The sequence below is a fragment of the Anarhichas minor genome, unplaced genomic scaffold, assembly GCF_050575085.1.
Source record: "Anarhichas minor isolate MPS153535 unplaced genomic scaffold, ASM5057508v1 ptg000058l, whole genome shotgun sequence".
Taxonomy (NCBI): domain Eukaryota; kingdom Metazoa; phylum Chordata; class Actinopteri; order Perciformes; family Anarhichadidae; genus Anarhichas; species Anarhichas minor.
Window position 1 is genome coordinate 2874787 of NW_027466504.1, and position 144179 is coordinate 3018965.

General features: G+C 41.8%; 2 protein-coding genes, 1 long non-coding RNA gene and 19 other non-coding genes across 27 annotated transcripts; 21 read left to right on the plus strand and 1 right to left on the minus strand.

Annotated features, from left to right (window-relative positions):
• The first annotated feature begins 10308 nt into the window (after window positions 1–10308).
• Window positions 10309–64129, plus strand: fbxw4 (F-box and WD repeat domain containing 4). 6 transcript variants are annotated; one of them, XM_076076636.1, is made up of 10 exons: window positions 10309–10688; window positions 11722–11817; window positions 12162–12347; window positions 12522–12654; window positions 13789–13874; window positions 40268–40333; window positions 55074–55214; window positions 60285–60395; window positions 63598–63739; window positions 63897–64128. In XM_076076636.1, exons 1-10 carry the CDS (start codon window positions 10504–10506, stop codon window positions 64029–64031), a joined length of 1281 nt encoding a protein of 426 aa, XP_075932751.1. In that variant the 5' UTR covers window positions 10309–10503; the 3' UTR covers window positions 64032–64128. The 6 variants fall into 6 exon arrangements, with proteins under 6 accessions (XP_075932751.1, XP_075932754.1, XP_075932755.1 ...); XM_076076639.1 differs by lacking the exon at window positions 63897–64128 and adding an exon at window positions 54392–54465 and having other exon boundaries at window positions 63598–63738; XM_076076641.1 differs by having other exon boundaries at window positions 10548–10688; window positions 12211–12347; window positions 63897–64129.
• LOC142932653 (uncharacterized) lies at window positions 56957–58730 on the minus strand. Its single transcript, XR_012947510.1, has 3 exons — window positions 58560–58730; window positions 57136–57223; window positions 56957–57031 (listed from the first exon to the last, which is right to left on the minus strand). It is a non-coding gene; the product is annotated as an uncharacterized LOC142932653 (long non-coding RNA).
• A 9134-nt stretch (window positions 64130–73263) lies between the features above and the next one.
• On the plus strand, window positions 73264–82256 carry wbp1la (WW domain binding protein 1-like a). Its single transcript, XM_076076844.1, has 4 exons — window positions 73264–73468; window positions 75169–75271; window positions 77800–77961; window positions 79181–82256. The coding sequence occupies exons 1-4, from the start codon at window positions 73400–73402 to the stop codon at window positions 79660–79662; spliced, it is 816 nt and encodes a 271-aa protein (XP_075932959.1). The 5' UTR covers window positions 73264–73399; the 3' UTR covers window positions 79663–82256.
• Window positions 82257–100976: 18720 nt separating this feature from the next.
• On the plus strand, window positions 100977–101049 carry trnar-ccu (transfer RNA arginine (anticodon CCU)). The gene has a single exon. It is a non-coding gene; the product is annotated as a tRNA-Arg (tRNA).
• A 933-nt stretch (window positions 101050–101982) lies between these two features.
• On the plus strand, window positions 101983–102055 carry trnar-ccu (transfer RNA arginine (anticodon CCU)). Its single transcript has one exon. It is a non-coding gene; the product is annotated as a tRNA-Arg (tRNA).
• A 1341-nt stretch (window positions 102056–103396) lies between these two features.
• On the plus strand, window positions 103397–103469 carry trnar-ccu (transfer RNA arginine (anticodon CCU)). Its single transcript has one exon. It is a non-coding gene; the product is annotated as a tRNA-Arg (tRNA).
• A 933-nt stretch (window positions 103470–104402) lies between these two features.
• trnar-ccu (transfer RNA arginine (anticodon CCU)) lies at window positions 104403–104475 on the plus strand. The gene has a single exon. It is a non-coding gene; the product is annotated as a tRNA-Arg (tRNA).
• A 1341-nt stretch (window positions 104476–105816) lies between these two features.
• Window positions 105817–105889, plus strand: trnar-ccu (transfer RNA arginine (anticodon CCU)). The gene has a single exon. It is a non-coding gene; the product is annotated as a tRNA-Arg (tRNA).
• Window positions 105890–106826: 937 nt separating this feature from the next.
• trnar-ccu (transfer RNA arginine (anticodon CCU)) lies at window positions 106827–106899 on the plus strand. Its single transcript has one exon. It is a non-coding gene; the product is annotated as a tRNA-Arg (tRNA).
• Window positions 106900–107836: 937 nt separating this feature from the next.
• On the plus strand, window positions 107837–107909 carry trnar-ccu (transfer RNA arginine (anticodon CCU)). Its single transcript has one exon. It is a non-coding gene; the product is annotated as a tRNA-Arg (tRNA).
• A 933-nt stretch (window positions 107910–108842) lies between these two features.
• On the plus strand, window positions 108843–108915 carry trnar-ccu (transfer RNA arginine (anticodon CCU)). Its single transcript has one exon. It is a non-coding gene; the product is annotated as a tRNA-Arg (tRNA).
• A 1337-nt stretch (window positions 108916–110252) lies between these two features.
• On the plus strand, window positions 110253–110325 carry trnar-ccu (transfer RNA arginine (anticodon CCU)). Its single transcript has one exon. It is a non-coding gene; the product is annotated as a tRNA-Arg (tRNA).
• A 3519-nt stretch (window positions 110326–113844) lies between these two features.
• trnar-ccu (transfer RNA arginine (anticodon CCU)) lies at window positions 113845–113917 on the plus strand. Its single transcript has one exon. It is a non-coding gene; the product is annotated as a tRNA-Arg (tRNA).
• A 5999-nt stretch (window positions 113918–119916) lies between these two features.
• On the plus strand, window positions 119917–119989 carry trnar-ccu (transfer RNA arginine (anticodon CCU)). The gene has a single exon. It is a non-coding gene; the product is annotated as a tRNA-Arg (tRNA).
• Window positions 119990–124813: 4824 nt separating this feature from the next.
• trnar-ccu (transfer RNA arginine (anticodon CCU)) lies at window positions 124814–124886 on the plus strand. The gene has a single exon. It is a non-coding gene; the product is annotated as a tRNA-Arg (tRNA).
• Window positions 124887–127017: 2131 nt separating this feature from the next.
• trnar-ccu (transfer RNA arginine (anticodon CCU)) lies at window positions 127018–127090 on the plus strand. The gene has a single exon. It is a non-coding gene; the product is annotated as a tRNA-Arg (tRNA).
• Window positions 127091–128014: 924 nt separating this feature from the next.
• On the plus strand, window positions 128015–128087 carry trnar-ccu (transfer RNA arginine (anticodon CCU)). Its single transcript has one exon. It is a non-coding gene; the product is annotated as a tRNA-Arg (tRNA).
• Window positions 128088–129889: 1802 nt separating this feature from the next.
• Window positions 129890–129961, plus strand: trnam-cau (transfer RNA methionine (anticodon CAU)). Its single transcript has one exon. It is a non-coding gene; the product is annotated as a tRNA-Met (tRNA).
• A 3160-nt stretch (window positions 129962–133121) lies between these two features.
• Window positions 133122–133193, plus strand: trnam-cau (transfer RNA methionine (anticodon CAU)). Its single transcript has one exon. It is a non-coding gene; the product is annotated as a tRNA-Met (tRNA).
• A 456-nt stretch (window positions 133194–133649) lies between these two features.
• Window positions 133650–133722, plus strand: trnar-ccu (transfer RNA arginine (anticodon CCU)). Its single transcript has one exon. It is a non-coding gene; the product is annotated as a tRNA-Arg (tRNA).
• A 938-nt stretch (window positions 133723–134660) lies between these two features.
• trnar-ccu (transfer RNA arginine (anticodon CCU)) lies at window positions 134661–134733 on the plus strand. The gene has a single exon. It is a non-coding gene; the product is annotated as a tRNA-Arg (tRNA).
• A 1218-nt stretch (window positions 134734–135951) lies between these two features.
• trnam-cau (transfer RNA methionine (anticodon CAU)) lies at window positions 135952–136023 on the plus strand. The gene has a single exon. It is a non-coding gene; the product is annotated as a tRNA-Met (tRNA).
• The last annotated feature ends 8156 nt before the right edge of the window (window positions 136024–144179 follow it).

Genomic DNA, 144179 nt, shown 5'->3' on the forward strand with positions numbered 1-144179 from the left:
ATAACAAGGTCCCCCCCCCCCCCCCCCCCCCCCTTCCTTTTTAGCAGATAGCAGCATGTCAGTGTCAGAGCGCTGTTGTGGGGATGATACTGACCGTGTTTGTTTTTAGGCTTTAGCATCCATTGGGTTCTGTAACTCTCACTATCTCCACTGTTATTCTTTCATCTCCCGCCTTTATAACACCCCAGTGTATAATCTGATTGAACAATCCCACCAGGCACTAGCGTGTGTGTGTGTGTATGTGTGTAGGCAGGTATGTTGCTGTGTGACACAGAGATAGTTCACTGTATGAATTTGGCAGTCCATGTGTGTAATATTGACCTTGTATTGGGTAAACGTCATCTACTTCTGATATGACGATAAGATACGCTTTGATTTAAAAATAAATTTTTGCATTATTGATAAAACTTCATTAATATACTTTAGCCTGAACTATATAAAACCTCTGCTGCATCCCTTTGTGTGTGTGTGTGTGTGTGTGTGTGTGAGTGTGTGTGTGTGTGTGTGTGTGTGTGTGTGTAAGACAGGGTCTGTTTCTCTTTGTTAGTCTGTGTGTTTGTTTGCCAGCAGGAGAGCAAATAGTTCCAGCATTGCTGACTTGAAAGTTTGCCCTATACATTTGTTGCAGACTGTTCATTCTCCTCTCTCAGACTCTCACACTGGAGTTCTAAGGATCCAGCGACTGGCAACGCGTGCTATCAATTTCATGAACATGTTCCCACAATAATAATAAATAATTGCAATCTTAAAAAAAGAGACTCAGATCAATTTAGGTGAATGTAGCAGTTTTTAAAATAAAAAGGCAATAACTAGACTCTTATGATGCGGTGAAATTGTTTGTGTGCATTCTGTGGCTGAGTCCACAGCCTATAATTTTTCTATTCTCTGCGAAAATTCACAATATGAGACAAAACTGATTTTTATTATGTAGGTGCAATGGATAGCGCTAGTCTTAAATGGGGCTCATGAACTAATGACTTTAACATGAAGCTATCGTTCAGCTATGGAGTGCAATCACTACAGTTTAATCTTTCGTACATATCCTTTGTTATATTCAAAGCTGTTTGCAATCACCTTCCACAATCTATCTTTAAATTCCGCATCTCTGTATTCTTTACTTTGTTTGTCATAAAGTGCTTTGTACTGGAAGACAAATAAATCAGCTGATTGGATGCCATTCAGGATGTATGGTGGCTCTGAGGGGTCAAACAACTGACAGATGTAAAAGAATCACAGAAAAATCCAACCTGTTTTGAAAACTTTAATGATGACCGAAACTTTCGGAGTCGGTGTGTAAACGCGATTGACACAACGTTGAGGTCATATTTATTTTTTAAACGTATGACAATTTCGGACAAAAAATACGGATTTAACCGACCCAGGCAGATTGAAGATATAGGCTAAAAGTTACAAATTATTTGGAGGAGTTAGAATGTTTTTGATGTTTAACTGACTTTAGCACTTACAGGAGGTGATGGCTGCAACTAAGAGTTATTTTCATTAGGCAACTGGTGGATTATTTCTAGGTCTATTGATGAATTGTTTTGTCTTTAAAATGTCAGGAAAAGTTAAAAAGGAAAAATAAGGCCATTACTATTTCCCCAAGCCCAAGGTGATGTCTTCCAAAGTCTTCAAAAGTCTACAAAAGTCTTGTTTTGTCTGACCAACAAGTCTTAATAATTAATTTGTTATGGATCCAATTTCTAATCCCATTTCCAGAAAAAAGATCTTTGTCAAGATAAAAAAAACTTTTGTGACCCCCGTGCTTCTGGATGAGTTCCTTCACTAGGTAATCCTGACCTATCAAAGGCTATTCGACCCAAAGCACTGAATTAAATGGTCTTGACAATACATGACATTAATCTGCTTAACTCCTTCCACATTGGATTAACAGAGGGATTTGTCCCTCAGGACTTCCCATAGAAGCTCAAAGACACCAAATCAATCAATTAAAGCCAGTGCTCAGTGATAACTCAATGATGTAGCCTGATAATAAGGGGAACAATACTGGTAAAATAGTTTTGATTAAAGAAAACAACAGTATGCAGATGACTCCGTGAGTTTCTTCTGAAATCCAGGATTTGCAAATCCTCTGGAAGGCCCAGTAGACTTTGTGTAAATTGATTCAATTAGGGTTCCAGTCTGCCCCCTCTCCATTACAGCCCCCACCATGGCCTCGAGTGTCTGTAAAGTCACAGTGAACCTCGGCGAACCTCAGTGAACTGGTTTGTGGGAAAAATCACACCTTCTGTGTCACCAATGCTGCCATGCAAATGTAGAGCAATTCCAGTGCCGAAAAAGCGGGGGGGGGGGGCATCGCTTTCATCCATTTTATTGAGCCGCAACCATCATCCTTAACCCCGGATAAACAAACAGAGCTACCTTCTTCATTTGCTTAGGGAGCAATTTAACCCCTGCCTCGACCCCCCCTGTGGAGGCCGTAGAATAGCAGGGGTGACCGGAGAACGCGACCCTGCCTTCCTAAGCAGCCTCGGAAAAGCTACAATCCGACACAGAAGCTGCCCCAATCTAAAAGCACTCACAACCTTCAGCCACCTTATATATGTTCGGAAACATTCAGGAAGATGAGGATTTTTCCCAGGGAGCAGACCACTCTTGTTGACCCTCTGGGCTGACTTCCATGAGCTCTAGAAAGTCATATCACAATAGTAATCTCAATTTCTCCAAGGATCGTTGTCAAGAATATCAGTGGCTCATCAGGTGTGGAGAGACCTCCAAAGTTGCTGTTTTGTTTGATACATTTGGAACCTCATTTGCCCCTTCAAAGCTAAATTATGAATAGATTACTAGCTATACTCAGACTCGGTCTTGAAGTATCAAGAAATGATTTCTCTTTAATTAAACAAGTCTATTAAAGTCTATCAACTGCTTTCAGAAGTGACGAATGGTACAAACTGGTGTCAAAGGGATATAAAGACGTATTCAGTTGAAAACTTTTGTCAGGTGTTTATTGGATGTTGCTTGCAGCTGGGATATCCACGTTCAAATTTTTCATCTTGACTTTTGCAGTCTAAATTTTATCAATCTAATCTTACTTTCTTTGATCTAAAAATATGGACAACTGAATCAGAGGAACTTAAAAACCTTCATTTTTTATTGAATACTTGAATTTGTAAATCCTATAAAATACTTTCATTACACAAAGGAGAAATTAAAACCACATAAATACAGAAAGATGGTTTGCAAAAAGTAAAGTATTTCAATTTCATAAACTATGTGCTGTTTAAATTTCAACATTTGGTGCCTAACCTTTCTTTCCATATTTTTGATTCAGTGATTGTTTTCCTTCTCTTTCTCTCTTTTTGTTGTTATGTGTTTGTTAGTTTCTTGTCTGTACAACTACCAGCTCTGGTGTTTTGACAGTGTTGTGACAGTTGGAGAGAATCATATAGAGACATAAAGCTCATAAAGGATGGTCTTATGTGGTTCTTCTAGGTTTATTTTCATGACCCACCTCACACATTTAATTATATCGAACTACACAAAATTACTATAAATGACAAAACAAAGTTACAGTATTGCAAAACAGGAAAACAAAAAGAATAAATTCAATGTACAAATAATTTAATATTCGATGGAATTGTTTTTGTAATTAGAGAGCAACTTAACACTGTTTTGCTTAAAAAAATGGGATAAAAAAGAGTGCAAGTTATTTCTTACTGTACCGAGCCTACTAACCGACACTTGTCTGAGGATGTTCAGGAGCGCCAAGTGCTGAAGCGGTAAGGTGGATGGATTCTCTATCAAAAATGACAGGCTGCCCATTAAATCCAGGCCCCCATTCAGCAGCGCTAACAAAAGCCACCAGTCCAACCAGGCTGGATAATTGAAACGCAAACAACTGATCAAAGTGAAGCTCCAGCTCGTCAGTTTCATTGTTTGTGTACGGGCCTTATGCAGGACCTGTTGACTTTTCCAATTGGAGCTGTAAACTTTTGTTTGTCCATGCATTTCCAAGACTGATTGTCAGTCTGATCTGAACAATTACCAGCTAAATGTGTTTGCCATCGCAGGCAGAGCACCCCCGTCCCTCTTTGCTGCCCTAAAAAGATCAAAAGGGAAGACCCCCCCCCCCCCTTCCTCCCTTCCATAGCCCCCTTGAAACGCCCCCCACCGCAACCCCCAAACGTCCCCTCCACTCCCCCGTAACCCTCCTCCCAACCTCTTCATTTCCTTTTAGCCATGACAGTTCAGCTGGAAAGCCAACCATAAATGATTTTTTTCGACGGCCCAGTGTTTGGGACATGCCCTTTTTAGAGAGAGCACGGCTTTCAACAAGGGGACATGTCTTTTTTTTCTTTTTTTTTAAAGGAAGAAAGAAAGAAAGAAAGAAAAACGATCTACATATTTCAATTATGTGCGGTTGTGCTCCGCTGATCAAAGAGCTATGGGGATGCCACTCGTAACTGCAGGCTTGAGGACCCTCATGATGTGAATAAGCACAAATTGATGCTACTGATGCTAAACGGTTAAGCGCCTCACAAAATGTCATAAGGTCAATCAACTTTTGGTAGTCATTTGACCGTGACACAACCTTGGCAGTTTTAGTGGCTAAACAGCCCTCAGGGTCGTGCTGGGCTGGATTCCACTTTCATTCTATTGCTCAGTGTCTGTATAAATCACCATATGAGGCGAGGAGAGCAAGCTGGTGCACATGTTGGCCTGGAGAGAGATTTTGACCAAACAAAAACTAGATGAAATGATTCACTGTATGATCATACACTGAAAAACACCACAATAGAATTTAGAATTTAGTGAAATCAACGAGCCTAACTAATTATTATTATTGAGCAAGAGGAAGACTCTGAGTGCCCTGGAAAAAGCAACGATTTAAAAACATTTTTTAACTTATATTCTGTTTTTCACGCTCATTATTAACAAATACAAAATGAAAAGTCTTTTAATTTGGGTGGACTAACCCTTTAAATTTTAACTTTTTTTTTTAAAAGACCCCTGTAGAATTTGGAATGATGAGTCCAATGAATGTCTGGCTGAGTGATCACGGAGCTCATTCAATTATTTGTATGTGGGTTTAAACTCTCCTGGAAACCATTTCTTTTCAACTTTGAAGAAAAGTTCAAAGTTAATTATCATAATTATAAGATAGTTGTAAAGATAAAGCTATCTCGTCACAATAACTCCTTCTGTTTGTCATTTTTGCTCGTTTTCCTTGCATTAACTAATACTGCATTGTTGACTTGTTGTTGGCTCTTTGTTTGGGGGTTGGAGCAAGTGATGTTAGTACCTTTAAAGACTGCGTGGTTTTGTATAATGCACTAATCTAAAATTTTGACATTGGTAGTTGCGGGCGATCAGGAGACACTCTTTACTTGGTTTTAGCCAGGTGTAATCTGTCTCGCCAATATCCACCTGTCATTCTATATCTTCTACTAATGAAAGTTGCCGACCCTACACAAACATTTGGCAGGAAAAAAAATGCCACAAGCAGTCGTTGTGTGCAACCGGGTAGAGGCTGCACAGAAAGCTGCTGGGGCCGGGAGAAAACGGAGCTGCTGCTAGCTGGAGTGGCAGTTGGGTGAAACTGTGGAGTCTATTCTGTGAATCACATTTTATCATATTTAATTACATTGCTCAAAACTGGGGGTGGGAGCTGGGATGGCAAAGCATATTTTTAGGTGTGGTGGCTACCACTTCTTGCTACCCTCTGGAATCACCACAGCCTGCTATTCCCCACCTACCCCGTAGTTGCCCTCTGTGTGCTCCCACCATAGTTACCTGATCCCCTCAGTCGCTAGCACTCGTTCTCTTATCTCCCATCCATATATACCAGACCTCTTTGCCCCAGCCACTTCATCTCAGCCTGTCCAGTAAAAGGAGGTTGTTGGGGAGCTTAACTCGCAACCCGACATTTCCCCACTCTGCCTCTTCTCCAAGCCCAGTTGATTCAGTCTGGTCAACCCCTCACTGCCTCCGTGTTCAGGACTCTGGTAAGGATGAGACTTTCATGAGCAGTGTTGGCCGAGCAGGAATGGAGCACTCCACCCCCTTCGGACTAGTCATTATAGTCATAGACCATGCTGGTCAGGTAACTATTTTGAACGTTGAAGTTTTCACCTTATAAGCTCCCCACATTCTTGGTCAACAATGTCTTGTTAAACACAACCCTAACATGGGATTATTCTGGGTTGGAGTAGTTTCTGACATTCTACCTGCCTCACATTTGACATCACCATTAAGAGCATGTGGGTGAGTGGAAGACAGCCTTTTAACACTCTCAGTGGACAAATATTCTGTCATGCCATTTGGCGTACCTAATGCGCCGGCTGTTTTCAAGGGCTTTGGTCAATGATGTCCTGCAGGACATGTTGAAATGCTTTCACTTTGTCTACTTGGACAACATTCAGATTTTCTTCCAGAACATAGGCAGTGCCAGGAAGGGTTTTGATGGTGCTGTAGTAACTCGGAGGACAGCCATAGTACCCCTCTAGCACCCACAAGAAATGTCTGTGGTTTATTCATAATTTTTATATAATTGTAATGCCTTAGAATACCTACATTTTACTTACTGCGGATTTGTGCGTTTGTGCGTTTGTGTGTATGGTGTTGAAATAGAAATTAAACGGTGGTGACTTGCACATTAATGGGAAACTCTAAATTTTAGAGCACCCTCACTGAAAAGTCCAGTAAACCCAAAGCACCAGCAAAAAAAAAAAATCTCTGGCGCAGGAACACTTGCAGGGATAGTTCCACATCCGGACAGTCACCTTCCAGGACTTAAAGTTTTTAGCTGTGATCGTCCCAATGGATTCTGCCGAGGTCAGCACCGTCAACGTGGTCTACACCCACCAACCGCAAGCAGCAGCTTTCTAACTTCTATTGAAAACGCATCCGTTAATACAGTTGTGTTGTCACCCCTTTACATTCCCATACCTCTTGTGGTCTCCCCAAGCCGAGGAGGGTTTCCAGACTTAGCGTCCATCCTGATCCTCCCAGATCCCAAACAGCCGATGCTGATGGTTCTGATGTGTGGGTTGGAGCTGTGTTGTCCCAGGGCTTGGCAAACAAACAACTTCTCCCACATTTTTACCGGCAGAGCCGAATTAAGACATTGGTAATCGAGGGCTGCTGGTGGTTAAATTGGCATTGGAGTGGAGAATTTGGAGGATTGGTGTAGACTGACCACAAGTACCTGAAGTACCTCTGGACAGCCATACAGTTAAACTCCTGGGACTCTCGCCTGTCAACCTGGCCACCGCGGTACACTGGGGTGTCCCTACCGAGCGGACATCTGAAGTCACGGTTAGCAGCTTTAGGGAGGGTGATGGACACAACCGGACGACTTTCCTTTCCGTATTAATGCTTTTTTTGTTCTGCACAACTATTGTGACGTCTGCAGATAAAATGTAAAGGAACAAAAGCAGTAATTGCTCTCCTTTAGACAGAGATTCAGCCACCAGCAGAGCTACGAGTGAGAACGACAACAACAAAACCGAGAGGGAACGAGTGAGAGACGTGTGTTGACCACATTTATGGAACCATAATCTAGTAAACCTTTATGTGTGAGTGTTGATTTTAAAGTAAATTTGATGTGTGAGAGAAAGAGATAGAGCAAAAACCTGCAGCGGTGTAACCAAGGCCCTGTCCACATTACTCTGCTTACGTTTGGAAACACACATGTTTTGCTACGTTTACACTGAGCGGCCACACTACGCCGGAGTTTTGGAGCACCCTAAACGGAGGAGTTTGAAAACACCCCCGAGGTTGGAGGTGTTTGAAAACTCCGGGGTTGCGTTTGAGTGTGGACGGTCGGAAACTGTGTTTAGAAAAAATGACGCCCACACCCGTGTTCGCTACTGGATTGGTTCTTAGCAGCTATGTCGTCTCCTTCCCTGATTCGTCACTCACTATCACGTGACCCGTACCCGGAAGAAAACAAACTCTGCTACCAGTGATTCATTTCAACATGGATAACGAATTTCAAGCGTTGCTTGCTTTGTTGTCTGTACTAGCAGCTGTTGTGTAGTAAAAGTCTGCATTTCTGTGGAGGAAGCAGCTGTTATTGGAGCGATTAGCGAGTGGCGTGACCAGCGGCGTCATCAGCCCTATGGAGCGGACGTCAGAAGCCACAGTTAGCAGCTATTCAGGGCTACGAGTGAGAACAGACAACATCGAGGAAACGAGTGTGTTCTGCCCCACATTTCTGTGTGGTAGAATGTCATTGCATTTTCATCCTCGTATTTATCCCTCCTCTCTAGTTAGTGCCTCGTTGTTTTTAGATTCTAATGAGAAGACACGCTGCACTAACGTTTTACTTCTTCCGTTTGGTAGCCTTGAGAGACCTTAGTCTGTAAGTATGTCTTTATGAAGCATGAAAAGATGTACGTAGATATATTCTATTCGCTCTTTTAGTATAACATTGGTGTTGTATTCAATGCTAATCGCGGTTAGCATTTCTCCATTGGCGGTAATGTTAAAATTAGCTTAGAAGCTAGCTAGTCGGACATGTTACATGATCGCTATATCCTGGATTGTTGTTTTGTATTCATGTATGTGTATATGGACAGTTTGTAAAGCCATTTTTCATATTGTGTTTCCACAGTTTTACAAATAAGAAAGATTCGCACTAAAGTCTTGAAACTCTTCTACGGATTCCATGGTCTTTATTTCACGGATCTACTGTTAGCGATCTGCTAAGCTTTCTTGCACGAAGCAGGAGCAGAATAGAGTGAGAGACATGTGTTGACCACATTTATGGACCCATAATCTAGTAAACGTTTAACGTGTAAGTGTTGATTTTAAAGTAAATTTGATGTGAGAGAGAGAGATCGAGAAAGACCCGCAGCGCTGTAACTGAGTCTGAAAAATAAAACTTCTAAAACTTTCCACGAACTGTCTGTTTGAGTTTATAGAGGACTATTTTAGAGGAAGATCTTAAGTATCAAATACAACCTTTCATTATTAAAGAGTACTTTATTACTCTGTCGTATTTTTTTTAACTAAGCAACCAATCCATTTCCTGTTTACACCGTCACGCGCATGCCCAGTGTACGTTAATGGTCACGTGCTGTCCGTCTTCGAAGGTTGCCGTGTGGATGCAGTTCAATTCGAAAATGATGCTGAAACACCCGTTTGGACGGAGATCGTTTCTATTTGACAAATCTGCTTCCAAATAGAAACGGAGTAGTATGGATGTAGCCTAAGACTTCTAAAACTTTCCACGAAATGTGTCTGTTTGAGTTTATAGAGGAAGATTTTAGAGAAGATCTTAAGTGTCAAACAACCTTTCATTATTAAAGACTACTTTAATACTCTGTCGTATTTTTTAAACTAAATATTTCTTGATGTCTTATAAAACTTACGAAGGTTGGGTACCTTAAGTGCATGACACGAAAATAAAGATATCAATCAATAAAATATAATGACATATGTATGTGCACTGCCAATCTGGCAGAGTTTTAGTGGAGGCTTTTATTTATTGATAAATTGTTGTTTAAGATTGTTCAAATGTTTGTTTCTTATTTTAATATCAAGGCCTATACTCATCCATCTTAGAATATCGATAGAACACCTTGCAAACATGTTTCACTTTCCCAGAAAAACAGATGATAGACACCTTCAATGAGAGCTTGTATTGATTCACAGAGGCTAGTGAAACATGAGTCTGGAGGTGATTTCAGGACTTTGGCTTTCTATTTCTTAGTTAAAAGAATGGTGACATCCTATAATTTTCTTATTGTCAGCAAATCCCATTTAAACTACTTACTTTTTCACTGAGGGTGACAGCTTTAGAACTCCCTGCCTGAGCATCTCAAATCTGTTAAAATCCCTTCTGGAAATTATTTTTTATTGAACATCCTTTTCCCAGTGCAGATTTGTACACTTTGCCTATTGCAATTTTTAACTTTGTTTAAGCTGTTTTCTTTTTACTTTACGTCTGACTATTTTAATATTTTGCCGTGCTCTAATCCTAATTTCCCCTTTCTTGTCTCATTATCGTGGCATGTTTTATAGTTTCATTTTATTGTTTTATTGAAAAGTAAAGTGCTATATAGTTATATATATATATATATATATATATATATATATATATATATATATATATATATAACATAATATTGTCACATACAACACTGAAAGGTAGGTAAATACAACATTTTAAATATAAATAAACAAATTTATTTCAGGAAATAAACGCACTATGAATTCACACAACGTCACAAGCTATTTGGACAGACAAAAGTTTGAGAAATGCAGAGAAGCACAGGAGAGATCCCAGCGCTACACGTCATCACGTCCAGTTACGTAGGGAAGTCGTCATCAGCTGTAATTGCTGAAATTACTTCCTGTTACCTCTGTCATGCTCACCGTACAACGCTAATAGTCCTGCTGCTCTCTAAAGATGAGATATTTTGTTTACTACGTTCAAAACCCGCTTTTACAAAGTAGCCCCGCGTGCGGGTGCGACGCACGGCAGAGACCCGGACACAGCGTGCGCGAGGAGGCAAGGGCAGCGCTGTCAGCATGCTGTTATCGCAGCTGCCGGAAGATGTTCTCTATCATATCTTGTCTTATTTGGGCTACAAATCCCTCAGTCGCCTCTCTCAAGTTTGTAAAACCACTTACCACTTTGTGAACCGGGACGCAGTGTGGAGGAACATTGCCAAAGAATTTTTAAACACTGGAATCACTCGGAACGGGACGGACATGTAAGATAACAGTCGCACACTGATGACAAACCTGCTGTGTATTTTACTTTATTGTTTTAGCCTCGCGTTAGCCTGGGCTAGTGCATTGACGGTGTTTACTGAACGTTCATCCTTTGGCCGCATTGACTGTATGTTTACCATTAGTCAGTTTACCTTCCTGAATAGAGTAGCAGGTCACAGAACACCAATGGCAGCAATGTTTTTACACAAACCATTTGACAGACAATACGCATGAAGCTTACTGGCCCCTGGAGTTCTGGGGCCCTGGGACCGTTACTTGTTTTAGCTCTGGAACATATTGATTTTTGTTTTGTCTGAGATATTTTGGAAAACCAGTTTTAAAAGGTTTGGGTATATTTGCTACCTTACTGCTGAAATCATCAAAGGAATACAGTAAATGTCGGAGTTGAGTTCATCAACTACTCAATTAAAAGAAATGGTTGGCACCTTAACCCCTAGACCACCGGGGCACCTTGTGATTTATTATGTTGACAACAATGAGAATGATGGCTCAAAACTACTTCAGGGGTCTCCAACCGTTTAGAATCAAATTGAAAGTGGTTGACTCACTCCAGTTGCTGGGAACTTTTGGTTAAGTGGCACTCAACGCTACATGTTTACACTCGCACTGCAAATGAGGCACAGACTTCATTCTGTTTAGTGAAAAAAACAACCTCTGTTACCCATTCCTCATGAAAATAGTATTCTATTCGCGGATAATAACCACTGACTTTGAAAAAAGACGTAACTGTTTTTCTTGCTTTTTTAAATGAAATTTTTCATTACTGTGAGCGCCACAAAATAAATTCTATTCACCTCCATTGTTTTGGAGTTCAGGCAAAAATCCCATAGACAGATATCTCTAAACCTCAGATCAGAAAACTTGACATAAAACTTTTTAACACAGTGTTCTAGTATGTCCTCTACCGTTGCATTGATGGGATGGGCATGTTTTAAATCGTAAACTAGCCAATCATTTCAAAATAAACAGTGGTGATAGGATAGTGTTGTTTAACTGTCGCTGTCATTGCAGATATCCTTCCATCCCGCTGAAGGAGAGGGTGACGATAGCTCAAAACTGGTACGACGGGGTCTGCAAAAAGGCAATTCCTCTCAAATGGAAAGCAAAGTGAGTGAGTATTCTCCCTATTAACTGTTTAAAAGCTGAAATGCTTTGACCTTATTTTCTACATATCACCTAGACAATATGCAGTGTAACAAACGAGAAAATCTATACAAAAATTTGAATTCTTAGCTTGTGTACTATGCATGATGTGTTTTACAGTAGCATAAGGCCTCTGGGGCCAGGTTAGCCGGGTTAACCTAGATTTATATAAAGCTAGGCTAACCATGTCCTGACTGTCTCCATATTTAACACACATGCATTTGATTTAAATCCATCTTCTCAACTAACTCTCGCAAAGAAAGCACATCAGCGCGTTGTTTCTCTCAAATTTCGTATCTTGTTTTCAGACTGTTGCCGTGGTTGCAGCTTGAAGGGAACGTACTGTTTCTGTCTCAGGCTGCCGATATTGGAGCGTACCATCTGCGCTCGGACTCTGGGAGGCTCCGGCGTAACCCGTTTAAAATATACTCAGGCCACAAGGGCGATGTCTGCCGCTTCGTCCTGACAGACTCTCACCTGATCAGCGGTGGAAGGTTACCACGTGTTCTATTTGTTCTTCCCTTTTGAGTTTATAACAGTTATACAGTGATAGCTATCAACCCATACTGGAAGATGACTTGCATACATATATTTTTTCTCAATGACTGCTTACGTGATAATCCTGATAGTTTCAAACTAGTCCTGAAAAATGACTCTTCTTTTCTCAGTGATGGCAGGATCCTGGTTCACAGCAGGAGGAGGGACATGTCGGTGGAGTTGTCGGGTCACAACCAGGAAGTTAACTGCCTGGACTCTAAAGATGGACTCATCGTCAGTGGATCCAGAGACCGAACAACCCGGGTCAGAACGACCTCTTACAATCCAGATTTATCGATGCGATGCACAGTTCCATGACGTGTAGACTCCACATTTGTTTCACAAATGGGAAGACTGTAGGACGTAGACTTTATTTGAAACATAACTCTACATTTCTCCAGAACAAGAACATTTCACTTCAGATTCAATTCACCATAAGCTTCATGATAATTCAGCATTAAAGACCCTTTTAGAGCCGATGTCATGATTACGTTGCAGCGTTAGCTGGAGGCAAGAGTTACACATTGAAAATCTCATCTTGCTTTGTTGTTGGGTGCGAGAATTGAATGTTTGAGTATGGCTCCAACTTTACTGCATACCTTTGCGATGACAAACTATGATTCAATACTATGTCGCTAATACTTTTTAGATTACCTTGCTAATAGTTTGGCTAGCCCTCTGCTAACCAAAGCTGTCACGGCTGCTCCACCACAGTCTTTTTGATTAGTGGGTCTTCCTTTTTGGGGTTGCTTAGCCGTGTAGGCAACTGTTGCAAATGCTGGATTAGCAACCTTTTCAGCAGGGTAGTTATAGGCATCCAAAGATTTATACATTTTCCTTTACGATGCACTGTGGTATTTAAAGGACTTGGCTTTCGCCGTAGGTTAATGGTAACTTTCTCAGGTAACACTCACGGAAAGGGAGTGACTGGACATATTCAGTGAAACTTGTAAAGTAGAAAAAAAAATTGGATCTGAGAATGATTCTTCCTGCTCCACCTACGCTCCGCCCACAAAAATGTGTCATCAGAAACAGAAAGGGTTTACTGCCAAATATGTTACACATACAAGGAATTTGACTTAGTGACTGGTGCATGACAATAACAACAAACAGTGCAATAGTTAAAGACATAATTTCAAAATAGAAAATGTGAAAATTTACAATAAAATATGGTAAACAAACAAATATGAGTACGTTACGTCATGTCTACTAAGAGAAAAGGGCTCTATATTTCATGTGCATAACATAGTATGGTCTTGTGATATACTGGCTCCAGCAACCCCACAGCCCTATAAAGGATAAGCGGTTACAGATGATGATGGATGGATGGAAGGACATAGTATGTTTGTTTTTGTATACATTATTAAATGTGCTTACTAGGGACTTTTGTTTCTCTAGATTTGGAGTCTGACCTCCAGCTGCCCCAGAGACACCATCCCCATGTATGACAGAGTGTGGTCTGTTGCTATTAGTCCCACATTGAGGTAAGCATTTGCTCAGCATCACGCACAAGAGTGCAAGAGCAGCAGCAGACAAGAGCAGCAGACACAGGGGCAGAATGCGCTTCTTTAAAATCGGTGATTGACGTTAGGGGCCGGTAGATTGATCACTTTTCTATTATGCGATATAAAGCGATTATGAAAACCAAGAGAATTGAGATGAAACGTTTAATGGACTGCATTCTGCATGCTCTTGTTTTGTCTTGTGTTATTTAAATCCAGCGCACCGCTTTGATGTTATAGTTCATATTAATATCCTCTATGTTTAGTCTCACCAGCCATTCTGGCAGGTAACCCATGTTTGGCTGCTAAGGTATTTAACACATAGTAAAAAAAAAAAAATAGAAGTTTAAACTTTTTATTTATTTATTTATTTTATTTCTTGGTAACATTTTCTATGACGCCTGTCTATAATGCATTAATAACATACTTATAATGCGTTATAATCTGCTCATATCCTTGAATGCTTATAGGTATAAACACCTAAATATTCACAGTACTTAATAACAATAATCATTACACATTGTAAAGCATTTTATAATGACTTAAATGGTCAAGTATCATGATACTTCATAACTGCTGCTCACTCACTGACAATTTGACCTTGACATAAAAGTGAAATATACATCTACAAGTAAAGTAGAATTGTTTCAGGTATTATCTATATTTTTAGGGTTTAGAGTGAGTTTTTGGGGAAACATTACATCATTGAAATCTAAATGTCCCTTAATAAATTGTGTTAAATTGAATTACTTATTTTATGTTATGGCCCTTTAATCAAATAAATTATTTTCACAATGTTTTGTGCGTTCTTGCATATATTTAATAAATATATATATATATATATATATATATATATATATATATATATATTTTTCTTTATTTAAAAAAAATACTTTTTTACAAACAATTACCACTTATCGTGACTCATAACCAGTCTGTAATTCATTATATCGGACTATACCTGAGGAATTTCATTATTCACTCAAAGCACCCAATGACCACTTATAGTTTATCATAATAGTGATTGTAATGCATGATAAAAAAAAATATAACTATGGGGATTATAATACACTTTGATCCTTACAAAAACAAAATAACAGGGAGTCACCAGCAGTTATGGAATATTATTATACTTCACCTTACAAATCGTTATAAATTATTTGATGTGTTATAATTATTGCATATTTAATCATATTATTGATTAAAGCATTATACATATTTTGAGTGCTTAAAGCAGATTATAAGGACATTATAAGCATGTTTATAATGCATTATAGATATGGAGAAAGTGTTACCGCTATATTTTCTCTCCAATCCAACTGAATAGATTTCGAAAGGAATAATTATATTATATTTTGCGTTACTTTGAGATCTGTGATGTGTGTGAGACACGGCACCTCAATACTACCATTCAACATTGATTCAAGTACACATTTTTTTTCCGTACTGTAATTTGCTTCTTGCTTGTCCATCTCTCTCTCTCTCTCTCTCTCTCTCTCTCTCTCTCTCTCTCTCTCTCTCTGGCATTGCATGTACACTAATCTCCCATTTTGTGTTTTAGTTCTTTTAAATGTATTGCTTACTCTAGTTTGTAACGCTACATTTCTCACCACCTTTGTCCAAGTTATAGATATAGAGTAAACACTTATAGAACATAGTGAAAGTTCCCACGGCACTGTCAGCACTAAACCAGTGTGAGAATATTCCTAAAGGTGCTGACTGAAATGGGCTTGAGAGAGCAGAAGCCAGCTCTTTGTAGTGGTGCTTTCGAGGAGCCCTTTGATTTCTCAGCCGCGTTTACACTCTTAATAACACACACCATTGACAACACACACAGGCAGGCAGATGCAGAGCGCTGTAACAGTATCCTGACTTCACCCACCTGCCCGTCCAGCGGAGAAAGGCAGGTGATCGTCCATCTGGCTGCAAAGTTGGAAACATCACATATCAAATCAAATGATCGCGTGTTCCGCATACAGCTTCAGGAATTATTAAAAACAAAGCGCAGTGGTTAATGTCAGCGTCCGAGGCTTCCGCATAGCAGGACACGGCCTATGTTATATATATTTTTTGGTTGTTTTTGACCAAATTACGAACTGGCTACGTGACCGCATCACGACACGGACAATCTCCTGATGTGGGCTACATGCGTGAAAGGGAAACTCCAGAAATTTCTCCGAAGCTTATTTGACAAAAGGGCTTATTTTTTTAATAGTGTTTACTTTCCAGTGTCTTACAATATTCAAAATCGCAACATCTGATAACTGTTGGATTGTGTCGGATGCACGTGTGTCCATCCATAACCCCAACCTCACACCTGTAACTTCCCTACATCAAGGACACAGTACTTTCTACATAGGCACATCATTGTAGAGTCATCCAACATGGACAGAAACCGAGCCGTTCTGGAGCAGGTCTAACCCATTTTACTAAATATTTTTACCTCTAACCCTAAAAGGAATTTGAATCCTTAAAACCTAACCATAATCCAGTCATAGCTTGGTATTTAAACTGTATAAATAATACTAGAAGCTGATAAAAGGGCCTAATTTTCAGCCCAAAATTTAAACTGTTGCACTCAGATCCAATATGTCAGCAAACATGCATGGGGGGCCTCGTTCATCTGATCCAGGCCTTGTAGCGTCTCTCAGATCTGAGAGTAGCCAGCAGATTATCCACATCATTAATTTCTCCAATTTGCTGGCTGAAATAGCAGGCCGGGCCTCAGCCCTGCCGCCCCCTCATAATGGAAACTACCTCTCACTGACCAACGACCTGGTTAATTACAATTTCTCCTGGAAACCAGGTGTCAACTCACTGATAAACCTGTATAACTTCTGCCCGCACACACCCAGTAAAGCTCCTGGTTTTCACCCCAGTCGTATAAGCACAAGCCGAGATAAAACTTACAAAGGATACGACGACACAAATTATGATGCAGTAATTACACATTTGTTATTAGAACTGAAACCGGCTTCACACTGTGAACGGTCTTTTAAACATCCTGAGAATTTCTATGTTGTTTTGTCTTCAGACAGATTTTTATGCCCCTGCGCCGGCGACAGCCGTGGCCCGAGGCATTATATTTTCGGGTTTGTTAATCCGTCTGTATGTACGTACATCCGATTCATTCTGTTGAAGTAGATGTCTCAGGAACGCTTAGAGGGAATTTCTTAAAATCTGGCTTAACCCTCCACTTGGATTTAAGGTTGAATTTATCAGAATTTGGTTGTCAAAGGTCACTGCAATAAAACACATTTTTGGCTATAACTCCAGAATTTCTATGCTAATTTTGACAATTTCACACAAATTTCTAAAAAGATAAAATGATGAAGTGCTAACATTTCGGACAGACATGTATGATGGTGAGAAATACTGGAATATTGCATCTTAACAAAATGGGGAGGAAGTGTGTGAAAATCACTGTCTTCGGTGTCTTGTCTTTAAAGTCACACCTTTTTTGAAATATCAAACCTACATAGTTTTTAAATATTCTGATGTGTACGGTTTCTTTCTGTAGGTTTTCATTGAAGGCAATGCTTAAAATACTGCTACAAAACTTAAACGATTGTTGAGAGATTGCTGAATAATTATTTTAAAATGTAATGTTAGTTTAAAATTATGTTTTTAAACATCTGCTGAATATAGATTTTACAAATAGGTGCTAGACTCCTTCCCATTCCCAGTGGACTAGTATGCCAATTTGTCCTTTTTCTGGTGTGTCTCGTTCAACGCCGGAAACGGTTTTAGTAAACAGTGAATATGTCACGATGGTTACTCTGTTTTTTTACACCTATTATTATTCACTCTCTCTTTCAATCCTTTAAACCAGAGTTGGTGATTTTTTTTTTTTTTTTGAACAGAGGAAAGACGAATACAGTTTTGATGGGTTTTATTTAGTGTCTGTCAAGTTTGTATGAGGTGTGTTTCAATGACCAGCAAGGTAAAAATGACTTATCTGACTGGAGTCTGGTGGCTTTAAGGAGAGCATATTAATTGTATTTTTGGTTTGTTAATACATTTGAATAATTATCCAAATTCCTGTTGATAACATTATCGTATATTTCCTTTAACTCGCATCACATAGCATTGCGGCGGGAAAGTAGCGCGTGCACCCGGGTGTCATGTTTCCATCACTGCCGAGAAGATACCCGCTACTTCTGACTGAATCATTTGTTCCGGCAACGAATGCTGATTGTAACCTTTTCCACTCCAGACAAAAGCCAGATGTTAGTGGGTGGTGTTAGTTTTTTTTTGTCCAGTGGGAAAAGAGGCTTTTCTTTCCTCTGATCACTTACAGGGAATTAATACAGAAACGTCACTTTCAACCAAGCAATTTATGGCAGTTCATGTGTGCCGAAGTTCTACAACCCATTCCTAATTCATTAGAAACAATGGTTCAGATTAGGAGCATATCGGAATCAGAATCAACTACGCATACATGGCCAACAAAGCTGATACATATATACAAATCATAACGTTCCCTTGTGAAATATAAATTTTTAATGCTACATATTGTATTTTCAATCTTCCGCAGATCAGTGGTTCCATTGGCTACTTGTGCTGAACCAGCAAGATAAACTGCTGTTTTTTTGGGGGGCTTTAGACCTCCTTGTCTGCCACTGTACGTTGTGATATTTTGGCCGTGCTTTAGACGACGGTTTAATAATGACCAAAATAAATTGGCACTGTCAATCATTTTATCTGTACATTGTGTGATACAGGCATCAACTGGTGCACGTCAAATGCCGTTAATTACATACAGTGTATCGTCAACCACCTGGAGAAAAATCAACTTCTGTCGAACTGATAATCTATATACTTAACACGACTCCATCCACCACACACATCTCAGCCCACCTCTGTTTCCATCCCTGTGTTTCTGTTGATCCACTGGATATCATCTCAAGGTCTGTGAGTGAGGATTATGTGACTGCGGTGAAATGCCAAGGCTAGTGCTGGACGACCGCCCCCGTCCGCGCCGCCTCGGAAAAGATATCGATCCTATCTGTTGCTTTGGACCATGCCCCCCCCCCTTACAGATTACTTTTCTTGATCATATTTCTTTTTCCACACCATATTGTGTACTCGCACTCTATGCCCACTGATGGAGCTCATATTGGACAGGTTCAATGAACTATGACGAGGCACTACAGGAGGTTACAGGGGTAAAATAGGCTCCGATAAGTTTTTCTCACAATGTTATCCTCCAACACCTTCTCGTCACAACTCGTCACATACTGACGTTTGGTCAGGACTCTTGGCGACACTGGGTAGCCCAGAGAGTCAAACTCTTAACGTTGTGAATTCAAACACAAACTTGCTTAGGTTTAGGCAACAAAACCACTTAGGTTTAGGAAAAACATCACGGTAGGGCTTAAATTAAGTACTTAAACTAAATAAAATGTAACATAAGTACAGAAAACATAACTTCAAAATAACATTGGGACAAAAACGGCAGTCTCCTGGTAGAAAGTCCTGCTTTTGTTTGACCAATCCACCTCCAATTCCTCCCGCACAGAGTAGGTTTCTTTGGTCTCTATACTACGTTCACACTTCCGGAGCATTTTCTCTGAGCATCTAATAATGAGGCGGATGGTTTTACATTATAGTTACATGAAAGTCTGGTGCGTTTCATACAGACGCTAAAGGGTGGCTTGTGCATTGGTATCGGTATTTGACGCTCTTGATATATCATTTCACCTTTTATGGTCAATATATAAATAATTTTTCCTATTTTATTTTGTCACTTTTAGCTTTTTTTATGAAATCAAAAGTCATTCTAAAAACTTATTTTAATTTACCAAAATGGAAATAAATGAAATAATTACAGTGTGCAATGTCTTGATTGGCATGTAGAAGATAAAAAAGGGCTGAACATACCTTGTATTGTTCATTGAGGTCCAAGAAAGAAATCCAAAATTCCACAATTGTTGATAGAAAAATACCATTTATATCAACGTCATTCCATAATTGAATAGTAACCTCTACTGCAAACAGACTCAGGTCTTAATTTGGAGCAAGCTTATTTGTTTAACGACATGTCTTTTATTTCCCTTGTACCATGAATAATGCAAACTCAAAACATCCTCCATTGTCTTGTTACATTCAGGATAATGTGCATTTCTACAGCGCCAATTCAATCAGTAGCCGAGAAAAACAGGGTCAGATCATATTCACCATACCTCTCACTTCCTCGTTTTAACAGAAATACTTTAATCATGCACTTGTTATTTTAATTCCCCTCGACTTTTCTACAGTGATGTTGCAGGATCATCTTGTGTTTTGGGTCTTTTGACATCATACACCTTCCTCCAGGTGACACAGCTGAGGCTGATCAGACCTACTTTTGTGTCCAGGTGACTAGCTAGCTACTTCCTTTGTGGTTTTCCTCTTGCTCCACAGCTATGTCGAGGCTCTCTCTGCCGCATCTATGGTGTTGGCTGTCGTAGGCTCTGGGCAAGGACTGCGAAGCCCCTGCATCCAACTTCAACCAGGATTCAGCTTGCCCTCCTGCTAACTTGCCCGCATTCATAAACCAGAGGTGAGCTTCCTCTCGAAGGCCTTGGCCAAGCGATCTTCCCAGGGATCTATTACTTCCACTATGAGGACTTTCCTCAGGATTCGGACGTGAGGACGAGTCCCTTGCAGAGGCCAAGATCCTGTCCTGGCGGCACCCAGCTCTTGTAATGATGATGGCCTGTTTTGAGGGCTGGGACCTCTTGCTGTACTGCACCTTCATTGCTGCCTCCACCTTCTCCTTAACCCCCATCCTACAAATGTATTCAACATAAAAAGACTACTGACTGGGGTCCCCAAGAAAAAACTACCGTAAGAGACAACCATCATAGCAAAATGCTAACTAATGTCTTCTTAGTCATTATTAGTTATGCAATTAATGTCATCTGATGGAAAAAAGCTGTTGACCAGCTTCCACTGCTTGCCATCTCCTACCAGTCCTCAACTCGATTCCATCTTTTGACCACGTTTGGGTCAAACAACTCCCTGTCTTGCAACACCCCCCCTAGTTTTCGTCATCTTGAAATTGTCTTCCAAGGATCTGACTGGCAGTCGCAGCCAGCTCAGACTCCTAGGTGGATCAGTGTTGATGAGGTGTCCCTCAGGGTACTTTCAAACATCTTGATGGTAGGGGTGGTAGAATAAAAGGAGAAAGTCCGAACAGCAGAGTTGTGAGTGCAACATGACTGTAATTAGGGCTGTGGAAATGGAAATTAAACGGGATTTACCTTGTCAGCCATTATAGTACAGTTGAAATTATTTGTATATCACCTTTAATTTGAGGATTATGGATAGATTCTATTAGAGATGAGTCTCCAGCCTGTCTCTGTCCACTCTGTATCTCTCTCTGCTCTCTCTCCTGCTGTATACCTGGTGTGTGTGGGTCCAGGCTATAGGAAGAGGGGCAGGTGGTTAGCTAATAGCTGACTGAGATGTTTCCTGCAGACCCTGCTGTCATTCAAACAAGACCCAACAGGTCGAAGTGTGGGCCAGGCAGTTGCAGATGTGTAGCGGGAGGTCAGCTCTCACACCAAGTCACGGACGATGAGCTTTTTTGGACACGGCTGGCTTTGAGCTGGGTGCTCGGCTGGGTACTCACCACAATGTTCCCTCCGCCAACTCAGAATGACTTCATCACATAAATTGCGCCAAGCTTGAAGGCTCTACAAGTTGAGCCCAGTTCACAGTTCATCTGGTTTGCAGAAACTGAGGTATGCTCTGCATGTCTAGAAAGTAATGGAGCACAAACAAAAGTGCTTTCTGGGGCTGAGCTGTAAAGTGCTGGTTGAAAAGACACTTTTGGAATGGCAAGTGTGTTCATCTTCCAAGAGGAAGGCTGTATGTGAGAAAAAGTATCAGTTAAATATCCCTTTCTAGATTTCAGCTCCATTAAAAGAATTCTGAAAAATCAGTGTTGATTTTTGTTAAAACATTTAAACTCCTATAGTAAATTAGGTTTGGTACCTAAAATGTGCTGTAAGTCCTAGGTTAATTTTCACATTTGCGGACTCCAAATTAGTTATTTTGAAAAATACTCAAGTCTAGAAAGTTGTAGACACAAGGTACCTCATATAGCAAGTATTGGGATGAAGATGAAGCGAGCTATGTTGCAGGTACCTTACATAATCTGTATAGAAGAAGTGGATTTAGTGACTGTGACATAATTTATTGGTTTGTTGACTGCCGTTTTGAAGCCTAGAGTTCAGCATTTTGGCTGTTGCCATCTTTTGTGTTTTTGCTGTCACCACCTTGGTTGCCATGTTGGCACTGTGTTAACCCCGCCCTACAGCATACCCTGCTATTATACTCTAAATAGGACTATTATACTCTAAATGCTGTATTTAAGAAGACTTGAAACTAGCGATTGAGACCATAAACTCATGTTTACAATGTTTACTGAGGGAATAAATCAATTGAGAAGTAGAGTCGTTTATCGATAGACTTCTATTAAATCGGACATCATTTTGTAACCAGAGGAGTCTCCCCCTGATGGCCATTAGGAAGAATGCAAGTTTAAGGCTCTTCTGCATTGGCTTCACTGTTCAAACCCGGAGGTTACTCCCTGGTACCATGTCTGAAAATTTACAATTTACAGTCCAGTAAAATAAGAAAATCTTACACCCTTGTCACGATAAAACCTAGATGGTAACCCAAGAAGCATAAAACCCAGAAAGCCAACAGCAATATTGCCATCTGTCTGTCTTGCCAGACTAGGCGAGTATCCTGATTTGGAGCTTGGTTGGGGTTTGGCATTTTGGGGAAGGGGGTACGCTACACTGACCACTAGTGTGGCGGGGGGGGGGGGGGGGGGGGGGGGGCAGGGCAGTGAAGGGAGAAGCTACCCTGAAGAGAGGTGAGAACGGGGGTGGGAGGGCCGCTACAATTGTTTTGTCGAGAATTCCTCAAGCACAACTACAAAGATGTCGCAGGGGCCAAAAGCGCTTTTGAAAGTCTCAAAAAGAAAATGATTGTTGGATAAACCGTCCCCGATTCGGCACTTTCTCACCACCGCCGGGGGAGGACGACCTTTGACCTCCGGTATCAAAGTACAGGGTGACGCCACAGCAGCCACCCAGCCAGCTAGAGCCGGCCCTCTCTCCGACTGCGCCCCCACCGCCGCCACTACCACCACCCGGGCTCACACACTCAAATTTCACCCCCACTGCTCTGCCCCACTCAACCGCAAGAAAAAGCCCCAAAATTCATGTCTCTCTCTTTGGTCTCCCGAGCCGTCCCTGTGGCTCAGGAGTCAAGAATTCAATTAGTTAAAAAAAGAGAAGAAAAGAGCGAGGCTGCAACAATGCAGCGATAAGGGGGCAGAATGTGCGTTCCCACACGTTAAATACAGGGCGCTTTCCCTGGGGCCCACAGAGCCAGAGGACCCGCACCGCAGGAGGCGAGAATAATCACAGCTCCCTCTGAACCCCCTCATTACACACTCTCTCTCACACACACACACACATGCACACCTTACATTCCTCACACACACAGATAGCTTCATGTGGACACGTATTACAGGCAGACATTCCCTTCGAAGAGAGACACACCTCGCAGACTCCCCACACTTACTGCATACATAAACACACGCTGAGAGAAACTTCCAGCACGCAAATTCACACCACACACACACACACACACACCACATAAAGACCTCTCATTACGTGTTGGCCTCATACAGGTGTTCTCAAGGCTCAAGTTTACCAGGGAAGAGTGTTTTCACACCAGACACACTCATGCCTCATGTTAGACACGATAAAAAACACCAACAATGGTCCAAGTCTGGGACAATACAACTCATACATGCAGCTTAATGAATGATAGAGATGTAGTTTTGTCTTAGAAGTGTACATGTATAGCATATCATACAAAAATAAACAAGACAGATGAGTTCTTAGCTTGTTAAACTTCTGTAATGACCAAGTAACGCCTACTGTTTTTTTTCTGTTCATCTTAGGAACAAGTATGATTTTCCTAAAAAAGCAATGCATTGACTCATAGAAAAGTAATCATCATTTATGACTAAGGATACACCGATGACTAACTCAAAGAGCTGGGCCGGGTGTGGGTGTCAATGAGGCCGATCCATTCAATTCAATTCTATGTTTTATATTATGTACAACACATACTGGTGAATTTTTATCCCTGCCCAGGTTTTAACTGATTTGTTGCTAGATTAAAAAAAACACCAAAATTGCAAACACTTGTATTGTTAACTTTAAAGATGTTTTGGGTGTTCTAATTCTCATAATATATGATGATTCATATGCACTTATTTGAAACATTTTGTTTAACAAAGTTAGCAAAGTGATTTTTAAGTCAAACCTGATGTTGCCTTACACATAAAATAATGACCCCAGTCACTTCCACACAGCGAGGCAGGCAGCTTATTGATCAAACACCGGTATCGGATCGGCTCTCGGTATCGGCAGATACCTAAAGTCCAGGTGGAGGTATCGTAACAAAGGAAAAAGTCGGATCAGTGCATCCCTACTTATGACCAACTGTGTGTGGTGGTGTCTGTATCGGCAGAGAGGCTGCATTCTGCCAGGAGTTTTTTTTTCTATTTTGCTGTCTTCTGGATATTTCTGGGCCTCAACCGGGCGCCAGATCGTAAGCAGGCATCCGAGAGGAAGCTTTGAAAATGGCGGACACAGGTGTTTGAAAAAACGCAACCCACAAAGTGCCTTTAAAGTTAGTTTAGTTACACTTGTATTATAATATTCTCCAGTATTGCTAATTTGATCAATTTAATAGGACTTTCCTAGATCTTTAACTGTCGATCATTATCAAGTAATCTGTTGATGAGGGTATTTTTGGGATGTTTTGTCCCCAGGACTGGGTGAAATGGTTGAAAACAATTAATCAATCAGTTCATTGAGATAAAATCGTAAACAATTTTAATAATCAGTTAATCATTTCAGTCATTCACAACATTTTATCACTGTAAGAATTGTTGTGCTTTTGACTGATGGTAGAAAAAAATGTAAAGACTTTTTGGACTACATTATTCATTGATTAATCAACAATCACATTAATGGACAAATTAAATGAAACAAACATTAGCAATATTAACAAGCTTGATATATAAAATAACCAAATTGATTCTCAATGCAAGAAGCTGTTCTGCTGTCATGTATTACATGCAACATACAGTAATGTAGTTGTAAGCAGATAGAGGTGTTTATTAATATAATAACTATAACGCACAGTGGATGCTGCTAACAGATAAAGATTTTTTTTTAGGAGCCGTTGTAGTTGTTAAATGCTTTACGTTAATATTTCCTATAACTTCCTTATATAAAGTGTGTTATGAACAAATTATTAAATGTTTATACACTGCTTATATATGCTGAAAGCAGTAATGTGTTACCTTATTTTATTATAGGTTACTTATAGAAATGGTTGTTATTTTACAATCTAAATAGTTTATTTATCCTCATAGTGGAGAATGTTTGGTACTTTCACTTAATAAATAACTTAAATCATCCGATTTGTTGTAGATTCATTTTCAGACTAATGTGTGTATTCAATGAATTGTTAAAGTTTTTTTATTTGTGAAGTTCATACAAATAATACTTTGAGGATTTTGAGTGATCTTTTCAATGGAATTCATTCATAGTTATTTTACATTTGCTTAGTATATTTAGTTATTTAGAGAAATCACTGTTCCTAAAGTGTTAAAGTATACATGTGTGTGGTGACCCGGGCAGCGAGGAGCCCTAACAGCGTGGGAGTGTGCGCTGTGTACCGGTGGCGGTGTTATTCATATAGCACATTATCCTAATGAGCGTCACTCCCACCACATTTTGAGCAGGAGAAAACTCTGTGATCACTGAAGCTCCGCTTCTAGTGGATCCCAATATAAAAGTTGTCGGTCGCGCTCCTCGCTGACCCCGGCCATACAAACACTTGCCACAGAGACCTCCTTTCACTGACTCGAAACCAGAATGTCACAGAGTGATTGTGACTTTAACTTGTGTGGTTTTCTCATTTGTTTCTCAACAAATCCTTCTCCAGCGTCCATTCATTGAGTTGCTCGTTCTAAAGAAGTCCAAATAGTTTTGCTGTGCTCTGGTCCTCATAGATGGAGCTCAGTGCGGTGAAGTGTGTTTCCTCCTGATGAAGGCCTTTGCTCATTTCTAAGTATCCATTAATTAGTAAACATTATTCCATCAATCAATCAAAGTATCCATGAATCATCATATAGTTAAGGATTTAAGATTAATAATTTATTTATTTCTCATTGGGTTGACAAACTCTTTTCAGCCTCTCAACGTGTGATACACACGAGTCAAGAAGTTTTAAGGTTGTATCTATCTATCTATCTATCTATCTATCTATCTATCTATCTATCTATCTATCTATCTATCTATCTATCTATATATATATATATATATATATATATATATATATATATATATATATATATATATATATATATACAGTTGTGTGAAAAAGTGTTTGCCCCCTTCCTGATTTCTTATTTTTTTTGCATGTTTGTCACACTTAAATGTTTCAGATCATCAAACAAATTTAAATATTAGACAAAGATAACACAAGTAAACACAAAATGCAGTTTTTAAATGAAGGTTTTTATTATTAAGGGGGAAAAAAAATCCAAACCTACATGGCCCTGTGTGAAAAAGTGATTGCCCCCCCCCTGTTAAAACATAAATTAACTGGTTTATCACATCTTTGGAAAGCTGAGTTCAATTTCTCTAGCCACACCCAGGCCTGATTACTGCCACACCTGTTCTCAATCAAGAAATCACTTAAATAGGACCTGCCTGACAAAGTGAGGTAGACCAAAAGATCCTCAAAAGCTCGACATCATGCTGCGATCCAAAGAAATTCAGGAACAAATGAGAAACAAAGTAATTGAGATCTATCAGTCTGGAAAAGGTTACAAAGCCATTTCTAAAGCTTTGGGACTCCAGCGAACCACAGTGAGAGCCATTATCCACAAATGGCGAAAACATGGAACAGTGGTGAACCTTCCCAGGAGTGGCCGACCGACCAAAATTACCCCAAGAGCGCAGCGACGACTCATCCAAGAGGTCACAAAAGACCCCAGAACAACATCCAAAGAACTGCAGGCCTCACTTGCCTCAATTAAGGTCAGTGTTCATGACTCCACCATAAGAAAGAGACTGGGCAAAAATGGCCTGCATGGCAGAGTTCCAAGACGAAAACCACTGCTGAGCAAAAAGAACATAAAGGCTCGTCTCAGTTTTGCCAGAAAACATCTTGATGATCCCCAAGACTTTTGGGAAAATACTCTGTGGACTGACGAGACAAAAGTTGAACTTTTTGGAAGGTGTATGTCCCATTACATCTGGCGTAAAAGTAACATCATACCAACAGTAAAATATGGTGGTGGTAGTGTGATGGTCTGGGGCTGTTTTGCTGCTTCAGGACCTGGAAGACTTGCTGTGGTAAATGGAACCATGAATTCTGCTGTCTACCAAAAAATCCTGTAGGAGAATGTCCGGCCATCTGTTCGTGACCTCAAGCTGAAGCGCACTTGGGTTCTGCAGCAGGGCAATGATCCAAAACACACCAGCAAGTCCACCTCTGAATGGCTTAAGAAACACAAAATGAAGACTTTGGAGTGGCCTAGTCAAAGTCCCGACCTGAATCCGATTGAGATGCTGTGGCATGACCTTAAAAAGGCGGTTCATGCTCGAAAACCCTCCAATGTGGCTGAATTACAACAATTCTGCAAAGATGAGTGGGCCAAAATTCCTCTACAGCGCTGTAAAAGACTCATTGCCAGTTATCGCAAACGCTTGATTGCAGTTGTTGCTGCTAAGGATGGCCCAACCAGTTATTAGGTTTAGGGGGCAATCACTTTTTCACACAGGGCCATGTAGGTTTAGATTTGTTTTTCCCCCTTAATAATAAAAACCTTCATTTAAAAACTGCATTTTGTGTTTACTTGTTATCTTTGTCTAATATTTAAATTTGTTTGATGATCTGAAACATTTAAGTGTGACAAACGTGCAAAAAAAATAAGAAATCAGGAATGGGGCAAAAACTTTTTCACACATGTATGTATGTATGTATGTATGTATGTATGTCGACTGCTGTCACTCTTCAACAGGCAGCTAAATATGTCGTTTGCCGCAGAGGGCACTTCGGTCGGAGCTAGTTGTCTTAAGTGTATTGAGAGGGACTCCTAATCATGGTTATAACACAACAATTAATAACCCACAACTAACGCTCTTTAACAGGGCAAAACACGACACAACAGTTTGTGACAAATAAACAATTTGTAACACTAATAATTGTACATTTATAAAACTACACCGTCGAACGGCATGCTGGGTACAGCTCGCTAGCTAGCCCGGTAGCACAACTGTCTGCTAACAGCTGGGGGAGTCTCTGTCGCTACAGTAACGTTACATTAAAGAACAGAATAGAGCGATGCAGGATGAACAAAGACAAACCAGAGATGCACCAATAGAGTCTGTGCCCAAGAGAGGAGCTGGGTCTGCTGTTTGGAAGTGTTTTGGTTTTTAAAAAATCCGACATCCAAAAGACTATATATTGCAAAATCTGTCGAACCACTGTTGTTGCCGCTGGTGGTAACACGAGCAACTTACTCCAACCAGTAACCAGTCAACCAGTAACGTTAGCGCGAGTGAAACAGTGAAGCCAAAGGGTCAGACATCGCTTGAAGAGGCATTTGCTCAAGGCACTGCATATGACAAGCGATGGAGCGACATTACGAACGCAATAACGATCCAGCTATGCAAGGACATGGTCCCGCGACAGACAGTCGAGAAAGAAGGGCTCAGAGCAATGATTTAAACACTGGATTCAAGGTATGTCTGACCAGGGCGAAAATACTTCAGCCAAACTGCTATCCCAACATTATACGAGCAAACCCTTATAGTAAGCAAAGCCTTTATACATGACATTAAAATGTTTTTATATTCGATGTACTCCTGACAGTAGAGTAAGCCACTATAAACTTATACAGTGTGTGTATATATATATCTATCTATCTATCTATCTATCTATCTATCTATATCTCTCTATATATATATATATAGAGAGAGATATATATACATAGATAGGTAGAGATATATATAGAGATAGGTAGAGATATATATAGATATATATATATAGATATATAGATATATCAGTGGCGGGCCGTCAGGGCCTGCAAGGCCTTCTCTGCTGGCCTAAACAGAATCACAAAGCTGTATCTATTTAATAATTTTTCTTAAATACACTACATGTATTATAATTTATAAAATTATTTTTCCCATTATCTTATTTTCTCATTGCACAGCTACTGTCTTCCTCAGTTGCTCTGCTTCCAGTGCAGCTTGTTTTAAGTAGAGCTTTTATCCAATCAGATTTCACCTCTGTGTCTCTAGGTAAGAACAGAGACCCAGGCCTGCAGACGGAGGCCTGCATCCATTTGCAGTTTAAGTGAACGGGGACGATATTGTTGATTGTCATATTCTTCAACCAATCAGATCTTTAGTTTGACATGTTGGGCGTATTCTTTGACGTATCAGAGCCTGCTCGCCGGCCTATAATGACGTCAGCATTAGTGCAGCTCAGTGTCTGCCGCGAGGTGCAGAGTGCGGTGTGATTGGTTAGTGGGCGAGCACGTGACTATCGTGAAACTTAACAGCAGAGGCATGTCGGGTAGTGAATCACATCACGTGATGCAGCTCAGCCAATCAAATATGGGCATTCTGACTGAGTGAGATGCACCATGACACAGGAGACTGAGATGAGGAAAGACACTGCAGAGCAGTACATACAAAGCTCAAGTTGTGAAAGTAAAATCATAAGACGATCTCTTTGGGCCGCGACTTGTCATTAAGGAGTGATGGTGGGTCCCACAGCCAGACCAGCTAAGAACCACTGTCCTCCATGAGCGCAGAAAACATTATATTTTCCTGAATATAAGCTTGTGCATTTTCCAGATGCTCTAGTACTATTCAAACGTACTGCAAGTCTCGTACCGAACGTTACGTACATAGGTACGTACATTTAATACGTACATAGTTACAGCCTTAGAAACTTATAATATCTCTGGCGCCATCATGTGGTTATAAGGTGGTATTTCAGCTGCAGGACAACAGTGAAGGCCTAGGTATAAAATGCACGGCCCGCCACTGATATATATATTAGTGCTGGGCAACGATTAACATTTTTAATCGCGATTAGTCGCATGACTTTTCTGCGATTAGTCGCATTGTTATGCGCAAAATTCAATAATGAATTCAAAAGTAGTGTATTGCGCACTTTTATTTTAAAAGTACTGCATGAACAAAAGTGCAATAACATTTGGTTTGCAAAGACTTTAAACAAATAAGGTGCTTTTTAACAGCAGTATTCCCTTTACACAGTAGCAGTTAAAATACAGTTATGATTCTGATAATAGATATTCAGCCGGTGTTCACAACTTTATTTTCATGTGTGTAATAGATGCAATTTGAAATATACAACTTGAAAATTGCAAACCTATCTACGTCATGGTTTAAAAAAATTTTTTTTATGTTTGTTAAATTCTCAGTAGCGATAACTAAATGATATGCCTATTATACATATTCCAAACAACACAACTTTAAAAACTCTAAAAAAAATCATTTAAATAAATAATATTTTTTTTGGTATTTTGGTCAGTGACATATGCAACGCTGATTACCGTAAAATGTGTGGTATTTGTTATAAATGTACGTTGGTACATAGAGGGTGAGAAGAAGCTGTACATGGAGGGACTTAGGACCCAGGGGTATGTAGGTGAAGGAAACAGGAAGTGACGGAAGAGACGCCACACAAATAGCTGTTCACCGATCGCTGCCCGGTTCTTGTGTTAAAAATTTCTGCTTAATAATAAAAAACAAAACTGCGTTAACGCGCAAAATAATTGTCGGCGTTAATTAATTAATTCGTTAACGCGATAATAATGCGTTAACTTGCCCAGCACTAATATATATATACACATGTGTATATATATATATATACACATACGGACAGAGGGGGGGGTTTCAAATTAAAAACTCTCAAAATAAGTGACGATTTAAAATATAATATAAATGGTTTCACTGTCCATGATTATATTTTGCCACATGCCACTAGTCGTGAGGATTACTCTTTGACCAGTCCCATTAATAATTCTCTAATATCATTTTGTCATGACAAATTTACATCACAGAATTCATTCATGACTCGTCAAAAAACAGAAAAAAAAGATATGTGTAATTACATCATGCTACATTTACAGTACCTTATCCCGTAAATGTTGCTCATGGCAACAGTGAGCACTTGTATTATATATACAGCGCTTAAGGGGATGGCTAGCGAACATTAGCGTGTTGTTGTGTCTGGTGTGTGTGTCTGTGTGTGTGTGTGTGTATGTGTGTGTGCGCGTGCGTGCGCGTGGACGGTTGTGCGGGGTCCCAGTCTGTTCCAGCCGGGTGAACAGAGTCGAGGGGCCGGCTGAGGAATGTCCCGGTGACCCTACACACAGGAGACACAAACAGAAGCCAAAAGGGCCACGGGGGTGGGGTGAGGTGGGACGGGACGGGACGGGACGGGACGGGACAACAGTGTCCAGGCATAGATGTGTGTGTGTGTGTGTGTGTGTGTGTGTGTGTGTGTGTGTGTGTCCATGCGTAACAGTGTGAATTTGTGAGAGAAAGTGCATGTTTGTGTGCATGCATATGTTTGCCCATGCATATCGGTGTGTAAGAAAGGGCTAGAGGGGGCAAGGGAGAGGAGTCTGGGAGTGAAAGAAAGAAAGAAAGCTAGAGAGAGAGAGAGTGTGTGTGTGTCAGCGGGGGTCGGCTCTTGCACCCTTTGGCCATTGTCTCCCTCCCTGACCGATATAAAAGCATCATAACCCTTTGAGCTCAGACATATTTAGAAAGCAGATAAAAGCACTTTTTACAAACTAGATACACGTCGGGCACAAAGCCCGGGGTCAAGCGCAACAAATTAACAACCCTCTTTCTGACGGGAGGTGGGGGGATGAGGGGGGGCTGACGGGGTAAAGCTAAACCGCCCTTGGAGTCCATAGCAAAATGCCTCCACATTCCCAGCGCTGGGATGTGGCCTGTTCTCTTGCATTCATGTGTAATTGGTCCTCTGGGCAGAGGCTGAGATAAATGCTGACTTACTTTTTTGTGTTTGCATTATGTCCTCTTAATAGAAGACTTGTTTGGAATTCCCTAATTTCAACAAAAGTCAAGACGGCCATTATGGAAGAATTTAAATAATTTGTCACTCAGGGTCACAAGCGCCATCGCAGCCAGGTTGCACACATTGAAGTCCCATTCTTTTGAACTGTTGCGCTGTTTAGGTAAACTTTTAGATTTGGAAAAATATAGGGCATATCTGCAAGAGCAGAACTGTACAGTTACACCAGCTCAAAGTGAAATGTATCATTACAGCTACGGCCACGTAAACACGATAATGAATGGGTTTCTCTTTTTTCTCCTCTTTAAGGGTTAGGGTTAGGGTTAGGGTTCCATCTCATGTTGACACAATAAGTTAATTTGTTTGACTGAGTAATCCATCAATCAAAAAAATGTTGATTCAGGCAAAAATGCTAAGCATTTACTGGTTCGAGTTGTTACATCATGGTAGAGTAAAAGGTCTAAGGTTTTGTTGGTCACACACATCAAGCATTTTCCAGTTTGCAAATTCTAGCCTTTCATATATTAAATGATTATTAACCAATCAATTGATGGAAAAATGCCATCATCGGGCCAGATGTGTCATCTCCTACCATCACTTCAATTATATGTGTCAATAGAGCATTTCCATGTCTGCGCTTTTAAGCCAGACGTGTGTTCAGTCTTATTCACTGTAGATTCTCAAAAAAACAAGAGAAAACACTAAATCCATCAGCATGTTAGCATGTTGCTCACTCCCGAGCATGTGACCACTTTGTAACTGGTACTGACAACATCATCTTCACTTTATTAACATCACAGAAAATAGGATTAAGTGCCCTCTAGGAAGTCCTTCCAGTGGAGAAAATGTGACAAAGTGCCGTCTAGGATGTCCTTCCAGTGGTGCCATTTTTTAATTTTGTCACCCCTGTCACAGGTGGCAATGTCTGGGGGTGTTCGATCTGTAACCCTTGCTTGTCTCTGACTATAGCTGTTTAAAATAGAGATAGCGGGTTTGTTGCATTTGGGGATATTGTCATAGCAGCGGCGCTAATCATTTAGCTGCACCGCTGCACCGCTGTATGCAGGGGAGACTCTGGAGCCATAGAACTGCCACTGATTGCGTTTGCGATCTAATATTACTATATTACACACCCCTACCTAACAATCTAACCACTAACCACTTTTTTAATAGCAACTTAAATTCCTACACACTTGTTGATCAATACATGTATGGAGGGGCTTCATATTGTTGGTGTGTGCTGAGCTGGGATCAGTGAATGCTGACAGTCTGGACAGCAGCAGTGTGTTGGTGGTGGTCTTGGAAAGCGGGGCGCTCCCTGTGCGGTCAGCGTGTTGATTTGGAGCTAGCAATGTTGCTACTGTTGGACTCAACTCCCAGCAAGTGCTCTCACACTTTGTATGCGTCTATGTGTGTGTTATTGCTGTGTTTGCTCGCATGACAGTGTTGTGAACGTCTATAGATGTGTCTCCCTCCCTTCATTTCTGTGATTTTTGCTTCTGTGTGTGAGGCTAGGTTCCCACTGAGGACTCCCTTAGTTTGTGTGACCCTGCCACACAGGCCCTTAGATAATACAGCCAGCTGATGAGGTTACCCAAACGGCAGCAGAGGCTCAGCATGCTGCTAATGATGAGAGGAGGAGTAAGGGGGGAGGCACACATTGGGACCCTGTTTGGTCAGAGATATGACAGTGTGTGTGCGCGTTTGTGTGTGTTTAGGGGGGACACTTGCCCCACATTAGGCGAGTGAGGCTCTGACGTTAGCAGCTATAATATCAGTGCAAGCTCTGACCCCAGATCAGGCCTGGTTGGCCCATCGGCAGGCCGAGAGAGCTTGGGGAGACAAGGGGGGAGTAGTACTTTCATTGTATGGCCGATGTCCTCTGTCCTGCCTCTGCCAGCGCCACGACCCAGTGAGGGGTGAGTAATGTGAGTAATGGAGAGTAATAGGGTCCAGATAGTGAGTGTGACCGTAACCCTATTGTATCCTGTGTCAGCAGGGTCAAAGGTCCCCCACCGCGCATACTGGTCCCGGCCCCACCCGACCCATTTGGGTCATAAATGAGTTTACCCAACACTAATCACCAAGGAACTGCCGATGGGCTGCACTGCTTAATGGGCCTGACAGCTGCCTGTATGCCGCACTTAGACCCCCCCCTCCTGCCACCCCTTCAACCCCCACAACATATCCCACTTCTCACCACTCCCCTTGGCAGTGTATGTTTTGATGCCAACAGCGTCATGTTTGCTACAGTATGGACCGCTGCATAGCCTTTTTACGTCCTTTTAGAAAAGTGATTTGGGAGCCCTGCGGGATGAGCCCTGGCCTGGGACCTTTGTTGCCTCTCGGTTCACCGTCTCTCTCTCTCGCCTTGTTTCCTGTTAGTTCTACTGTCCACCGAAATGCTACGTTAACTGAAGAATAATAGAGCGCTGCAGGGATTATGTATTTTTAAAGGCCAACCAAAGAATTATGCTGGTTCCCTCGACAAAAAGTCAATGGGGTTTTTCTTTTGGAAAAGTAGTCTCATTTAGCCACTAGTTAGCAACCTTTTTTAAGACACATAAAAGCTTAATGAGTGATATTTACTGATGTATTTTGTGACGTAAAACTAAACTTTAATATCTCTTCAGCTTGTGTTAACCACAGACCTTATTTTAGGCATCTTTAAAAAATATACCAACATTCAAAAAAAACATTGACTTTGGGATGAGGGAACCAGATGTGCAAAAATGCTAACTCATAGTTTTAGGACTCATTCCCAGAGCGCTCCCTTGATGCACTATCCATAATTAAATTCACATTTAGTTTCATTAATAGAGGCTTTGCAATAGCTAATGTATTTGTATGATTACTATAAAGAAAACTTTCTCTAACTGCACTATTGATTGATTTTTCAATCCTTGCATCTTTTAGTAAAGTAGCTAACATGAATTACAAATTCAATGATTTTATGCAGCTAGTTGATGTCAGCAGATCTTCCTAAACCTCATGAATTCGGGGTGCCCTGTTGGATTTAAAGTTGACATTTAGTTTGAGATTGAAAACTTTTTCATAGATGAAGAATAAACTCTTAAGCCTTATTGATTATTGGTCGCTAGTGTTAGGTTTTTAAGAACAAAGGATGAGAGAGCCTGCAGGCCGCAGGTACACTTCTGCTGCGAGCTTCTTACTGCGCACGCGCATCAGAAGAATAAGCTGGATCCGGTTCAAAATTAAAAACAATATTTAATGTACTACACAAAGTTCACTTACAAACTGAATTAACTATCAATAGTAATGTTCTCGAGAGCAGAGACCACATACACGCATCTCCTCACAGTCCGGCGCGGCCAGTTAGCTGAAAATGAGAGCTGCAGTGATCTGAGGTAAACTCCCTAAAACATTGTCTTTTGTATCCCCTGAGAGTCGGAAAGTGTCCGAACTGTCATAAAACATGTGAATGATCCTCCGTTGATCAGTGATTGGCTCCATTTGAATCCTGTCCCCTCCCTGGATCGATCCTTTAGCAAAACAGCTTGGCTCCTCGCAAAACATCTTGGACTCCTCCTCTCTGTCCTGCTGGTCAGCTTGGCATTTGACCGTCCCATTGGCCCCATCCTCCATCGATGAGGTCGCCTCCATTTGCTGCTGCATGTCTGTGTAGCCTCACTCAGAATCCCTATCTGACCCTCAAGACTTACAGTGTTTTAATACCTACAGTGACTATACTTCTATGATTTAATACATTCAATGAGTTAATATACTGTAACATATAATATCCTCTATAAGTGAGGATATTATAAACATAATACATTCCATATGGAAACATATTGTGACCAACATATTTATTATTGTGACACTTCTACTCACCACTAGGGGTGTTATTTAATCCTACTAATAATGCGTTTAATACTGAAATTATCCACACTAGAATCATTTCTCCTGCCTGTGCAGGCCATGACGAGACCCCTTCCTAACAGCTGATATAAGTAGGGGTGCAAATAAGGGTGCAATATGCATGTGCAATATAAATCAGAAATCCTTCACATCAATTCTAAGTAAGGTCCTTTCCATTATGTTGTCAGACAGTTATGATAATAATAATCTGAGCCTGTCGGTGCAAAAACAAGCACCATTAGTTGACATGCATTGACGGTGAGGAGTTGCTTGATATTATTACTTTGCAGCCCGTTTCTTGAGCGTACTCCCTCAATACTGGACCAATTTAAAAAGTTTGTTAAAAAGTCTAAAAAGGCTCGGGAAAATAGGGTCCAGGATGAAAAATAAGTAAGTTACCCTTTGAGACCACGCTTTGTATGGGGTGAGTAACAAACACCATCTCCTGGTTCTCACCTGAGTACCTAACTCAAGACATAATGTGGCACCCTGAATATATAAGGCTTCTTTAGTAATCGTGTTGTATGAACAGCCAGTATGGACAGGAGGAACAATTACAGCAGCCATCTATTTTATCGTACGTATGGTCAGGTGACTATTGTATTAAGATAGAGTTGAAAAAATTAAACGTTTTAGCAGCACGAGGAGGCAATTGTTCTCAAGGAGAGTGGAGCGTTTTTCTGCACCGCTTTTGAGTTGCTGAGCGCCTAGCGTTTTCTAGCTCTATGTGCCTCGTGTTTTTGCCATAGACAGTTTATAAGAAGTGGACGTAGACATCGTGACGTCACTCATTGGTTTGTGGACTGCTGTTTTGAAGCCTCAAGTTTGGCGATTTAGCCGTCACCGTATTGGATTACGGCTGTCATGATTTTGTTTTTTTTTGCAGCCAATGAACAGAAGTTACCATATTCGGAATGTGAAGGAGTGACGTATACGAGTTTGGTAGCGGCAGCAACCTGTCAATCACAGTAAGCGCGGCACTTAAGCATTACTGCTTTATGGTCTATTTTACTCTAAATGGACTATAATTTACTAAATGAATCATGAATCATGCTGTATTGAAGAAGACTTGAAACTAGCGATTGAGACCTTAAACTCGTGTGTGATGAATCTCACTGGATACCCGGAGCTATATGACTTCACCAACCGTAGTTATCATGATCTGAACCGAAAACACACCTTCTGGGGGAAAACGTAACTATTACGTAGCGTACAGTTTTAGCATGCATTTGGCAAATGCCTAACAAACAATGATAATTTAAAAAAAGACACAGCATACTGCAAAAACGCATGTCTGTTCGGGCAGCAAAAAGACAGTACGGTACGACTGTCCTTCCTGATCAGGGCCTCGCAGTGTTTAAATATTATATATCAAAATAGTGCTTCTTTTTCGTCAGCCAAGATATGTATGCAGGCCCATCCTCTGAGGAAGTAAAAGCACACTGCTGGTGAGAGAAGCTACATTTCTCATTCTGATGAGGTCAATTACCATCATCACTGTGGTGCTCTAAACAAAATGTTTTTTTGTATTATCACTACTGTATAAACTTTCTTTTAGGATGAAAAAGAGAACGACTGTGGCGATGTGACAGCAGCACTGGTCACATTCTGACAGTGTTCCTGACCTATGGCTCTACCACAGCTGGAGCTAATAACTTCCTTCCCTTCACTGTGGTTAACAGGCAGGGAGTTAACCTTGGGTCAACATAAATGTGGTTTCTGATTTGAATATATATACAGTTCACACCCTGAAACAATCTCTGGGATTTTCTTATACATATCTTCATAAGGCCATCGGGTTAATGTGCAAGCTGCAAATTACTTGTTAGCAATGTTACATCCTAAAGAATAATAGGTTTGGGGTTTTAGCCAGCTCTTTAGAAATCATCTTTAATCATGTTTTATACCTCAGTTCATTCATTTCCAGAATGATCAATTGGGTTTCAGGTTCATTTATAATAAAATTATAAATGTAGTCAGGTTAATTCATAATAAACTTGAGTAGAGGACATAACCCTCTGAACCCCAACACCCACCTGCGGGATGGAAAAGCATGTTTTCTTTAAAAAATTGTCAAAACTACAATGTTTATCTAGCCAGAAGCTGTAAAGCTGTCATAATCGTCCGATTTTCATCTTTTTGACGGTCCTTGAACCCATCATGTGTGACTAACGCTTCCGTCAGAAAACGCAACCGAAATAAATCCTAAAATTTCATCAAAAACATTTTATTCTTTATTCCTCATCTAAAATTTTGCCCCAAATAGAGTATTTGTTTTAACCAGATCCTGTAAAAAGCATTAAATTCTGAGCTCCTCAGCGCAACTAGGAAGCCATGATTGATTTGGCTGAGACAGTCACTTGACTAAAATTCTGTGAAACTTCAACTTAACTGCTGACTGCTGAACACAGAGCATCGAGGAGAGGTTGTATGTAGAGGTTGTAAAAATGTGAATAGTTTAATATATAGCACGTGGAGCCTCTTTTTTCCCCCCAACATTGGTAATACTTGTGGCAACTTGGAAAAATGTTGCATATATAGATTCCATTGTTTGCCAATTTTTGTAAACTAAATTATCAAAGAAATGACGTTACGTTACGCACAACAGACATTTTAGAGTTCTCTCTACTTCTAGTCATGGTTGTGCTGTTTCCATAGAGGTGCAGGAGGGAAAAATGCCCCGAAACTGCTTGGGGTTCAGAGGGTTAATGTGTCCTTGTGTGTGAACTGTTTTAGTAAAGAATAAGTACAGAACCATGTTTGTATTTTAAGTTCCAAAGTCTTTGAATTGACGCCCGTAGATTTAGAGCCCTCCTTTTGGCTTACCAGAACATAGGGTCTAAATATCGGCCTGGCAGCGTCGTTGATGCTGGAAGCGATAAGTTACTATGTTCGAGCTTCAGAGGTGTCTGTGTTTAAAGACTGCAGTCAGAGCTGCCCAACCTCCTGCAAGAATTCAACAGATATGTATCTCCGTAGAAATCTCGCTTCTCCATCCGCTTCATGATTCCAAAGAAATGGAGTTTATTTTTTCCCTCTCTGCTTCCGTCTCTTCCATCTACAGTATTCGTCAGTAACTATCTCCGTGTGTAAAAGGTGGGCCCTCCCCCCTGTCCGTCAACCCTGTAGGAGGTCGCTAAGCCCTGAGACTCGGGCCCGGCCCAACAGAAGCCCCCCTACCACCAGCACCCCTGGCCACTACCCCACCCTCTACATAGCTTCTAACACCCCAACACACCCCAACACACCCCGTCAGCCCCACTCCCACAGCTCTCCTCCCCTCTCCTTTCACTGCTCCCCCACCTCTCCACATGCGTGGTATTCACCGTGCATACCTAGGCTGCTAATTCCAACCTGCCACTCCAATCAAAGGATCACGACTGTTGTAGTTTTCTTCTCTTTTCTTCTGCTGGGAAACAATGTTTGGTGGATGGAGGCAGGGACTAGTGTGTGTTTGTGTGTGTTTGTGTGTGTATGTGTGTGTGTATGTTTGTGTGCTGTTATGTGACGGGCAAGGAGAACCATTCTTTGTGTTAAACCCAAGAGTGGTAGACAAGTCCTACATGGCAGTGTGTGCATGCCACCAGTGAAGTGCACTTTCACAGCGACAGATGTGACTAAAAGTGTCGCCCTCCTAATTGATGATATAAAAATCACCATTTCCCTTTTTGTACAACGTTAACTGTTGGTAAATCAAGTCAATACATGTAGTCAAGACCACTTAAACAGAGACCAAGCCATGACCGAGATCTGAGTTTATCGAGACCGAGATAAGAGCAAGACGTTGACGTGTTAGACCAATGCGAGTCCCACACTGCATGACACACTTACAATATTGCACAATCACAGATAAATCAGACAATGCACAGGCAGTTTAGTGATACAGCCCCGCAGTGGTGGTCTTGAAATAAAATCCAGAGTCCTCTTTGTCAGAGACCAAGACACGACCAAGTATAAATGCGGCCGATTCCGAGACGAGACCTTCAAAAACTGGTCTTGAGATCGGTCTCGAGACCAAGAGAGATCCTTGAGTACTACAACACCAATCAGTGAAAAAGTGTGACTTGTAAAAATAAGCATGAATAAATTCAGCAGGCAGATATATCTGAAACTACATACTACTGAGAGGTGAAGCATCCAACCATCTTTGAGCTGGACGTAATTATTATAATTTTTTGCACCAAATGATACATTTTTTCATCAAAAAAGAAGTGACAAATAAATAAAAAATGAAAATAATGGTTAGTTGCATCAGTTTGAGTTCAGCTGGTATTAAGTGGTTTGTGACTATTCATTCTCTCTCTCTCTAGATCCTTTGTAACGGGCACTGCATGCTGCGAGAACTTCTCCCCTCTTCGCGTCTGGGATGTTGAACGGTAAGTCGAGAAGCTGCTCTGACATGCTACAGCATTGCTGTAACTGGCAACACGCCAGATGTTCAATCATCCCACACAAGCTGAATGATACATGCATCATTAAAAAAATTGTGACTGAATCATGGTTGTTGTGAGTTGCACAGCCCAGGCCCTTTAGTAGAATCACCTGAAAGGGTTACAGGTGGAACCTTTAAAAGGTCCTACCAGAAACCCAAAAGGCTTTTCCTATGGGGACAAGCTGAAGAACCCTTTATTATTTCTAAGAATGATGAATGAACGCTGGTTTTAAGGCAGTTCATATTACAGTTTGAAGACCAGCCCACCCTCCTCTTGAAGAATTTATAAAGTCTTTGCTGATTAGACCCAATATCATTCAACTGATATTGTATCTATATCGATATTATATCTCAATATATATTATTTTTACACAAGTAAGGTGTAATTTTGATCATTGCTCAGATATGTCTTTTTTTATCAAACAACTTTAATCGGCAAAAATGAATTAGGAAATCAGGTCCGTTCTTAAAACAACCAAAGTGTCAATAGCAACTGAGCTATTCTGTATTTATCATCACATTTATCATCTTTGACATTAGTAACATGCACGTGCACGAGTTGAGATATTGTGGTATTGAGATATTGTAGGTCATTTTATCATGGACATTATACATAGTGTAAATTTAACACAGATTTGTCCAACTGATTAGTTTGTGAATGTCATCCATCACTGTCTCAGTGAAATCCTGGAAGCAGCAGCCTGACACACAAACAGGTGAGAGCTGATGTCACAGTGAAAGTGTCAGGCTATGCACTTTCTCTCACTGCCTCACCTTGCTGGCTTCCTTGTAGACTAGCCCACCTTCCTCTTCCTCCTCCTAACATTTCTTTTTTTTGATCGACACTTGAAATGATGAAGGCACTTGCAAATGAAAAGTTAGTACAAAATGTAAACCATACTTTGGCAATTCAATTTTTACCTCTATATTCTTCTTTTTCTAAATGTACCAAAACACTGGCAACGAGGAAGATCTTCGGTGGATAATAATGAGAATAAATATGAAACAAAATTGAAATCATACCCTCTAAAATAAAAATAAATCTGATTTTGAATTGACATTGCTAAGCTTGTAGACTAGCTTGTAGACTAGCTTGTAGACTAGCCCACCCTCCTCTTCCTCCTCTCCCATTCAACCAAACCTTGTCTCAGTAGAGACACGCTCATAATAGTCATCATCATCAACTCCTCTTAGTATATCCTTTTGCACACATACATATGTGTCTTACTACAGTACAGGTGCACTACTGAGTCCAGTGCATTATAGGTTAAACATACTGTGATTATGGAGAAGTTGAACACCTAATTTGCCAGATTAATGTTCCCACACGGCTTCTGTTGATGTGACTTTTTCCAACGTACAATATGACTGCATCAGTGCTTGTACGCGGCGACAGCATGGCCCCTTGATGCGCTGGTTTCAAAACACCATGGGACGTGCTATTCTTGAGCGAGGAGCAGCTCAAAATGAGGGGGCCTCTGAAAATTCCTGTCTCTGAAAAGCGAGGCTTAAACCTGATACATCCCCTCCAAGGCTGCTGTAATTCCCAGCTTTACCTGGGCCAATTAAAACAGCCCGACGCGACAACACAAAAAAAGCTGCTTCCTGCGCCCAAATGGCCTGGAAATCTGAGGAGGGGAGAAGACAGGAGACACAGGGAGAGGAAAGGAAGGGATGGGCAGGCAGGTTATGCTGGAGATTGCAGGTGGTGAGGGGCAATTGACATGGCCACAAGGTGTAGCAGATTATGCATATATCCTCCAAAGGTCCAAGTGATTTATTTATTTATTTCACTGAATCTTCAGGAATTATAAAATTATCCCTGGTCTCGATCAGCTAATACTTGAGGATAAGATTTCTCACTCTTCATGCTACCTCAGTTGTCTGCTAATGACGCGTATGGGTTTATATCCAAGTTAGTTAAAAGCCTTATGTGTCTCATACGGACACTAAAGTTGTGTCAGTGCATTAGCATCGGACGCTGCGGGTTACAAGTTGGACCGTGAAATTAGGTTGTCCTGTCATAATGATAACACTAACTCTTATGTCTGAATTCCAAAGAAGAGACTTCTGTAACAGACAGATGAAGTCCAGAAACATTCCGTATTCTATGTCTGAAAAGGGCTTGGGTTACTGGGTTACTGTAATGAGCTGTAATTTTCAGATAGCCCACGTCATCAATTCGTATGTAATCTCCGTGATCGTGAACCATGAAGTATAAAAACTGCAAAAGCCCACACATAGCAGGTGGGTTGGAAAGTGGATGAGGATAGGTCAAAACTACGAGCGGTGTTTCACCTAGGCGACCACTGTTCATGCCCCATGTGGAACAAGAAGTCAAAGTAGATTTATTTGTATTTCGTGATCTGTTCCTAAACCTAACGAAGTAGTTTTGTTGCCTAAACCTAACTAAGTAGTTTTGTTGCCTACACCTAACTAAGTCGTTTTGTTGCTTTAACCCAGTGGTTCTCAAACTTTTTCTGTTGCGCCCCACTTTGGAGGAAGAAAAATGTTCATGCCCCACCGCCCCAACAAAATTGTAACAAAATGGTCTATGTTGAATTTTTATTGAAATAACATTTTGTGACTCCTCCGTCTGTGCTTTTTCAAATAATAGAATAAAGAAACTTGCAATCACTTTTAAGTAAACCAGATTGTTCCATCAGACAAAAACTAATAAAATGTGCAATCACTTTGTTAGAACAATGCAAATAAAGTTATATCTGTGCAAAAAATAACTACAATTTGGCAAAAAATAGCTTATTGCAATTGGCTGCAATTAACCTGTTTTGCACTAAACATCTTTTCAAGATAACAATAAAGTGCAACCTGTGAAAAACTAAACAAAACAAGTTTAAATATTTGGCTATAAAGAGTTTTACACTGCATTTTGCTTGCGATATTCATCAAGTTTCCTCTGAAAGAACTCCAGTGGCTTATTGACGTGAGTGGGGTGTAATGTCTCCAAGTGTCTTTTTAATTTGTTGGGTTTCATACTATCCGCAGCTAGAGTTTTCAGACATAAAACACAGACTGGTCTCTCCTCATCTCCTACCGCGTTCACTGTGAAACCCAGAGCAAGATAGGCGTCATCATATTTTCTTCTTGGCTGCTTGCTGTTCGTCTCGTCTCTTCATTTTGAACACTAAGCCACACATGTGAGTCGCCAAGGATCATGGCCGTCGCGCATGCGCAAGCGTAACCTGTTAACGGCGTAACGTAAAGATTTACACGAAAGTACATGCATTTCGCCATGTATTTATTAATTAATTAAAAAAAAATAATAATAATAATAAAAAATTCTGCATTTCTCCCTGCGCCCCACCTGTAATACCACCGCGCCCCACAGTTTGAGAACCACTGCCTTAACCTAACTAAGTTGTTTCCTTTGAAGACAGAAGTTTATTTTGAAAAGACTGTGTGCATGTAAAACACTGAAATTAACATGTGTTCCTGGCCTTTCTTAGAAAACCGCTTGATGAGGAGCAAGTTAAGATATGAGGATACTTTGTTTTCTATTAGTAGAGTGGTTCAGAAGGCATTACAAGTCTGGGACAAATGAAAGAATGTTGTCTTAGTAGTGGAAATGGAAATAGTAGCTAAAGGAGTTTCCCTCTTGTCTTAGCTTACCTTTAAAAAAAGGTATTGGTCATGAATGGCAGGTAGACACGTTCATTATGGTCTTTGCTGCTATCGTCCTTACATACTGTAAGTCCATGGAAAACAAGCACCCTGAGGGTGTCTTACACGGTCATTGTTCATGTTTACGCTTATCGTATATGTCGAAGTATTTAAACCAGGGGTCTCAAACTCATTTTCATTCTGGGCCACATCAGCATCACGGTAAGGGCTGGTAGTAAATGTAAGACGGTGTAACTAACTACTCCTAACATATTGGTAAATAACTGTCTCTGCATTTGATTATTGTTTATTCAAGTGTAAAAATATTATACATGCAGTTATATAAATGTACAAATATATTTAAGCACATTTCTGTTATTATAACTTAAATCCTTTTAATTTAGGGTTAAGAAACCCACATTACTCTATCAAACTATTAAAGAAAATAGCAAAGACAAATATCAAACAAGTTATTACAATAACTTTGTTCAAAGCTGAAAATCCTTTCAAGGGTGCTGTGTTTGCACAATCCCACGTGAAGTATTTCATGTGTTGTAAAGCCACGTTTAAAGTAGTCTTCAATGTACTCACAATACATTTACATTTCAAATGTACAGTAACCAGCCAAAGAGCTGCATCTATGACTGTGTGTTTAAGTATCTCATAACTTCGACTTTCTATCTCATAACTTCGACTTTCTATCTCATAATTTCGACTACGGGGATATTTTTATTATCAAGCCTAACTTTTAATTATTTATTTTTTTATTACATTTTTTTAAAACATTTTTTAAACCCGCGGGCCTTGAGTTTGAGACCCCTGATTTAAACTGTGTACACACGCTTTAAATGTTAGGTTCAAGAATTGCATATTGTTATGGATTTGGAGAATCAGTTGACCCCGTATCATCTCTGTCAAACCGATTTTCACTCTACAAATGTGTCAGTTGATCCCGTGATAATGACACCATGCTGACACAGATGCACCGAGGCACCCTTGAGCGTCTGTATGAGACGCACCAGACATTCAACTGACTCCAATGTAAACCCATCCACGTCAGTAGTAGAGGGTCAGTTTTAGGGACGTAGTTTAAAGAGCAAAACTGTCCCCTTAAGGAGGAGGTCCAGTTGGCGGTCCAGATGGCTCAAAAAGCAGACTTTCACCCAGGAGACCGTTGCTTGTGTCCCACATGAAACCAAGTCAAGGTTGACTTATTTTACCTTACTTTTGTTATGTAACTTATGTACTTATCCAGCGCGTATGTAAGGTACAAGCATACTTATTTTAACCCAAACCACAACGTTTTCTAAACCTAACCTAGTAATTTTGTTGCGTGAGTAAACGTAAAAGCTAGTCAAACCTGCTGTGCAAGTTTATTTTGAGAAGACACTATGCAAACAATTGCAGACTATCACTCAGGAGACCACTGTTGGTGTCCCATGTGAAACCAAGTCAACTTTTGACTTATTTTACTCATTTATGTTACGTATCTTACGTACTTAACAACCAGTTACATAAAGCGTACTTGCTTCATGTAATTAAGGTACTTATTTTAACCCAAACTATGATGTTTTCCAAAGCCTAACTAAATTGTTTTGTTACGTAACTAGACCTCAAAAGTAAGTAAACCTACGATGGAAGTTTATTTTGAAAAGCATGTATGTATGCATGTAACGAGCGGAAACCGTCCCTGACACGTCCAAAACAGCCGCTAGAGGGGAATCTATGGCTTCATAGTTTGAAGCGTAGGGCCAAGCGTTGATATTGGACCGAGAATGTGTTGCTCATTAATGATCTGTTGCACCAGCCTTCTTTTGGCCATTTTTCTAAATGTTTTCTCAAACTGGAAGTTGATTTAAAATATGATTTTACTGTCAAGAATTTTGTGAATGGAGAATACTCCACAATGTGTCTGTTGTGAGGAAAAATAGCTTGTAGACAAACCAGCTTCAGCCACTGCAGATATCTTCTCCTCCCCTGCCATGACACAGCACCGTCAGCCCCTACACACCCACCAGCATTAAACTACACCCTGTGTATTAGCGCAACAGCATGTCCCTTTGATCCGACAAGCACCTGAGCCAAAACACTGTTACACCTGCAGCGCCAAACAACGGCTGGCAAGAACAGCTGCTGCCGCCACCGCTGTCAGGTCACAGCAAAGAGGCCGCAAACTTCCAGGAAGGATTCCAGCAGTCACTTCCTGTCTTTGTGGGAAGAGAATTGTGGCGGGAACGTCTCACTGCCAGGTCTCATAATTCTTCCTTTTTGTCAAATCACATCAAAGAATTTTTATTTTACTTTAGACGTGCTGTTTTACAAGTTTCAGTTGGGGCTCAGGGAAGAGCAGAAGTTAAACATGCTGAACGATAAGTAGTTTTTACTCCAAGATTTTTTTAACCAACTGTAAAACAACTACAGTTTTGGTCAGGAAAATTCTGATGTTTTTCGGAAATGATCCACCCATCAACCATTTCCCCGTTGTTGGGACCGATTGGCTAACCGCAGGTTGAAAAAGCTTTGATTTGATTGATTTTAATTTAATTTAACACTTTCTCTTATTCTCTCTGTTGCAATCAATTCTGTCTTTTTTGTTCTTTTTTCATCTCGGCGGCACAAAGAGCTCTTATGATCAGCCGTGTAGAGGGGGTGGGGGATCCCACAGAAGTAGCGCCATTGGAGCAGCACCCCGACTTTTTCACAGTGTCTTCGCTCATGGCTAAACACAGAGGGGGTGAAGACAGCATCAAAGAGAAAGGACCCTGACCATCGTTCCCAACTCGAAAAAGTCCCCACTGTTACTTCAGAAAAGGAGCCCTCCTTTTTTTTTCCACAATCAAATGGCCAGGCTGGGATTCCTCACATTCCTGACACTGAAAAGAGCGGAGTGAAATGTCGGGGTGGACGCTCTGTTATACAAATTGCAGCAGGCATTGTCTTTGCAGTGGCGCGCACATATGCAAACATTTTTTTTAAAAAGGTGGTCGTTGTCGATGCGCCCCTTCCTCTCCACAAGGAACGCTCGCCTTCCTCCCGCGGGGAGCTCAGAGGTGCCGGGTAAATTGGGTTGACGTGCAGCAGGTTGCTCCCCTCTTGTTTGTTTTAGGGAATAAAAACCTCAGCGGGGAGTCTTTTCTCTACCTGTCTGACGGCTTTTGACGAGAGGGCCTGTTTTCCCAGTGCGTCCCCCGGGCTCCTGTTTAGAGCTCAACCTCCTAAACACACATGCACACACACACACACACACACACAGCTTTTCTTTGGCCGTCCCCACCACTAAAGGATAATGCCTTCAGCTTCTTCTATTTTTTCCCTCGACATTGTCAGTTCATTAATGATTCCTTTCACAACTCGTGTGTGTGTGTGGCCCCTATAAAGCCAACCTGACTCCTGCAGAGAAACCAGACAGGCTTAAATCAGGACTTAGACCCTGTATGTCACACAGCCAGCAGCCCCTTCATAACAATCACTAAGTCCCCCCCCCCCCCCCCCCCAGCCCCCAGCAGGGCCACTAGTCTGCCCATCTCACAAAGTAGCTGCAGCTCAAACTGCAATGATTCTCGTGATTTGCATTTGAATCTTTGTGATTTTTATTTTTACATGAGGCTTAAAGGATCATTCTCATTAGGTTACACTCTGGCTCCTATTCTTTATAGTTTGCCATTGTGTGTTCCTGTTACAATTACATTGTAAATCCATCAAAATTAAATAATAGTATTACTTTCCATATATATTTTCCAGTAGACTGTCTTGTCTTCATCAGGGTGGTATTTGGTTCTTAGTCCATCAATTAGCCACGTGACCCATGATTATAATGTTATGTATACCTAGTGTTTATGGTGATTTATAAGTTAAGTAATTCAATATGATAATGTATCATCTTACAACCAGACTGTATATAAGAAGTGGACGTAGTCATTGTGACATCACCCATTGGTTTGTAGACTGCCATTTTGAAGCATCCATTTTGGCGATTTAGCCGTCACCATCTTAGATTACGGCCAGCGCCATTGTTTCGCAACCAATGAACGGAAGTTACCATATTTGGAATGCAGAGGAGTGACGTAGTGACGCCATGATAGCTCGCGAGTAGTTTTTCTTTTTGACACTAAGTGGGCGGACCCAGTCACCATTGTATAACTACATTTAATTGGTTACAATGCACGTCTTTGGATTGGCCGGATATCAATCTTACATAACTGATTATTTGTATAAACATGGGACAGAGTTCATGATTTGTTCAAAAATGTTACAAAGGTAGTGGTTAGTACAAACGAGACATGATGTGAAGATATGACAGTTAATGATTTCCTAAAAAATGTTAGAAGTGATCATTTGTACAAAAATATAACAGGTGTGATTTTGAACAAAATACACAATCATTGTTAATAATTATTGTGAGGAATAATTAACATTGACATGTGATCACACAGTCTCTTCACATATATTATTATTATTATTATTATTATTATTAAAAGGTGATCTGTGCAACTTTGTTATTCAGGAAGTTTGTATCAAACAAGTAGCTCTTCGTACTACTCAGTACCCTTGAAGTAGCTCTCAGTTTCCAAAAGGTTGGTGACCCCTGCTCTAAATGGACCATAATCTACTAAATGAACATCATTCTGTACTTGAAACTAGATATTCAAACCATAAAGTCATGTTTACAATGTTTACTGAGGTAATAAATCAAGTGAGAAGTAGGTTCATTTTCTCATAGACTTCTATACAATCAGACTTCTTTTTGCAACCAGAGGAGTCGCCCCCTTCTGGTCAGTAGAGAGAATGCAAGTTTAAGACACTTCCGCATTGGCTTCACTCGGCAGAATCGGAGGTTGCCGCCTGATTTCAATGGAATGATATCGTGATAAAATCATATGTTGAGATATCGTGATGCACAGCTCCGTCGTCTAAATTGATAATAAGCACATAACTACAATTTCTCAAACTCTGAATAGATAAAAATTCTGTAATATTGCGATAATAAAGTCGTAGTTTAATGCGAGTAATTCACTTAGGTACACAATGTTACCTTCAGAAGCAACCGAATCAGTTTATGGTGGTCTATTGTAGTGTTTAGTAATAGTAATGGTTGCGAATGAACCAACCCTGTCTCCTAAAAATTACGTTCCCCCAAAACTAAAATGCATTCTCAATTACGTTTGACTAAAAACGTATTTTCTCCCTGATTACGTTTGTGTTTGACGTATTACAAATACGTTTCTAATCAACATTTTAACACTTTAACCTTTTTTTCCCTCTCCATCACCGCCTCTCATTCTCACTATTACGCGGTCAGAATACTACCACAACATGCCGCCTGTCTCCGGCAGAAATGCGCTCATCCAGGCCGAGCAACGAGGAACATTACGCGGCTACAATACCTCCACAAAGGCCCGCGTGTAAAATCCGGGAGTAACCGTGACTCTCTTAAGGGTTAGGTTTGGGTGGGGACGTGGCTTCCTAGTGGAAGTTATGGTTAGGGCAGGGTTAGGGTTAGATGGATACAAATAAATAAAATATACCTCCATAACACCCCGCCACTCTCGGCTCATACCTCCCCAGCAACGAGGCACATCACCCGGCCACAATACCTCCAGAATGTCCCCCGGGTGAAATCCGGGACTTGGTTTTATGGTTCCGAGTGGCGGGCGCTCACCCATTGGCACCGGACGCGAGGTCTCCAGGCGCCCCTGCCGTGAGGCACCCCATCGTCAGGTCTGTCAGCCCTCGGAACAGGCCGCAGGGCAACAACTTGTGGTTGGCGGGGGTAGAGGCGAGGCAGATCACAGAAAAATAATAAAGACTAGAGTATGGCAAAGATATGTTGATGAGAAACGTATTTGTAATACGTCAAACACAAACGTAATCAGGGAGAAAATACGTTTATGGTCAAACGTAATTGAGAATGCATTTTAGTTTTGGGGGAACGTAATTTTTAGGAGACAGGACTGGAATGAACAATCTCAGATCACACGTTTAACAGAGCACCCTCAGTTAGTTAATGAAAATTCATAATGGCTAGAACTTTCCAAAGTCCGTAAAAGATCAAGTGTTTTTTCTTGGCTAATCATTTACTGTTTTGCCACTATAACAATCTTGACTTAACTCGCCTTTCTGACCTGGTTCTTCCTGCTCTTGCTTTCTTCCTCTCTGTCCTCTTCCCTCCCTCTTTGCACTGACAATCACACACAAACATATCGCATTCAGCTTGATAATTAAAAGATGCATAATCAACAACAAATCAAGTGTAACTTCTGAACACTGTATTTATAAATCAGAGCCTGCATGTCCCAGAAGGAAGTTCTGTCTTTTCAGAAGGTTAATGCTTTGGCACAGAGCTGTTGAGATCCGGCCCCCAGTAATTGAACTTAATTCCAATAAGAAACCAGTATCGTGTTAAATTTCGCGGATGACGTCAAACAACAAATTCGGTATCCACATTTCTACATCTTTTCTAATTACGACCAATTTGACACAAAGTTCTCTGTCAGAGCATTCACAAATTTGATTTGTTAACATTATCAATACCTACTTCTTCTTTTCCTTTGCATTGGCGGATTTCCAACCTTAAAGGTGCATTGCGCCACCTACTGTAAGCCTACCGCAGTGTGTAACATCATGACTTCATAAAGGACGCCGGATATTATACCATTTAAAATAAAGTCCTTTGAACCTGCAATTATATGTCCCCTGCCTCTAACAGACAAGTTCGCAAAATGTATTGTTAGAGGGCTAAAAATGATTTCAGAAAATAATAATAATTGGCCTAAATATTACTTATAATTATTAGTGTTTATTCGGGGTGTTGAAAAAGAGTGTAAAATAACCAATGGAGCAGACACCATTTAGTAGACTGCCAATTACTTCTTAACTTCAAGGATAACTACAAGAAGAACACTCCTGGTTAGAAAGTCTCGTGTTTGACCCCTCCACCATCCACCCCTACCTCCTCCCTATACGCGGTCTTTCATCAAAACATCTGTCTGTCGAACCTGGGGACTCATGTATCCGCTGATACAACAGATCCAAATTCATTGAGTTGTTGCAATGCGCTGTTAAGAGGTCGCAGCCATTTCACGTATTTCTTTGAGATCCGACTGCTTACAACATAATCCTCATACAGTGTGGCGTCACTACATTTTCCCACCGATTCAGGGTCGATGACTTTAATAGTGACACGGGCCAGCTCACACCCTATGATGTTCTTGCGGAGTGCATCGCCAACGCTCTGAGGACGCGCTCTGCGCGCCGGCTATGACTCAGCCAATCGGCTATGACTTTAGAGCCTGCTTCAGGCCAGACCCAGGTATTCAACATTGCTGGACCCAGACAAGCCATTAGAGAGGATGGTCAGAGCAGAAACATTGCGCCGCATGCTCACTGACAGATGCAGTCATTTTGACAGATTACACGCTCATGCCTCCATCCTGTAATCACACGCGACCTCATAAAAGCCAGAGACCTACCAATTTGAGAATCCCTGCTGTTTTTGCGCTGTGATACAGCTCGTTCGCATGGTGCTATTACCAGCTTTAAGATCCCCGCGCAGATGTCGGGTCCGTTTTATGGAAGCCCAGCTTTTATTTTTCTTTCATATTTGGGTGTTTGTAACTGTTTTTGACTCTCCGAGCAGATTGTAATCATCTTGTTTGAAGGATGTTCGAGGGTATGGGGTTTTGAATTGAATTGAGGATCTGTTTTTAGTTAGAGTGGCCCGTGCTGTGATGGAGACATCATTATTTAGTTATGAATGAACAGGCTCGTATCCCTTCGGCTTGAATGGGTTTCTTTTTGTGTTGCATGCGCTAAGCTCCTTGGTTTTAGTGGTAAGGGGAAAATGAGGGGTCACTACCCCACACAGACACAAACTCAGCCTCATCACAGACTCCCCATTGGCCTGGGCTTAGTCATGAGACCCTGGCAATGAGAAAGCTCTCACCCAATAAGGTGCCCTGTGGGGAAAGCCCTGGTCCAATAAGAAGGCCCACCTGGGGTAAGGCTGGGGGATTACCAGCCTGAGCCTGCGGATTGAGCTCCGGGGCGAGGGAGGCGGGGCACGAGTCACAGCGCGGGGGCTACTCGGTCGCCAAGGCTGGCGGCCTCCTTTAAATGGTTGCTATGGAGCAGGTATCAAACGTGCCAGAGTCGCACACAGTCACGGTCATGGAGGGTATTAAGTGGCAACAAAGAGACAGTTATTCTGCAATAATCCGCCCTGCTGAGTGCAAGTTATTCTCCAATAATCAAGAGGTGAGGAGCAGGCAGGACGGAGCTGTGATCACAAGAGCATGGTGCTGCATGGAGCTTGACTCACGCGCACACACACACACACACACACACACACACACACACACACACACACACACACACACACACAGGTCACACCACATCAACCCAGGCACACAAACTTTATTTATCACTTGTACATATCCCCAGTCCCACACTCACTAACTCAGACCGGCTTTGTCAGTGTATATTCCAAGTTACCACAATTTTGTTGAAAACGTCGCTGAAAACCAATCAAGACAGCAATGATAATATTAGTAACTACAAGGCACCTGCACATCTCAGCCAAGGCCAATCCACTCCAAAATGTATGTTATGCCATTAAAATGTGTATATAATGGTATTTATATTTTCCAAGTATTTGAGCAAATATGTCCAGGATTCCGCCCATTGTATGGTCAGATCGCTCCAGCCGTCTGTTAACCTGAACAATTAAAACATGTAATTATGACATATTTGAGATTTGGAGGATTTGACAGTTCAGTGTAAACGGTGAGACTATATGCATGTGATAATGTGATAAAGTTTCTTGGTTTGTCAATAATTAATTAATATTAATTAATAACAGTTTCTCATTTGATTTTTCATAGAATGTCACCACATATTGATGTCAGCATATGAAATTGCACTGTTTTAGGGGATTAGGGAATTGCCCAGGTCTACAATTTTCTATAATGTGAAAAATAAATTGTGGAATCAAGTTGCTGAAAGGTGCACAAATAGGTCATTTCCAACCTACAGTGTATGTATGACACTAGATAGACACTAGATAGATTGATAGCTAGATAGCAGTCAGGCATGTATTCAGTGGGTGTCTGGGGTCTGCCAGGGTTAGTCCCATGTCACCGATTCCATTTGTGATCTTCAAGGAGAGGATCTAAAGGCACAGCCAGTGGGAGGTCAGTGTTCGTTTTTGGGAATCTCAAAATTCCTCCATGCTCTTTGCAGACGATGTGGTTCTGTTGGTTCGATCAGTCCGTGACCTTCAATACTCACTGCGGTGTGTTTGCATTCAGGATGACAGTCGGTATCTACAAGGACGAAATGGCAAATTGTGTCGTCCGGCTTAGAAGCGAGTTTCTGCTCCAACTAAGCGAGTTCAAGTATCTCGGGGTCTTGTTCATGAGTAAGGGTAAGAATTGATGGACAAGTGGATTTGTGAGTTGTCAGCACTAATAGGGTACTAATAGGCGTACAGGTCAGATGTGGTGTACAGCCACCAGTCGATCTAGCAGTGGCGGGCCGTGCATTTTATACCTGGGCCTTCACTGCTGTCCTGCAGCTGAAATACCACCTTATAACGTCACGATGGCACCACAGCTACGGTTATTATTCGTTTCTAGGGCTGTGACAATATAAGTATTCGTATTAAACCGTTCGGTATGAGGCTTAAAAACCGAACAATACATTTGAATAATACTAGTGCATTTGGAAAATGCAGAAGCTTAAATTGTAGGAAATATAATGTTTTCTGCGCTCATGTAGGAGACAACGGTCTGTGTGACCTCTGAACCGGAACAAAAAAAAACACAACAAAAAACAGCTGGGGCTCCGCAAGTGTTCTGGGAGGCTACGCTAACTAGCTTAATGGGAAAACAACAGCAGCAACACGCATTCTGCTACACACTCAAGGGCCATTCAGATATTAGATGTAAAGGAACAAACGCAGTTGATTTACCAAATGCTGTTCACTTAAAGACAAACTCCATGCTCCTTTCTTTGTTGACAAAGAGTTTAATCCCAGTTAAATCCCAACTCACAAATCCGTTTCTCCTCCTCCTTCAGCCATTGAGTGTTAAAAAAACAAAGCTAGGTAAAAATAATAATAATCTACACTAAGCAACATTAAAAAAATGTCATAATTTCTTCCATATCTTTCAATTTCAACTCTTACTACTCCGACTAAGCCTCTGCTTTTAAATTTTGTTTCACGACAGGAATGGTAGATAGATGTAACATACGGGATCAGGAGACATACCATGCCTTAATTATATTCCTCACAGTAAATGTGTGTACATTCTTTTTAGGTACTGTGTGATACTAAATGCATTTGAAGTGGCTTCACTAGATGTGTTTTTTTTTTTTAAAGCAGAGCACGGAGCTTGTCAGAACATTCCTGTGCTGTAGTCACTCACAACAATCTCCACATTTTAGCTAAAGTTAAAGGTAATTGATTTAACCAATTAAATCAGTAACTGTTTGTGAATTCTTTATGGGCTGGGAGAGTCAGTAGCATTCCCATCCATCCAAAGATGCACTGTATGGTTTCCTCTATAGATCAGCATTGACAAAATATCTTCTAAACAAGTTTGTGTTGGATTTAGAATCAAACCAAATTTCTTTTTAGTTTAGAGCTCATGATTATAGTTCGCTTCATATTTATTCTCATTATTATCTACTCAAGATCTTCATTGTCAGTGTTTTGGTTCAATTTAAAAAAAAAGAGTAAAGAAGTAAAGAGGTAGAAATGAAACACGAAAGTATGGTTTACATTTGTACTACCTTGTGATTTGTGTTAATTGTTAGAATAAATGTTATAGAAGTCTGTTTTAGGTTAAACGTAATACATTTTACATGAAGCCAAACTAGAGAAACAGTGTTCTCCATTAAATAATTGTCACATTTATTTATTCGTTCTTGAATTCACATGTAGGCATATGTGGTTCCCGGATGTGTCACATGTGAATTATCATATCCCAAATGTGAAAACACAGATTTCACATGTTCATTTCTCCTCTCTTTTCACCATCCACTTCCCCTCCCTCCCCCACCAGGTCGGAGTGTGTTTGCAGTCTGGGCTCAGAGTTTCGTCGCGGGGCCGGTGTGTTGGACATGGTGTTTGAGTCTCCGTTCCAGCTCTTCACCTGCGGCTATGATACCTTCATCCGACTGTGGGACCTCCGACTCAGCCCACGGTACGCCACCATGGTGATCTCAGTCTCCCTGAGACCTTGTAGGATCTGTTTGTTAAATAGTGACACCTACACACAGAAAAATAAAGGTGCCATCTGGAACCGAAAATGGTTCTTCGGAGTGATGCCATAGAAGAACCATTTTTGGTTCCACAAAGAACCTTTCCGACCAGGGTTCTTTAAAGAACCATTTCCTTAAACGGTTCTTTTAAAGAACCCACAAAGGTGCCTTAAAGAACCTTCAAAAAATGGTTCTTTGAAGCACCATTTCTGGTTCTTTGAAGCACCATTTCTGGTTCTTTGAAGAACCTAAAGACAAAAAGGTTCTTTAAAGAACTATTTTCAAAAAGGTTCTTTATGGACCCAAATGGTTCCATAAAGAACCCTTTTCAAAAAGGTTCTTTATGGACCCAAATGGTTCCATAAAGAACCCTTTTCAAATGGTTCTTTAGCTAAAAATGGTTCTTCCAAGGAATAAATGGTTCTTTAAAGAACTGATTTTTGGAAAACGTGATTTTTTTTTTTACATTTAAACAGCATAACAATGGAATCAGGGTTCCCACTCTTTTTTAGAGATCATATTCCAGGATCCTTTCTGTGATGATCTATAAAATCATATTTTACATGCACGGAAATGATGGCAAAATTGATTTGTGGATAAAAGAAACACCTGTAGATGTACTGCACTTCACTTTATTGTCAGAAATCAACTCTATACAATGTAATCCATGTGCTGCAGTGTCCTATCTAAGAAATGTTCAGAGCATTTGCCACTCTCTGCACAGCTACAGGTACTCGTGTGTCCAGCTTCAGGATAAATGCCTCCAAAAACGAAAATGTTTTTTTCAGATGATAGAGGGCCAACACAACACCCATGGCCAATGAACCGTCTGCGTCTTCATTGTCCACCATCATTTTTTGTCCATCCACTGCTACAAAAACATCTGTGCCGTCACTCGGGGGCTTGCCATCGCTGCTGCTCAGGACAATTGTGGGTGTTGGGCTTAGTGGTTCCTGAAACAAAACATTTGAAACTTAAAGCTGTATTCTGTAATGTTTAAAGATCAAAGCTTTCTGATATGCTTAGTTGCACATAAAATGCTAGTTTGTTGAGATTAGATGTCATATTTTTGAAATTGCTTAATTTTCTGAAAATATATTTCCCTTTTTTAAATAAACAAATTCAAGTTGCCCCCCACAAACACAAATGACGAACCTTATCTATTGCAAAGAGCTGTGATGCATTTTCTTTGAAGACCGATGGTAGGAGGAGTATGGCTGCATTCACCAACAGGCCTGCAAATGACAAATCATGTTTCAATAAATGTCACAATTCTGATTCTGCAAAGTTTTGAGACTATCATACCAATTTCCTCAGGAGTGTTGATTTGGATAACAGTATCTAGGTAAACGTCAAGTCAACTTTTTAGAGCACTTCTACACAAAACACAGTATATGGGATATTCTAAAAGGCTTAAAGGGAAAATGGATCAATGAGGCAAGAAAAAGTATTTAACGTTGATTAATAGTTTTAAAGTTATTTATTGGTTTGAAATTATTTGGCTACTTGTAAAACCATCTTGTTGTACATGTGTTATATATTAGATAAAACACTCACCAAGATTGGAATAGAGAAGCAGGTGAATTATTTTAAGACCTCTGCAGTAGAGTGTTGTTAAATATAGTGTCTTCTGTACTCTCTGGAGGCATTGGCGAATGATGACCAAGTTAGGCGTCATCTTTTGGCACTCCTGCTTCATTGTTGCAATATGGTGGCTCGTACTTCTTTCGTCGTCCCCAGCATCCATTGCATCTGTTTGCTAAGTAATAAACAATGACACAATTAGGACTGAGCTGGAGCATGAAGTATGAAGCATAAAATTCAGTTTAGCATTACTCTTTTAGTCAATGAGAAAATACTTACATATCCAGATCCATAACTTTCCTTCAGAAAAGGGAAGTTGAGCAGGACAGACTTAAAGAGCTGCACATACTGAATATGAGACGGATACCTGTAAGTTTTCAAAAGGAACAAAACACAAGGCGTTATACAAGATTAACATTCCAGATCAGCGCAATAAACAGAGATACCTAACTCAAATGATCAGAAAGAGCAGGTAAAGGTCTGCAAATGTGTAGTTTGTCATCATGATGCATAGTTTTCACTATGGCATACAGACCTAAAACTTGATTAACAAGGAAACTTGTTTTACAGGCAGATAACATGTCATTACTGTTATCTGTAATCAATAATGTGTATTTACACAACATTCAGGAATTACTTTAAGGTCCACATAATTTATATAATCACAAAATGTGGCACATAGTATACAGCTTCCTTCAGTTTTTACAGCTCACTAAGCTCTGCGTGGATCAGCTCAGCTCTGTCTGACGGCAGCCACAACGCCGCTCCCTCTCTCTCGCTCGCCCACTCACTCACATCGCTAGTTTACCGTTAGCCAAAACACTGGCGGTGCCTAAAATTATCAAGACTGATCTTCATCAGTTGCTAACGCAGCTTTCTGACCTTAACTTGTAAGCTACAGTTACAAACACACGTTTATTTACTGTCTTACCCCACCAGACAGCTCAGCTGTCGGCCGCTGACAGTCAAACATGGAGTCCGAAGCAGCTCTAACCGAAGGGCATTTTTTAACGTTAGCTCTCAACAATTGGAAATACTCCGTTGACTAGCAAGCACAAAATGGTAGCGTTTTCAATCGTGGGCAGTTAGCTAACATAACATTGCATTGAGTTAACTGCGCATGTAGCAATGGCATCATTTTTTAATTGGTAAAAAAGTTTTAATAAAGAATATTTGATAGCTAAAGTAATTAGATAGTTCACATCTAGACATACAGTAACATTAACCGGTGTTAGTTAATCAGCTAACGCTAATGACATTTTACATATATTTCACAGGCAGAAGCATAGCCCCTTAGCTAAATTACGGTTAAATATATTTTCGCGCGCTATCTAGGCTAACGATTTAATGTTAGCTAGCTAACTAGCGTTAGCTTCAGCCAACTAGCTAGCAGACAAGCAAAGGCAATTAACTAACGGTCAAGTTACCGTTAGAAAACGAAATACATGCGAAATGAACTCATAACGGTTTCAACAACCTAAGGATTGTTGAAACTAAAAGTCTAACATTACCTCAAAATCCACAAATATATATATGCGGCATCCACAAAACGAGGGAAATATGGCGCTTCCAGCCAAGCTACAGGCACCAATACTATATATTCGATGTAGACTAGCTTATTCAGACACTCGAATAACAGATGGCTGTGACATGATAAAAAAGAGCAATAATTTGCCTGTAATAACCAAGCTTCCAACACTTACCTTAGACCGACCACTGTTAGTTGCGGGCGACTGGTTTGAAAAGACGTTGGTCTGGTCAGTCAGAGAGATGGACGACTGTCACTTGGAAGTAGGCGGGGCGGACACATATCTCATGATCGTGATTGGTGGTTTATGTTGTCATTCATGACTTTCCCCTTAGAATTTTCTGGAACACAGCTATTAATATATGTGTATATATGTGTGTATGTATATATATATATATATATATATATATATATATATATATATATACTATACAGTCACTTTTATATATATATGTATATGGATATATATATATATATATATATATATATATATATGTATATATATATATATGTATATATATATATATATGTATATATATATGTATATATGTATATATACATATATATACGTATCACTCATAAAGTGCTAACTACCCCACACCCAGATCATGGCAAGATAGTTTTTTTTCTAATTTATCCCATCCCCCACGATTCAACAACTCAAACATGAATTAAGAACCCTTTAATATCCCAAAGAACCATTTAATACCCCAAAGAACCATATGAAAAACATGTAGAACCATCCAACAGATAAAATGGTTCTTCAGTAGGGGATGGTTCTTCGTGGAACCACACGGCCTTTTAAAGAACCATTTAAGAACCTTTTTTTTTCTGTGTATACAGTGCATCTACTGTACAGTGCTTCAGACCTTTACCACACCATGCTTGACACCAAATCTACCACTGAGGACACTTATTATGGGAATTCGCGGTCTTAGCATTAAACACTTGGGGAATTTACATTCTACCACAGCTACGAACATTATTTGTGAAATAGAAAATGTAACATTTTCTGAAAAACACAGTAAATGGGTTCAAATGTCCACAAATGTTAGCTTGTGAGATGTTTGGAATTGCAGATTAAGTTGAAGCACTTAAAGTAGATGAAGTGTCAGATGAAGTGTAAGCATTTAAAAGGGATTGAGGTGTAATATAAAGTGTAATCACTGAAAGTATTTGAAATGTTAGTTTCCACTTTAAGTCCAGTAGGCAGTTGTATTGTTTGACGAGTAAGCACTGAAAGTTTTATTAATATGAACCTACAATTGAATTTCTACTTTTCATGAAAGAAAACAAAGTTGTTTTTATAGTTCTTAGAAATATCTTTCTGTCGTAAATGGAAGTTCGGCTTGTCCAGCTCTTTGAGCTGTCTAGACACATTTTCGCCTCTTCCTCTGGCACCACCTTCTGGCATGAAGAGTAGCACGGTATGCACCTTTTGCTTTGTAACTTTACTTTGTATTCCACCAGCACCATCTTCTTCTATAATATTAACAGGAAAATGCATAGATTTCTATCAACAAGGTAACGTAAACTCATTGCCTTTACTGGATGAGGACCGATCATAACTGGTGTGCATAGTCAAACCTAAAAGGCCAGGAGGAACCCTGTGATTTTAGCTGAAAGCGGTATTTCTAAAAACCACAATGCAGGTAACTTAAACTACAAATGCTTATCATTACTCATCTTTGTGACTAATTAGTCAAATATTAGGGCAGCCCTAAAACAAGTATTTATGATTACTAATCATTTTGACCTTATTCAAACCCCAATGCCATGGGGAAAATTCAGCTGGCCAATCTTACAGTATATTTATGCACACAAAGTTAATTTTATTTTATTTTTTAATACTATATTGATCCCTTTATGGGGGAAATTTGTCTCTGCATTTGACCCATAGGGAGCAGTGGGCTGGATTCAGTGTATTGCTCAGGTACACTTCGACACGTGACACGTCCCAGTCGAGGATCAAACCGTTGACCTTCCGGTTCCAGACAACCCTCTTAACCCAGTGAGCCACGGTCACCCAAAAAAGTTTGGTTACTTTATGCAAACATGTGCAATCATGAAATGTGAAATCCGCCATAGTTCCCTAATTATTGTTCTACTGTCAGGATGGAAGAGCTTCAGAAATAACATTCATGGTGTAAAACTCATTCCGAGCCGAAGGTTTTATCTCCAACAGTTTAAGCACGGGGAGCCAACATTCAGCCCCCCCTGTGGTATCCATATTAATGCAGCAGCCCTCACTTCGGTATATGCTGGCAACAGGACTGGGGAGGGCAGCATTTATTTTGGACAGCAGGGGTTAGAGGGGTTTCAGGTTGTATTTGGGGGGGGGGGGGGGGGATCAGTCAAGTGAGACAAATCAGATCTGATTGGCAGATCGCTCTGGGGACTTCGTAAGGGGCTGGGTTGGGGTGAAGGTTGGCAGAGGGGGGTCCCTCTTTAGATATCAATAATTCATGTGCCCAAACCGAACTGGCCTCCAAAAAGGCTCCCAGGGTCAGCCAGGAGGTTCAGGTTGTCTGGAAGTTGGGGGCTCAACACCAAAGAGAAATGCACTGTGACAGATAAAAAACAAATGGTTCCCATGGTGATTAATAAATCTAATGATTTTCCTCCTCTATATAAACAAGTAACATATAGTTAGATAAAATCACAATATATGTGATTTTATATTATTATATCTACATCTACTATGTTGTGATAGAGCGTATTTTCTTTCTATAGATAAACTAACCAGACTGGGATGTTTGTCTTTGGTTAGTCCTGCAAATTAAATACCTTAATAACATCAATGGAAACATAATATTGACATAAATCAATCCATGGTACGAATATTGACACGCAAAAAGAAACATGGATCTGACAGTGAAGACGTTTAGATTTACTCACATTATATACCCAACCATAACAGTATATAAAATAGCATAATGGGTTATGGGTGATGAATATCAGATACAGTGTCACGTAATTGATAATTAAAGTTACATTTTCAGTAATGACAAGTGGAACATGGCTCAATGAAGATGAGAAGTAACTGTAATGATTCTGTACGTTGGACTGAGGTTCAAAAATGGAGCGATGTGTTCCAACATAGCTTAGTAAAGCTGGGGAATACTTCAAAATTATCATTCATCAACTTTCAGCTCGATAATAATGTGAATATGATGCCGTCGTGTTATCTTTCTACAAATGACTGATGTCCACACAAATGATCCAAGCCATGCTTTGATTGAGATTTTGTTTTCCAACATAAAGTTTTGACTCATGCATTGCAGTAGAACACGGTTTATTGCTTTGAACATCAGTTTATTTTATGTGTCATTCTTTTTTTTGCCATACATCAGATAATCAGCCCAATTTCTCTACAATATTTTTTCCCATTTCACACAGTTTGAGTTAAATGTGTGTTTCACCTTCAAGATGCAATGACAATGGGTGACCTCCCCATGTTCTAGAATTAGAGTGTGCATTTGTATGTATCGTGTGTGTGTGTCTGTGTGTGTGTGTGTGTGTGTGTGTGTGAGAGAGAGAGTCCAGACGTCTTTGCTGCCCCATTGTCTGCCCCTGGTGTCTCTCCATCACTTATTGATGAGGCTGCACTAATGGAGGATCGATGTCTATTGGCAGAAAATACTTATCCCCAAAATACTTCCCCTCTCTTAACCACAGCCACTGCCAGCGCAACCCTGCTTTACTGCTCACTCAGCCCCCTGCAGCATGTGCGCACACGGGCACTCACATACAAACACACACACACACACAGCTTGACCTCCTTGTTAACAACAGTATAGAGTTTTCCTGTAAACAGGAATTTCAGCATTGTCTCCAAAGCTCCATAACATCCAAACAGAGATACAATTGTTTTAAACTTCTGTTTTCAGTGATCTCAGCTGGAAGATTCTCTAAATTTGAGGCCCCCCCCAAATACCCAGATTCAGACAAATTACTGCCTTAGTTGTGAGTTGAAACCATGACACTTTAAGTTAAATTAGCTTTTATCACTTTATTTCATGAATTAATAACTTTCCTGTAATTCCTTAATAACTCTAACAATGGTCAAAGATTGTCTGTGGGAGTGAGGTGTCTGTATCTGTACCGAGGGAGAGTTGGATAATGTAGCAGTGACCTCTGTAGCCTCCTCTGTTGCCTTTGTTGCTCAATATAGTCACAGAGTAAGTGTACATATACACTCTATGTTTTTTCCTGTTTACGAAATAACTCAACAAAGGCTCCGTTTTCAGTGACTTAAAAGGCCATTTGGGTTTAAGCCAAAACGCAGCAAAAAGCTGCGTTTACAAAAACACAATCGTGTACATTTGTCCCTAGTTTCCAAAAAAAGTGTAATGAATGAATATTTACTTGGCTTTAAATGGATCAGTTCAATCATGTAAATTTCTCTGAAATCGACTGCCTAAAAACAAAACACAATAAATTCAAAGAACTATTTCTATTTTCTCTTCACTTCAGTCAGCGACTGACGTCTACAAAGGATTTCAAATTAAATCTGTTGACCTCATTTAAGTTCATCTTCATTTGTCCAATACATTTAATTTATTTATTTATGTGTATTTAAGTGATAAAAAGGAGTAGGATTATAGGATTATAATCACTGTTATAAAGCATTTTCTCACTCTCTCCCCAAACACATCCGAGACTGCACCGATCTTTCCATGTTCAAATCACAAATCAAAACTCACCTTTTCAGAACTGCTTTTAATGTGTGACGGATGTTGTGTGTTCTATGATTTTAGTGTATAGCTTTTTTATGTTATGATTTTAATGTTTGGAAAGTGTCTTTGAGAATTTTGAAAAGTGCTTTATAAATAAAATACATATATTATTATTATTATTTTGATTATATAACGACTCAAAAAAAAGGTGACAATGTTTTGTGTGTTATTTTTGCATAGATTTAATGACCTATAACTTATAAACACATTATAATGCATTGTATCAGTGATTATAGTGTATTACAACTATGGGAATTATACACTTATGCACTATACAAATATGTAAATGATACTCTGTGATATTTTAATCTGCAAAAATGCCTCTGGACACAAATATAAAAAAGTAAAACATAACTTTATCTTCAGTCCAGACTTATACATTATCTCTGCCAGTTGAAACCCTTTGAGAATCGGACATTATGTGGCGCTTCGTCTCAACACGTGTGTGTAAACGCTCCCATCCTTCCCAAACAGGAAGTGTGTGATGGAGTGGGAGGAGCCTGATGACAGCGCGCTCTACTGTATCCAGACGGACGGGAATCACATGATAGCCAGCGGCTCCTCGTACTACGGCGTCGTGCGACTCTGGGACAAACGGCAGACCGAATGCCTGCAGGTATGCGGGCTACATTATGTTCTCAATGTGTGAATTGTCTACAGTACCATGCTTTTAAAGACCGGTTTAAAACAACATTATATGAAGTGAATGCCAGATGTTAAAAAATAAACTTAAAACTGTGATGATGTGATTTCATGATATGTTTTGTGTGCAGTTCTTCCACCTGAGCTCACGCCCGGTGAGCAGCCCGGTGTACTGCCTGAGGTTTAGCAGCTCTCACCTGCACGCAGCCCTGGCCACCTCCCTGCACTCACTGGACTTCAGACAGAACCCCATCCACATTAGATGATACACACACACACACACACACACACACACACACACACACACTGTTCAAATGAATCTGTTCAATAAAGCTGTCTATTTTAACACAAAAAAAAGTTTTTTGAAAGGAACTGCTTATTCTGAGCCAGCAACGTATTTTCCATGATTTTGGTTTTGGAAGAACTAAGCTTTTTCTCCATGTCACAGTGATATAATATTCCATAAAGTGGGTGGACTTATTAGAGAGAAGAATGGTCAAAGGGGCCAAGATATCCTGATTTTTAGTCCCTGGTGCTCTTTTAGGCTCCAAGAACCCTTACTACTACATTTCCTATCATGCAACCGTATAGCATCTGTCATTGGTTAATGCCAGGCTGCAAACCTTTGGTTCGGAAAAGTGAAGCCAATAAGGAAGTCCCTTCAATCTGCATTCTTTCTAATTGTCATCAACTAACAATTACCACTTTCGTGGTTCATCCCAGAAAGTAGAGAACATGATGAACGCAGGTTCATCACAATTTTGTTTGTGTCCATGTATATATATATATATATATACACATATATACATGTATGTATATATATATACATACATATATATCTCATGGAATGTATATGCCATGGAAAGGCCTACCTACCAACATAAATCAACAATTCATAGCTTTTACAAAGCTAAATATGATTGGTTATTATGCTGGCAAGTAGAATCCCCAACAAAAATCAAATTTTACACTCTATAACACGCCAACTTGTGTTATATTAATCTGTTTTTTTTTGAAAATTTGAAACATGTTCCTGGAGTTTTTTATCCATAATTAAGATGATCCACAGACCCTGTAACGGAAAATTAAAGAACACACATTTATTTGTTAGCATTCAAAAACCTCTGTTTGCATCGGATAAATATCAATGAGATTTTTGAATCGCAACAATCTGTGTTGATAAACTCAAAAGCGCTGAAAGTGAGCTGGACAGGACTAGTTTGTTGGAGGTGAGAAGCATGCTGGTGCCTGCCGGGGAAGAAGGGCTAATCCGTTAGCTTGAGGCACTGAGAGCACAAATGCTCAACACATAAAAAAAAAAAAAATCACGTGTGCACACTGTCTGCAGAGCCAGTGAGGAAAAACACAGCTCAGTCCTTTTCCTCCACAACAATTTGGAGTGACTGCCCCGAAGCTTTTTGAAGGGATTAAGGCACATTAGCCTCTTGACAAAAAAACCCATCTCATCACTGTGGAAACACACTGTTTGGGTTTACATACATTTGACCCCTGCACCTGAGATCACACACTGGAGGGGACCCCCCCCCCCCCCCCCCCCAAATCCACACTGTACAATGTTAGGATCCATTTGATGGACGTGGATCAAATCTACGTCATCGCACATCTATGATTATCAAACCACACGTACAGTGCACACTGTACACTGTTTCACACACTGGAATGGAACAGCTGGAGTGTGTGTGTGTGTGTGTGTGTGTGTGTGTGTGTGTGTGTGTGTGTGTGTGTGGGTGGGCAGTTGAAGGAGTCAGTGGAAAGGAACGAAGGTTCAAACTGCACAGGACTGTGGAGTAGATTTATTTAAAGTAGCGGCAGCAGTTTCATTTCTTGTGATAACAGTAGTGGTTTTGGCCGTTGCCAAAACAATTCTCTTTCATCAGAATCACCTTTATCTTTAAGTATTTGTACCAGGCGACAACCTCCAGTTCTGAAGAGTGAAGAGTGTCTTATACTTGCATTCTCTCTACTGACCAGTTGCAAAAAGAAGTCTATGAAAAAATGACTCTACTTCTCACTTGATTTTTTCCCTCAGTAAACATTGTAATCATGAGTTTATGGTCTCAATCACTAGTTTCAAGTCTTCTTCAGTACAGCATGATGTTCATTTAGTAAATTATGGTCTATTTACAGTAAAATAGACCATAAAGCCGAGTATGCTTTAGGCTACCTTGTGATTGATAGGTCGCTACAGCTATCAGAGTCGTATGTGGCATCACTACGTCACTCTTCCTCAGTCCAAATATGCTCACTTCCATTCACTGGTTGCAAAAAAAAAAAACTGTTGACGGCCAAATTGCCAAACTCGTGGCTTCAAAACGGCAGTCCACAAACCAATGGGTGACGTCACGATGACTACGTCCACTTCTTATATACAGTCTATGATTTGTACACATACAAGGAATTCAACTCTGTTTTTTTGCATTGCTCTCATTGGGCCTTATGCAATAACCACTCAACAGATTGGTTCTTAAGTGGCTTGTATGAAAGATTTAGGAGAAAGGTTCGCATTATATCCGACAACAAGTTACTATTTTTCGTGCGTTTTCCTGCGAGTAGCCCACAAGTAAATACATGACCAACGACAGTAGTGCATTCCTGTTATTTGAAATTGCATCAGGAGGAATGCAAACTGCAGCAACAAAACAATTTTCTGGGCAATATGGCCGATCTTCACATAAATAATAAAAAATCAGGGAATTATTGGCCATCTTGCTTTTACTACGTTTGAGCACCAAGCATCATTGATTCAAACACAGAGTCCGCCTCCTCTTGTCCCACCGGAGTCCTGCGCACTCCTGCGGTCCGCCCGTCGAGTGTAGCTTGATCCAGGACGCCACAATGGAGTCAGTCACCGACCTCACGTTGCTAGGCTTGCCTGAGTATTCCAGCGACCAGACATCATGAAGAAGCAGACTGGGTGGTGGAGTAGCCTCCTAGCTTAGCTTGGTTTCCATCTCGGCTCTCCTCCCTCTCGATCCCGCTTTCATTGGCGTTTGGTTCGGCAGGTTTGGCCGGGTGGTTATCGTCTCAAGGGCCGCTCCCCACGACGTACATCGTGGGGAACATACGAAATGATTTCGTGAGATATCTTCGAATTACAGCTCATCATTTTAGGTATAGCTACGAACGCTTAATGGGAACGGCCTTTACAATTTTCTTGTATTTTGGAATTTTCTCTCAGATTACGAACACAATTCGCGAGTGATCCAGATCAGTTGTAGGAGTCATGTGCCATGCCATTAGCTTGCTGTTTTCCAAGTTTGTCTCCAATGGATTGTATATTTCATTACTTTAAAGCAATTTTGAGTTTAAAAAAACCCTTTATTATTTACAGTTGATAATTATCCTGTTTGGCTTTTGAATAATCGGCTAATATAATTCTAAATGTATTTATATAGCCTTACAAGATCACCATTAATTTACTATTATTGGTACTATTATTATTATTATAGTATAACACTACAATATCCATATGGACATCTTAAATTACTTCTCTTACTGTAGTTTGATGTAGCTCACTTGTTTTCGTGTCCAACAAGGGATTATTAGCATCATTTCATCCGAGCTCACTTTGACCTTCAAATAAATTGGTTTAGGTCATCTAGATAAAATTGTTCGTTTCCATCCTGTCGACCCGTTGGCGCAATCGTCATGTTCCCAGATTTAAGAGAGTGAAATGGGATAATAACTGATAAAACTTGATAAAAGAATGGACAAAACTCTGAGAATAAGACTGAAGTTGTAGAAACAAGACCCTTCAAGCCTTCACATAGAAGGTGTGCGAGTGTTTGAAACATACAGTAGAACTCTAACAGTGTTTGAGTATGAGTTTGTGCGTTGCTCTAGCAGCCACTCATGTCCGGGGTTGTCCACATACTGTGAGTCTGGGCTGGCCATTAATGGCATATATTAGATCATGTCGTCCATTAGCTAATATGCCAGGGCCACATAAGAGGAGTGGCCAAGGTGCGTACAGACATTGCACACCCATGCAGGAGATGTGACCACCAGGGACTCCTGACACTTGAATTAATCATAGAGGGCGGGGACGAGGGCCGTCTCCACAACAACACGCTACACGCCAGATTTTCTTGATGGAGGATTTTGTCAAAAATGATCAGTAATTAGTACTTTAGCCAGGGCCAGTAATATGAAAGAAAACAATGCCTACTGTCTAATAAAGCTTATAATAGCAGCAGTAACGGTAGTGGTGTGGCTGTACTTCAGTCATTGAATTATTCGTAACATTTGATACAGTAAAGAATTTTAAAAATACAGGTACTGGTGTCCTATTGGTCATTGCAATGTCCCTGGTTCAGATCTCTCTCACCTCTCGAGCACTTTTGTACATAACACTCCAATCTGCCTTGTTGTCAATGTCAAATGTCTCTTACTGTATGTTTTATGTTGTTTCCAACCAACCAACCCACTGGTTGGAAGGAAATCTTCTTGGCCATTTACATAAAAAGGTAAAACAGGCTTGTGAAGTATACAAAAAAAAAACATGATTTATTCTGACAGAGAAATGTGGCAGGATTGCTTTCCCACACACTGACTTGGTTTAGGGTTAGGCTACTTGGTTAAGGTTAGAAAAAAGATTATTATTATTAATTCAACATAAAATGTTGGTTTTACGTGGACATTACTTTCCTGGGGGAAAGTACCTTCGACCAGCCCAAAGTATATTGTCTTGCTTGTAATATACATAATTATACCACGTTACTACCAATAACAGCCGCTTGTCACTTGTCTTGACCTAAAGCAGAAAATAAAAAAATCGACATTCAATGCATCTGTGGTTTGTAGAAACATACAATGCCAACACTGTTTTCCTTGCAACTTGGCAGCCGAAGTGCAACCAGTAAGAGAAAACTTCATTTAAAATCCCACTGATATTTGTAGTAACGCAAATAACAAGAAAAATTCTCCCTGCCTCTTTTACAAAACCATTCTAATATTGTTGTTTATTCAATATTTTTGTCTTAGCTGCCTTTACCGACTATCATTTGCCTTTAAGCTCTAGACTGACCAAATGGACAAAACTACGTTACAATTACGAAAGTGACCATGCTGCCACTCCGTTAAATCTCAGCTTCTATAATATGCATCTACCTTCTGTAGTAGATGTTTGGGTCCAGTGGATGAACGGCCTGCCATTGAGCGGTATGTTTTCTTGTCTGCACATGTCTTCCCTCCTCTGTAGTGTCACTCAAGGTTTTGGAGCTTAGACCGCCGCCTTGCCCTCTCATCCATGATACCTGTGTGTCGGGTGACATCATCCATTTCAGAAGGTGCTACTACATCATGAGGCACAAAGCTGCTGTCGAGCATCGGCCCCATAAAAAAACATGCCACACAGTTCAGCCGCACACTTCAAACAAATCTTTGTTTTTTTAAAGCAGCTGCATATGCTCCACCTCTCTTTAGTTTACATGGGTCTGTGGCCCAAAAAAGTGTCCAAACAATTCAACCACCCACTGATACACCTATTGAGGCTGCTGCTACTGTTGTGGTCCTTGATTTTTTTTTTTTGTAAGCAATCGAGGAAATGCTACCCACGGAGCAGGGACCTTTTGACTGGCCCAATGACTGAATTTAGGCCGTGGCTCTTCTGATTCACATCATGAAGGTCAGGTAAAAGAAGTTCCTGGTCCCCCGGGAAAGTTTCTGCAGTGGAAATAATCAAAGTCAAAGTGGTGCAATCCCAACAGATGCATCCACACCCAGCCAAAAGACAATATTTCACAGGAAATTATACAAAAAAATCATGGCGGCGACAGGGAGATGACGGTCAGCCACACTGATGCGTGAATCAAACTGGGGTCCTTTATAACTAAGTCTTTGCTCACTAACTGTATCTGACAAACACGCTGCACAGAAGTGCTGGGCGGACAAATTAACTGTTTTCCATCAAGAAATAGTTTCAACATATACAGTCAGGGCCATAAGTATTTGGACTGTGACACAATTTTTCTAATTTTGCTTATTTACACAACTCCAATGGATTTTAAACTAATCAGTCAACATGTGGTTGAAGTGTAGACTTTCTGTGAGGGTTCACTTGCATCGACACCTTTTTGGTCCGCAGGCTGAGAGTTCCAAGGACCAACTACCAACTGCAAATATAACATTTTGAATCCTATTGTCAGCATCATTTGTCATGAAATAGTGACAGAATAGGCCACACCTGGCCATGAAACCGTTTGTCAGACAATTGTCCAATTACTTTTGAGCCTCTGAAAATAGGGATAACTGTGTAGAAATGGCTGTAATTCCTAAACGGTTCATGTGATTTTTTTGTTTTATCCATTGAATTAAAGCTGAAGGTCTACACTTCAACCACATATTGACTGATTAGTTTCAAACTAAGTGCCACTCCAGCTCGCCTGGGGGGGGGGGGATCGGATATCAGAAGCAAACACTTATTGCTCGAGTTTTTTTGCGTGGTTTCTGGACACGTTATTGGGTTCAATGTGTTGGTTCAAGGAGCAGTCTGTCTTCCTTGTGACCTGAGGAGCTTCAGCTTGGCTTCCGGGGGGGCGGGGGGGGACTACTGGTTGAGTCCTACTGAAGACATATGTGTACCAACGGGGCCATCTGGTGTTCACACAGTGATCACGGCAGCAGAGGGCTAGTCATGAATACACTTTTTCTTTACCTTGAGACACTGTTTTTATTTGTGCATTGTCTGTCACACCCCTTGAATCCCCATCTTAACAATATTGCTGTTGATGTGAGAAAACTCTAACAAGGCAGCTGTATCTGAAATTCATTTTCACATTTAAAATAACTGAAAACTACTTTGTGCTTCTGTCACATGAGTCCAAATTCATGTCACTTTATACCACTATGTATCACAAAAGCACACGTTCATATGTGAGATCGATTTCGTCGCATAAGACGTCTTTCATTTTTCAGATATTACACACTCGACGTGCAAGAACGTCGGGAACTGCATCTGAAATTCATTTTCACATTTGAAATAACCAAAGTAGTTACTTTGTGCTTCTGTCATGCGAGTCCAAATTAAGGTGTCACTTTACACCACTATGTATGTATGTGAAATCGATCTTGTCACATAAGACTTATTGCATTGTTTCATTTTTCAGATATTACACGTGACGTGAAAGAATGCTGAATGAGCATTAATCTGCCGCTGAACATAGTCCCAAACGAATGCGCTAGTTTCTCCTGTTTGATTAACGTTTGCTTAAAGCTACAGTGACCGGCTGTTTTTTTCTTTAAAAGTAAAAACATATCTGTGAGGTATTTAAAAACAGTGTATTGATCAATTATTTGTGAGGTAAAAGGGTGTCTCTGTCTTCCCCGTTACAGGGAAAATATCTTTATGTATGCAACCACTACTAGTGGAATATGAACAAACTGCCACACATGGGTGTGTGTGTAGCTGTCACATCAATAATACACACACTCACATCATCTAAAATACCTTTTATAAAATAAATTAACTGTATCTGTGCCCCCCCCAAATCAAACCCTCCCAGCCCTTACCCCTCACCTGTCAGTCATTCCCGTATCCCTGGTGCTCAGGGGACCACAGGCCTGTCAGACCTCCAGCAGCCACCTCAAAGCCCGTCAAAAACCCACCCGTCCCTCCCCTACCTCACCCCCCATCCTTTTCGGGCCCTGCCAAACAAAAATAAAGTCACATTAAAGGGAGAGTGGCCAGGGTCTACTGCTTTGCAGATCAGTCAGTGGATACCTGATTGTCACTCACGGGGCCGGGCCCTTAATCCTATTGTCTCTCCGACAGGATTACTCTCTTGTGGTCCTTCTCTCCCTGTGGCTGCGCGCGGGAGAAAGGCCAGATTAAGGGGATTAGCGCGTATCCTCCTGACTTGTCAAACTGGGATGTAAGGAACCATTGACTTTCTTGGGGGACACTGAATGAGCGAAGGCAGAGAGGTGCCTATAAGAAGAAAGGCGGCGAACAAGCCGAAATTCCCCGAAAGGACAATGTGATTTGTTTGCTTTTGTTCCCTCGGACTGGGCCAAAAAAGTTCAAAGGAGAAGAGAGATGGAAGGAAAAGGGAAGAGAGAGGAGGGGAAGTTAATTCGGCCGATTTCATATCACTACAGAGATTCATGACAGTCAACTAACTGCTTCAGCATAACTCTGCTGTACGGGACTATTAAACTGGCCGACTTGTGTAGAGTGAACACTGGAGGGGGCAAAACTCCAGTGACACGTTAAGTATAAAAAACAGCTCTGTAAAGTCCCTGAGTTATAATCCAAATTGTAAAGGTGCAATGTGTAAGATCTGATCAGAATTTAGTTTTAAACATTTAAAAAAAGTAACTAATATTATCAACAGAATGTGAAGAGGTTACAGTGTTGGCGTTACGTCAAAGACGTCTATGTGATGCGTAGCAGAGATGTCTACTGAAATTAGCATGCTAACCAGCTAGCCCCGGACTCGTCCTGTCTTGTAATACCACTTGTACCTTCGAGAGGCGATAGTGAGTCACTGTAGTGTCCAGTCTGTCCTCAGTCCAGCATAAGAGGACGGAGAAGTAGAGCTGCCTTCGAGGGCCTCTCAATAATGTTGATGGTCCGTGTACGCTTTGATAGTTTGTTGACTGGATGAAATCCAATGGGGCAGAAAAGAGAAACCCTCGCACCCTCTCCTTCCCGCCACCGGGAGGATGCAGTAAAGCATGAGGCTATGCAGGGGGACGGTACCCTGCTCTTGTTATTCTGAATTAATGAGATACCATACCTTGAAACCCCAAGAGAAGCTCTCATTTACTTGAGAGCTTGATTTCATAGAAGCGGTGTTGTCCTGCCTGACTAGTTTAATCCACGTTTGTTTTGGTTTTGGTTGGAGAGATTTAGTGATATTTCACTTCAGTAAAGCAATACCATAATATAGAAACACTCTACAAGTCCTGCATTCAAGGTTTTGCTTAAAGGAACAGTGTGTTGCATTCAAGGGGATCTATCTGCAGAATTGGAGTATAACATCAATGATACGTCTCCTTTAATGTGTAATACGCCTGGAAATTTAAATGGTTGGGTTTTTGATACCGTAGAATAAGCTGTTTATATCTACATAAGGACAGTACACGCAGTACACACTGCACATTTAATTAAAATTACTTAAGTAATAGCATTAAAATATGATACTCAAGTATCAGAAGTATTCTTGCAGGATTTGGGGGAATATTGTTAATTCAGATAAACAGAGCAGATTTTCCCCATGCAAACTTTTCTCAGATCTATCGAGATAATTACCTCGTTCATCAGAAAAACAGGGCAAATATTGTTTGCTTATGCAACGTGAATGCAACACTTCCGTATTTGAAAAGACTGTTGACTGCTGGTGCTGAGGTAAAATAGACCCCGCCTGCCTGGTGACAGATGATGCGCCAGTCATTAAAAGCACCATTTCAGAGTGACAACAGAATTGGCCAATTGCTGTCCAAAAGAATACCGGCTACGTTGAAGAATGGACCAATGGCTGAGAGTTCTCAGATTGTTGAAGTTTAGCCGAACATGTTTTGTTTTGGTTAGCCACCGAGCCTGACGTTTTATTAACAATGCGACTGTTAATTTACAGTTTAGCGGTTAAGATATACTAGTGTCTTCTATTTGATGGCAATGGGGTCACTTAAGTTCATCGTTGGACAGGAAAATTCAGCGACGGAGGCCACAGTCACAGAGGTAAAAGCTAATTTAGCCGACGTTTTTTGAACAGCTAACGTTAGCGTAGCTAGTTAGTTAGCTACATTAACTTAGTTAGCCTGTTGGCTAAAACTTATTACCCCGAGTTTGACTGAACAATTATTTTATTTTTCATTATTTGGTTGCTACTTACGAGCTTGTGCGTTGATATATCAATACACGTCCCTGCTTGGAGGCCAGTTTTATTCGCCCCAACAGTTGCAAACATGGGTAATGTAACTAAAGTTAGCAGTGCTGTTGAAATAGTATATTAGAAGCTAACTCAGGTAACGTTAGCAATAACACTCGTTTTGATTTCTGTTTTAACGTTAACTGAGGTGAGCTGTTTAAGGAAATACAAACCCTAGTGACACTATCTCGCAAAATGTGGTTACAGATATCAAGATACAGAAGATGTATTGATCACTTATGGTATCATACTCATGCTGATGGTTCAGAGACTGTGAAATGGGACAACAAGGTCTGCCAGCACTAGCTCCAAATCTTGAAAACAGTGATGAATTTAAGTGACACATTGAAATCTAATCTAGCTGGTTAGCTGTATTACATTCCAAATAATTAGTCTTTTCTTGGAGAGTATTACTTCTGCTGCAGGTAGAAATGGTAATTTAATGTGGGGTCTCATCCACAGCAGTGGCTGCCTGTGTTACACAGTTCCAGTGAGTTCTGAGTGATGCAGCAGTGTTTACAGGCAATGTGATATCTGATTCCAAAGGCTCTGCCCAGTTGGATCCAGACAGGATTTCTGGGCAGCTGAGCTCAAGTTTGTTTACTTCAGCAGGAGAAGCAACAATATGTAAAACAGAGACATAAAGGTTAGAGGTGAGACGGTAAGACCATTATCTACAGAAAATGAATCGGAAACAATTTTTGACAATCAGTTTATCGTTTAAGTAGAGGACAGGACTGTATCTTTTTTTTTTTTTAACTGTTTAATTTCCCTACATTAAGTACCCTCAGTCAAATTTGACTTGTGCATAACTCATTTATTCCGTATGTATCACAGGAAAGCTTGTTTAGAATGATTTGATCATTCTACAACTAGGGTTGTAATGATACACCAGTATCACCGTAATACAATTGACGGTTATTATATCAAACTGTACATTTGCTTTTCTACAATATAGAAAGAAACTAATTGTAAATAATCATAGGACATTATTTAAGTAGCTCGCAGCTGATGTTCATTTAGTAGATAATGTTACATGCTATAGTGCTGCTAACATGTCAACTATTAATATATTATAATACATACATCAGTTTTATAATTGCGTTTTTTTATTGTAATTCTGTTTTCACTCTGATTGTAACATATAATAGTAATAAAAGTGTAAACCATGATATTTTCCGAGATGGTTATTGTACCGTGACAATCTCCTACTAATACAACCCTACCTAAATGGTGTTTGAATAAAAAATAAAAAAATAAAAATGGTGCTCAAAAGTACATTACAAAGTAATCACTTTCCGAGTGTATGGTCATATTTATTGTAAAAAGTAATAAGGAAAGTATTTATAATGTGCTTGCGATGCAGGAGGGTGTTATGGAAAGTCATTTATGTTTTGTTTTTTTTGAATGCCCTGCTCTTGGTATTTCCGTGCCAGAATGCTGTAAGTTGTTTCCGTTGCCTCTTCCATCCAGTGTGTGTAACAAGAGCGGTATGTCTGTGTATTTACAGGCCAGGCTGGTGTGCCAGGGAGTAAACAATCAGAGCTACATCTGCGAGTCGGGTCACTGCTGTGGAGAGACACAGTGCTGCAGCTACTACTATGAACTGTGGTGTGAGTTACCTACCTCCCCTGTATCCAGTGATAGTGTTTGAATGGTTTCTCGTCATGACACTTATTAAATGACACGAAGCAGGAATACACAAAACCACAAGTGCATAAATGTGTCAATAAATCAATCCATACAGCTTATACCATGTACATTTGCTTTATAGTTTTTTACTTTATCCACAAAGAATACACTTTAAATGAGAGGAAATCTGAAATGCAACAAAAGGGATGACATAGATTGAGGATCTGATGTTTGTACCAGTTGACCGAGTGGAGCCGGGCCCTGTGACTAATCTTTCACCTACAATCAGCACTTGTTTTGCTGTGCGGCTGCCCGGTTGTATCTCCTTAAAATGGCATGTGGGTGCTTCTATAACATAAGGACTCCCAGCCCTTCAGAACAATCTCTGGCATTTTTGATACAAAGAACGTCCAAGCCAACCAGTGGCCAAAGATTTATTATAAAACTTAGTGTCTTTTTGTTATCTCCGTCATGATGTGTGTACTGTGGTGTGTGTCGGAGTAAAGCACAGAGAGAGGAGGTTTGAGGCGAGGAGATCTCACTCTGTAACTTCTAAACCAGGGGTCACTAATAGGCGGACCGCGGTCCGGATCCGGACCCAGACACCGTTGTATCCGGACCCTGGACCTACAACCGATAGATAATTGATCATTATTACATTTTGACGGAGCGCAGCTTTTCTAGCCTTTATGGCACTTGTTCAGCGGTCCAGGAAACACACCGACCAATTATATGCATTGTAAATCACATCATGTGATGCTACTCAGCCAATCAAATATGTGTATTTTGATAAACTTCCCGACTCAAGTGAGATTTACACACACGGGGGAGACGGGTGACACAACGAGTCGTCGGAGAATAATACGTGAGTCAGAGAAGTTATTTCACATGACGTTGTCCAAAAAGAGAAAAGTGGTCAAAGAGACCAGAGTCTTTAACCAAGAATGAACAAACTCTTATATGTTAATTCTTCCTACAAGCAGTTTAAAATCAGTATGTCTCATATGTTCAGAGACCGTGGCGATTATTGAAAGCGGTAATGTGAAGCACCACTACGAGACAAAGCACACAACTTTTGAGCAAACGTACCCATTGAAAGCCGTTATGAAGGCACAGAAAATAAACAGTCTAGGAGCCCAATATGATCAAAATCCCAACGCATTAATTCACTGCCCAACAATGATTAACAGAGAGGAATAGAGCTGAAACAAGTGGTTTTATTAACCACAGATATAATCCCTGCACACAAATTTCTCGTTTTAGTAGATGCAAAAAACACAATATCATGGTTTTCTTGGTTGACATTACTTTACCCTGAATGAACAGAATTTAAAGCTGCAGGGCAATTCGGTGAAATACATTTTTCTAAAATGAAGTACAGTCACATTTTTCAAAAGCTTTCTGTTATTGAATTTATTCTTAAATCCAGCCCTTATTTTACTTGAAACGAGAGAATAACATTTATTTATGATTATAATTCATCCAGTTCAAATTGAAAACTGATAAATAAATATTGTTTAGATGTTATTCAATTGAACTTTCTTTATTTGATTTGACAGTCAGCTGTTGAGCATCCCTATTGACCAATTTGTCGCTGCTTTAAAGTGGTTTACACTTGAATTTGAGTTCCTGTTAATCTTGAGGAACTTTTATCTTTTTAACAACTCAGCACATTTATATCTATGTATTAATTTGTTATATTTTGTTAAACAAAGTTAAGAAATCAATGTCAAGTCAAGCTTGATATTCTTTTACATGTAAAGAAAATGTTCCCAGCCTCTTCCACATAGTGAGACATACAGCTTATTGATTAAACACTGATATCAGCCACACCAAAGTCCAGCTATTGCTAGGGACTGAAAAAGTCAGATTGGTGCATCCATAGTTTTGGGTGTTATTGTCATACTGTTGGTGGTGTGTTCGTGTTTTTGTTCTGGTGCTCTGCACTGATCGGACTACTGCCCGCCCACCTGCTCTCATTCCTGCCTCTCTGAAGCTATGTCCACCGGCCAGTAGACAAAAACCTGATATTATAGTATATTATCCCCTATTGCTGCCTGCCGCATTTGGTCTTTATGAACAGAAATCATGTATGTGTTTGTTTGCGTATCGAACGGGGAAGTGAGATCCAATCAAGTGGTCACATTCTAATGCGAGGTGTGAACTGACGGACATAGAGCTGTCCCCTTGTGATCGGATCATCCAAGGTGCATGTTAATGTCTGTAAGGTCTGAACAAAGACAGATCTCACCACTTTTTCAGCAGTGACACACCCACTGAAAGTTAGCACGTTATAGTAAACAACATTAAAATCTGATTTTTGGCCTATTTTGTCAATGAAAAGAATTAAGCAACAAAAAAAAAATCATTTTTTTAAACACATTTTATATTTGTTTTTCAGTACTGAAGCTGAGATTTTGACAGTTATATATATATATTTTTTCTTTGCACCTTGCACCATTTGTCTAGATATGTATTAAGTGTGTTCTGTACTGTGGGCTCCCTGCAGGGTTCTGGCTGGTATGGACTCTGATCATTATCCTGACGTGCTGCTGCGTCTGTCAGCACTGGCGCTCCAAGCAGCGCTTCCAGCAGCAGCGCCGGCAGAACGAGATCAACCTCATCGCATACCGAGAGGCTCACAACAACTCCCAGCTACCCCTCTATCTCAGTGAGAGTCTGGCACGCTGCTGCCTCTGCACATTCCACACGTAGCTAGGTTCTACGTCTCTGACACATTGTGCATGTTTGCAAGTCCAATGAGCGACAAGTTGTCAAACCTTCACTCACAAACTCCATCTACAACACACAAGACTGAACTTAGGTTCACATTTACTTGTACTATTCTAGTACAATGCTCAAATATCTATATGTGTAGGTTCTCAGTCCTTGATTTGTGTAAAAATACATTCTCAAATTCAGCTGAAGATAATGAGGCTTTAGCAGTCAGCAGAGGAAGACAAATAAAGTGGGTGTCTTTTAAAAGTTACAGTCGTGCGTACAAAATTCCTGCAAAAACACAACATAGAGCTGAGGGGAACTGAAGAGTTGGGGATGTTTGACCCCTTTTTCACTTAAATCATGTCATTTGATTAGTGCAGCTTTAAACCCTACATTCCTTTGCGATCGTGAGAATGTTGGAGTAGAAAAGCTAAATGGAATTAAGTTTAGCTAAACATCCTCAGTCATTGTACACGACTGAGGCCCAATCCCAATCTCCACACCGACGAACTCTCGGACTTTGATGCACGCTCCCGAAATGTCGACGTGGGTTTAGGGCTGTCGGATCGTCAAGTGTTTTTTTGGGGCTCTCTCGCAGACATTTTGAACTTTTTATTCAAACTTTTTATTTTACACTTTCCGTAAGTCTGCAGACTTTGCCCAAGGGAATTACCCACAATTCATATCAATGTGACGTTAAACACGTGGTTACCAGGGGGGGAAAAAAGGGTAAACAAAGACGACAGCAAAATGTTCAGCCTGGCTTATTGAATTTACACAGACACATTAACATTAAGGATTTAAGATGGTTCATAAAAACACATGAAATCAGAGGTATGCTAGTAGTAGTAGTCATTTTGTTATTGAAGCTGTTTTGACAAAAACGAGGAAATAGATATTTGACGATTACCTCATCTTGTAAGGCCAGAGCCTGGAATACGCTCAAATCAGGGAGTCAAAAAAAAAAAAAATAATACCCACAGTTTATGACGTTGTCAAGGTTGTCGCAACAAGGTGTTTTTGTATATTATTTCAAGCCCCTGCAGCCTCTCACACTCAACCATTTAACAGGTGTCGTCAGTTAAGTCCCTGAAGATTCCGGGTTTAAGGCTTTAGGGGGGACACTGAGACTCGTCTTTCATTCTTGTCTGTATTGTGTCATTCTCCAGGATTCCTGCCCACCTACCTGCTGCCGGCCTATGAGGAGGTGGTTGACCGTCCCGTCACGCCGCCTCCCCCCTACACCCCTCTGCAGTCAGCACCCTCACCCACGGACCCACCTGAGGAATCTCCCCGCCTCCACCTGGCCATCTCCGTACCCGGCGATGCGCCACTCCCCACCACTCCGGAGGTGGCGCAGACCCATCTCCACAGCGCTCACAATCCCAGCAAGGACTCGACTCCGGGCAGGTACCGGCGCTTCACGGGGGACTCCGGGATCGAAGTGTGCGACGGCCAGGAGCTGTGGGATCAGCGCAGCCTTTTAGAGACTGAGGAAGAGACAGTGGAAGAGGGGGCGGGTCAAATGGAGGACCCATGCGATAGCTGCGGTCCCGACTCCTTTGAGCGCAGCCACGTTAGCGATGCAGTCATTCATGAAAACACAGATGGACACACGGCTGTGGAGACAGAGCTACAGTCTCTTAGGTAATCCGCAATGATGTCTTTTATTATCTGCAGCGGTCACTGATAACAATGTCACACCTTTGGTGCTCAGGGGTTTGGTCTGTTTGATTAACACCAGTGTGTGTGTGACAGGCCTGGAGACGAATGGCAGGTATGAGTACATAGTTTGACTTTCTAAAAATTTAAAGTTACATCATGCAACTTCTGGTTTGAAGCAGAGGGTACGTTTTTAGCCTAGCTCCTCTCCGCTCCTCTTCATTTAAAAGTTGGAAGTTTGGACAGTTGCTCATGTTGACCAGCTGTCTGCTTTGAAATGTTCTCCTGCCAGGAAGCAGCACTGATGTTCATTTTGTTTTCACATTTACTTAAACGGTTCTTTGCTCAGTGGTTCTCTGAGTCCCAGAGCCCCACGTAACTGAAGGGGCTGTCGCTCTGTCACTGACTGTAGCATTAGACTAGATGATAACATAGTAGCTCAAACTCAACCAATACTTTGGTTTTTGCAAATGCTGATACTTGAGGAGTTGTTGTTTTTCTCAAGCCAAATGCATAATGATGATAAATTATCCTTAATTTAAAAAGATGTTTGTTACAAAAATACCTAACATGAAAGGAACCCTTAGTTCAACCAGACTGAGTGTAAAAGCAATTATGTAATGTAAACCACCTCAAACGGTTCTTTTTGATTCTGGCTTATATGCTGATACTGATATATCCACGATAAACCGTACTATTATCTGTTACTGTTATCCTTTCAATATCTCAGGTTGTAGTAGGGCATTACAGTTCTTCAGCATCAATGTGATGAAGTACCTCAAATTGTCGGGTACTTTTGCTGGATTATTTTTTTTGTGCCAAAAACAGACTATTCTGGCTGGTTGCCAGTAACAGCTTCTAGACAGATTTTCCACAAAAATGACTGTGACATATGTGTCATTATCATGATCTAAAATGACATGTGGGTCTCATCCAATTTGCCCACAAGTTTGGAACAAGTTTTAAAGTTGAACTGGTAACTCAACTCCGTGCTACGTTTGGTGTAATTTATCGGTGTCAAAACTGCAGCCTAAGAGCCACACCGGCAACATGCTGTAGTTATGTTGTCCACAGAGTTTTCAACTTCACAGACAAACCTATAAAACAACTTCTACCTGTTGGACTCTGGTGTCTTCAGCTAGGCCTCTGTCGCAAACACATTCTGAATCTATAATTACACAAGACTTCGTTAAGTCACACTTAATAGACATAAGCGTTGCAATAACAATGCCACACACGGAGACAACATTCAGTTTCGCAGGACCATGTGAGCCGACGACAGAGCTACAGCCCCCAAAAACATCCACTTCTGTCCGCTCATTGCGAGATGCATATTGTAGCTTTCAAGGGCAATTGTCATATGATTGGAGGTTTTGTTTCTTTCATATTGATGGTGACATATTCGCTCTGATCAGAAGGATTTAAAGTCAAGTCAGTCAGCAAGACTTGACTTTAGTAAATGATTGAGCACTTAATGTGCTACATTTTTGCAGGACTGGGTCGGAATTTACAGGGATCTCATTTCGAGATGCCATAGTGCCATAATGTGTAGCCTTATAGCCTTTTGAGTAGAAAGTATTTAGGTGAACTTGATCACAGCTCTAGAGTCTCTTGGACTTAGAGTTAACTTAAGTAACCCTTCAGTGCACCCAATGATGGATTCATGTACCTGTAGATATGAAAATGAGGATATCTCAACATGTTGCTGTCGGTGTGGACACACAGGTTTGTGTCGGGAGTGTGTTGATCCACGAGCGTGTGTGTATGCAAAGGGAATGACTCCACGGCTCAATCCCAATCTCCACACTCACACGTGAGGGTTTAGTTCTGTCCCACTGTCAAATCATCGATTGTTTGAGGGCTCTCTGGCAGACATGTTGAGCCCTTTAGGATCCCTTTCCGTAAATCAGCATTAGATGCAGACTTTGCCCAAGGGCATTACCCACAAGTGGGGGGTTAAACACAGGGCAACCCAAAAAAAAAGGTAAACAAAGAGGACGGCCCAGGTGTGTTCAGTCATATTATATTTACACAGAAACATTAATGGTTAAAGATGGAACAAAACAAATTAAATCAGGAAATGTATTTATTTATTCATTGAACATTTAATTTTGTCATTGAAGCTGTTTTGACAAAAACTAGTAAATAGATGATTTGAAATGACCTCTCATCTTGTGAGGAAAGAGCCTGGAAGACGTTCAAATCAGGGAGTACAAAGCATAAAATAAATACCCACAATTGTCCATATTTTTTTCGTTGTCATGGTAACGTGATATGTTGATATGAATGAATGCTCTCCCATTTGTATTTACACCATTTCAAGCCCTCAGTCTCTCACACTCAACCACTTACGCCAGTAAGTCCCTGAGGGTTCAGGGTTTGAGGCTTTAGGGGGCATTGGGATTGGGCCCATCTATAAAATGTGTCCTTCCGGTGCACCGAGGGGACTTTTCTCCAACTGAGTCTGTCAGATGAGCACTGTTCCACACATGCAGCATTTAATAGTGGTCTTCAGCACCCTGTGCTACACTCTGTATATATGCTCTTTATAACCTGCTAAATAAAAATTCTATTTTTCTGTCGCATTTTTGTAAAAGATATGGTTATTCAAAGTTATGGAGAACACATGACTACTGTCCTTTGTTTTTTTAAGCAAAGTAAAGTTTTATTTATGCAACACTATTCTAGCAGAGATCCATTGAGCCTCACAAACATAAATCGAGCTGTACACTATGTTAATATACACTGTATACTGTATTTATCGTTAATGCAGTTTTAAAAAAAATGCAATACACACCAAATCACCCAAACAAACAGTGGAGGGAGGCTTTGGCAGACTACGTTAGATGCAGCGTGTGGGAGTGTGAAGGTATATTTGTGTCTTTATTACGCAAACAAAAAAAATGTTTTGAGAGCAAATTTCTCGCATTGCAATCAAAAATCAAGTTTGTAAGTAAAATGATATAAACTGAGAATAAATTATTTGTTAGTTTTGCTTATGAAACGAGAATTCTTGTCTGCAAAACAAAAAACTTTGCTCTAAAAAAAAACAACAACTTTGCTTTTTGTTTTGAGAGCAAAGGTTTTTGTTTTAAAAGCTTTGTTCTTAAAACAAAAAGCTTTGCTCTCAAAAAATGATGGATGTAGTGGGCGGGGCATACGCTGCTGAATGAGCCAGGAGTTGGGTGGGTTCGACTTGGCATCTGCTTCCACTGTAAACAATGACGGGATGTGATGAGCGACATGGAGGTAAGTTGACATTATATTGCTCTGTTTTGTCAAAGTTATTTTAAATGTAGCAGCACTTCACTTTCATGTTGTTGGTGTCGTGGAGTCTCTTTTTGTACGTTGTAGCCCACTGTGGGCTAAAGTTGCATGCACTCAGAAAGTGAGGCTTCATGTCAACAGAGCAGCCCTCCATGTCATTCTTTTAAAAAAAGGTCCCAGAACCCTCACATCGGAACAGGAAAATCTCCCCAAAAAAACCTTTTAACTGGGAAGAAACCTTGGGGAGAGCAACAGAGGAGGGATCTCTCTATCAGGATGGACAGAAGTGCAATAGATGTCATGTGTACAGAATTACCAACACATTAAATGCATATGACAAAAATTATTTATATAATGAGAGTAGTAAGCAGATGGAAAAATTACAACTATGAATAATAACAGCAGCAGTGGCTATAGTAGAATAACAATGATAACAAAAGCAGTAATGGTATTGGCAATATACAAATGTAAGGATTGGTCGGGGAGATCCCAACCTCTTCTCTGGCTTCAATCAAAAGTTCTACAGACTCTTACATTTGTTGGGAACAGCACTGGTACTTTGCGGCCCCTTTTTCCCCGTACCTCTACCCTGATGAGATTCCCGCATAGTTTTGTCTCAAAAGGTGACAGGCTCTCCAGAATTTCATCCTGCATACTGTGCTTGTTTCTCTGCAGGTATGTTTGGACTTCCATCCTTGAAACTTCTCCTTCACGACGGCGACTAAATAATATAAGCTGTGTCAGAGAGCTTTATTGTTAACCTCTTCAAGGCATTTCAAATGTGTTGAACTTTCCTGGATTGATCAAGTCCTTCAAATAGACAATGTCTTTGTCGAATTGTCTTGCAACCATAACAAGTCTGGCAAGTTCCCTCATCTTATTTCTGATGTCTGCCCGATGTCGTCCAACTTGTTTTTGAGGAAAATTCTCTCTCCCAATGAAATGATCAGCATGTCAGATTTCACCACTTGAGTCACAGTGTCATATGTCATGTCTTCAAGAATTTTTTTAAGTCCGTTGGAAATTACAGTGTCCATGGGCAACATCAGGGAACCACTTTACTGAACTTTTCTTTTCCCTGGTCCATCCTTTTTCACTTGTAGTTTGCAGCGCTTATGATGCCTCCAGAGGTCTGTTTTGACATACATAGCAAAGCAGAACTTGCAAGGCAGATAGTCTGTTGCTGTCGATTGATAGATTGCTTGCCTTTTAGGTATGATTTGTCCTTTACCGGAGGACAGAACTGAACAGTTATGGTGGTAGTTTCCCATGTTTCTTAATTTGCTCAAAAGAAGACTGTGCATGGTTGATCCTTGATTGTATGCAAGTGCCTTAGCCACTTCAGCTTTATCAGAATGCTTCTGCTTCAGATGTCTTGCAATTTTTGCATAAGGCTTCTCACAGTAAATGCAGTAATTCCTCTTGTCATAGATCCGCTGATGTGCAGTGTTTGAGGTCATTTTCACTGTGATTTGTTGTTGTGGGTTACCCCCATTGACATTTTGATCCATTGCCTTTGGGGTGCTTGCAGGTAGTTTTCCTTGGATTACTTCCTTTTCTACTACTTCTTCTTCTGCTGCTTCTGCTTGTTGTTGTTGTTCTTCTTCTTCTTCATCTGACATTTCCAGGGAAAGGAAAATCTCTTGCTCAGTGGTCTGAAATAAAGAAATGTAACTTATTAAATAATTTGCAAATATTAATAGAATGCATTAATTCCCGTGCTACTTTTTTAAAGTTATCATATTAAACATTTTTTTAACATCTCTGGTTATGTAATTAAACCGCTAATTACCATTCCACTCACAGATAATTCCTCTTTAGAGGGAGACGATGAATCCATGAGGTCACTGCTAGTTATCTCTGGCTGATCACTGAAAATGCTCTCTGGGATATCCATCTCATCTGGTGTTTTCGGACAGCAATGTGCTGTAACAACAACAACAACAACAAAAGAAAAAAACATTGCATGAATCCACACATCAAGTGCCTGATTTGTTGTCTGCCTCTTTTTCCAGCGTATTTATTTCTGTTATTATTGCTGTTCATCATGCCTCATTCAGTTTCACCATTTGAAAGTATTAGTCGAAGAGTCTTCGTCTAATATTTTTAAATCAGGTCAAATTATGCAGGTGTCATATATTATACAATGGTTGAAAATAGAGATGGGCAATATGAATATAATATTGTCACTGTATAAAACACTAAGTGTCGATAGAATAAAAGCCACTGTTTATAAATACAATATCCAGATGGGACCTTCCTTTTTGGCTAATCTAGAAAATGATTCACAACGTCACAAATAAGGTACACAAATCCTGTAAATCCCATATAGCCATGAAGCAATTCAGCTCATTCATTTACAGCTGTTCCCAGAATGTTCCTATACAACCAGAGATATTAAATATATTTGCCTTTATATGAACAGTAGGGAAACATTTCTACAATGGAAAAATCTTTCCCTTACAGCAAATAAACTCTATATAACCCAACCCTACTTCAAAACAATTAGGCACTTACTTCATTTATATTCTCATTGGCAGAGTTGGTGGTGGTTTCAGTGTATTTAGGCTCAGGTGTCAAACCTGTAAATACGTAAAAGTAGGGTTCATCATTTCCACAAAAGTGATTTAAGGATAAAAGGTTTCCAATCCCTAAAAAGTTATATTAACATATAAAAATTCTGGAATATTTTTTTCAATGAGGTGAAGAGAAGGTTAGTCTTGGAACTTACATGTGACAGCCTGAAGGCATTCCTCAAGGGTAGGACTTTCTCCAAACGATCTACTCAGCATTCTGGTAATAATGTCTTTTTGGCTCATCCAGCTTTCTTCACATTGAAGAGTGAAGTTGCCTGTTCTGACATTTTGAGATAGCCCAACTCGATCATTGGAGTAGGGTGTCCTTGTTTGATAGGGATGTTGCCCATCAGTCAGGATGTAATGCACCAAGCACCCTGCTACCTAAAATATAATGGATCAATTTAAAATATTGTCCACTAAAAGTTACCAGGACAGCTCTTGTACAGTACAATTGCACAGAATGAATAATAATTTAAAAAAAATGTAATGACTTGCTCTGAATATTGACCTTATTGAAAAAATGGTTTTACATGGCAATGAATACTCATTGATTGGGCTTCATTGGACTCATGGATCACAATACCATCATCATGTACATTTAAATCATCATTTTTAAGCTCTACTTACTTGGATATCGGATTCCTTCTTGTACTTGTGTTTTAAGCCTCCAACATCCTCATAACTGAACCAAGAAAAAGATCTGGCCATTTGAGAAAACCGTGTGATTTGGGGAATTCTGCTTGCTCCAAAGTCTGCGATAAACAGTTTATTGTTGATATCTGTAGACAAGTAAAAATGGTTGTTAATCATATACCATTTAAAACATCCACAAAATTACAATATAGTATCATCAAAATCTATGCATCAAAATTATTATCACAGGATGGTTCATCCATAGAAATTATTTTACCGAACAAAATATTTTGAGGCTTCAGGTCTCAAAATTCCATGTGAGTGGAGTTCCTGAAGTCCCAGCAATAACTCCTGGCAGATCCCCAGTCTTCGATGCTCGGTCAGGCTTTGCCTCTCAGGAAAATCCTTGTTTTCAATCAGCTCCTTCAGACTGTATTCACAGAGAGGGGTGACGAAATAGGCAAAGTAATTGTCTTCCAACACAGCAATGGGCTGCAAAAGGTGTTCTGCTTTTAAATTTTCTGAACACAGGAAATAAGCCATGTCCAATTCATTTTTGGCAACATGTTTGGCAACTCGTTTCACTGCCATGAGGCAGTTGTGAAAGAGTCCTGGGAAAATCTCAGTTGCATTGCATCCATTTGCGATCTTCATTGTTGTGCTGACAACAAGGTCATCAATTTTCATCGTGCCAGGCTTGGAGTCAAGATTTTCAAATGCAGTCTTCCATCGAGATTCCTAAAAAAAAAGAAGCATAAAACCCCAATAAGATTATGCCAATACGGCATAAAACATTGTATAGAAAACATAACTGAAAAAATGACTTTAGTGAGAGCCCCGAATTTCTTCAGTGAATACAGGTGAAGAAAGACACTTCCATATGTCTTTACCCTTTTTTCCGTGTGCTCATCACAGCGGGGAGCAATGGTTTCCTAAAACAAATGACATTTACAGTATTAAATGAATCATTTTAAGTATGCAAGTTTTAATCGTTTACATTTTTTTTGAAAGTTGACAGCTTTAATCATCCTCCCCACCCATTGTTTATCCTTTTAACTACTAGCCCTATTTTTAGGCCTCTGTTCGAAAACTGCATACCCATACTCAAGAGAGTCCCCAGCTCTAACTACAAGGTCTATTTTAATAATTTTGATGGTTTAATACAGGTAACACTTGTGAGATGTGTTGAATTGTGTAAATATTGTGGATATGTTACTGGTTAATAACTGATACACTTATGGCACAGCTCAAGTTGAAAAAGTTCCAGGTTCGCCTGAAAAAAAAGCACTTTCATTGAACATTTTTTTGGAATTATTGCAGAGTGAAGCCTACAAATACTCCTGTGCACAACAGGTTTGTGGTCTCTCTAAGCTAATTTTACTTAGATTGAGTGAAGCAGGCCAGCATAATAGGAGGTCCGAGTACAGAATTTCAAGCCGAATGCTCATTTCTCTCTCATGCTCTATTCTAATTTTATATACTATATAACTATATTTTTCACTTTTTTTATCACTCATATTATTCAATACATCCAAATACAGCCGTTTGAAATGATTTTGAGAGCAAGGGTCCTCTCAGAGCATGTTTCTGGCTCTCATCCATAGGATTTTCTCAGTTGGTCTGTGTGTATGGGGCTGTAGCTCAGCCTATCGTCGGTCGATTTCAGTCAATAAGCCCTCGTTCGACGCGTCAGAGTCTCAGGAAGGCGTGTGTCGAATTTGGTGTTGATTGACTTAAGTTTCAGCCAGTAAAGTTGCAAGAAGTGCCGCGTCTCCCCGAGCGTAAATTTCCGCTCGCCAGAAGTCTGACCGCTCGCCCAAGCTGGATTGACCGCTCTTATTCTGGAAACAGCTCGGAAGTAAACAGGATGCAGTTGGCAACAATGATTTCAGTTTTGAAACGGATAATCTGCGACGTTATTGTACTAATTTTTCATAAAACCGGACCAAACACCCACGATTTTTTTCGGCGGAGGGCAGTACGATGGCACCTTTGTCCACTCACAGCTGTCTACTGCTTCGACGGAGAGAAAAACCAAAGGTATTTATGTGTTCGGCCACGTGTGCTAATGCTATAAAATGCATTGCAACGCATGGTAGCCTGCTAGCATCAGGGTGCAAATATTGATTTGCAGTACACATAACGGCGATTTCTGGCCAGGATTTCATGCTTTTATGCCACATTTTCTAGATGCTTATATTAGTAGTCTATAGTTGTGTTTGGAGTGTGTAAAAAGTGACTTATATGATAGTGTTGCCCATACGTTGCTGTTTAATCCGGAAAAAAAACTGGACAAATCCACAATACTGGCGAACAATAAGGCTATTTTCAGGGGTGCTGAGCCCGAGAGCCCCCCAAATGGGGGGCGCTCGTAGCCAGAAGCTGCACCGTATAAGGGTCACTTTACATTGAGGTTTCAACCATATGCTTCAAAGGAATTTATGCCAGTTTGCAAAGCATATTTACAATATTGAAGGGTGAAATCCCTGGGTAGCATGTAACAAAATGTGAAAATATGAATATATAAATATAAATACATGTCTCCATTGGCAGTTATGGTCTCCGTAGTCGTAGACAATTTCTTCTCCTGCGTTTATTTGTGTGATTGCAAATGCACACAGATGTGGGCTTTTCTGTTCATCCAGTATCTGTTGGTCACATAAGCACGGAAATCTGAATTACAGTCAGTTTAACAGCGAGTCATTCTGTGTTAATGTCAAATAATATTATGCTTAGGAGTATATGTATATTTTAAAACAGATGATTAAAAATAAAACGAAGACAGGGTAACTTTACTGCATTACTTACTATTTTAATTTTGCTGTTTGGCTTGATGTGATCATCATTGATGAATCTTCCAAGTCTCGCTGTGTTCTTACTGCCATCAACACTGCATAGTGATGATATTGATTTTTTTATTACAGTTTAGAAATATTATTAAACAAAGATATATATATATATATATATATATATATATATATATATATATATATATTTAGAACATTCATGCAATTGTACTTACCAGAAAGTCTGTCCCCGAAAGGAGTAGAAATACAAAAATGCTGCATCTGCATCAGAGTACTCTTTGAGCAGGGCCTCTCCTTCCAAACCAGTGATGTGTATTCCAACATACTCAAGCAAGAATTCTCCCTGCTCTATGGTTTTGGTGGCAATTACCCCATAACCTGGTTAATACATTATGAAAGGGAATTAATTCATTATACTATATTCAGTGTGATGCAAGTTTAATAAATGTTGCAACTGTCACCACATACCATGAACAACCAACACTAATAATCTCAGCAATTATAACACTTGATGATGATATGCATTGTTATTTTAAAGGTTTGGATTTTAAAAAGGCTTGCTTTGAAAACAATTACTGTATCTAAATCTATATAATTAAACATCACAACTCTGTACACAATATATTATGACAGAGAGTATTCAAACTTTAAAACTTTCTTGCTGATAGTTACATGAGAAGATGAATAGAAGCATGGGGAAACGGCTAACCTGGCTCTGTCCAAAGTTATAAAACACCAAGGCCACCAGAGCCATAATGCTTTTTTGTTTTGTTCTGATTTACTTTATCAGCCTGCTGTTTTTTTTGTTAGTCTACAGATATGAGAGTGGCATTGGTTTTCATATCTAACCCCTGACAAGAAAGCTAATAGATGCATTTACCACAGAGTCAAACTATGCCTATTTTTGGGCTGCACTTTTCATAGCAACATCTAACAGTTATACATAACATACAATGCAGAGACTGTAACAATACACCATTTCATGCCTTATAATTCACTGGCAACTCAGCTGAGTTTATTTCTGACTTCATTCTTCTCACTGATGAGTTTTTTTTTTTTTTTAAACATGTCTTTATCTTCCCCAGAAGCAATGAAGTACAAGGCTTCTTTTTCAGGAAAAACTCTTCTGGGTCTCATTTTTCTGTGAAACATTTAAGAATATATTACACATGACTTTCTTGACCTATAATAAATTGATTCAAAATGATTGTATATAAATTAGGTGATGAAAAGCATGATAACTTAGTTTACAAAATGCAGCGATCAGTATTTTTTACAAAGTAGTGTTAACAACAAACTGAATAAGAACGATCCAAGGTGGAACTTACCTCTCGAGTAAGAGTAAAGGTAGAAAAGTCTCAAGGTTGGTTTTTGTCCTCCAAAAATGGCAAAATGGTCAACACTTCCAAAAGGCACCAAAACTCCTGTGAACCTTCTGTGAGGAGCCCAACATATATACACAATCCTGACCAGTTAGCTAGACAGTGATTCGTCCTTAGGATAAGACAGTAATTGCCAACTACTGCCGGCACAGTAATGCAAATGTTCTCTGGAATGACATGGGTAATGGGTTTGATTTGCTTTTGTTTAAAGGTGTAAGGACTGCAGTTGCATTGAGTGCTATTGAGACACAAATGTGCAGTTCATTTCAGCCTTTTAAAGATTATTAGGGCCCGAGCAACCGACAACGTCGGGCCAGCGAGGCCCAATTGAAACTGTAAGGGGTATTATTATTATTCTGATATTTAGGGCCCGAGCAACCGACAAAGTCGGGCCAGCGAGGCCCTATTGAAACTGTAGGGGTTATTATTATTAGGGCCCGAGCAACCGACAACGTCGGGCCAGCGAAGGCCCTATTGATATTCTAGGCATCCGTTATTAGGGCCCGAGCAACCGACAACGTCGGGCCTGCGAAGGCCCTATTGAAACTGTATTATTCTTTTTTGTGATTTTTATTTTTAAGCTTTGGCTGCACTTTTGGAGTATTTGCCATACCCCAAAACTCACCAGATTTTGGGACCTTGTCAGGTCTGGTGAAAATAGCCGTATGAAAAAGGATGCATCTTTCTGCGTAAAAAAAATGGCTCTCTAGCGCCCCCTACAAATCGGACCGGCGACGCCCCTCGGCCAGTTTCTCCAATTTACTTGAAATTCTACACACATTTCCAAATCCGCTAGATCTAAAAAAAAGCCTCTCAGACCCGTAAGCTCCACCTAATTAGATTTTCCGCCATATTGAATTTAGTGTAAAACACATTTTTGCAAGCTCCTCCTTCATGCTGGGTCCGATTGCTACCAAATCTGCGGTGGATCATTATTGGATGTAGTTCATCAACAGCTATCAAAAGCTCTTTGATAGCTCTTAGCGTTTACAAGATATGTACCAATAAAGTTCTTAGGGGCGTGGCTTAATATCAATACACATAACTTCTCAACCGTTTGTCCTAAAATTACCAGATTTTCAGCATATGTGCACATTGCATCCTCTAACATACCCTGATATTTATTTTGCATTCAACAACTAGGGGGCGCTACAGTAAACCCTCGAAGTTGTGCTTTTTGTCACTTTTTGCAGATTTCAGCCTTCGCACTTTAACGAACTCCTCCTAGAGATTTTAAGCAATCAACTTCTCCTTTGGTCAGGATGCTCTTAAGACCTTTGTGATTAAAAGTTATCAAAATCAAAGTTTTCATCAAAGAACCTTGATGTGGCGTGGCGGCCATTTTGCCTCATTGTTTTTGAAAAAATAAGTTCTTATAAGTTGTTATAACTCCAAGGTACATTATCTAATCCGCACAAAACTTCTTATGCATGATGCTACTTCAAGTCTGAACATACTTCAATTGAAAAAAATTCAATAACTCATAGCGCCGCCTACTGGCTAAAGGAAATGTCATATTTCACACTTTTCTTTATTCCTCCTAGCCAGTTGACTTGATGAGTCTCAAATTTAGTAAGAATAGCCTTAAGACATTGATGATGCATCATCATGAATATTGTGCGTTTTCGTTGAACGCTGTTGCCGTGGCGATGCATCGTTCGCCATGAAAAAGGAAGCTGATGCTTTAATGGGTTGGGATGCTCAAAAACTCATGGAACTTTGTACATGTGTCATAGGTCATAGGCAGACATAGTGTATATGGGTTTTGGGCTTGGCTGTTTTAAATTGCCTCTATAGCGCCCCCTACAATATTTCAAAAGAGCAGCCCCAGCACTACGTTTCAGCTACATGTATGAAACGTGGTAGGCACATGTATCCTATGGAGACTTAAATATAAGTCTCTTGAGACCATGCTCTAAACCCTACCGGAAGTCGGCCAGTTTCATTTATGTGTCATTTTTCAATAGATTTTGGCCTATTTCTAGTCGCTATACTTTAACGAACTCCTCCTATGGACTTCATCAGATTCACTTTAAATTTTGTCAGTACCATGTCAAGACCGTTGTGATTAAAAGTTATCAAAAGCTTTACGTTTGACGGAATCGTTTAGCCGTAGCGGGCGGCTACTTTACGTGATTCCCCATGAAAAAAGCTGATGTAACTCAGCTGGACATGTTCCAAACAGTCTCAAACTTCACATGCTTGATAACACTCATGGGCTGAGGATGTCTACAAGCTAATTTGCCCTAATACTCACAGCGCCACCTGCCGGCGAAAGGAAATCTGGATTTTGTGATAAACACCTCCGATTTACATGACTTTTACACAATGTGGTTTACACTTGACACAGAGCAACATGATGCATGTTTGCACGCGTTCTGTAGCGCCAGGCAGCGGATACAGGAAGCATCGGACTATTTGCAAAGCATCATTTCCAGCATCAGGAGGTCCATGCTGGATTAAAAACGCCTCGCTCGCGGACGCGCTGTCCGACGGTCGCGGACGTTCTCGGCCACGCAGGCCGGAGTCCCGCTGGCACCCCCGACGCGCTGCAGATTGCGAGGGCCCGTTCATCGCTGCTCGCAGCTTTAATTATTTTTGTACTTCAGGCTTATTTGGGGGGGGGACTTGCCAAGCACGAAAACTCACCAAATTTGGGGGCTTTTGTCAGGTCTGGTGGAACTTAGCGTCTGAAAAAGGATGCATCTTTCTGTGTAAAAAAATGGCTCTCTAGCGCCACCTACAAGTCGGACCGGCGACGCCCCTCAGCCAGTATGTCCGATTTGCTTGAGATTCAACACACATGTCCCAATCCGCTAGATATACAAAAAAGCCTCTCAGACCCCTAAGCTCCGCCTACTTAGATTTTCTGCCATCTTGAATTTAGTGAAAAACACATTTTTGCCAACTTCTCCTACATGCTGTGTCCGATTACTACCACATTTGCTGTGAATCATTATTGGATCTTCATCATCAAAAGCTATAAAAAGCTTTTTGATATATCTTTGCATTTACAAGATATGGACCAATAAACTGTTTAGGGCGCGGCTTATATATCAATACACATAACTTCTCAACCATTTGTCCTAAAATTACAAGAATTGCAGCATATGTGCAGTTGGTCTTTACGGGTATTTACTTCTGAATGTTGTCAACTGAAATGCCTCTTCAGCATGTACAGTTTAACGTGTATGGAAATATACTTTTTTAAACTTTATATATATATATTATTTAGTGACCTACTTTTTTCTGATGGCTGCAAAAAGTGTCACATAAAGATTTAAATGTAATAGTTGATGTAGAAAAGGTGACTTTTGAGCTGTTTAAAAACTATACTAACATGTTAAATTACTAGCACATTATGGAGTGAAATGCATCACTAAAGGAGGCTGACTATTCTAGACTTCAGTCATTCTTTACAGTCCAAGTGGGAACATCATTTTTGTGTTATAGCAATACATAAAGCTCTTTTGCTCGTTCCAAGAGAGGCTGACCATTGACATATCCATATTCATGGTGTATACAGACAAGAGTGTATAATTACTAATAATGATAATTACTAAGTGAGGAAAATGAACTTGCTCTAGTCTAGTTGCTTGCATGTCATTACAACTGTAGTCTTCTCCAATGTAATCCAACAACAAAACCAACCCATTTCCCCCAGTTTTGGAAGTAGTTTTTTTAAGAACATTGCATTACTATACCAGGGGAAGTTAGCAATTGATGCCTAATTCTAAAGACCAATCACTGTCCAGATAGCTGGTCGGGGTTGTAGCAGTGGCAGGCCGTGCATTTTATACCTAGGCCTTCACTGTTGTCCTGCAGCTGAAATACCACTGTTGGGAACGTAAAGGAGCGTGTTTGGTTATCAGCAAATATGAAACTAAACTATCAACATCAATGGAGTTATTAACATCAATAAGTTAATTAGTAATAAACTAATAAGAACGGGACAGGGACCGATAACCAAACTATAAACTAAGTCTCATAATTAGTGTTCACTCACGATATTAACAGTCTGAATACTATTACACGTTTGGAGTGAGAGTGAAGGTTTAAGTTCGAGCACAGGCCACTACATCCAGTTATTATTACACACATATGCACAAGTAATCACAGACGACTGCTCTTTAAAATATAACAGAGTTTATTAAATCAAAATAATAAATGATCAAATCAAGTAATCTCAAAATCAACAAACACTATCATACCATTATGTGTCTAATACCTAAAGTCAAATGAATAAAGTGGGGTAAGGATATGTATATAGATATACGTATGTACAGGTATGTGTGTGTGTGTGGAAACGAGGGGGGGGGGTGAACCTACTTAAACAGTGATGGGGGGGTAATCTAAAAAGGGGGCGTGTGAGCCTACAAGCAAAGATGGTGGAGTCTAGAGACCTAGACAAGATGGCTGAGAGGTGGCTACGTGTAACCACGTGGGACGGCGCACCATGTGGGTTGGGACAATAGATTATGCAACTACGAGTCTGAGAGGTTCACCCAAAATCAGTGACTCTAACTATGTGTACGCGGGTTAGTTAGTTAGTTAGTAGGGAGAGAGAGAGAGAGAGAGAGATCTGAGCGGTTCTGACCCGACTGGCCACGCTTATACGGTGACAGTTGCGGTTCTAAATCTCACTCACAGAGCCGATTTAACGAAGAGAGAATAAAACCAAAACAAAATAAAAGAATCCCCAAAACAAAACAGATCTTTATCACTGCGGTGAGATGCGAGTGTTGCTTCCTTATCACCCCGGTTTTAGTTCTTTAAAGTGATAAAATCACAAACTCCACATCCACTAGCAGTGATCGATCTAATGCAAACAGTTACAGCAGGAAATACACAATATAACGGGAACTCCGTGGTCCGCGATGCTTGCGCAATAACACGTTCTAAAACACGACAGTAACTTAACACAACAAGATACAGGAATAATAATTAACTAACTAAGCTAAGCTAAGGTAGGCTACGCTAGGCTAAGCTAGGCCCAGATACCATGATACTCTTACTGTGAGAGGCTTCGTTTCGACGGGGCCGGTCATCGAGTAGTCGGCGACTCTCGGTGGCGCGCTGCTACGGAGCTGGGCGCAGACTTGGCTCCTTGCTTGCGGAGCTTAGTGAACTTCGGCTGAGAGACGGGGGTCGCCCGTCTGGCCCGGAAATCTTCAGCGGGGGGGGAAGAGAGTTAATAGTCCTTCTGCCGGCGGTGTGTACACAAAAAGGGTGGGGCAACGGGTCATAGAAGTTATCCGTTCTCACACTACAGGATCCCAAAACTCAAAATAAACACAGTCTATGGTTCGACCAGCGAAGGTAACATGTGACCTGAGAGGATTTGGTGAGGCAAGCTTCCTGGTGGATCTTCTTGTCCCCAAGACGAGTCCGGAGTGAAGAGAGCGATTCTAGCTGTGCTCGGGCTTATAAACCAGGTAGCACAACCAGTGGGGGGCCCTTTCTTGGCCAATGAGGGACCAGCATCAGGTTTTGGCCGGAGCTGGGGGGGTGTGGTCATCCGGCATGAGGTTTCTAGCCGATCCCAGATCAGGCCTTTGTTGAAAGGAAGGAAACATGGATGCTCCTGTTTGAAAACACATGCGAGCGACTCAGCCTGCCAGGAGAGCAGGGTCAGATCCCAACACCACCTTATAACCACATGATGGCACCACAGATATTATCAGTTTCTAAGGCTGTAACTATGTACGTATTAAATGTACGTAACGTTCGGTACGAGACTTGCAATACGTTTGAATAGTACTAGAGCATCTGGAAAATGCAGAAGCTTATATTCAGGAAAATATAATGTTTTCTGCGCTCATGGAGGACAGTGGTTCTCAGCTGGTCTGGCTGTGGGACCCACCATCATTCCTTAATGACAAGTCGCGGCCCAAAGAGATTGTCTTATGATTTTACTTTCACAACTTGAGCTTTGTACGTACTGCTCTGCAGTGTCTTTCCTCGTCTCAGCCCCCTGTGTCATGGTGCATCTCACTCAGTCAGAATGCCCATATTTGATTGGCTGAGCTGCGTCACGTGATGTGATTCACTACCTGACATGCCTCTGCTGTTAAGCTTCGTTTCACGATAGTCACGTGCTCGCCCACTGACCAATCACAGCGCACTCTGCACCTCGCGGCAGACACTGAGCTGCACTGATGCTGACGTCATTATAGGCCGGCGAGCACGCTCTGATACGTCAAAGAATACGCCCAACATGTCAAACTAAACATTTGATTGGTTGAAGAATATGACAATCAACAATATCGTTCACTTAAACTGCAAATGGATGCAGGCCTCCGTCTGCAGGCCTGGGTCTCTGTTCTTACCTAGAGACACAGAGGTGAAATCTGATTGGATAAAAGCTCTACTTAAAACAAGCTGCACTGGAAGCAGAGCAACTGAGGAAGACAGTAGCTGTGCATTGAGAAAATAAGATAATGGGAAAAATATTTTTATAAATTATAATACATGTAGTGCCCGCGGGCACCCTGTCGCCCGCAGGGACCACGTGAGTCGCCCGCAAGACATGTTCTAAAAATAGCACTAGTCATTATGGAGCTCCGTCTAAAATTGTAGTTGCTGTTCTTTTTTAATCAAAAACGCTTGCAGAGAGTTAAGAGAGTTGGGTACCCGGAGGCGCACGGCGGACAGCCAGGACGAGGCTGCTGCACCGCACTAGGTTTTCAGGTTCTGAATGGCGGGCGCATCCCGTTGGTGCCAGACGCGCGCCGCGAGCGCACCCCGTCGTCAGGTCCGTAATTCCTCGGAACAGGCCGCGGGGCAACAACTCAGGGGTGGCGGGGGTAGAGGCGAGGCAACGCAATCTGACCGAAAAGGCCCAGACTAGAGGTTTGAACGCGGGCGCCCGAAGACGCTCGCGCACCTCGGAGGGTTGGATCCCCCGCTCGGCTATAGACAAGACTGGTTACTAGTTTCTTCGTTGAGAAAAAGGTACCATTGGAAAAGCTGGTGTCGGTGACTACAGACGGGGCTCCCGCGATGACGGGCCGGCATGCAGGCTTCATTGTGCAATGCAAAGGTGACCCAGACTTCGCAAAATATCTACATTACCACTGGATCATTCACCAGCAGGCGCGATGTGCAAAAGTAACCGGCTTTGATCATGTGATGATACAAAAATATCAGAGATGTGATATCTCTGACTTTCAAATGTTGAAACAGATTAACAGAAATAAAAGTTGCATGTTTAAATATGTATGTGTAGCTATACCATCATTGTTGTGGAAATCATTATTAATAATTATTGTGAGGACTAATTAACTGACATGTGATCAAACAGTCTCTTCACATTTATTATTATTATTAAGGTGATCTGTGCAATTTTGTTATTCAGGAAGTTTGTATCAAATAAGTAGCCCTTCGTCCTACTCGGTACCCTTGAAGTAGCTCTCAGTTTAAAAAAGGTTGGTGACCCCTGATGTAGTGTATTTAAGAAAAATTATAAAATTATAAAATAGATATAGCTTTGTGATTCTATTTAGGCCAGCAGAGAAGGCCTTGCAGGCCCTGACGGCCTGCCACTGGGTTGTAGTATATACATTCTGGTCTCGTCACAGAAGGTACACAGGAGTCTCAGGTGCCTTTTTGAAGTTGAAGTTGTTGAAATTTTTGAGAAAACCATTTCTACAAGATGAGGTAAGTTACAATACATAAGAATTAAGTTTTTAAAAATGTACACTTACAGTTATGGGTGACCGTGGCACATGGGGTAGAAAGGGTCGTCCGGTAACCGCAAGGTTTGCATTTTGATCCTCGGTTACTACATGTGCTGTGCCAAAGTGTCCCTGAGCAAGACACTGAACCTCTAACTGCTCCCCGGGCACATCTCAGGGGCAGCCCACTGCTCCCTATATGCTAGGGATGGATCAAATGCAGAGAACAAATTTCCCCACTGCGGGACGAGTAAGGGATTGTTTAAACTTTAATTGGCAGCCTTAGTCACCAGTTCTTATATATATTTTTTTTTTCAGAAAAATCAAGTCAACAGTTCATGTTGTTCATCCTTAACAACAAGAAGTACAAGTAATCTGGAAATCCACACAAGAGAAAGGTATGTTATTACACAATGTTTTGAATGTCTTTGGTACATCATCTCAAAGAGGTTTTAAAGTTTTAGTAACTTAAGTGTAGTAGCTAGTTTATTTCAGAATAAGCAGATTGTTACTGTTTTAATTTGACAATATTATTTGTTGCAATTTATGATTCAGCTCTAAAGTAGGCTTTAAGCCATTGAGCTGGCCGTTAAAAGAACAAGGATGGGGTCGGACAAATTGACTATGTGGCTATGTTCAAAGATAAATACTAGTGCTGGGCAACGATAAATATTTTTAATCATGATTAATCGCATTGTTAATGCGCAAAGTTCAATAATTAATTCAAAAGTAGTGTATTGCGCACTTTTATTTTAAAAGTACTGCTATATGAACAAAAGGGCAATAACATTTGGTTTGTAAACACTTTAAACAAATAAGGTTCTTTTTAACAGCAGTATTCCCTTTACACAGTAGCAGTTAAAATACAGTTATAATGATTCTGATGATAGATATTCAGCCGGTGTTCATAACTTTATTTTTATTTGTGTAATAGATGCAATTTGAAATATACACCTTGAAAACTGCAAACCTATCTACTTCTTTTTTTTATGTTTGTTAAATTCTCAGTAGCGATAACTAAATGATATGCTTATTATACATATTCCAAACAAAAACACTTTAAAAACTCGACAATGTGTATTTTAATATTGTCACTGTTGTAAATTGTTTGATTGCATGATTTATATTTATTGTGAAGAGCATGAAAACGGAAGTGCTTTTACTTTTAAGAGACAGGAAGTAGAATGGTACGCTAACAATATTGATGATACGAAGAAAACCACATGTCGGGTGCAAGAGCGCGTTGTGTTCACTGTAACACTGTAATACTGCAGTTCAGACAGTAAAGTATTCCGTTCAAACAAGACGTGTCTTGGTCCTCACTTGAAGCTCCACTTCGTAACAGTCACGTTTGATCCTGTAACGAGACGATCGCGCTCGCGTGTGTGTGTGTGTGTTTGTGAGACAAGAGTGAATGATGGTGATGGAGTGTAGGAGGGGTTCCGGACCCGGGGGGAAGAAGGAAGTGACGCCACACGAACACAGCTGTTCACTGCTTGCTGCCTGGTTCTTGTGTTAAAAATGTCGCTTAATAATAAATAAATAAAAAACTGCGTTAACGCGCGATAATATAATTGTCGCCGTTAATTAATTAATGTGTTAACGCGATAATAACGCGTTAACTTGCCCAGCACTAATAAATACCAATAGCAACTTCTGAATGATAAATAAAACACTGGATCAGTAGAGATCAAATCATGTAGGTTAAGACATGAAACTTAAACCACAACGTCTTTGCTTCCTTTTCAATCAGAAGCATGCAAAGTCTGGATTGTGGGTGATAGCTCTGTCCGACGTGGTGAAAAGCAAGCAAGGGAGACCATGGGGACCCATCTTGATGTGTCTGCCAATGACCAATGGTTTGGCAGGGGAGGCTTGCGTTCGGATGACCTGCCTGGGAAAGAAGCTGATCCTCAGTCTGCTGGTGTTTTAGGGTCTACATCTACTGTATCTGTGGTGTCTCAGTGTCTTTCCATTAATATTCAGTTCTTCAGATGTTTTATTGCTTGTTAGAAATGATCAAGTCTGTAGAAGTCATGAAGTGAAAACAGGGATGTTTTATATCTTTGTGATAGAACATCTTAGAATAATATCTGAGGTATGAACTGTTTCAAGCTCTAATTCTCTTCTGAATGTAAATATTTCTAATGGAGGTTTGGTGCTGTATGATATATTCATACCAGACATTTTCTCTGTGGTTTTCTCCAGGACCTGGTGGACTCCACAGACAGACAGATCTTGTTTGACAAAAAGAGATTGGCACAGCTGAAGCGTGATGGGTAAATATAACATTGTTGCTACCATATCTTCAATGCTTTGCTTTGACGTGTTTGCTCAATGCTGTTTATTGCCCTCTGTGGATTGTCTTTGTTGTCTTGCCTTGAAAGCCAGGCATCGTGGGTTCGAGTCCCACATTGGCCGACGGACAGCAGAGTGGCGCAGCGGAAGCGTGCTGGGCCCATAACCCAGAGGTCGATGGATGGAAACCATCCTCTGCTAACTGTGTTTTAACATCTCTTACACTGCATTCAAACTGACAAAGTCTTGTATTAAACCAACAACTGCTCGCTTGACAATAGTTTCAACAAATCATTCATTTTATGTCAGCCTACACTGCAGATGTCGGGAACAACAGTCAGTGCTGAGCAAATACAAATACTTCTGAGCTCCATAACATTGTTTTTACTTTGCTTCGCGACGACAACTTCTGAGCACTTTAGCATTGTGCGATACATCAATGCATTTGCTTGTGAGCACTAGAGCATAGTTTTTGCTTTGCGACATCAATGCATTGTTTTCATGTTACCCATACTCTCAGTGCATACAAAGACTTCTGAGTCCGTTATGTGTTGATGAAAAGCAGAGTAGCAGAGCGGAATATCATTCATTGTATGTCAATCCACATGTTGGGAACAACAGTCCGTGATGCAAACAGGGACTCTCTGACTCCACAAACGGAGCCCCAGTGGCCTAATGGATAAGGCACTGGCCTCCTAAGCCAGGGATTGTGGGTTCAAGTCCCATCTGGGGTGATTTAAAGCAGAGTGGCGCAGCAGAAGTGTGCTGAGCCCGTAACCCAGAGGTCGATGGATGGAAACCATCCTCTGCTAGCTGTGTTTTAACGTCTCTTCCACTGCATTCAAACTGACAAAGTCTTCGATTAAAGCAACAACTCTTGTCACTCTGAAGAGATTAAAGAAGTGATCAACCTAAAGGTAATGCTGTGAAATCAACGATAGGTTCAAGACCCATCTTGTTTGATAAAATGAGATTGGCACAGCTGAAGAGGGCAAATATAACATTGTTGCTACCATATCTTCAATGCTTTGCTTTGACGTGTTTGCTCAATGCTGTTTATTGCCCTCTGTGGATTGTCTTTGTTGTCTTGCCTTGAAAGCCAGGCATCGTGGGTTCGAGTCCCACATTGGCCGACGGACAGCAGAGTGGCGCAGCGGAAGCGTGCTGGGCCCATAACCCAGAGGTCGATGGATGGAAACCATCCTCTGCTAACTGTGTTTTAACATCTCTTACACTGCATTCAAACTGACAAAGTCTTGTATTAAACCAACAACTGCTCGCTTGACAATAGTTTCAACAAATCATTCATTTTATGTCAGCCTACACTGCAGATGTCGGGAACAACAGTCAGTGCTGCATACAAATACTTCTGAGCTCCATAACATTGTTTTTGCTTTGCTTCGCGACGACAACTTCTGAGCACTTTAGCATTGTGCGATACATCAATGCATTTGCTTGTGAGCACTAGAGCATAGTTTTTGCTTTGCGACATCAATGTATTGTTTTCATGTTACCCATACTCTCAGTGCATACAAAGACTTCTGAGTCCGTTATGTGTTGATGAAAAGCAGAGTAGCAGAGCGGAATATCATTCATTGTATGTCAATCCACATGTTGGGAACAACAGTCCGTGATGCAAACAGGGACTCTCTGACTCCACAAACGGAGCCCCAGTGGCCTAATGGATAAGGCACTGGCCTCCTAAGCCAGGGATTGTGGGTTCAAGTCCCATCTGGGGTGATTTAAAGCAGAGTGGGGCAGCAGAAGTGTGCTGAGCCTGTAACCCAGAGGTCGATGGATGGAAACCATCCTCTGCTAACTGTGTTTTAACGTCTCTTCCACTGCATTCAAACTGACAAAGTCTTCGATTAAAGCAACAACTCTTGTCACTCTGAAGAGATTAAAGAAGTGATCAACCTAAAGGTAATGCTGTGAAATCAACGATAGGTTCAAGACCCATCTTGTTTGACAAAAAGAGATTGGCACAGCTGAAGCGTGATGGGCAAATATAACATTGTTGCTACCATATCTTCAATGCTTTGCTTTGACGTGTTTGCTCAATGCTGTTTATTGCCCTCTGTGGATTGTCTTTGTTGTCTTGCCTTGAAAGCCAGGCATCGTGGGTTCGAGTCCCACATTGGCTGACGGACAGCAGAGTGGCGCAGCGGAAGCGTGCTGGGCCCATAACCCAGAGGTCGATGGATGGAAACCATCCTCTGCTAACTGTGTTTTAACGTCTCTTCCACTGCATTCAAACTGACAAAGTCTTCGATTAAAGCAACAACTCTTGTCACTCTGAAGAGATTAAAGAAGTGATCAACCTAAAGGTAATGCTGTGAAATCAACGATAGGTTCAAGACCCATCTTGTTTGATAAAATGAGATTGGCACAGGTGAAGAGGGCAAATATAACATTGTTGCTACCATATCTTCAATGCTTTGCTTTGACGTGTTTGCTCAATGCTGTTTATTGCCCTCTGTGGATTGTCTTTGTTGTCTTGCCTTGAAAGCCAGGCATCGTGGGTTCGAGTCCCACATTGGCCGACGGACAGCAGAGTGGCGCAGCGGAAGCGTGCTGGGCCCATAACCCAGAGGTCGATGGATGGAAACCATCCTCTGCTAACTGTGTTTTAACATCTCTTACACTGCATTCAAACTGACAAAGTCTTGTATTAAACCAACAACTGCTCGCTTGACAATAGTTTCAACAAATCATTCATTTTATGTCAGCCTACACTGCAGATGTCGGGAACAACAGTCAGTGCTGAGCAAATACAAATACTTCTGAGCTCCATAACATTGTTTTTACTTTGCTTCGCGACGACAACTTCTGAGCACTTTAGCATTGTGCGATACATCAATGCATTTGCTTGTGAGCACTAGAGCATAGTTTTTGCTTTGCGACATCAATGCATTGTTTTCATGTTACCCATACTCTCAGTGCATACAAAGACTTCTGAGTCCGTTATGTGTTGATGAAAAGCAGAGTAGCAGAGCGGAATATCATTCATTGTATGTCAATCCACATGTTGGGAACAACAGTCCGTGATGCAAACAGGGACTCTCTGACTCCACAAACGGAGCCCCAGTGGCCTAATGGATAAGGCACTGGCCTCCTAAGCCAGGGATTGTGGGTTCAAGTCCCATCTGGGGTGATTTAAAGCAGAGTGGCGCAGCAGAAGTGTGCTGAGCCCGTAACCCAGAGGTCGATGGATGGAAACCATCCTCTGCTAGCTGTGTTTTAACGTCTCTTCCACTGCATTCAAACTGACAAAGTCTTCGATTAAAGCAACAACTCTTGTCACTCTGAAGAGATTAAAGAAGTGATCAACCTAAAGGTAATGCTGTGAAATCAACGATAGGTTCAAGACCCATCTTGTTTGATAAAATGAGATTGGCACAGCTGAAGAGGGCAAATATAACATTGTTGCTACCATATCTTCAATGCTTTGCTTTGACGTGTTTGCTCAATGCTGTTTATTGCCCTCTGTGGATTGTCTTTGTTGTCTTGCCTTGAAAGCCAGGCATCGTGGGTTCGAGTCCCACATTGGCCGACGGACAGCAGAGTGGCGCAGCGGAAGCGTGCTGGGCCCATAACCCAGAGGTCGATGGATGGAAACCATCCTCTGCTAACTGTGTTTTAACATCTCTTACACTGCATTCAAACTGACAAAGTCTTGTATTAAACCAACAACTGCTCGCTTGACAATAGTTTCAACAAATCATTCATTTTATGTCAGCCTACACTGCAGATGTCGGGAACAACAGTCAGTGCTGCATACAAATACTTCTGAGCTCCATAACATTGTTTTTGCTTTGCTTCGCGACGACAACTTCTGAGCACTTTAGCATTGTGCGATACATCAATGCATTTGCTTGTGAGCACTAGAGCATAGTTTTTGCTTTGCGACATCAATGTATTGTTTTCATGTTACCCATACTCTCAGTGCATACAAAGACTTCTGAGTCCGTTATGTGTTGATGAAAAGCAGAGTAGCAGAGCGGAATATCATTCATTGTATGTCAATCCACATGTTGGGAACAACAGTCCGTGATGCAAACAGGGACTCTCTGACTCCACAAACGGAGCCCCAGTGGCCTAATGGATAAGGCACTGGCCTCCTAAGCCAGGGATTGTGGGTTCAAGTCCCATCTGGGGTGATTTAAAGCAGAGTGGGGCAGCAGAAGTGTGCTGAGCCTGTAACCCAGAGGTCGATGGATGGAAACCATCCTCTGCTAACTGTGTTTTAACGTCTCTTCCACTGCATTCAAACTGACAAAGTCTTCGATTAAAGCAACAACTCTTGTCACTCTGAAGAGATTAAAGAAGTGATCAACCTAAAGGTAATGCTGTGAAATCAACGATAGGTTCAAGACCCATCTTGTTTGACAAAAAGAGATTGGCACAGCTGAAGCGTGATGGGCAAATATAACATTGTTGCTACCATATCTTCAATGCTTTGCGTTGACGTGTTTGCTCAATGCTGTTTATTGCCCTCTGTGGATTGTCTTTGTTGTCTTGCCTTGAAAGCCAGGCATCGTGGGTTCGAGTCCCACATTGGCTGACGGACAGCAGAGTGGCGCAGCGGAAGCGTGCTGGGCCCATAACCCAGAGGTCGATGGATGGAAACCATCCTCTGCTAACTGTGTTTTAACGTCTCTTCCACTGCATTCAAACTGACAAAGTCTTCGATTAAAGCAACAACTCTTGTCACTCTGAAGAGATTAAAGAAGTGATCAACCTAAAGGTAATGCTGTGAAATCAACGATAGGTTCAAGACCCATCTTGTTTGATAAAATGAGATTGGCACAGGTGAAGAGGGCAAATATAACATTGTTGCTACCATATCTTCAATGCTTTGCTTTGACGTGTTTGCTCAATGCTGTTTATTGCCCTCTGTGGATTGTCTTTGTTGTCTTGCCTTGAAAGCCAGGCATCGTGGGTTCGAGTCCCACATTGGCCGACGGACAGCAGAGTGGCGCAGCGGAAGCGTGCTGGGCCCATAACCCAGAGGTCGATGGATGGAAACCATCCTCTGCTAACTGTGTTTTAACATCTCTTACACTGCATTCAAACTGACAAAGTCTTGTATTAAACCAACAACTGCTCGCTTGACAATAGTTTCAACAAATCATTCATTTTATGTCAGCCTACACTGCAGATGTCGGGAACAACAGTCAGTGCTGAGCAAATACAAATACTTCTGAGCTCCATAACATTGTTTTTACTTTGCTTCGCGACGACAACTTCTGAGCACTTTAGCATTGTGCGATACATCAATGCATTTGCTTGTGAGCACTAGAGCATAGTTTTTGCTTTGCGACATCAATGCATTGTTTTCATGTTACCCATACTCTCAGTGCATACAAAGACTTCTGAGTCCGTTATGTGTTGATGAAAAGCAGAGTAGCAGAGCGGAATATCATTCATTGTATGTCAATCCACATGTTGGGAACAACAGTCCGTGATGCAAACAGGGACTCTCTGACTCCACAAACGGAGCCCCAGTGGCCTAATGGATAAGGCACTGGCCTCCTAAGCCAGGGATTGTGGGTTCAAGTCCCATCTGGGGTGATTTAAAGCAGAGTGGCGCAGCAGAAGTGTGCTGAGCCCGTAACCCAGAGGTCGATGGATGGAAACCATCCTCTGCTAGCTGTGTTTTAACGTCTCTTCCACTGCATTCAAACTGACAAAGTCTTCGATTAAAGCAACAACTCTTGTCACTCTGAAGAGATTAAAGAAGTGATCAACCTAAAGGTAATGCTGTGAAATCAACGATAGGTTCAAGACCCATCTTGTTTGATAAAATGAGATTGGCACAGCTGAAGAGGGCAAATATAACATTGTTGCTACCATATCTTCAATGCTTTGCTTTGACGTGTTTGCTCAATGCTGTTTATTGCCCTCTGTGGATTGTCTTTGTTGTCTTGCCTTGAAAGCCAGGCATCGTGGGTTCGAGTCCCACATTGGCCGACGGACAGCAGAGTGGCGCAGCGGAAGCGTGCTGGGCCCATAACCCAGAGGTCGATGGATGGAAACCATCCTCTGCTAACTGTGTTTTAACATCTCTTACACTGCATTCAAACTGACAAAGTCTTGTATTAAACCAACAACTGCTCGCTTGACAATAGTTTCAACAAATCATTCATTTTATGTCAGCCTACACTGCAGATGTCGGGAACAACAGTCAGTGCTGAGCAAATACAAATACTTCTGAGCTCCATAACATTGTTTTTACTTTGCTTCGCGACGACAACTTCTGAGCACTTTAGCATTGTGCGATACATCAATGCATTTGCTTGTGAGCACTAGAGCATAGTTTTTGCTTTGCGACATCAATGCATTGTTTTCATGTTACCCATACTCTCAGTGCATACAAAGACTTCTGAGTCCGTTATGTGTTGATGAAAAGCAGAGTAGCAGAGCGGAATATCATTCATTGTATGTCAATCCACATGTTGGGAACAACAGTCCGTGATGCAAACAGGGACTCTCTGACTCCACAAACGGAGCCCCAGTGGCCTAATGGATAAGGCACTGGCCTCCTAAGCCAGGGATTGTGGGTTCAAGTCCCATCTGGGGTGATTTAAAGCAGAGTGGCGCAGCAGAGGTGTGCTGAGCCCGTAACCCAGAGGTCGATGGATGGAAACCATCCTCTGCTAGCTGTGTTTTAACGTCTCTTCCACTGCATTCAAACTGACAAAGTCTTCGATTAAAGCAACAACTCTTGTCACTCTGAAGAGATTAAAGAAGTGATCAACCTAAAGGTAATGCTGTGAAATCAACGATAGGTTCAAGACCCATCTTGTTTGATAAAATGAGATTGGCACAGCTGAAGAGGGCAAATATAACATTGTTGCTACCATATCTTCAATGCTTTGCTTTGACGTGTTTGCTCAATGCTGTTTATTGCCCTCTGTGGATTGTCTTTGTTGTCTTGCCTTGAAAGCCAGGCATCGTGGGTTCGAGTCCCACATTGGCCGACGGACAGCAGAGTGGCGCAGCGGAAGCGTGCTGGGCCCATAACCCAGAGGTCGATGGATGGAAACCATCCTCTGCTAACTGTGTTTTAACATCTCTTACACTGCATTCAAACTGACAAAGTCTTGTATTAAACCAACAACTGCTCGCTTGACAATAGTTTCAACAAATCATTCATTTTATGTCAGCCTACACTGCAGATGTCGGGAACAACAGTCAGTGCTGAGCAAATACAAATACTTCTGAGCTCCATAACATTGTTTTTACTTTGCTTCGCGACGACAACTTCTGAGCACTTTAGCATTGTGCGATACATCAATGCATTTGCTTGTGAGCACTAGAGCATAGTTTTTGCTTTGCGACATCAATGCATTGTTTTCATGTTACCCATACTCTCAGTGCATACAAAGACTTCTGAGTCCGTTATGTGTTGATGAAAAGCAGAGTAGCAGAGCGGAATATCATTCATTGTATGTCAATCCACATGTTGGGAACAACAGTCCGTGATGCAAACAGGGACTCTCTGACTCCACAAACGGAGCCCCAGTGGCCTAATGGATAAGGCACTGGCCTCCTAAGCCAGGGATTGTGGGTTCAAGTCCCATCTGGGGTGATTTAAAGCAGAGTGGCGCAGCAGAGGTGTGCTGAGCCCGTAACCCAGAGGTCGATGGATGGAAACCATCCTCTGCTAGCTGTGTTTTAACGTCTCTTCCACTGCATTCAAACTGACAAAGTCTTCGATTAAAGCAACAACTCTTGTCACTCTGAAGAGATTAAAGAAGTGATCAACCTAAAGGTAATGCTGTGAAATCAACGATAGGTTCAAGACCCATCTTGTTTGATAAAATGAGATTGGCACAGCTGAAGAGGGCAAATATAACATTGTTGCTACCATATCTTCAATGCTTTGCTTTGACGTGTTTGCTCAATGCTGTTTATTGCCCTCTGTGGATTGTCTTTGTTGTCTTGCCTTGAAAGCCAGGCATCGTGGGTTCGAGTCCCACATTGGCCGACGGACAGCAGAGTGGCGCAGCGGAAGCGTGCTGGGCCCATAACCCAGAGGTCGATGGATGGAAACCATCCTCTGCTAACTGTGTTTTAACATCTCTTACACTGCATTCAAACTGACAAAGTCTTGTATTAAACCAACAACAGCTCGCTTGACAATAGTTTCAACAAATCATTCATTTTATGTCAGCCTACACTGCAGATGTCGGGAACAACAGTCAGTGCTGCATACAAATACTTCTGAGCTCCATAACATTGTTTTTGCTTTGCTTCGCGACGACAACTTCTGAGCACTTTAGCATTGTGCGATACATCAATGCATTTGCTTGTGAGCACTAGAGCATAGTTTTTGCTTTGCGACATCAATGTATTGTTTTCATGTTACCCATACTCTCAGTGCATACAAAGACTTCTGAGTCCGTTATGTGTTGATGAAAAGCAGAGTAGCAGAGCGGAATATCATACATTGTATGTCAATCCACATGTTGGGAACAACAGTCCGTGATGCAAACAGGGACTCTCTGACTCCACAAACGGAGCCCCAGTGGCCTAATGGATAAGGCACTGGCCTCCTAAGCCAGGGATTGTGGGTTCAAGTCCCATCTGGGGTGATTTAAAGCAGAGTGGGGCAGCAGAAGTGTGCTGAGCCTGTTACCCAGAGGTCGATGGATGGAAACCATCCTCTGCTAACTGTGTTTTAACGTCTCTTCCACTGCATTCAAACTGACAAAGTCTTCGATTAAAGCAACAACTCTTGTCACTCTGAAGAGATTAAAGAAGTGATCAACCTAAAGGTAATGCTGTGAAATCAACGATAGGTTCAAGACCCATCTTGTTTGACAAAAAGAGATTGGCACAGCTGAAGCGTGATGGGCAAATATAACATTGTTGCTACCATATCTTCAATGCTTTGCTTTGACGTGTTTGCTCAATGCTGTTTATTGCCCTCTGTGGATTGTCTTTGTTGTCTTGCCTTGAAAGCCAGGCATCGTGGGTTCGAGTCCCACATTGGCTGACGGACAGCAGAGTGGCGCAGCGGAAGCGTGCTGGGCCCATAACCCAGAGGTCGATGGATGGAAACCATCCTCTGCTAACTGTGTTTTAACGTCTCTTCCACTGCATTCAAACTGACAAAGTCTTCGATTAAAGCAACAACTCTTGTCACTCTGAAGAGATTAAAGAAGTGATCAACCTAAAGGTAATGCTGTGAAATCAACGATAGGTTCAAGACCCATCTTGTTTGATAAAATGAGATTGGCACAGCTGAAGAGGGCAAATATAACATTGTTGCTACCATATCTTCAATGCTTTGCTTTGATGTGTTTGCTCAATGCTGTTTATTGCCCTCTGTGGATTGTCTTTGTTGTCTTGCCTTGAAAGCCAGGCATCGTGGGTTCGAGTCCCACATTGGCCGACGGACAGCAGAGTGGCGCAGCGGAAGCGTGCTGGGCCCATAACCCAGAGGTCGATGGATGGAAACCATCCTCTGCTAACTGTGTTTTAACATCTCTTACACTGCATTCAAACTGACAAAGTCTTGTATTAAACCAACAACTGCTCGCTTGACAATAGTTTCAACAAATCATTCATTTTATGTCAGCCTACACTGCAGATGTCGGGAACAACAGTAAGTGCTGCATACAAATACTTCTGAGCTCCATAACATTGTTTTTGCTTTGCTTCGCGACGACAACTTCTGAGCACTTTAGCATTGTGCGATACATCAATGCATTTGTTTGTGAGCACTAGAGCATAGTTTTTGCTTTGCGACATCAATGTATTGTTTTCATGATACCCATACTCTCAGTGCATACAAAGACTTCTGAGTCCGTTATGTGTTGATGAAAAGCAGAGTAGCAGAGCGGAATATCATTCATTGTATGTCAATCCACATGTTGGGAACAACAGTCCGTGATGCAAACAGGGACTCTCTGACTCCACAAACGGAGCCCCAGTGGCCTAATGGATAAGGCACTGGCCTCCTAAGCCAGGGATTGTGGGTTCAAGTCCCATCTGGGGTGATTTAAAGCAGAGTGGCGCAGCAGAAGTGTGCTGAGCCCGTAACCCAGAGGTCGATGGATGGAAACCATCCTCTGCTAGCTGTGTTTTAACGTCTCTTCCACTGCATTCAAACTGACAAAGTCTTCGATTAAAGCAACAACTCTGAAGAGATTAAAGAAGTGATCAACCTAAAGGTAATGCTGTGAAATCAACGATAGGTTCAAGACCCATCTTGTTTGATAAAAGGAGATTGGCACAGCTGAAGAGGGCAAATATAACATTGTTGCTACCATATCTTCAATGCTTTGCTTTGACGTGTTTGCTCAATGCTGTTTATTGCCCTCTGTGGATTGTGTTTGTTGTCTTGCCTTGAAAGCCAGGCATCGTGGGTTCGACTCCCACATTGGCTGAAGGACAGCAGAGTGGCGCAGCGGAAGCGTGCTGGGCCCATAACCCAGAGGTCGATGGATGGAAACCATCCTCTGCTAACTGTGTTTTAACATCTCTTCCACTGCATTCAAACTGACAAAATCTTCGATTAAAGCAACAACTCTTGTCACTCTGAAGAGATTAAAGAAGTGATCAACCTAAAGGTAATGCTGTGAAATCAACGATAGGTTCAAGACCCATCTTGTTTGACAAAAAGAGATTGGCACAGCTGAAGCGTGATGGGCAAATATAACATTGTTGCTACCATATCTTCAATGCTTTGCTTTGACGTGTTTGCTCAATGCTGTTTATTGCCCTCTGTGGATTGTCTTTGTTGTCTTGCCTTGAAAGCCAGGCATCGTGGGTTCGAGTCCCACATTGGCTGACGGACAGCTGAGTGGCGCAGTGGAAGCGTGCTGGGCCCATAACCCAGAGGTCGATGGATCGAAACCATCCTCTGCTAACTGTGTTTTAACGTCTCTTCCACTGCATTCAAACTGACAAAGCCTTCGAATAAAGCAACAACTCTTGTCACTCTGAAGAGATTAAAGAAGTGATCAACCTAAAGGTAATGCTGTGAAATCAACGATAGGTTCAAGACCCATCTTGTTTGATAAAATGAGATTGGCACAGCTGAAGAGGGCAAATATAACATTGTTGCTACCATATCTTCAATGCTTTGCTTTGACGTGTTTGCTCAATGCTGTTTATTGCCCTCTGTGGATTGTCTTTGTTGTCTTGCCTTGAAAGCCAGGCATCGTGGGTTCGAGTCCCACATTGGCCGACGGACAGCAGAGTGGCGCAGCGGAAGCGTGCTGGGCCCATAACCCAGAGGTCGATGGATGGAAACCATCCTCTGCTAACTGTGTTTTAACATCTCTTACACTGCATTCAAACTGACAAAGTCTTGTATTAAACCAACAACTGCTCGCTTGACAATAGTTTCAACAAATCATTCATTTTATGTCAGCCTACACTGCAGATGTCGGGAACAGTCAGTGCTGCATACAAATACTTCTGAGCTCCATAACATTGTTTTTGCTTTGCTTCGCGACGACAACTTCTGAGCACTTTAGCATTGTGCGATACATCAATGCATTTGCTTGTGAGCACTAGAGCATAGTTTTTGCTTTGCGACATCAATGTATTGTTTTCATGTTACCCATACTCTCAGTGCATACAAAGACTTCTGAGTCCGTTATGTGGTGATGAAAAGCAGAGTAGCAGAGCGGAATATCATTCATTGTATGTCAATCCACATGTTGGGAACAACAGTCCGTGATGCAAACAGGGACTCTCTGACTCCACAAATGGAGCACCAGTGGCCTAATGGATAAGACACTGGCCTTCTAAGCCAGGGATTGTGGGTTCAAGTCCCATCTGGGGTGATTTAAAGCAGAGTGGCGCAGCAGAAGTGTGCTGGGCCCGTAACCCAGAGGTCGATGGATAGAAACCATCCTCTGCTAACTGTGTTTTAACATCTCTTCCACTGCATTCAAACTGACAAAGTCTTCGATTAAAGCAACAACTCTGAAGAGATTAAAGAAGTGATCAACCTAAAGGTAATGCTGTGAAATCAACGATAGGTTCAAGGCCCATCTTGTTTGATAAAAGGAGATTGGCACAGCTGAAGAGGGCAAATATAACATTGTTGCTACCATATCTTCAATGCTTTGCTTTGACGTGTTTGCTCAATGCTGTTTATTGCCCTCTGTGGATTGTGTTTGTTGTCTTGCCTTGAAAGCCAGGCATCGTGGGTTCGAGTCCCACATTGGCTGAAGGACAGCAGAGTGGCGCAGCGGAAGCGTGCTGGGCCCATAACCCAGAGGTCGATGGATGGAAACCATCCTCTGCTAACTGTGTTTTAACATCTCTTCCACTGCATTCAAACTGACAAAATCTTCGATTAAAGCAACAACTCTTGTCACTCTGAAGACATTAAAGAAGTGATCAACCTAAAGGTAATGCTGTGAAATCAACGATAGGTTCAAGACCCATCTTGTTTGACAAAAAGAGATTGGCACAGCTGAAGAGGGCAAATATAACATTGTTGCTACCATATCTTCAATGCTTTGCTTTGACGTGTTTGCTCAATGCTGTTTATTGCCCTCTGTGGATTGTCTTTGTTGTCTTGCCTTGAAAGCCAGGCATCGTGGGTTCGAGTCCCACATTGGCTGACGGACAGCAGAGTGGCGCAGCGGAAGCGTGCTGGGCCCATAACCCAGAGGTCGATGGATGGAAACCATCCTCTGCTAACTGTGTTTTAACGTCTCTTCCACTGCATTCAAACTGACAAAGTCTTCGATTAAAGCAACAACTCTTGTCACTCTGAAGAGATTAAAGAAGTGATCAACCTAAAGGTAATGCTGTGAAATCAACGATAGGTTCAAGACCCATCTTGTTTGATAAAATGAGATTGGCACAGCTGAAGAGGGCAAATATAACATTGTTGCTACCATATCTTCAATGCTTTGCTTTGATGTGTTTGCTCAATGCTGTTTATTGCCCTCTGTGGATTGTCTTTGTTGTCTTGCCTTGAAAGCCAGGCATCGTGGGTTCGAGTCCCACATTGGCCGACGGACAGCAGAGTGGCGCAGCGGAAGCGTGCTGGGCCCATAACCCAGAGGTCGATGGATGGAAACCATCCTCTGCTAACTGTGTTTTAACATCTCTTACACTGCATTCAAACTGACAAAGTCTTGTATTAAACCAACAACTGCTCGCTTGACAATAGTTTCAACAAATCATTCATTTTATGTCAGCCTACACTGCAGATGTCGGGAACAACAGTAAGTGCTGCATACAAATACTTCTGAGCTCCATAACATTGTTTTTGCTTTGCTTCGCGACGACAACTTCTGAGCACTTTAGCATTGTGCGATACATCAATGCATTTGTTTGTGAGCACTAGAGCATAGTTTTTGCTTTGCGACATCAATGTATTGTTTTCATGATACCCATACTCTCAGTGCATACAAAGACTTCTGAGTCCGTTATGTGTTGATGAAAAGCAGAGTAGCAGAGCGGAATATCATTCATTGTATGTCAATCCACATGTTGGGAACAACAGTCCGTGATGCAAACAGGGACTCTCTGACTCCACAAACGGAGCCCCAGTGGCCTAATGGATAAGGCACTGGCCTCCTAAGCCAGGGATTGTGGGTTCAAGTCCCATCTGGGGTGATTTAAAGCAGAGTGGCGCAGCAGAAGTGTGCTGAGCCCGTAACCCAGAGGTCGATGGATGGAAACCATCCTCTGCTAGCTGTGTTTTAACGTCTCTTCCACTGCATTCAAACTGACAAAGTCTTCGATTAAAGCAACAACTCTGAAGAGATTAAAGAAGTGATCAACCTAAAGGTAATGCTGTGAAATCAACGATAGGTTCAAGACCCATCTTGTTTGATAAAAGGAGATTGGCACAGCTGAAGAGGGCAAATATAACATTGTTGCTACCATATCTTCAATGCTTTGCTTTGACGTGTTTGCTCAATGCTGTTTATTGCCCTCTGTGGATTGTGTTTGTTGTCTTGCCTTGAAAGCCAGGCATCGTGGGTTCGACTCCCACATTGGCTGAAGGACAGCAGAGTGGCGCAGCGGAAGCGTGCTGGGCCCATAACCCAGAGGTCGATGGATGGAAACCATCCTCTGCTAACTGTGTTTTAACATCTCTTCCACTGCATTCAAACTGACAAAATCTTCGATTAAAGCAACAACTCTTGTCACTCTGAAGAGATTAAAGAAGTGATCAACCTAAAGGTAATGCTGTGAAATCAACGATAGGTTCAAGACCCATCTTGTTTGACAAAAAGAGATTGGCACAGCTGAAGCGTGATGGGCAAATATAACATTGTTGCTACCATATCTTCAATGCTTTGCTTTGACGTGTTTGCTCAATGCTGTTTATTGCCCTCTGTGGATTGTCTTTGTTGTCTTGCCTTGAAAGCCAGGCATCGTGGGTTCGAGTCCCACATTGGCTGACGGACAGCTGAGTGGCGCAGTGGAAGCGTGCTGGGCCCATAACCCAGAGGTCGATGGATCGAAACCATCCTCTGCTAACTGTGTTTTAACGTCTCTTCCACTGCATTCAAACTGACAAAGCCTTCGAATAAAGCAACAACTCTTGTCACTCTGAAGAGATTAAAGAAGTGATCAACCTAAAGGTAATGCTGTGAAATCAACGATAGGTTCAAGACCCATCTTGTTTGATAAAATGAGATTGGCACAGCTGAAGAGGGCAAATATAACATTGTTGCTACCATATCTTCAATGCTTTGCTTTGACGTGTTTGCTCAATGCTGTTTATTGCCCTCTGTGGATTGTCTTTGTTGTCTTGCCTTGAAAGCCAGGCATCGTGGGTTCGAGTCCCACATTGGCCGACGGACAGCAGAGTGGCGCAGCGGAAGCGTGCTGGGCCCATAACCCAGAGGTCGATGGATGGAAACCATCCTCTGCTAACTGTGTTTTAACATCTCTTACACTGCATTCAAACTGACAAAGTCTTGTATTAAACCAACAACTGCTCGCTTGACAATAGTTTCAACAAATCATTCATTTTATGTCAGCCTACACTGCAGATGTCGGGAACAACAGTCAGTGCTGCATACAAATACTTCTGAGCTCCATAACATTGTTTTTGCTTTGCTTCGCGACGACAACTTCTGAGCACTTTAGCATTGTGCGATACATCAATGCATTTGCTTGTGAGCACTAGAGCATAGTTTTTGCTTTGCGACATCAATGTATTGTTTTCATGTTACCCATACTCTCAGTGCATACAAAGACTTCTGAGTCCGTTATGTGGTGATGAAAAGCAGAGTAGCAGAGCGGAATATCATTCATTGTATGTCAATCCACATGTTGGGAACAACAGTCCGTGATGCAAACAGGGACTCTCTGACTCCACAAATGGAGCACCAGTGGCCTAATGGATAAGACACTGGCCTTCTAAGCCAGGGATTGTGGGTTCAAGTCCCATCTGGGGTGATTTAAAGCAGAGTGGCGCAGCAGAAGTGTGCTGGGCCCGTAACCCAGAGGTCGATGGATAGAAACCATCCTCTGCTAACTGTGTTTTAACATCTCTTCCACTGCATTCAAACTGACAAAGTCTTCGATTAAAGCAACAACTCTGAAGAGATTAAAGAAGTGATCAACCTAAAGGTAATGCTGTGAAATCAACGATAGGTTCAAGGCCCATCTTGTTTGATAAAAGGAGATTGGCACAGCTGAAGAGGGCAAATATAACATTGTTGCTACCATATCTTCAATGCTTTGCTTTGACGTGTTTGCTCAATGCTGTTTATTGCCCTCTGTGGATTGTGTTTGTTGTCTTGCCTTGAAAGCCAGGCATCGTGGGTTCGAGTCCCACATTGGCTGAAGGACAGCAGAGTGGCGCAGCGGAAGCGTGCTGGGCCCATAACCCAGAGGTCGATGGATGGAAACCATCCTCTGCTAACTGTGTTTTAACATCTCTTCCACTGCATTCAAACTGACAAAATCTTCGATTAAAGCAACAACTCTTGTCACTCTGAAGACATTAAAGAAGTGATCAACCTAAAGGTAATGCTGTGAAATCAACGATAGGTTCAAGACCCATCTTGTTTGACAAAAAGAGATTGGCACAGCTGAAGAGGGCAAATATAACATTGTTGCTACCATATCTTCAATGCTTTGCTTTGACGTGTTTGCTCAATGCTGTTTATTGCCCTCTGTGGATTGTCTTTGTTGTCTTGCCTTGAAAGCCAGGCATCGTGGGTTCGAGTCCCACATTGGCCGACGGACAGCAGAGTGGCGCAGCGGAAGCGTGCTGGGCCCATAACCCAGAGGTCGATGGATGGAAACCATCCTCTGCTAACTGTGTTTTAACATCTCTTACACTGCATTCAAACTGACAAAAGGAGATTGGCACAGCTGAAGAGGGCAAATATAACATTGTTGCTACCATATCTTCAATGCTTTGCTTTGACGTGTTTGCTCAATGCTGTTTATTGCCCTCTGTGGATTGTCTTTGTTGTCTTGCCTTGAAAACCAGGCATCGTGGGTTCGAGTCCCACATTGGCCGACGGACAGCAGAGTGGCGCAGGGGAAGCATGCTGGGCCCATAACCCAGAGGTCGATGGATGGAAACCATCCTCTGCTAACTGTGTTTTAACATCTCTTACACTGCATTCAAACTGACAAAGTCTTCGATTAAAGCAACAACTCTCGTCACTCTGAAGAGATTAAAGAAGTGATCAACCTAAAGGTAATGCTGTGAAATCAACGATAGCTTCAAGACCCATCTTGTTTGATAAAATGAGATTGGCACAGCTGAAGAGGGCAAATATAACATTGTTGCTACCATATATTCAATGCTTTGCTTTGACGTGTTTGCTCAATGCTGTTTAATGCCCTCTGTGGATTGTCTTTGTTGTCTTGCCTTGAAAGCCAGGCATCGTGGGTTCGAGTCCCACATTGGCCGACGGACAGCAGAAGCGTGCTGGGCCCATAACCCAGAGGTCGATGGATGGAAACCATCCTCTGCTAACTGTGTTTTAACATCTCTTACACTGCATTCAAACTGACAAAGTCTTCGATTAAAGCAACAACTCTGAAGAGATTAAAGAAGTGATCAACCTAAAGGTAATGCTGTGAAATCAACGATAGGTTCAAGACCCATCTTGTTTGACAAAAAGAGATTGGCACAGCTGAAGCGTGATGGGCAAATATAACATTGTTGCTACCATATCTTCAATGCTTTGCTTTGACGTGTTTGCTCAATGCTGTTTATTGCCCTCTGTGGATTGTCTTTGTTGTCTTGCCTTGAAAGCCAGGCATCGTGGGTTCGAGTCCCACATTGGCTGAAGGACAGCAGAGTGGCGCAGCGGAAGCGTGCTGGGCACATAACCCAGAGGTCGATGGATGGAAACCATCCTCTGCTAACTGTGTTTTAACATCTCTTCCACTGCATTCAAACTGACAAAATCTTCGATTAAAGCAACAACTCTTGTCACTCTGAAGAGATTAAAGAAGTGATCAACCTAAAGGTAATGCTGTGAAATCAACGATAGGTTCAAGACCCATCTTGTTTGACAAAAAGAGATTGGCACAGCTGAAGCGTGATGGGCAAATATAACATTGTTGCTACCATATCTTCAATGCTTTGCTTTGACGTGTTTGCTCAATGCTGTTTATTGCCCTCTGTGGATTGTCTTTGTTGTCTTGCCTTGAAAGCCAGGCATCGTGGGTTCGAGTCCCACATTGGCTGACGGACAGCTGAGTGGCGCAGTGGAAGCGTGCTGGGCCCATAACCCAGAGGTCGATGGATGGAAACCATCCTCTGCTAACTGTGTTTTAACATCTCTTACACTGCATTCAAACTGACAAAGTCTTGTATTAAACCAACAACTGCTCGCTTGACAAAAGTTTCAACAAATCATTCATTTTATGTCAGCCTACACTGCAGATGTCGGGAACAACAGTCAGTGCTGCATACAAATACTTCTGAGCTCCATAACATTGTTTTTGCTTTGCTTCGCGACGACAACTTCTGAGCACTTTAGCATTGTGCGATACATCAATGCATTTGCTTGTGAGCACAAGAGCATAGTTTTTGCTTTGCGACATCAATATATTGTTTTCATGTTACCCATACTCTCAGTGCATACAAAGACTTCTGAGTCCGTTATGTGGTGATGAAAAGCAGAGTAGCAGAGCGGAATATCATTCATTGTATGTCAATCCACATGTTGGGAACAACAGTCCGTGATGCAAACAGGGACTCTCTGACTCCACAAACGGAGCACCAGTGGCCTAATGGATAAGACACTGGCCTTCTAAGCCAGGGATTGTGGGTTCAAGTCCCATCTGGGGTGATTTAAAGCAGAGTGGCGCAGCAGAAGTGTGCTGGGCCCGTAACCCAGAGGTCGATGGATAGAAACCATCCTCTGCTAACTGTGTTTTAACGTCTCTTCCACTGCATTCAAACTGACAAAGTCTTCGATTAAAGCAACAACTCTTGTCACTCTGAAGACATTAAAGAAGTGATCAACCTAAAGGTAATGCTGTGAAATCAACGATAGGTTCAAGACCCATCTTGTTTGACAAAAAGAGATTGGCACAGCTGAAGAGGGCAAATATAACATTGTTGCTACCATATCTTCAATGCTTTGCTTTGACGTGTTTGCTCAATGCTGTTTATTGCCCTCTGTGGATTGTCTTTGTTGTCTTGCCTTGAAAGCCTGGCATCGTGGGTTCGAGTCCCACATAGGCTGAAGGACAGCAGAGTGGCGCAGCGGAAGCGTGCTGGGCCCATAACCCAGAGGTCGATGGATGGAAACCATCCTCTGCTACCTGTGTTTTAACATCTCTTCCACTGCATTCAAACTGACAAAGTCTTCGATTAAAGCAACAACTCTTGTCACTCTGAAGAGATTAAAGAAGTGATCAACCTAAAGGTAATGCTGTGAAATCAACGATAGGTTCAAGACCCATCTTGTTTGATAAAAGGAGATTGGCACAGCTGAAGAGGGCAAATATAACATTGTTGCTACCATATCTTCAATGCTTTGCTTTGACGTGTTTGCTCAATGCTGTTTATTGCCCTCTGTGGATTGTCTTTGTTGTCTTGCCTTGAAAGCCAGGCATCGTGGGTTCGAGTCCCACATTGGCCAACGGACAGCAGAGTGGCGCAGCGGAAGCGTGCTGGGCCCATAACCCAGAGGTCGATGGATGGAAACCATCCTCTGCTAACTGTGTTTTAACATCTCTTACACTGCATTCAAACTGACAAAGTCTTGTATTAAACCAACAACTGCTCGCTTGACAATAGTTTCAACAAATCATTCATTTTATGTCAGCCTACACTGCAGATGTCGGGAACAACAGTCAGTGCTGCATACAAATACTTCTGAGCTCCATAACATTGTTTTTGCTTTGCTTTGCGACGACAACTTCTGAGCACTTTAGCATTGTGCGATACATCAATGCATTTGCTTGTGAGCACTAGAGCATAGTTTTTGCTTTGCGACATCAATGTATTGTTTTCATGTTACCCATACTCTCAGTGCATACAAAGACTTCTGAGTCCGTTATGTGTTGATGAAAAGCAGAGTAGCAGAGCGGAATATCATTCATTGTATGTCAATCCACATGTTGGGAACAACAGTCCGTGATGCAAACAGGGACTCTCTGACTCCACAAACGGAGCCCCAGTGGCCTAATGGATAAGGCACTGGCCTCCTAAGCCAGGGATTGTGGGTTCAAGTCCCATCTGGGGTGATTTAAAGCAGAGTGGCGCAGCAGAAGTGTGCTAGGCCCATAACCCAGAGGTCGATGGATGGAAACCATCCTCTGCTAACTGTGTTTTAACATCTCTTACACTGCATTCAAACTGACAAAGTCTTCGATTAAAGCAACAACTCTGAAGAGATTAAAGAAGTGATCAACCTAAAGGTAATGCTGTGAAATCAACGATAGGTTCAAGGCCCATCTTGTTTGATAAAAGGAGATTGGCACAGCTGAAGAGGGCAAATATAACATTGTTGCTACCATATCTTCAATGCTTTGCTTTGACGTGTTTGCTCAATGCTGTTTATTGCCCTCTGTGGATTGTGTTTGTTGTCTTGCCTTGAAAGCCAGGCATCGTGGGTTCGAGTCCCACATTGGCTGAAGGACAGCAGAGTGGCGCAGCGGAAGCGTGCTGGGCCCATAACCCAGAGGTCGATGGATGGAAACCATCCTCTGCTAACTGTGTTTTAACATCTCTTACACTGCATTCAAACTGACAAAAGGAGATTGGCACAGCTGAAGAGGGCAAATATAACATTGTTGCTACCATATCTTCAATGCTTTGCTTTGACGTGTTTGCTCAATGCTGTTTATTGCCCTCTGTGGATTGTCTTTGTTGTCTTGCCTTGAAAACCAGGCATCGTGGGTTCGAGTCCCACATTGGCCGACGGACAGCAGAGTGGCGCAGCGGAAGCGTGCTGGGCCCATAACCCAGAGGTCGATGGATGGAAACCATCCTCTGCTAACTGTGTTTTAACATCTCTTACACTGCATTCAAACTGACAAAGTCTTCGATTAAAGCAACAACTCTCGTCACTCTGAAGAGATTAAAGAAGTGATCAACCTAAAGGTAATGCTGTGAAATCAACGATAGGTTCAAGACCCATCTTGTTTGATAAAATGAGATTGGCACAGCTGAAGAGGGCAAATATAACATTGTTGCTCCCATATATTCAATGCTTTGCTTTGACGTGTTTGCTCAATGCTGTTTAATGCCCTCTGTGGATTGTCTTTGTTGTCTTGCCTTGAAAGCCAGGCATCGTGGGTTCGAGTCCCACATTGGCCGACGGACAGCAGAGTGGCGCAGCAGAAGCGTGCTGGGCCCATAACCCAGAGGTCGATGGATGGAAACCATCCTCTGCTAACTGTGTTTTAACATCTCTTACACTGCATTCAAACTGACAAAGTCTTCGATTAAAGCAACAACTCTGAAGAGATTAAAGAAGTGATCAACCTAAAGGTAATGCTGTGAAATCAACGATAGGTTCAAGACCCATCTTGTTTGACAAAAAGAGATTGGCACAGCTGAAGCGTGATGGGCAAATATAACATTGTTGCTACCATATCTTCAATGCTTTGCTTTGACGTGTTTGCTCAATGCTGTTTATTGCCCTCTGTGGATTGTCTTTGTTGTCTTGCCTTGAAAGCCAGGCATCGTGGGTTCGAGTCCCACATTGGCTGAAGGACAGCAGAGTGGCGCAGCGGAAGCGTGCTGGGCACATAACCCAGAGGTCGATGGATGGAAACCATCCTCTGCTAACTGTGTTTTAACATCTCTTCCACTGCATTCAAACTGACAAAATCTTCGATTAAAGCAACAACTCTTGTCACTCTGAAGAGATTAAAGAAGTGATCAACCTAAAGGTAATGCTGTGAAATCAACGATAGGTTCAAGACCCATCTTGTTTGACAAAAAGAGATTGGCACAGCTGAAGCGTGATGGGCAAATATAACATTGTTGCTACCATATCTTCAATGCTTTGCTTTGACGTGTTTGCTCAATGCTGTTTATTGCCCTCTGTGGATTGTCTTTGTTGTCTTGCCTTGAAAGCCAGGCATCGTGGGTTCGAGTCCCACATTGGCTGACGGACAGCTGAGTGGCGCAGTGGAAGCGTGCTGGGCCCATAACCCAGAGGTCGATGGATGGAAACCATCCTCTGCTAACTGTGTTTTAACATCTCTTACACTGCATTCAAACTGACAAAGTCTTGTATTAAACCAACAACTGCTCGCTTGACAAAAGTTTCAACAAATCATTCATTTTATGTCAGCCTACACTGCAGATGTCGGGAACAACAGTCAGTGCTGCATACAAATACTTCTGAGCTCCATAACATTGTTTTTGCTTTGCTTCGCGACGACAACTTCTGAGCACTTTAGCATTGTGCGATAAATCAATGCATTTGCTTGTGAGCACAAGAGCATAGTTTTTGCTTTGCGACATCAATGTATTGTTTTCATGTTACCCATACTCTCAGTGCATACAAAGACTTCTGAGTCCGTTATGTGGTGATGAAAAGCAGAGTAGCAGAGCGGAATATCATTCATTGTATGTCAATCCACATGTTGGGAACAACAGTCCGTGATGCAAACAGGGACTCTCTGACTCCACAAACGGAGCACCAGTGGCCTAATGGATAAGACACTGGCCTTCTAAGCCAGGGATTGTGGGTTCAAGTCCCATCTGGGGTGATTTAAAGCAGAGTGGCGCAGCAGAAGTGTGCTGGGCCCGTAACCCAGAGGTCGATGGATAGAAACCATCCTCTGCTAACTGTGTTTTAACGTCTCTTCCACTGCATTCAAACTGACAAAGTCTTCGATTAAAGCAACAACTCTTGTCACTCTGAAGACATTAAAGAAGTGATCAACCTAAAGGTAATGCTGTGAAATCAACGATAGGTTCAAGACCCATCTTGTTTGACAAAAAGAGATTGGCACAGCTGAAGAGGGCAAATATAACATTGTTGCTACCATATCTTCAATGCTTTGCTTTGACGTGTTTGCTCAATGCTGTTTATTGCCCTCTGTGGATTGTCTTTGTTGTCTTGCCTTGAAAGCCTGGCATCGTGGGTTCGAGTCCCACATTGGCTGAAGGACAGCAGAGTTGAGCAGCGGAAGCGTGCTGGGCCCATAACCCAGAGGTCGATGGATGGAAACCATCCTCTGCTACCTGTGTTTTAACATCTCTTCCACTGCATTCAAACTGACAAAGTCTTCGATTAAAGCAACAACTCTTGTCACTCTGAAGAGATTAAAGAAGTGATCAACCTAAAGGTAATGCTGTGAAATCAACGATAGGTTCAAGACCCATCTTGTTTGATAAAAGGAGATTGGCACAGCTGAAGAGGGCAAATATAACATTGTTGCTACCATATCTTCAATGCTTTGCTTTGACGTGTTTGCTCAATGCTGTTTATTGCCCTCTGTGGATTGTCTTTGTTGTCTTGCCTTGAAAGCCAGGCATCGTGGGTTCGAGTCCCACATTGGCTGACGGACAGCTGAGTGGCGCAGCGGAAGCGTGCTGGGCCCATAACCCAGAGGTCGATGGATGGAAACCATCCTCTGCTAACTGTGTTTTAACATCTCTTACACTGCATTCAAACTGACAAAGTCTTGTATTAAACCAACAACTGCTCGCTTGACAAAAGTTTCAACAAATCATTCATTTTATGTCAGCCTACACTGCAGATGTTGGGAACAACAGTCAGTGCTGCATACAAATACTTCTGAGCTCCATAACATTGTTTTTGCTTTGCTTCGCGACGACAACTTCTGAGCACTTTAGCATTGTGCGATACATCAATGCATTTGCTTGTGAGCACAAGAGCATAGTTTTTGCTTTGCGACATCAATGTATTGTTTTCATGTTACCCATACTCTCAGTGCATACAAAGACTTCTGAGTCCGTTATGTGGTGATGAAAAGCAGAGTAGCAGAGCGGAATATCATTCATTGTATGTCAATCCACATGTTGGGAACAACAGTCCGTGATGCAAACAGGGACTCTCTGACTCCACAAACGGAGCACCAGTGGCCTAATGGATAAGACACTGGCCTTCTAAGCCAGGGATTGTGGGTTCAAGTCCCATCTGGGGTGATTTAAAGCAGAGTGGCGCAGCAGAAGTGTGCTGGGCCCGTAACCCAGAGGTCGATGGATAGAAACCATCCTCTGCTAACTGTGTTTTAACGTCTCTTCCACTGCATTCAAACTGACAAAGTCTTCGATTAAAGCAACAACTCTTGTCACTCTGAAGAGATTAAAGAAGTGATCAACCTAAAGGTAATGCTGTGAAATCAACGATAGGTTCAAGACCCATCTTGTTTGACAAAAAGAGATTGGCACAGCTGAAGCGTGATGGGCAAATATAACATTGTTGCTACCATATCTTCAATGCTTTGCTTTGACGTGTTTGCTCAATGCTGTTTATTGCCCTCTGTGGATTGTCTTTGTTGTCTTGCCTTGAAAGCCAGGCATCGTGGGTTCGAGTCCCACATTGGCTGACGGACAGCTGAGTGGCGCAGTGGAAGCGTGATGGGCCCATAACCCAGAGGTCGATGGATCGAAACCATCCTCTGCTAACTGTGTTTTAACATCTCTTACACTGCATTCAAACTGACAAAGTCTTGTATTAAACCAACAACTGCTCGCTTGACAATAGTTTCAACAAATCATTCATTTTATGTCAGCCTACACTGCAGATGTCGGGAACAACAGTCAGTGCTGCATACAAATACTTCTGAGCTCCATAACATTGTTTTTGCTTTGCTTTGCGACGACAACTTCTGAGCACTTTAGCATTGTGCGATACATCAATGCATTTGCTTGTGAGCACTAGAGCATAGTTTTTGCTTTGCGACATCAATGTATTGTTTTCATGTTACCCATACTCTCAGTGCATACAAAGACTTCTGAGTCCGTTATGTGTTGATGAAAAGCAGAGTAGCAGAGCGGAATATCATTCATTGTATGTCAATCCACATGTTGGGATCAACAGTCCGTGATGCAAACAGGGACTCTCTGACTCCACAAACGGAGCCCCAGTGGCCTAATGGATAAGGCACTGGCCTCCTAAGCCAGGGATTGTGGGTTCAAGTCCCATCTGGGGTGATTTAAAGCAGAGTGGCGCAGCAGAAGTGTGCTAGGCCCATAACCCAGAGGTCGATGGATGGAAACCATCCTCTGCTAACTGTGTTTTAACATCTCTTACACTGCATTCAAACTGACAAAGTCTTCGATTAAAGCAACAACTCTTGTCACTCTGAAGAGATTAAAGAAGTGATCAACCTAAAGGTAATGCTGTGAAATCAACGATAGGTTCAAGACCCATCTTGTTTGACAAAAAGAGATTGGCACAGCTGAAGCGTGATGGGCAAATATAACATTGTTGCTACCATATCTTCAATGCTTTGCTTTGACGTGTTTGCTCAATGCTGTTTATTGCCCTCTGTGGATTGTCTTTGTTGTCTTGCCTTGAAAGCCAGGCATCGTGGGTTCGAGTCCCACATTGGCTGACGGACAGCTGAATGGCGCAGTGGAAGCGTGCTGGGCCCATAACCCAGAGGTCGATGGATGGAAACCATCCTCTGCTAACTGTGTTTTAACATCTCTTACACTGCATTCAAACTGACAAAGTCTTCGATTAAAGCAACAACTCTCGTCACTCTGAAGAGATTAAAGAAGTGATCAACCTAAAGGTAATGCTGTGAAATCAACGATAGGTTCAAGACCCATCTTGTTTGATAAAATGAGATTGGCACAGCTGAAGAGGGCAAATATAACATTGTTGCTACCATATCTTCAATGCTTTGCTTTGACGTGTTTGCTCAATGCTGTTTAATGCCCTCTGTGGATTGTCTTTGTTGTCTTGCCTTGAAAGCCAGGCATCGTGGGTTCGAGTCCCACATTGGCCGACGGATAGCAGATTGGCGCAGCGGAAGCGTGTTGGGCCCATAACCCAGAGGTCGATGGATGGAAACCATCCTCTGCTAACTGTGTTTTAACATCTCTTACACTGCATTCAAACTGACAAAGTCTTCGATTAAAGCAACAACTCTGAAGAGATTAAAGAAGTGATCAACCTAAAGGTAATGCTGTGAAATCAACGATAGGTTCAAGACCCATCTTGTTTGACAAAAAGAGATTGGCACAGCTGAAGCGTGATGGGCAAATATAACATTGTTGCTACCATATCTTCAATGCTTTGCTTTGACGTGTTTGCTCAATGCTGTTTATTGCCCTCTGTGGATTGTCTTTGTTGTCTTGCCTTGAAAGCCAGGCATCGTGGGTTCGAGTCCCACATTGGCTGACGGACAGCAGAGTGGCGCAGCGGAAGCGTGCTGGGCCCATAACCCAGAGGTCGATGGATGGAAACCATCCTCTGCTAACTGTGTTTTAACGTCTCTTCCACTGCATTCAAACTGACAAAGTCTTCGATTAAAGCAACAACTCTTGTCACTCTGAAGAGATTAAAGAAGTGATCAACCTAAAGGTAATGCTGTGAAATCAACGATAGGTTCAAGACCCATCTTGTTTGATAAAATGAGATTGGCACAGCTGAAGAGGGCAAATATAACATTGTTGCTACCATATCTTCAATGCTTTGCTTTGACGTGTTTGCTCAATGCTGTTTATTGCCCTCTGTGGATTGTCTTTGTTGTCTTGCCTTGAAAGCCAGGCATCGTGGGTTCGAGTCCCACATTGGCCGACGGACAGCAGAGTGGCGCAGCGGAAGCGTGCTGGGCCCATAACCCAGAGGTCGATGGATGGAAACCATCCTCTGCTAACTGTGTTTTAACATCTCTTACACTGCATTCAAACTGACAAAGTCTTGTATTAAACCAACAACTGCTCGCTTGACAATAGTTTCAACAAATCATTCATTTTATGTCAGCCTACACTGCAGATGTCGGGAACAACAGTCAGTGCTGCATACAAATACTTCTGAGCTCCATAACATTGTTTTTGCTTTGCTTCGCGACGACAACTTCTGAGCACTTTAGCATTGTGCGATACATCAATGCATTTGTTTGTGAGCACTAGAGCATAGTTTTTGCTTTGCGACATCAATGTATTGTTTTCATGTTACCCATACTCTCAGTGCATACAAAGACTTCTGAGTCCGTTATGTGTTGATGAAAAGCAGAGTAGCAGAGCGGAATATCATTCATTGTATGTCAATCCACATGTTGGGAACAACAGTCCGTGATGCAAACAGGGACTCTCTGACTCCACAAACGGAGCCCCAGTGGCCTAATGGATAAGGCACTGGCCTCCTAAGCCAGGGATTGTGGGTTGAAGTCCCATCTGGGGTGATTTAAAGCAGAGTGGGGCAGCAGAAGTGTGCTGAGCCCGTAACCCAGAAGTCAATGGATGGAAACCATCCTCTGCTAGCTGTGTTTTAACGTCTCTTCCACTGCATTCAAACTGACAAAGTCTTCGATTAAAGCAACAACTCTGAAGAGATTAAAGAAGTGATCAACCTAAAGGTAATGCTGTGAAATCAACGATAGGTTCAAGACCCATCTTGTTTGATAAAAGGAGATTGGCACAGCTGAAGAGGGCAAATATAACATTGTTGCTACCATATCTTCAAGGCTTTGCTTTGACGTGTTTGCTCAATGCTGTTTATTGCCCTCTGTGGATTGTCTTTGTTGTCTTGCCTTGAAAGCCAGGCATCGTGGGTTCGAGTCCCACATTGGCTGACGGACAGCTGAGTGGCGCAGTGGAAGCGTGATGGGCCCATAACCCAGAGGTCGATGGATCGAAACCATCCTCTGCTAACTGTGTTTTAACGTCTCTTCCACTGCATTCAAACTGACAAAGTCTTGTATTAAACCAACAACTGCTCGCTTGACAATAGTTTCAACAAATCATTCATTTTATGTCAGCCTACACTGCAGATGTCGGGAACAACAGTCAGTGCTGCATACAAATACTTCTGAGCTCCATAACATTGTTTTTGCTTTGCTTCGCGACGACAACTTCTGAGCACTTTAGCATTGTGCGATACATCAATGCATTTGCTTGTGAGCACTAGAGCATAGTTTTTGCTTTGCGACATCAATGTATTGTTTTCATGTTACCCATACTCTCAGTGAATACAAAGACTTCTGAGTCCGTTATGTGTTGATGAAAAGCAGAGTAGCAGAGCGGAATATCATTCATTGTATGTCAATCCACATGTTGGGAACAACAGTCCGTGATGCAAACAGGGACTCTCTGACTCCACAAACGGAGCCCCAGTGGCCTAATGGATAAGGCACTGGCCTCCTAAGCCAGGGATCGTGGGTTCACGTCCCATCTGGGGTGATTTAAAGCAGAGTGGCGCAGCAGAAGTGTGCTGAGCCCGTAACCCAGAGGTCGATGGATGGAAACCATCCTCTGCTAGCTGTGTTTTAACGTCTCTTCCACTGCATTCAAACTGACAAAGTCTTCGATTAAAGCAACAACTCTGAAGAGATTAAAGAAGTGATCAACCTAAAGTAATGCTGTGAAATCAACGATAGGTTCAAGACCCATCTTGTTTGATAAAAGGAGATTGGCACAGCTGAAGAGGGCAAATATAACATTGTTGCTACCATATCTTCAATGCTTTGCTTTGACGTGTTTGCTCAATGCTGTTTATTGCCCTCTGTGGATTGTGTTTGTTGTCTTGCCATGAAAGCCAGGCATCGTGGGTTCGAGTCCCACATTGGCTGAAGGACAGCAGAGTGGCGCAGCGAAAGCGTGCTGGGCCCATAACCCAGAGGTCGATGGATGGAAACCATCCTCTGCTAACTGTGTTTTAACATCTCTTACACTGCATTCAAACTGACAAAGTCTTCGATTAAAGCAACAACTCTTGTCACTCTGAAGAGATTAAAGAAGTGATCAACCTAAAGGTAATGCTGTGAAATCAACGATAGGTTCAAGACCCATCTTGTTTGACAAAAAGAGATTGGCACAGCTGAAGCGTGATGGGCAAATATAACATTGTTGCTACCATATCTTCAATGCTTTGCTTTGACGTGTTTGCTCAATGCTGTTTATTGCCCTCTGTGGATTGTCTTTGTTGTCTTGCCTTGAAAGCCAGGCATCGTGGGTTCGAGTCCCACATTGGCTGACGGACAGCTGAGTGGCGCAGTGGAAGCGTGATGGGCCCATAACCCAGAGGTCGATGGATCGAAACCATCCTCTGCTAACTGTGTTTTAACATCTCTTACACTGCATTCAAACTGACAAAGTCTTGTATTAAACCAACAACTGCTCGCTTGACAATAGTTTCAACAAATCATTCATTTTATGTCAGCCTACACTGCAGATGTCGGGAACAACAGTCAGTGCTGCATACAAATACTGCTGAGCTCCATAACATTGTTTTTGCTTTGCTTCTCGACGACAACTTCTGAGCACTTTAGCATTGTGCGATACATCAATGCATTTGCTTGTGAGCACTAGAGCATAGTTTTTGCTTTGCGACATCAATGTATTGTTTTCATGTTCCCCATACTCTCAGTGCATACAAAGACTTCTGAGTCCGTTATGTGTTGATGAAAAGCAGAGTAGCAGAGCGGAATATCATTCATTGTATGTCAATCCACATGTTGGGAACAACAGTCCGTGATGGAAACAGGGACTCTCTGACTCCACAAACGGAGCCCCAGTGGCCTAATGGATAAGGCACTGGCCTCCTAATTGTGGGTTCAAGTCCCATCTGGGGTGATTTAAATCAGAGTGGCGCAGCAGAAGTGTGCTGAGCCCGTAACCCAGAGGTCGATGGATGGAAACCATCCTCTGCTAACTGTGTTTTAACATCTCTTCCACTGCATTCAAACTGACAAAGTCTTCGATTAAAGCAACAACTCTTGTCACTCTGAAGAGATTAAAGAAGTAATCAACCTAAAAGTAATGCTGTGAAATCAACTATAGGTTCAAGACCCATCTTGTTTGATAAAAAGAGATTGGCACAGCTGAAGCGTTTTGGGCAAATATAACATTGTTGCTACCATGTCTTCAATGCTTTGCTTTGACGTGTTTGCTCAATGCTGTTTATTGCCCTCTGTGGATTGTCTTTGTTGTCTTGCCTTGAAAGCCAGGCATCGTGGGTTCGAATCCCACACTGGCTGACGGACAGCAGAGTGGCGCAGCGGAAGCGTGCTGGGCCCATAACCCAGAGGTCGATGGATCGAAACCATCCTCTGCTAACTGTGTTTTAACGTCTCTTCCACTGCATTCAAACTGACAAAGTCTTCGATTAAAGCAACAACTCTTGTCACTCTGAAGAGATTAAAGAAGTGATCAACCTAAAGGTAATGCTGTGAAATCAACTATAGGTTCAAGACCCATCTTGTTTGATAAAAAGAGATTGGCACAGCTGAAGCGTTTTGGGCAAATATAACATTGTTGCTACCATGTCTTCAATGCTTTGCTTTGACGTGTTTGCTCAATGCTGTTTATTGCCCTCTGTGGATTGTGTTTGTTGTCTTGCCTTGAAAGCCAGGCATCGTGGGTTCGAGTCCCACATTGGCTGAAGGACAGCAGAGTGGCGCAGTGGAAGCGTGCTGGGCCCATAACCCAGAGGTCGATGGATGGAAACCATCCTCTGCTAACTGTGTTTTAACATCTCTTCCACTGCATTCAAACTGACAAAATCTTCGATTAAAGCAACAACTCTTGTCACTCTGAAGAGATTAAAGAAGTGATCAACCTAAAGGTAATGCTGTGAAATCAACGATAGGTTCAAGACCCATCTTGTTTGACAAAAAGAGATTGGCACAGCTGAAGCGTGATGGGCAAATATAACATTGTTGCTACCATGTCTTCAATGCTTTGCTTTGACGTGTTTGCTCAATGCTGTTTATTGCCCTCTGTGGATAGTATTTGTTGTCTTGCCTTGAAAGCCAGGCATCGTGGGTTCGAGTCCCACATTGGCTGACGGACAGCAGAGTGGCGCAGCGGAAGCGTGCTGGGCCCATAACCCAGAGGTCGATGGATGGAAACCATCCTCTGCTAACTGTGTTTTAACATCTCTTCCACTGCATTCAAACTGACAAAATCTTCGATTAAAGCAACAACTCTTGTCACTCTGAAGAGATTAAAGAAGTGATCAACCTAAAGGTAATGCTGTGAAATCAACTATAGGTTCAAGACCCATCTTGTTTGATAAAAAGAGATTGGCACAGCTGAAGCGTTTTGGGCAAATATAACATTGTTGCTACCATGTCTTCAATGCTTTGCTTTGACGTGTTTGCTCAATGCTGTTTATTGCCCTCTGTGGATTGTGTTTGTTGTCTTGCCTTGAAAGCCAGGCATCGTGGGTTCGAGTCCCACATTGGCTGAAGGACAGCAGAGTGGCGCAGTGGAAGCGTGCTGGGCCCATAACCCAGAGGTCGATGGATGGAAACCATCCTCTGCTAACTGTGTTTTAACATCTCTTCCACTGCATTCAAACTGACAAAATCTTCGATTAAAGCAACAACTCTTGTCACTCTGAAGAGATTAAAGAAGTGATCAACCTAAAGGTAATGCTGTGAAATCAACGATAGGTTCAAGACCCATCTTGTTTGACAAAAAGAGATTGGCACAGCTGAAGCGTGATGGGCAAATATAACATTGTTGCTACCATGTCTTCAATGCTTTGCTTTGACGTGTTTGCTCAATGCTGTTTATTGCCCTCTGTGGATAGTATTTGTTGTCTTGCCTTGAAAGCCAGGCATCGTGGGTTCGAGTCCCACATTGGCTGACGGACAGCAGAGTGGCGCAGCGGAAGCGTGCTGGGCCCATAACCCAGAGGTCGATGGATGGAAACCATCCTCTGCTAACTGTGTTTTAACATCTCTTCCACTGCATTCAAACTGACAAAGTCTTCGATTAAAGCAACAACTCTTGTCACTCTGAAGAGATTAAAGAAGTGATCAACCTAAAGGTAATGCTGTGAAATCAACGATAGGTTCAAGACCCATCTTGTTTGACAAAAAGAGATTGGCACAGCTGAAGCGTGATGGGCAAATATAACATTGTTGCTACCATGTCTTCAATGCTTTGCTTTGACGTGTTTGCTCAATGCTGTTTATTGCCCTCTGTGGATAGTATTTGTTGTCTTGCCTTGAAAGCCAGGCATCGTGGGTTCGAGTCCCACATTGGCTGACGGACAGCAGAGTGGCGCAGCGGAAGCGTGCTGGGCCCATAACCCAGAGGTCGATGGATGGAAACCATCCTCTGCTAACTGTGTTTTAACATCTCTTCCACTGCATTCAAACTGACAAAATCTTCGATTAAAGCAACAACTCTTGTCACTCTGAAGAGATTAAAGAAGTGATCAACCTAAAGGTAATGCTGTGAAATCAACGATAGGTTCAAGACCCAACTTGTTTGACAAAAAGAGATTGGCACAGCTGAAGCGTGATGGGCAAATATAACATTGTTGCTACCATGTCTTCAATGCTTTGCTTTGACGTGTTTGCTCAATGCTGTTTATTGCCCTCTGTGGATAGTATTTGTTGTCTTGCCTTGAAAGCCAGGCATCGTGGGTTCGAGTCCCACATTGGCTGACGGACAGCAGAGTGGCGCAGCGGAAGCGTGCTGGGCCCATAACCCAGAGGTCGATGGATAGAAACCATCCTCTGCTAACTGTGTTTTAACGTCTCTTCCACTGCATTCAAACTGACAAAGTCTTCGATTAAAGCAACAACTCTTGTCACTCTGAAGAGATTAAAGAAGTAATCAACCTAAAAGTAATGCTGTGAAATCAACTATAGGTTCAAGACCCATCTTGTTTGATAAAAAGAGATTGGCACAGCTGAAGCGTGATGGGCAAATATAACATTGTTGCTACCATGTCTTCAATGCTTTGCTTTGACGTGTTTGCTCAATGCTGTTTATTGCCCTCTGTGGATAGTATTTGTTGTCTTGCCTTGAAAGCCAGGCATCGTGGGTTCGAGTCCCACATTGGCTGACGGACAGCAGAGTGGAGCAGCGGAAGCGTGCTGGGCCCATAACCCAGAGGTCGATGGATCGAAACCATCCTCTGCTAACTGTGTTTTAACGTCTCTTCCACTGCATTCAAACTGACAAAGTCTTCGATTAAAGCAACAACTCTTGTCACTCTGAAGAGATTAAAGAAGTGATCAACCTAAAGGTAATGCTGTGAAATCAACGATAGGTTCAAGACCCATCTTGTTTGACAAAAAGAGATTGGCACAGCTGAAGCGTGATGGGCAAATATAACATTGTTGCTACCATGTCTTCAATGCTTTGCTTTGACGTGTTTGCTCAATGCTGTTTATTGCCCTCTGTGGATAGTATTTGTTGTCTTGCCTTGAAAGCCAGGCATCGTGGGTTCGAGTCCCACATTGGCTGACGGACAGCAGAGTGGCGCAGCGGAAGCGTGCTGGGCCCATAACCCAGAGGTCGATGGATCGAAACCATCCTCTGCTAACTGTGTTTTAACGTCTCTTCCACTGCATTCAAACTGACAAAGTCTTGTATTAAACCAACAACTGCTCGCTTGACAATAGTTTCAACAAATCATTCATTTTATGTCAGCCTACACTGCAGATGTCGGGAACAACAGTCAGTGCTGCATACAAATACTTCTGAGCTCCATAACATTGTTTTTGCTTTGCTTCGCGACGACAACTTCTGAGCACTTTAGCATTGTGCGATACATCAATGCATTTGCTTGTGAGCACTAGAGCATAGTTTTTGCTTTGCGACATCAATGTATTGTTTTCATGTTACCCATACTCTCAGTGCATACAAAGACTTCTGAGTCCGTTATGTGTTGATGAAAAGCAGAGTAGCAGAGCGGAATATCATTCATTGTATGTCAATCCACATGTTGGGAACAACAGTCCGTGATGCAAACAGGGACTCTCTGACTCCACAAACGGAGCCCCAGTGGCCTAATGGATAAGGCACTGGCCTCCTAAGCCAGGGATTGTGGGTTCAAGTCCCATCTGGGGTGATTTAAAGCAGAGTGGGGCAGCAGAAGTGTGCTGAGCCTGTAACCCAGAGGTCGATGGATGGATACCATCCTCTGCTAACTGTGTTTTAACGTCTCTTCCACTGCATTCAAACTGACAAAGTCTTCGATTAAAGCAACAACTCTTGTCACTCTGAAGAGATTAAAGAAGTGATCAACCTAAAGGTAATGCTGTGAAATCAACGATAGGTTCAAGACCCATCTTGTTTGACAAAAAGAGATTGGCACAGCTGAAGCGTGATGGGCAAATATAACATTGTTGCTACCATATCTTCAATGCTTTGCTTTGACTTGTTTGCTCAATGCTGTTTATTGCCCTCTGTGGATTGTCTTTGTTGTCTTGCCTTGAAAGCCAGGCATCGTGGGTTCGAGTCCCACATTGGCTGACGGACAGCTGAGTGGCGCAGTGGAAGCGTGATGGGCCCATAATCCAGAGGTCGATGGATCGAAACCATCCTCTGCTAACTGTGTTTTAACGTCTCTTCCACTGCATTCAAACTGACAAAGTCTTGTATTAAACCAACAACTGCTCGCTTGACAATAGTTTCAACAAATCATTCATTTTATGTCAGCCTATACTGCAGATGTCGGGAACAACAGTCAGTGCTGCATACAAATACTTCTGAGCTCCATAACATTGTTTTTGCTTTGCTTCGCGACGACAACTTCTGAGCACTTTAGCATTGTGCGATACATCAATGCATTTGCTTGTGAGCACTAGAGCATAGTTTTTGCTTTGCGACATCAATGTATTGTTTTCATGTTACCCATACTCTCAGTGCATACAAAGACTTCTGAGTCCGTTATGTGTTGATGAAAAGCAGAGTAGCAGAGCGGAATATCATTCATTGTATGTCAATCCACATGTTGGGAACAACAGTCCGTGATGCAAACAGGGACTCTCTGACTCCACAAACGGAGCCCCAGTGGCCTAATGGATAAGGCACTGGCCTCCTAAGCCAGGGATTGTGGGTTCAAGTCCCATCTGGGGTGATTTAAAGCAGAGTGGGGCAGCAGAAGTGTGCTGAGCCTGTAACCCAGAGGTCGATGGATGGATACCATCCTCTGCTAACTGTGTTTTAACGTCTCTTCCACTGCATTCAAACTGACAAAGTCTTCGATTAAAGCAACAACTCTTGTCACTCTGAAGAGATTAAAGAAGTGATCAACCTAAAGGTAATGCTGTGAAATCAACGATAGGTTCAAGACCCATCTTGTTTGACAAAAAGAGATTGGCACAGCTGAAGCGTGATGGGCAAATATAACATTGTTGCTACCATGTCTTCAATGCTTTGCTTTGACGTGTTTGCTCAATGCTGTTTATTGCCCTCTGTGGATAGTATTTGTTGTCTTGCCTTGAAAGCCAGGCATCGTGGGTTCGAGTCCCACATTGGCTGACGGACAGCAGAGTGGCGCAGCGGAAGCGTGCTGGGCCCATAACCCAGAGGTCGATGGATAGAAACCATCCTCTGCTAACTGTGTTTTAACGTCTCTTCCACTGCATTCAAACTGACAAAGTCTTCGATTAAAGCAACAACTCTTGTCACTCTGAAGAGATTAAAGAAGTAATCAACCTAAAAGTAATGCTGTGAAATCAACTATAGGTTCAAGACCCATCTTGTTTGATAAAAAGAGATTGGCACAGCTGAAGCGTGATGGGCAAATATAACATTGTTGCTACCATGTCTTCAATGCTTTGCTTTGACGTGTTTGCTCAATGCTGTTTATTGCCCTCTGTGGATAGTATTTGTTGTCTTGCCTTGAAAGCCAGGCATCGTGGGTTCGAGTCCCACATTGGCTGACGGACAGCAGAGTGGAGCAGCGGAAGCGTGCTGGGCCCATAACCCAGAGGTCGATGGATCGAAACCATCCTCTGCTAACTGTGTTTTAACGTCTCTTCCACTGCATTCAAACTGACAAAGTCTTCGATTAAAGCAACAACTCTTGTCACTCTGAAGAGATTAAAGAAGTGATCAACCTAAAGGTAATGCTGTGAAATCAACGATAGGTTCAAGACCCATCTTGTTTGACAAAAAGAGATTGGCACAGCTGAAGCGTGATGGGCAAATATAACATTGTTGCTACCATGTCTTCAATGCTTTGCTTTGACGTGTTTGCTCAATGCTGTTTATTGCCCTCTGTGGATAGTATTTGTTGTCTTGCCTTGAAAGCCAGGCATCGTGGGTTCGAGTCCCACATTGGCTGACGGACAGCAGAGTGGCGCAGCGGAAGCGTGCTGGGCCCATAACCCAGAGGTCGATGGATCGAAACCATCCTCTGCTAACTGTGTTTTAACGTCTCTTCCACTGCATTCAAACTGACAAAGCCTTCGATTAAAGCAACAACTCTTGTCACTCTGAAGAGATTAAAGAAGTGATCAACCTAAAGGTAATGCTGTGAAATCAACGATAGGTTCAAGACCCATCTTGTTTGACAAAAAGAGATTGGCACAGCTGAAGCGTGATGGGCAAATATAACATTGTTGCTACCATATCTTCAATGCTTTGCTTTGACGTGTTTGCTCAATGCTGTTTATTGCCCTCTGTGGATTGTCTTTGTTGTCTTGCCTTGAAAGCCAGGCATCGTGGGTTCGAGTCCCACATTGGCTGACGGACAGCAGAGTGGCGCAGCAGAAGCGTGCTGGGCCCATAACCCAGAGGTCGATGTATGGAAACCATCCTCTGCTAACTGTGTTTTAACATCTCTTACACTGCATTCAAACTGACAAAGTCTTGTATTAAACCAACAACTGCTCGCTTGACAATAGTTTCAACAAATCATTCATTTTATGTCAGCCTACACTGCAGATGTCGGGAACAACAGTCAGTGCTGCATACAAATACTTCTGAGCTCCATAACATTGTTTTTGCTTTGCTTCGCGACGACAACTTCTGAGCACTTTAGCATTGTGCGATACATCAATGCATTTGCTTGTGAGCACCAGAGCATAGTTTTTGCTTTGCGACATCAATGTATTGTTTTCATGTTACCCATACTCTCAGTGCATACAAAGACTTCTGAGTCCGTTATGTGTTGATGAAAAGCAGAGTAGCAGAGCGGAATATCATTCATTGTATGTCAATCCACATGTTGGGAACAACAGTCCGTGATGCAAACAGGGACTCTCTGACTCCACAAACGGAGCCCCAGTGGCCTAATGGATAAGGCACTGGCCTCCTAAGCCAGGGTTTGTGGGTTCACGTCCCATCTGGGGTGATTTAAAGCAGAGTGGCGCAGCAGAAGTGTGCTGAGCCCGTAACCCAGAGGTCGATGGATGGAAACCATCCTCTGCTAGCTGTGTTTTAACGTCTCTTCCACTGCATTCAAACTGACAAAGTCTTCGATTAAAGCAACAACTCTGAAGAGATTAAAGAAGTGATCAACCTAAAGGTAATGCTGTGAAATCAACGATAGGTTCAAGACCCATCTTGTTTGATAAAAGGAGATTGGCACAGCTGAAGAGGGCAAATATAACATTGTTGCTACCATATCTTCAATGCTTTGCTTTGACGTGTTTGCTCAATGCTGTTTATTGCCCTCTGTGGATTGTGTTTGTTGTCTTGCCATGAAAGCCAGGCATCGTGGGTTCGAGTCCCACATTGGCTGAAGGACAGCAGAGTGGCGCAGCGGAAGCGTGCTGGGCCCATAACCCAGAGGTCGATGGATGGAAACCATCCTCTGCTAACTGTGTTTTAACATCTCTTACATTGCATTCAAACTGACAAAGTCTTCGATTAAAGCAACAACTCTTGTCACTCTGAAGAGATTAAAGAAGTGATCAACCTAAAGGTAATGCTGTGAAATCAACGATAGGTTCAAGACCCATCTTGTTTGATAAAAGGAGATTGGCACAGCTGAAGAGGGCAAATATAACATTGTTGCTACCATATCTTCAATGCTTTGCTTTGACGTGTTTGCTCAATGCTGTTTATTGCCCTCTGTGGATTGTCTTTGTTGTCTTGCCTTGAAAACCAGGCATCGTGGGTTCGAGTCCCACATTGGCCGACGGACAGCAGAGTGGCGCAGCGGAAGCGTGCTGGGCCCATAACCCAGAGGTCGATGGATGGAAACCATCCTCTGCTAACTGTGTTTTAACATCTCTTCCACTGCATTCAAACTGACAAAGTCTTCGATTAAAGCAACAACTCTTGTCACTCTGAAGAGATTAAAGAAGTGATCAACCTAAAGGTAATGCTGTGAAATCAACGATAGGTTCAAGACCCATCTTGTTTGATAAAATGAGATTGGCACAGCTGAAGAGAGCAAATATAACATTGTTGCTACCATATCTTCAATGCTTTGCTTTGACGTGTTTGCTCAATGCTGTTTATTGCCCTCTGTGGATTGTCTTTGTTGTCTTGCCTTGAAAGCCAGGCATCGTGGGTTCGAGTCCCACATTGGCTGACGGACAGCTGAGTGGCGCAGCGGAAGCGTGCTGGGCCCATAACCCAGAGGTCGATGGATGGAAACCATCCTCTGCTAACTGTGTTTTAACATCTCTTACACTGCATTCAAACTGACAAAGTCTTGTATTAAACCAACAACTGCTCGCTTGACAAAAGTTTCAACAAATCATTCATTTTATGTCAGCCTACACTGCAGATGTCGGGAACAACAGTCAGTGCTGCATACAAATACTTCTGAGCTCCATAACATTGTTTTTGCTTTGCTTCGCGACGACAACTTCTGAGCAGTTTAGCATTGTGCGATACATCAATGCATTTGCTTGTGAGCACTAGAGCATAGTTTTTGCTTTGCGACATCAATGTATTGTATGTAGCGGAATATCATTCATTGTATGTCAATCCACATGTTGGGAACAACAGTCCGTGATGCAAACAGGGACTCTCTGACTCCACAAACGGAGCCCCAGTGGCCTAATGGATAAGGCACTGGCCTCCTAATTGTGGGTTCAAGTCCCATCTGGGGTGATTTAAATCAGAGTGGCGCAGCAGAAGTGTGCTGAGCCCGTAACCCAGAGGTCGATGGATGGAAACCATCCTCTGCTAACTGTGTTTTAACATCTCTTACACTGCATTCAAACTGACAAAAGGAGATTGGCACAGCTGAAGAGGGCAAATATAACATTGTTGCTACCATATCTTCAATGCTTTGCTTTGACGTGTTTGCTCAATGCTGTTTATTGCCCTCTGTGGATTGTCTTTGTTGTCTTGCCTTGAAAACCAGGCATCGTGGGTTCGAGTCCCACATTGGCCGACGGACAGCAGAGTGGCGCAGCGGAAGCGTGCTGGGCCCATAACCCAGAGGTCGATGGATGGAAACCATCCTCTGCTAACTGTGTTTTAACATCTCTTACACTGCATTCAAACTGACAAAGTCTTGTATTAAACCAACAACTGCTCGCTTGACAAAAGTTTCAACAAATCATTCATTTTATGTCAGCCTACACTGCAGATGTCGGGAACAACAGTCAGTGCTGCATACAAATACTTCTGAGCTCCATAACATTGTTTTTGCTTTGCTTCGCGACGACAACTTCTGAGCAGTTTAGCATTGTGCGATACATCAATGCATTTGCTTGTGAGCACTAGAGCATAGTTTTTGCTTTGCGACATCAATGTATTGTATGTAGCGGAATATCATTCATTGTATGTCAATCCACATGTTGGGAACAACAGTCCGTGATGCAAACAGGGACTCTCTGACTCCACAAACGGAGCCCCAGTGGCCTAATGGATAAGGCACTGGCCTCCTAATTGTGGGTTCAAGTCCCATCTGGGGTGATTTAAATCAGAGTGGCGCAGCAGAAGTGTGCTGAGCCCGTAACCCAGAGGTCGATGGATGGAAACCATCCTCTGCTAACTGTGTTTTAACATCTCTTACACTGCATTCAAACTGAGAAAAGGAGATTGGCACAGCTGAAGAGGGCAAATATAACATTGTTGCTACCATATCTTCAATGCTTTGCTTTGACGTGTTTGCTCAATGCTGTTTATTGCCCTCTGTGGATTGTCTTTGTTGTCTTGCCTTGAAAACCAGGCATCGTGGGTTCGAGTCCCACATTGGCCGACGGACAGCAGAGTGGCGCAGCGGAAGCGTGCTGGGCCCATAACCCAGAGGTCGATGGATGGAAACCATCCTCTGCCAACTGTGTTTTAACATCTCTTACACTGCATTCAAACTGACAAAGTCTTCGATTAAAGCAACAACTCTTGTCACTCTGAAGAGATTAAAGAAGTGATCAACCTAAAGGTAATGCTGTGAAATCAACGATAGGTTCAAGACCCATCTTGTTTGATAAAAGGAGATTGGCACAGCTGAAGAGGGCAAATATAACATTGTTGCTACCATATCTTCAATGCTTTGCTTTGACGTGTTTGCTCAATGCTGTTTATTGCCCTCTGTGGATTGTCTTTGTTGTCTTGCCTTGAAAACCAGGCATCGTGGGTTCGAGTCCCACATTGGCCGACGGACAGCAGAGTGGCGCAGCGGAAGCGTGCTGGGCCCATAACCCAGAGGTCGATGGATGGAAACCATCCTCTGCTAACTGTGTTTTAACATCTCTTCCACTGCATTCAAACTGACAAAGTCTTCGATTAAAGCAACAACTCTTGTCACTCTGAAGAGATTAAAGAAGTGATCAACCTAAAGGTAATGCTGTGAAATCAACGATAGGTTCAAGACCCATCTTGTTTGATAAAATGAGATTGGCACAGCTGAAGAGGGCAAATATAACATTGTTGCTACCATATCTTCAATGCTTTGCTTTGACGTGTTTGCTCAATGCTGTTTATTGCCCTCTGTGGATTGTCTTTGTTGTCTTGCCTTGAAAGCCAGGCATCGTGGGTTCGAGTCCCACATTGGCCGACGGACAGCAGAGTGGCGCAGCGGAAGCGTGCTGGGCCCATAACCCAGAGGTCGATGGATGGAAACCATCCTCTGCTAACTGTGTTTTAACATCTCTTACACTGCATTCAAACTGACAAAGTCTTGTATTAAACCAACAACTGCTCGCTTGACAAAAGTTTCAACAAATCATTCATTTTATGTCAGCCTACACTGCAGATGTCGGGAACAACAGTCAGTGCTGCATACAAATACTTCTGAGCTCCATAACATTGTTTTTGCTTTGCTTCGCGACGACAACTTCTGAGCAGTTTAGCATTGTGCGATACATCAATGCATTTGCTTGTGAGCACTAGAGCATAGTTTTTGCTTTGCGACATCAATGTATTGTATGTAGCGGAATATCATTCATTGTATGTCAATCCACATGTTGGGAACAACAGTCCGTGATGCAAACAGGGACTCTCTGACTCCACAAACGGAGCCCCAGTGGCCTAATGGATAAGGCACTGGCCTCCTAATTGTGGGTTCAAGTCCCATCTGGGGTGATTTAAATCAGAGTGGCGCAGCAGAAGTGTGCTGAGCCCGTAACCCAGAGGTCGATGGATGGAAACCATCCTCTGCTAACTGTGTTTTAACATCTCTTACACTGCATTCAAACTGACAAAAGGAGATTGGCACAGCTGAAGAGGGCAAATATAACATTGTTGCTACCATATCTTCAATGCTTTGCTTTGACGTGTTTGCTCAATGCTGTTTATTGCCCTCTGTGGATTGTCTTTGTTGTCTTGCCTTGAAAACCAGGCATCGTGGGTTCGAGTCCCACATTGGCCGACGGACAGCAGAGTGGCGCAGCGGAAGCGTGCTGGGCCCATAACCCAGAGGTCGATGGATGGAAACCATCCTCTGCCAACTGTGTTTTAACATCTCTTACACTGCATTCAAACTGACAAAGTCTTCGATTAAAGCAACAACTCTTGTCACTCTGAAGAGATTAAAGAAGTGATCAACCTAAAGGTAATGCTGTGAAATCAACGATAGGTTCAAGACCCATCTTGTTTGATAAAAGGAGATTGGCACAGCTGAAGAGGGCAAATATAACATTGTTGCTACCATATCTTCAATGCTTTACTTTGACGTGTTTGCTCAATGCTGTTTATTGCCCTCTGTGGATTGTCTTTGTTGTCTTGCCTTGAAAACCAGGCATCGTGGGTTCGAGTCCCACATTGGCCGACGGACAGCAGAGTGGCGCAGCGGAAGCGTGCTGGGCCCATAACCCAGAGGTCGATGGATGGAAACCATCCTCTGCTAACTGTGTTTTAACATCTCTTCCACTGCATTCAAACTGACAAAGTCTTCGATTAAAGCAACAACTCTTGTCACTCTGAAGAGATTAAAGAAGTGATCAACCTAAAGGTAATGCTGTGAAATCAACGATAGGTTCAAGACCCATCTTGTTTGACAAAAAGAGATTGGCACAGCTGAAGCGTGATGGGCAAATATAACATTGTTGCTACCATATCTTCAATGCTTTGCTTTGACGTGTTTGCTCAATGCTGTTTATTGCCCTCTGTGGATTGTCTTTGTTGTCTTGCCTTGAAAGCCAGGCATCGTGGGTTCGAGTCCCACATTGGCTGACGGACAGCTGAGTGGCGCAGTGGAAGCGTGCTGGGCCCATAACCCAGAGGTCGATGGATCGAAACCATCCTCTGCTAACTGTGTTTTAACGTCTCTTCCACTGCATTCAAACTGACAAAGCCTTCGAATAAAGCAACAACTCTTGTCACTCTGAAGAGATTAAAGAAGTGATCAACCTAAAGGTAATGCTGTGAAATCAACGATAGGTTCAAGACCCATCTTGTTTGATAAAATGAGATTGGCACAGCTGAAGAGGGCAAATATAACATTGTTGCTACCATATCTTCAATGCTTTGCTTTGACGTGTTTGCTCAATGCTGTTTATTGCCCTCTGTGGATTGTCTTTGTTGTCTTGCCTTGAAAGCCAGGCATCGTGGGTTCGAGTCCCACATTGGCCGACGGACAGCAGAGTGGCGCAGCGGAAGCGTGCTGGGCCCATAACCCAGAGGTCGATGGATGGAAACCATCCTCTGCTAACTGTGTTTTAACATCTCTTACACTGCATTCAAACTGACAAAGTCTTGTATTAAACCAACAACTGCTCGCTTGACAATAGTTTCAACAAATCATTCATTTTATGTCAGCCTACACTGCAGATGTCGGGAACAACAGTCAGTGCTGCATACAAATACTTCTGAGCTCCATAACATTGTTTTTGCTTTGCTTCGCGACGACAACTTCTGAGCACTTTAGCATTGTGCGATACATCAATGCATTTGCTTGTGAGCACTAGAGCATAGTTTTTGCTTTGCGACATCAATGTATTGTTTTCATGTTACCCATACTCTCAGTGCATACAAAGACTTCTGAGTCCGTTATGTGGTGATGAAAAGCAGAGTAGCAGAGCGGAATATCATTCATTGTATGTCAATCCACATGTTGGGAACAACAGTCCGTGATGCAAACAGGGACTCTCTGACTCCACAAATGGAGCACCAGTGGCCTAATGGATAAGACACTGGCCTTCTAAGCCAGGGATTGTGGGTTCAAGTCCCATCTGGGGTGATTTAAAGCAGAGTGGCGCAGCAGAAGTGTGCTGGGCCCGTAACCCAGAGGTCGATGGATAGAAACCATCCTCTGCTAACTGTGTTTTAACATCTCTTCCACTGCATTCAAACTGACAAAGTCTTCGATTAAAGCAACAACTCTGAAGAGATTAAAGAAGTGATCAACCTAAAGGTAATGCTGTGAAATCAACGATAGGTTCAAGGCCCATCTTGTTTGATAAAAGGAGATTGGCACAGCTGAAGAGGGCAAATATAACATTGTTGCTACCATATCTTCAATGCTTTGCTTTGACGTGTTTGCTCAATGCTGTTTATTGCCCTCTGTGGATTGTGTTTGTTGTCTTGCCTTGAAAGCCAGGCATCGTGGGTTCGAGTCCCACATTGGCTGAAGGACAGCAGAGTGGCGCAGCGGAAGCGTGCTGGGCCCATAACCCAGAGGTCGATGGATGGAAACCATCCTCTGCTAACTGTGTTTTAACATCTCTTCCACTGCATTCAAACTGACAAAATCTTCGATTAAAGCAACAACTCTTGTCACTCTGAAGACATTAAAGAAGTGATCAACCTAAAGGTAATGCTGTGAAATCAACGATAGGTTCAAGACCCATCTTGTTTGACAAAAAGAGATTGGCACAGCTGAAGAGGGCAAATATAACATTGTTGCTACCATATCTTCAATGCTTTGCTTTGACGTGTTTGCTCAATGCTGTTTATTGCCCTCTGTGGATTGTCTTTGTTGTCTTGCCTTGAAAGCCAGGCATCGTGGGTTCGAGTCCCACATTGGCCGACGGACAGCAGAGTGGCGCAGCGGAAGCGTGCTGGGCCCATAACCCAGAGGTCGATGGATGGAAACCATCCTCTGCTAACTGTGTTTTAACATCTCTTACACTGCATTCAAACTGACAAAGTCTTCGATTAAAGCAACAACTCTCGTCACTCTGAAGAGATTAAAGAAGTGATCAACCTAAAGGTAATGCTGTGAAATCA

What these genes read in the sequence shown, in the direction of transcription:
- fbxw4 (XM_076076636.1), top strand. Translation starts at nt 10,504, where the DNA reads ATGCTGTTATCGCAGCTGCCGGAAGATGTTCTCTATCATATCTTGTCT. An exon ending in ACTCGGAACGGGACGGACAT is followed by an intron (nt 10,689 to 11,721) that starts GTAAGATAACAG and finishes CTGTCATTGCAG; the next exon opens with ATATCCTTCCATCCCGCTGA. An exon ending in CCTCTCAAATGGAAAGCAAA is followed by an intron (nt 11,818 to 12,161) that starts GTGAGTGAGTAT and finishes TCTTGTTTTCAG; the next exon opens with ACTGTTGCCGTGGTTGCAGC.
- wbp1la (XM_076076844.1), top strand. Translation starts at nt 73,400, where the DNA reads ATGGCAATGGGGTCACTTAAGTTCATCGTTGGACAGGAAAATTCAGCG. An exon ending in CGGAGGCCACAGTCACAGAG is followed by an intron (nt 73,469 to 75,168) that starts GTAAAAGCTAAT and finishes GTGTATTTACAG; the next exon opens with GCCAGGCTGGTGTGCCAGGG. An exon ending in CCAGCTACCCCTCTATCTCA is followed by an intron (nt 77,962 to 79,180) that starts GTGAGAGTCTGG and finishes GTCATTCTCCAG; the next exon opens with GATTCCTGCCCACCTACCTG.